This window comes from Coregonus lavaretus (genome assembly GCF_964263955.1).
Source record: "Coregonus lavaretus genome assembly, chromosome: 17".
Classification (NCBI taxonomy): domain Eukaryota; kingdom Metazoa; phylum Chordata; class Actinopteri; order Salmoniformes; family Salmonidae; genus Coregonus; species Coregonus lavaretus.
Genome location: NC_140004.1, coordinates 41,115,434 through 41,259,612, shown reverse-complemented (window position 1 = coordinate 41,259,612; position 144,179 = coordinate 41,115,434). Strand labels below are relative to the sequence as shown.

The following is a 144,179-nucleotide window of genomic DNA, read 5'->3' as shown; positions in this document are numbered from 1 at the left end:
CAGAGTCCTTTATGAAGCACATGGAGAATGAGATCAGGGTGCGGGGGGGCTGCCCGGGGGACTGGGTCTGGATTGTACCCCCAATGTCTGGAAGCATCACCCCCGTGTTCCACCAGGAGATGCTCAACTATCGCCTCACGCCGTCCTTCGAGTACCAGGTAAATCAAATCAAAGTTTATTGGTCGCGTATACAGATTTGCAGGTGTTATAGCAGGTGCAGTGAAATGCTTATGTTACTAGCTCCAACAGTGCAGTAGAATGTCTTGCAAATACAATAGAAATACACAAATAATAAAAAATCTAAACAAGAAATCAAGAAATGACAGAACGAGTCAAATTAACAATCCAGGGGTATACAGTATATATTACAGGGAGCATGTGTCAGAATCCAGAATATAAATACATGGTGTGTATAGACAGTGTATCGTTTGGAAATAAAATGGTATGTACAGTAGTAGGTATATTAGGATGAGCTATGTGGAGATTGAGAATACAGTTTATACATACACCCTGAGTAAACAACAGTATAGAAACAGTATATGAAGTGACCAGCCTTCAAAGACTATATACATGGGGCATTAGTCTCAAGGTGCAGGGTAAGTACCAGGCATGTAGCCGGCTAGTGATGGCTGTTCAACGGTCTGATGGCCTGGAGATGGAAGCTGTTTATCAGTCTCTCTGTCCCGGCTTTGATGCACCTGTACTGACAGTTTTTTTTACGTTGAGGGAGAGGTTATTTTCCTGGCACCACTCTGCCAGGGCTCTAACCTCCTCCCTGCTGGCTGTCTCGTCGTTGTTGGTAATCAGGCCTACCACTGTCGTGTCCATATTGTTGCCTACCCTCACCCACCTGGGGTCGGCCCGTCAGGAATTCTAGGACCCAGATCCACAGGGAATTCAGGCCCAGGAGGTGATATGGTCCTTGACTATTCTCTCAATGCACTTCATGATGATAAAGGTGAGTGCTATGGGGCGATAGTCATTTAGTTCTGTCACCTTAGCTTGCTTGGGTACAGAGACAATGGTGGACATCTTCAACCAAGTGGGGACAACAGACTGGGATAGGGAGAGGTTGAATATGTCCGTAAACACTACAGCCAACTGGTCTGCGCATGCTCTGAGGACGCAGCTTGTTATTCTGTCTGGGCCAGCAGCTTTGCGAGGGTTAACAAGTTTGAAAGGCCTACTCACGCCGGCTAGAGAGATCTGGAGCCCACAGTCCATGTGAGCGGAGGCCCACGACAACGGCTCTGTGTTGTTTTCCTCAAAGCGGGCGATAAAGGTGTTTATTTTGTCTGGGAGTGTGTGTCTTTATTCTCTTTATAATCGTGATTGTCTGCCACCTGCGTCTCGTGTCTGAGCCATTGAGTAGCGACTCCACTTTCTCCTTGTAATGTATTTTTGCCTCTTTGATTGACTTATGTTCCCAGTCACCCTACCGGGGTTAAATGCGGTGGTTCGTGGAAGAAGGAGAGTTCGTGTTCTCAAAGTCAAATTGTTTCAAATACTTGAGCTGCTCTTGATTTAGTTTGCCCTGTAAAATTAAGCCAAATCAAGAGCAATTCAGATTGTATTTTAAATATTTGACATTACAGTATGTGCTTTAAATGTACAGTAACATCATCCACTGACCTGTACGCTGAGCCTAATGTGACGCTCTTCTCTCACCACTACAGGCTGACCCATGGAATAACCACGTGTGGAAAGTCAACAGTGGGACACCCACCAAGAAAAGAACCATCGGCTTCAAGAAACTGGCCAAGTGAGTACAGAGATAGAGAGGTCCTTTCACAAGGCCTTAGGACAACATTATAATTCACCTAGATTGGAGTTAGAGGTCGCCGTTGCAGTCCTGCTTGCTGTTTATGTAGACTGAAGTACACACTTGTTTCCTAATCCTACATTTGGCACTAATAAAGAACTGCTACTAAATACAGCGTGTTCATTATATTATAGGATGGCCTGCTGGTTGAGTCATGTCGATGTATCCTCCCTTTGCTCTTCTTATTTTTCGTTGTGTCTCCATGAATGTGATGAGACGAGGTAGTGGTGCAGACAGGGAGGGAGCTCATCTACTCAACAGTGATGAGACGAGGTAGTGGTGCAGACACAGGCAGGGAGCTCATCTACTCAACAGTGATGAGATGAGGTAGTGGTGCAGACACAGGCAGGGAGCTCATCTACTCAACAGTGATGAGATGAGGTAGTGGTGCAGACACAGGCAGGGAGCTCATCTACTCAACAGTGATGAGATGAGGTAGTGGTGCAGACACAGGGAGGGAGCTCATCTACTCAACAGTGATGAGATGAGGTAGTGGTGCAGACACAGGCAGGGAGCTCATCTACTCAACAGTGATGAGATGAGGTAGTGGTGCAGACACAGGCAGGGAGCTCATCTACTCAACAGTGATGAGATGAGGTAGTGGTGCAGACACAGGCAGGGAGCTCATCTACTCAACAGTGATGAGAGGAGGTAGTGGTGCAGAAACAGGGAGGGAGCTCATCTACTCAACAGTGATGAGATGAGGTAGTGGTGCAGACACAGGCAGGGAGCTCATCTACTCAACAGTGATGAGATGAGGTAGTGGTGCAGACAGGGAGGGAGCTCATCTACTCAACAGTGATGAGATGAGGTAGTGGTGCAGACACAGGCAGGGAGCTCATCTACTCAACAGTGATGAGATGAGGTAGTGGTGCAGACACAGGCAGGGAGCTCATCTACTCAACAGTGATGAGATGAGGTAGTGGTGCAGACACAGGGAGGGAGCTCATCTACTCAACAGTGATGAGATGAGGTAGTGGTGCAGACACAGGCAGGGAGCTCATCTACTCAACAGTGATGAGATGAGGTAGTGGTGCAGACACAGGCAGGGAGCTCATCTACTCAACAGTGATGAGATGAGGTAGTGGTGCAGACAGGGAGGGAGCTCATCTACTCAACAGTGATGAGACGAGGTAGTGGTGCAGACAGGGAGGGAGCTCATCTACTCAACAGTGATGAGATGAGGTAGTGGTGCAGACACAGGCAGGGAGCTCATCTACTCAACAGTGATGAGATGAGGTAGTGGTGCAGACACAGGGAGGGAGCTCATCTACTCAACAGTGATGAGATGAGGTAGTGGTGCAGACACAGGCAGGGAGCTCATCTACTCAACAGTGATGAGATGAGGTAGTGGTGCAGACACAGGCAGGGAGCTCATCTACTCAACAGTGATGAGATGAGGTAGTGGTGCAGACACAGGGAGGGAGCTCATCTACTCAACAGTGATGAGATGAGGTAGTGGTGCAGACACAGGCAGGGAGCTCATCTACTCAACAGTGATGAGATGAGGTAGTGGTGCAGACACAGGCAGGGAGCTCATCTACTCAACAGTGATGAGATGAGGTAGTGGTGCAGACACAGGGAGGGAGCTCATCTACTCAACAGTGATGAGATGAGGTAGTGGTGCAGACACAGGCAGGGAGCTCATCTACTCAACAGTGATGAGATGAGGTAGTGGTGCAGACACAGGCAGGGAGCTCATCTACTCAACAGTGATGAGATGAGGTAGTGGTGCAGACACAGGCAGGGAGCTCATCTACTCAACAGTGATGAGACGAGGTAGTGGTGCAGAAACAGGGAGGGAGCTCATCTACTCAACAGTGATGAGATGAGGTAGTGGTGCAGACACAGGCAGGGAGCTCATCTACTCAACAGTGATGAGATGAGGTAGTGGTGCAGACAGGGAGGGAGCTCATCTACTCAACAGTGATGAGATGAGGTAGTGGTGCAGACACAGGCAGGGAGCTCATCTACTCAACAGTGATGAGATGAGGTAGTGGTGCAGACACAGGCAGGGAGCTCATCTACTCAACAGTGATGAGATGAGGTAGTGGTGCAGACACAGGGAGGGAGCTCATCTACTCAACAGTGATGAGATGAGGTAGTGGTGCAGACACAGGCAGGGAGCTCATCTACTCAACAGTGATGAGATGAGGTAGTGGTGCAGACACAGGCAGGGAGCTCATCTACTCAACAGTGATGAGATGAGGTAGTGGTGCAGACACAGGCAGGGAGCTCATCTACTCAACAGTGATGAGACGAGGTAGTGGTGCAGAAACAGGGAGGGAGCTCATCTACTCAACAGTGATGAGATGAGGTAGTGGTGCAGACACAGGCAGGGAGCTCATCTACTCAACAGTGATGAGATGAGGTAGTGGTGCAGACACAGGGAGGGAGCTCATCTACTCAACAGTGATGAGATGAGGTAGTGGTGCAGACACAGGGAGGGACCTAATCTACTCAACAGTAATGAGACGAGGTCGGGGTGCAGACAGGGAGGGAGCTCATCTACTCAACAGTGATGAGACGAGGTAGTGGTGCAGACACAGGGAGGGAGCTCATCTACTCAACAGTGTTGAGACGAGGTAGTGGTGCAGACACAGGGAGGGAGCTCGTCTACTCATCAGTGATGAGATCAATCAATCAATCAATTTTATTTTATATAGCCCTTCTTACATCAGCTAATATCTCGAAGTGCTGTACAGAAACCCAGCCTAAAACCCCAAACAGCTAGTAATGCAGGTGTAGAAGCACGGTGGCTAGGAAAAACTCCCTAGAAAGGCAAAACCTAGGAAGAAACCTAGAGAGGAACCAGGCTATGAGGGGTGGCCAGTCCTCTTCTGGCTGTGCCGGGTGGAGATTATAACAGAACCATGCCAAGATGTTCAAAAATGTTCATAAGTGACAAGCATGGTCAAATAATAATCAGGAATAAATCTCAGTTGGCTTTTCATAGCCGATCATTAGAGTTTAAAACAGCAGGTCTGGGACAGGTAGGGGTTCCATAACCGCAGGCAGAACAGTTTAAACTGGAATAGCAGCAAGGCCAGGCGGACTGGGGATAGCAAGGAGTCACCACGGCCGGTAGTCCCGACGTATGGTCCTAGGGCTCAGGTCTCTCAGTTGGCTTTTCATAGCCGATCATTTAGAGTTGAAAACAGCAGGTCTGGGACAGGTAGGGGTTTCGTAGCCGCAGGCAGAACAGTTGAAACTGGAATAGCAGCAAGGCCAGGCGGACTGGGGGCAGCAGGGTGTCATCATGCCCGGTAGTCCTGACGTATGGTCCTAGGGCTCAGGTTCTCAGAGAGAAAGAGAGAACGAGAGAATTAGAGAGAGCATACTTAAATTCACACAGGACACTGGATAAGACAGGAGAAGTACTCCAGGTATAACCAACTAACCCCAGCCCCCCGACACATAAACTACTGCAGCATAAATACTGGAGGCTGAGACAGGAGCGGTCCGGAGACACTGTGGCCCCATCCGAAGAAACCCCCGGACAGGGCCAAACAGGAAGGATATAACCCCACCCACTCCGCCAAAGCACAGCCCCCGCACCACTAGAGGGATATCCCCAACCACCAACTTACAATCCTGAGACAAGGCCGAGTATAGCCCACAGAGGTCTCCACCACAGCACAAACCAAGGGGGGGGGGGCGCCAACCCAGACAGGAAGATCACGTCAGTAACTCAACCCACTCAAGTGACGCACCCCTCCCAGGGACGGCATGAAAGAGCACCAGCAGGCCAGTGACTCAGCCCCTGCAACAGGGTTAGAGGCAGAGAACCCCAGTGGAGAGGGGAACCGGCCCGGCAGAGACAGCAAGGGCTGTTCGTTGCTCCAGCCTTTCCGTTCACCTTCACACTCCTGGGCCAGACTACACTCAATCATATGACCTACTGAAGAGATAAGTCTTCAGTAAAGACTTAAAGGTTGAGACCGAGTCTGCGTCTCTCACATGGGTAGGCAGACTGTTCCATAGAAATGGAGATCTATAGGAGAAAGCCCTGCCTCCCGCTGTTTGCTTAGAAATTCTAGGGACAATTAGGAGGCCTGCGTCTTGTGACCGTAGCGTACGTATTGGTATGTACGGCAGGACCAACTCGGAAAGATAGGTAGGAGCAAGCCCATGTAACGCTTTATAGGTTAACAGTAAAACCTTGAAATCAGCCCTTGCCTTAACAGGAAGCCAGTGTAGGGAAGCTAGCACTGGAGTAATATGATCAAATTTCTTGGTTCTAGTCAGGATTCTAGCAGCCGTATTTAGCACTAACTGAAGTTTATTTAGTGCTTTATCCGGGTAGCCGGAAAATAGAGCATTGCAGTAGTCTAATCTAGAAGTAACAAATGCATGGATTAATTTTTCTGCATCATTTTTGGACAGAAAATTTCTGATTTTTGCAATGTTACGTAGATGGAAAAAAGCTGTCCTTGAAACAGTCTTGATATGTTCGTCAAAAGAGAGATCAGGGTCAAGAGTAACGCCTAGGTCCTTCACAGTTTTATTTGAGACGACTTTACAACCATCAAGATGAATTGTCAGATTTAACAGAAGATCTCTTTGTTTCTTGGGACCTAGAACAAGCATCTCTGTTTTGTCCGAGTTTAAAAGTAAAAAGTTTTCAGCCATCCACTTCCTTATGTCTGAAACACAGGCTTCTAGCGAGGGCAATTTTGGGGCTTCACCATGCTTCATTGAAATGTACAGCTGTGTGTCATCCGCATAGCAGTGAAAGTTAACATTATGTTTTCGAATAACATCCCCAAGAGGTAAAATATATAGTGAAAACAATAGTGGTCCTAAAACGGAACCTTGAGGAACACCGAAATGTACAGTTGATTTGTCGGAGGACAGACCATTCACAGAGACAAACTGATATCTTTCCGACAGGTAGGATCTAAACCAGGCCAGAACTTGTCCGTGTAGACCAATTTGGGTTTCCAGTCTCTCCAAAAGAATGTGGTGATCGATGGTGTCAAAGGCAGCACTAAGGTCTAGTAGCACGAGGACAGATGCAGAGCCTCGGTCTGACGCCATTAAAAGGTCATTTACCACCTTCACAAGTGCAGTCTCAGTGCTATGATGGGGTCTAAAACCAGACTGAAGCATTTCGTATACATTGTTTGTCTTCAGAAAGGCAGTGAGTTGCTGCGCAACAGCTTTTTCTAAAATTTTTGAGAGGAATGGAAGATTCGATATAGGCCGATAGTTTTTTATATTTTCCGGGTCAAGGTTTGGCTTTTTCAAGAGAGGCTTTATCACTGCCACTTTTAGTGAGTTTGGTACACATCCGGTGGATAGAGAGCTGTTTATTATGTTCAACATAGGAGGGCCAAGCACAGGAAGCAGCTCCTTCAGCAGTTTAGTAGGAATAGGATCCAGTATGCAGCTTGAAGGTTTAGAGGCCATGATTATTTTCATCATTGTGTCAAGAGATATAGTATTAAAACACTTAAGTGTCTCTCCCGATCCCAGGCCCTCGCAGAGCTGTGCAGATCCAGGACAGCTAAGCCCTGGAGGAATACGCAGATTCAAAGAGGAGTCCGTAATTTGCTTTCTAATGGTCATGATCTTTTCCTCAAAGAAGTTCATGAATTTATCACTGCTGAAGTGAAAACCATCCTCTCTTGGGGAATGCTGCTTTTTAGTTAGCTTTGCAACAGTATCAAAAAGAAATTTTGGATTGTTCTTATTTTCCTCGATTAATTTGGAAAAGTAGGATGATCGAGCAGCAGTGAGGGCTCTTCGGTACTGCACGGTACTGTCTTTCCAAGCTAGTCGGAAGACTTCCAGTTTGGTGTGGCGCCATTTCCGTTCCAATTTCCTGGAAGCTTGCTTCAAAGCTCGGGTATTTTCTGTATACCAGGGAGCTAGTTTCTTATGACAAATGTTTTTCGTTTTTAGGGGTGCAACTGCATCTAGGGTATTGCGCAAGGTTACATTTAGTTCCTCAGTTAAGTGGTTAACTGATTTTTGTCCTCTGACGTCATTGGGTAGGCAGAAGGAGTCTGGAAGGGCATCAATGAATTTTTGTGTTGTCTGAGAATTTATAGCACGACTTTTGATGCTCCTTGGTTGGGGTCTGAGCAGATTATTTGTTGCGATTGCAAACGTAATAAAATGGTGGTCCGATAGTCCAGGATTTTGTGGAAAAACATTAAGATCTACAACATTTATTCCATGGGACAAAACTAGGTCCAGAGTATGACTGTGGCAGTGAGTAGGTCCAGAGACATGTTGGACAAAACCCACTGAGTCGATAATGGCTCCGAAGGACTTTTGGAGTGGGTCTGTGGACTTCTCCATGTGAATATTAAAATCACCAAAAATTAGAATATGATCTGCTATGACTACAAGGTCTGATAGGAATTCAGGAAACTCAGAGAGGAACGCTGTATATGGCCCAGGAGGCCTGTAAACAGTAGCTATAAAAAGTGATTGAGTAGGCTGCATAGATTTCATGACTAGAAGCTCGAAAGATGAAAACGTCATTTTTTTTTTTGTAAATTGAAATTTGCTATCGTAAATGTTAGCAACACCTCCGCCTTTGCGGGATGCACGGGGAATATGGTCACTAGTGTAACCAGGAGGTGAGGCCTCATTTAACACAGCAAATTCATCAGGCTTAAGCCATGTTTCAGTCAGGCCAATCACATCAAGATTATGATCAGTGATTAGTTCATTGACTATGACTGCCTTTGAAGTGAGGGATCTAACATTAAGTAACCCTATTTTGAGATGTGAGGTATCACGATCTCTTTCAATAATGGCAGGAATGGAGGAGGTCTTTATCCTAATAAGATTGCTAGGGTGAACACCACCATGTTTAGTTTTGCCCAACCTAGGTCGAGGCACAGACACAGTCTCAATGGGTATGGCTGAGCTGACTACACTGACTATGCTATTGGCAGACTCCACTAAGCTGGCAGGTTGGCTAACAGCCTGCTGCCTGGCCTGCACCCTATTTCACTGTGGGGCTAAAGGAGTTAGAGCCCTATCTATGTTGGTAGATAAGAGGAGAGCACCCCTCCAGCTAGGATGGAGTCCGTCACTCCTCAGCAGGTCAGGCTTGATCCTGTTTGTGGGTGAGTCCCAGAAAGAGGGCCAATTATCCACAAATGTTATCTTTTGGGAGGGGCAGAAAACAGTTTTCAACCAGCGATTAAGTGCTGAGACTCTGCTGTAGAGCTCGTCACTTCCCCTAACTGGGAGGGGGCCAGAGACAATTACTCGATGCCGACACATCTTTCTAGCTGATTTACACGCTGAAGCTATGTTGCACTTGGTGACCTCTGACTGTTTCATCCTAACATCGTTGGTGCCGACGTGGATAACAATATCTCTATACTCTCTACACTCGCCAGTTTTAGCTTTAGCCAGCACCATCTTTAGATTAGCCTTAACGTCGGTAGCCCTGCCCCCTGGTAAACAGTGTATGATCGCTGGGTGATTCGTTTTAAGTCTAATACTGCGGGTAATGGAGTCGCCAATGACTAGGGTTTTCAATTTGTCAGAGCTAATGGTGGGAGCCTTCGGCGTCTCAGACCCCGTAACGGGAGGAGTAGAGACTAGAGAAGACTCAGACTCAGACTCCGACTCGCTACATAATGGGGAAAACCGGTTGAAGGTTTCTGTCGGCTGAATGAGCGACACCGGTTGAGCATTCCAACAGTATTTCCCTCCAGAAGCCATGAGAAAGTTGTCCGGCTGCAGGGACTGTGCGGGGGGAGTTATACTAACGTTACTGTCTGTACTTACTGGTGGCACAGACGCTGTTTCTTCCTTTCCTACACTGATAATACTCTTGCCTAACGATTGCGTCTGAAGCTGGGCTTGTAGCACAGCTATTCTCGCCGTAAGGCGAGAATTCTCCTGTATATTATGAGTACAGCGACTGCAATTAAAAGACATCATGTTAATGTTACTACTTAGCTTCGGCTGTTGAAGATGTTGATGAGCCATGTCCAGATAAAGCGTCCGGAGTGAAAAAGTTGAATAAGGGAAAAAAGTTGCGATGGAAAAACGGAAAATAACGTAAAGTTGGCAGCTAAAACGCACAGGAAAATGACTCTTCTGTCTCGGGATAAACGTCCGGGGTGAAAAAGTTTAACGAAAAAAGATGAGTGAGGACAGAACTAAAAAGTTGGTAAATTTGTTGAACACAGAGATTGATTAAACGTTTATTAAAAGTAAAACGTGAAATAGTTTGGCAGGTAGCCAAGTAGCAACAAACAGCAGAGCAGCACGGAGACAATGCGGAAGGGAGCTCATCTACTCAACAGTGTTGAGACGAGGTAGTGGTGCAGACACAGGGAGGGAGCTCGTCTACTCAACAGTGATGAGACGAGGTAGTGGTGCAGACAAGGAGGGAGCTCATCTACTCAACAGTGATGAGATAAGATAGTTGTGCAGACACAGGGAGGAAGCTCATCTACTCAACAGTGATGAGACGAGGTAGTGGTGCAGACACATTGAGGGAGCTCAAATACTCAACAGTGATGAGACAAGTTAGTGGTGCAGACACAGGAAGGGAGCTCATCTACTCAACAGTGATGAGACGAGGTAGTGGTGCAGACACAGGGAGGGAGCTCATCTACTCAACAGTGATGAGATGAGGTAGTGGTGCAGACACAAGGAGGGAGCTCATCTACTCAACAGTAATGAGACGAGGTCGGGGTGCAGACAGGGAGGGAGCTCATCTACTCAACAGTGATGAGACGAGGTAGTGGTGCAGATACAGGGAGGGAGCTCATCTACTCAACAGTGTTGAGACGAGGTAGTGGTGCAGACACAGGCAGGGAGCTCGTCTACTCATCAGTGATGAGATGAGGTAGTGGTGCAGACACAGGGAGGGAGCTCATCTACTCAACAGTGATGAGACGAGGTAGTGGTGCAGACAGGGAGTGAGCTCATCTACTCAACAGTGATGAGAGGAGGTAGTGGTGCAGACACAGGGAGGGAGCTCATCTACTCAACAGTGATGAAACGAGGTAGTGGTGCAGAAACAGGGAGGGAGCTCATCTACTCAACAGTGTTGAGACGAGGTAGTGGTGCAGACACAGGGAGGGAGCTCGTCTACTCAACAGTGATGAGACGAGGTAGTGGTGCAGACAAGGAGGGAGCTCATCTACTCAACAGTGATGAGATGAGGTAGTTGTGCAGACACAGGGAGGAAGCTCATCTACTCAACAGTGATGAGACGAGGTAGTGGTGCAGACACATTGAGGGAGCTCAAATACTCAACAGTGATGAGACAAGTTAATGGTGCAGACACAGGAAGGGAGCTCATCTACTCAACAGTGATGAGACGAGGTAGTGGTGCAGACACAGGGAGGGAGCTCATCTACTCAACAGTGATGAGACGAGGTAGTGGTGCAGACACAGGGAGGGAGCTCATCTACTCATCAGTGACGAGACGAGGTAGTGGTGCAGACAGGTAGGTAGCGCATCTACTCAACAGTGATGAGACGAGATAGTGGTGCAGACAGGGAGGGAGCACATCTACTCAACAGTGATGAGATGAGGTAGTGGTGCAGACACAGGGAGGGAGCTCATCTACTCAACAGTGATGAGATGAGGTAGTGGTGTAGACACAGGGAGGGATCTCATCTACTCAACAGTGATGAGACGAGGTAGTGGTGCAGACAGGGAGGGAGCTAATCTACTCAACAGTGATGAGATGAGGTAGTGGTGCAGACACAGGGAGGGAGCTCATCTACTCAACAGTGATGAGACGAGGTAGTGGTGCAGACAGGGAGGGAGCTCATCTACTCAACAGTGATGAGACGAGGTAGTGGTGCAGACACAGGGAGGGAGCTCATCTACTCAACAGTGTTGAGACGAGGTAGTGGTGCAGACACAGGGAGGGAGCTCGTCTACTCAACAGTGATGAGATGAGGTAGTGGTGCAGACACAGGGAGGGAGCTCATCTACTCAACAGTGATGAGACGAGGTAGTGGTGCAGACAGGGAGGGAGCTCATCTACTCAACAGTGATGAGACGAGGTAGTGGTGCAGACACAGGGAGGGAGCTCATCTACTCAACAGTGATGAGACGAGGTAGTAGTGCAGAAACAGGGAGGGAGCTCATCTACTCAACAGTGTTGAGACGAGGTAGTGGTGCAGACACAGGGAGGGAGCTCGTCTACTCAACAGTGATGAGACGAGGTAGTGGTGCAGACAAGGAGGGAGCTCATCTACTCAACAGTGATGAGATGAGGTAGTTGTGCAGACAGGGAGGAAGCTCATCTACTCAACAGTGATGAAACGAGGTAGTGGTGCAGATACATTGAGGGAGCTCAAATACTCAACAGTGATGAGACAAGTTAGTGGTGCAGACACAGGAAGGGAGCTCATCTACTCAACAGTGATGAGACGAGGTAGTGGTGCAGACACAGGGAGGGAGCTCATCTACTCAACAGTGATGAGACGAGGTAGTGGTGCAGACACAGGGAGGGAGCTCATCTACAAATCAGTGACGAGACGAGGTAGTGGTGCAGACAGGTAGGTAGCTCATCTACTCAACAGTGATGAGACGAGATAGTGGTGCAGACAGGGAGGGAGCACATCTACTCAACAGTGATGAGATGATGTAGTGGTGCAGACACAGGGAGGGAGCTCATCTACTCAACAGTGATGAGATGAGGTAGTGGTGCAGACACAGGGAGGGAGCTCATCTACTCAACATTGATGAGACGAGGTAGTGGTGTAGACACAGGGAGGGAGCTCATCTACTCAACAGTGATGAGACGAGGTAGTGGTGCAGACAGGGAGGGAGCACATCTACTCAACATTGATGAGACAAGGTAGTGGTGCAGAAACAGGGAGGGAGCTCATCTACTCAACAGTGATGACACGAGGTAGTGGTGCAGACAATGAGGGAGCTCATCTACTCAACAGTGATGAGACGAAGTAGTGGTGCAGACACAGGGAGGGAGCTCATCTACTCAACAGTGATGAGACGAGGTAGTGGTGCGACAAAGGGAGGGAGCTCATCTACTCAACAGTGATGAGACAAGGTAGTGGTGCAGACACAGGGAGGGAGCTCGTCTACTCAACAGTGATGAGACGAGGTAGTGGTGCAGACAAGGAGGGAGCTCATCTACTCAACAGTGATGAGATGAGGTAGTTGTGCAGACAGGGAGGAAGCTCATCTACTCAACAGTGATGAAACCAGGTAGTGGTGCAGATACATTGAGGGAGCTCAAATACTCAACAGTGATGAGACAAGTTAGTGGTGCATACACAGGAAGGGAGCTCATCTACTCAACAGTGATGAGACGAGGTAGTGGTGCAGACACAGGGAGGGAGCTCATCTACTCAACAGTGATGAGACGAGGTAGTGGTGCAGACACAGGGAGGGAGCTCATCTACAAATCAGTGACGAGACGAGGTAGTGGTGCAGACAGGTAGGTAGCTCATCTACTCAACAGTGATGAGACGAGATAGTGGTGCAGACGGGGAGGGAGCACATCTACTCAACAGTGATGAGATGATGTAGTGGTGCAGACACAGGGAGGGAGCTCATCTACTCAACAGTGATGAGATGAGGTAATGGTGCAAACACAGGGAGGGAGCTCATCTACTCAACATTGATGAGACGAGGTAGTGGTGTAGACACAGGGAGGGAGCTCATCTACTCAACAGTGATGAGACGAGGTAGTGGTGCAGACAGGGAGGGAGCACATCTACTCAACATTGATGAGACAAGGTAGTGGTGCAGAAACAGGGAGGGAGCTCATCTACTCAACAGTGATGACACGAGGTAGTGGTGCAGACAATGAGGGAGCTCATCTACTCAACAGTGATGAGACGAAGTAGTGGTGCAGACACAGGGAGGGAGCTCATCTACTCAACAGTGATGAGACGAGGTAGTGGTGCGACAAAGGGAGGGATCTCATCTACTCAACAGTGATGACACGAGGTAGTGGTGCAGACAAGGATGGAGCTCATCGACTCAGCAGTGATGAGATGAGGTAGTGGTGCAGACACAGGGAGGTAGCTCATCTACTCAACAGTGATGAGACGAGGTAGTGGTGCAGACAGGGAGGGAGCTCATCTACTCAACAGTGATGAGACTAGGTAGTGTTGCAGATAAGGAGGGAGCTCATCTACTCAACAGTGATGACATGAGGTAGTGGTGCAGACACAGGGAGAGAGCTCATCTACTCAACATTGATGAAACAAGGTAGTGGTAAATACAAGGAGGGAGCTCATCTACTCAACAGTGATGAGACGAGGTAATGGTGCAGACACGGAGGGATCTCATCTACTCAACAGTGATGAGACGAGGTAATGGTGCAGACAGGGAGGGAGCTCATCTACTCAACAGTGATGAGACTAGTTAATGGTGCAGACAGGGAGGGAGCTCATCTACTCAACAGTGATGAGACAAGGTAATGGTGCAGAAGGGAGGTAGCTCATCTACTCAACAGTGATGAGACGATGTAATGGTGCAGACAGGGAGGGAGCTCATCTACTCAACAGTGATGAGACGAGGTAATGGTGCAGACAGGGAGGGAGCTCATCTACTCAACAGTGATGAGACGAGGTAATGGTGCAGACAGGGAGGGAGCTCATCTACTCAACAGTGATGAGACGAGGTAGTGGTGCAGACACAGGGAGGGAGCTCATCTACTCAATAGTGATGAGACGAGGTATTGGTGCAGACAGGGAGGGAGATCATGTCCTCAAGAGTGATGAGACGAGGTAGTGGTGCAGACACAGAGAGGGAGCTCATCTACTCAACATTGATGAGACGAGGTAGTGGTGCAGACACAGGGAGGGAGCTCATCTACTCAACAGTATTATTATGACACGATGTAGTGGTGCAGACAAGGAGGGAGCTCATCTACTCAACAGTGATGAGATGAGGTAGTGGTGCAGACACAGGGAGGGAGCTCATCTACTCAACAGTGATGAGACGAGGTACTGGTGCAGACAGGGAGGGAGCTCATCCACTCAAGAGTGATGAGACGAGGTAGTGGTGCAGACACAGAGAGGGAGCTCATCTACTCAACAGTGATGAGACAAGGTAGTGGTGCAGACCCAGGGAGGGAGCTCATCTACTCAACTGTGATGAGACGAGGTAGTGGTGCAGACAGGGAGGGAGCTCATCTACTCAACAGTGATGAGACGAGGTAGTGGTGCAGATAAGGAGGGAGCTCATCTACTCAACAGTGATGAGATGAGGTAGTAGTGCAGACACAGGGAGAGAGCTCATCTACTCAACATTGATGAAACAAGGTAGTGGTAAAGACAAGGAGGTAGCTCATCTACTCAACAGTGATGAGAAAAGGTAGTGGTGCAGACAGGGAAGGAGCTCATCTACTCAACAGTGATGAGACGAGGTAATGGTGCAGACAGGGAGGGATCTCATCTACTCAACAGTGATGAGAAGAGGTAATGGTGCACACAGGGAGGGAGCGCATCTACTCAACAGTGATCAGACAAGGTAGTGGTGCAGACAGGGAGGGAGCTCATCTACTCAACAGTGATGAGACGAGGTAATGGTGCAGAAGGGAGGGAGCTCATCTACTCAACAGTGATGAGACGAGGGAATGGTGCAGACAGGGAGGGAGCTCATCTACTCAACATTGATGAGACAAGGTAGTGGTGCAGACACAGGGAGGGTGCTCATCTACTCAACAGTGATGAGACGAGGTAGTGGTGCAGACAGGGAGGGAGCACATCTACTCAACAGTGATGAGACAAGGTAGTGGTGCAGAAACAGGGAGGGAGCTCATCTACTCAAGAGTGATGAGACGAGGTAGTGGTGCAGACAGGGAGGGAGGTCATCTAAACAGTGATGAGACGAGGTAGTGGTGCAGACACAGGGAGAGAGCTCATCTACTCAACATTGATGAAACAAGGTAGTTCTGCAGACACAGGGAGAGAGCTCATCTACTCAACAGTGATGAGAAAGGGTAGTGGTGCAGACAGGGAAGGAGCTCATCTACTCTACAGTGATGAGACAAGGTAGTGGTGCAGACAGGGAGGGAGCTCATTTACTCAACAGTGATGAGACGAGGTAGTGGTGCAGACAGAGGGAGAGAGCTCATCTACTCAACATTGATGAAACAAGGTAGTTTTGCAGACACAGGGAGAGAGCTCATCTACTCAACAGTGATGAGAAAAGGTAGTGGTGCAGACAGGGAAGGAGCTCATCTACTCTACAGTGATGAGACGAGGTAGTGGTGCAGAAAGGGAGGGAGCTCATCTACTCAACAGTGATGAGACGAGGAAGTGTTGGAGACACAGGGAGGGAGCTCATCTACTCAACAGTGATGAGATGAGATAGTGGTACAGACAGGGAGTGAGGTCATCTTCTCGACAGTGATGAGATGAGGTAGTGGTGCAGACAGTGAGGGAGCTCATCTACTCAACAGTGATGAGACGAGGTAGTGGTGAAGACACAGGGAGGGATCTCATCTACTCAACAGTGATGAGACAAGGTAGTGTTGCAGACAGGGAGGGAGCTCATCTACTCAACAGTGATGAGACGAGGTAGTGGTGCAGATAAGGAGGGAGCTCATCTACTCAACAGTGATGAGATGAGGTAGTAGTGAAGACACAGGGAGAGAGCTCATCTACTCAACATTGATGAAACAAGGTAGTGGTAAAGACAAGGAGGTAGCTCATCTACTCAACAGTGATGAGAAAAGGTAGTGGTGCAGACAGGGAAGGAGCTCATCTACTCAACAGTGATGAGACGAGGTAATGGTGCAGACAGGGAGGGATCTCATCTACTCAACAGTGATGAGAAGAGGTAATGGTGCAGACAGGGAGGGAGCGCATCTACTCAACAGTGATCAGACAAGGTAGTGGTGCAGACAGGGAGGGAGCTCATCTACTCAACAGTGATGAGACGAGGTAATGGTGCAGACAGGGAGGGAGCTCATCTACTCAACAGTGATGAGACGAGGGAATGGTGCAGACAGGGAGGGAGCTCATCTACTCAACATTGATGAGACAAGGTAGTGGTGCAGACACAGGGAGGGTGCTCATCTACTCAACAGTGATGAGACGAGGTAGTGGTGCAGACAGGGAGGGAGCACATCTACTCAACAGTGATGAGACAAGGTAGTGGTGCAGAAACAGGGAGGGAGCTCATCTACTCAACAGTGATGAGACGAGGTAGTGGTGCAGACAGGGAGGGAGGTCATCTAAACAGTGATGAGACGAGGTAGTGGTGCAGACACAGGGAGAGAGCTCATCTACTCAACATTGATGAAACAAGGTAGTTCTGCAGACACAGGGAGAGAGCTCATCTACTCAACAGTGATGAGAAAGGGTAGTGGTGCAGACAGGGAAGGAGCTCATCTACTCTACAGTGATGAGACAAGGTAGTGGTGCAGACAGGGAGGGAGCTCATTTACTCAACAGTGATGAGACGAGGTAGTGGTGCAGACAGGGAGGGAGGTCATCTATTCAACAGTGATGAGACGAGGTAGTGGTGCAGACAGAGGGAGAGAGCTCATCTACTCAACATTGATGAAACAAGGTAGTTTTGCAGACACAGGGAGAGAGCTCATCTACTCAACAGTGATGAGAAAAGGTAGTGGTGCAGACAGGGAAGGAGCTCATCTACTCTACAGTGATGAGACGAGGTAGTGGTGCAGAAAGGGAGGGAGCTCATCTACTCAACAGTGATGAGACGAGGAAGTGTTGGAGACACAGGGAGGGAGCTCATCTACTCAACAGTGATGAGATGAGATAGTGGTACAGACAGGGAGTGAGGTCATCTTCTCGACAGTGATGAGATGAGGTAGTGGTGCAGACAGTGAGGGAGCTCATCTACTCAACAGTGATGAGACGAGGTAGTGGTGAAGACACAGGGAGGGATCTCATCTACTCAACAGTGATGAGACAAGGTAGTGTTGCAGAAAGGGAGGGAGCTCATCTACTCAACAGTGATGAGACGTGGTAGTGGTGCAGACACAGGGAGGGAGCTCATCTACTCAAGAGTGATGAGACGAGGTAGTTGTGCAGACACAGGGAGAGAGCTCATTCACTCAACAGTGATGAGACGAGGTACTGTTGCATAAAGGGAGGGAGCTCATCTTCTCAACAGTGATGAGATGAGGTAGTGGTGCAGACACAGGGAGGGAGCTCATCTTCTCAACAGTGATGAGACAAGGTAGTGGTGCAGACACAGGGAAGGAGCTCATCTACTCAACAGTGATGAGATGAGGTAGTAGTGCAGACAGAGATGGAGCAGATCTACTCAACAGTGATGAGAAGAGGTAGTGGTGCAGAAACAGGGAGGGTGCTCATCTACTCAGCAGTGATGAGACGAGGTAGTGGTGCAGACACAGGGAGGGAGCTCATCTACTCAACAGTATTATTATGACACGATGTAGTTGTGCAGACAAGGAGGGAGCTCATCTACTCAACAGTGATGAGATGAGGTAGTGGTGCAGACACAGGGAGGGAGCTCATCTACTCAATAGTGATGAGACGAGGTATTGGTGCAGACAGGGAGGGAGATCATCTCCTCAAGAGTGATGAGACGAGGTAGTGGTGCAGACACAGAGAGGGAGCTCATCTACTCAACATTGATGAGACGAGGTAGTGGTGCAGACACAGGGAGGGAGCTCATCTACTCAACAGTATTATTATGACACGATGTAGTGGTGCAGACAAGGAGGGAGCTCATCTACTCAACAGTGATGAGATGAGGTAGTGGTGCAGACACAGGGAGGGAGCTCATCTACTCAACAGTGATGAGACGAGGTACTGGTGCAGACAGGGAGGGAGCTCATCTACTCAAGAGTGATGAGACGAGGTAGTGGTGCAGACACAGAGAGGGAGCTCATCTACTCAACAGTGATGAGACAAGGTAGTGGTGCAGACCCAGGGAGGGAGCTCATCTACTCAACAGTGATGACACGAGGTAGTGGTGCAGACAAGGAGGTTGCTCATCTACTCAACAGTGATGAGATGAGGTAGTGGTGCAGACACAGGGAGGGAGCTCATCTACTCAACTGTGATGAAACGAGGTAGTGGTGCAGACAGGGAGGGAGCTCATCTACTCAACAGTGATGAGACGAGGTAGTGGTGCAGATAAGGAGGGAGCTCATCTACTCAACAGTGATGAGATGAGGTAGTAGTGCAGACACAGGGAGAGAGCTCATCTACTCAACATTGATGAAACAAGGTAGTGGTAAAGACAAGGAGGTAGCTCATCTACTCAACAGTGATGAGAAAAGGTAGTGGTGCAGACAGGGAAGGAGCTCATCTACTCAACAGTGATGAGACGAGGTAATGGTGCAGACAGGGAGGGATCTCATCTACTCAACAGTGATGAGAAGAGGTAATGGTGCAGACAGGGAGGGAGCGCATCTACTCAACAGTGATCAGACAAGGTAGTGGTGCAGACAGGGAGGGAGCTCATCTACTCAACAGTGATGAGACGAGGTAATGGTGCAGAAGGGAGGGAGCTCATCTACTCAACAGTGATGAGACGAGGGAATGGTGCAGACAGGGAGGGAGCTCATCTACTCAACATTGATGAGACAAGGTAGTGGTGCAGACACAGGGAGGGTGCTCATCTACTCAACAGTGATGAGACGAGGTAGTGGTGCAGACAGGGAGGGAGCACATCTACTCAACAGTGATGAGACAAGGTAGTGGTGCAGAAACAGGGAGGGAGCTCATCTACTCAACAGTGATGAGACGAGGTAGTGGTGCAGACAGGGAGGGAGGTCATCTAAACAGTGATGAGACGAGGTAGTGGTGCAGACACAGGGAGAGAGCTCATCTACTCAACATTGATGAAACAAGGTAGTTCTGCAGACACAGGGAGAGAGCTCATCTACTCAACAGTGATGAGAAAGGGTAGTGGTGCAGACAGGGAAGGAGCTCATCTACTCTACAGTGATGAGACAAGGTAGTGGTGCAGACAGGGAGGGAGCTCATTTACTCAACAGTGATGAGACGAGGTAGTGGTGCAGACAGAGGGAGAGAGCTCATCTACTCAACATTGATGAAACAAGGTAGTTTTGCAGACACAGGGAGAGAGCTCATCTACTCAACAGTGATGAGAAAAGGTAGTGGTGCAGACAGGGAAGGAGCTCATCTACTCTACAGTGATGAGACGAGGTAGTGGTGCAGAAAGGGAGGGAGCTCATCTACTCAACAGTGATGAGACGAGGAAATGTTGGAGACACAGGGAGGGAGCTCATCTACTCAACAGTGATGAGATGAGATAGTGGTACAGACAGGGAGTGAGGTCATCTTCTCGACAGTGATGAGATGAGGTAGTGGTGCAGACAGTGAGGGAGCTCATCTACTCAACAGTGATGAGACGAGGTAGTGGTGAAGACACAGGGAGGGATCTCATCTACTCAACAGTGATGAGACAAGGTAGTGTTGCAGACAGGGAGGGAGCTCATCTACTCAACAGTGATGAGACGAGGTAGTGGTGCAGATAAGGAGGGAGCTCATCTACTCAACAGTGATGAGATGAGGTAGTAGTGCAGACACAGGGAGAGAGCTCATCTACTCAACATTGATGAAACAAGGTAGTGGTAAAGACAAGGAGGTAGCTCATCTACTCAACAGTGATGAGAAAAGGTAGTGGTGCAGACAGGGAAGGAGCTCATCTACTCAACAGTGATGAGACGAGGTAATGGTGCAGACAGGGAGGGATCTCATCTACTCAACAGTGATGAGAAGAGGTAATGGTGCAGACAGGGAGGGAGCGCATCTACTCAACAGTGATCAGACAAGGTAGTGGTGCAGACAGGGAGGGAGCTCATCTACTCAACAGTGATGAGACGAGGTAATGGTGCAGAAGGGAGGGAGCTCATCTACTCAACAGTGATGAGACGAGGGAATGGTGCAGACAGGGAGGGAGCTCATCTACTCAACATTGATGAGACAAGGTAGTGGTGCAGACACAGGGAGGGTGCTCATCTACTCAACAGTGATGAGACGAGGTAGTGGTGCAGACAGGGAGGGAGCACATCTACTCAACAGTGATGAGACAAGGTAGTGGTGCAGAAACAGGGAGGGAGCTCATCTACTCAACAGTGATGAGACGAGGTAGTGGTGCAGACAGGGAGGGAGGTCATCTAAACAGTGATGAGACGAGGTAGTGGTGCAGACACAGGGAGAGAGCTCATCTACTCAACATTGATGAAACAAGGTAGTTCTGCAGACACAGGGAGAGAGCTCATCTACTCAACAGTGATGAGAAAGGGTAGTGGTGCAGACAGGGAAGGAGCTCATCTACTCTACAGTGATGAGACAAGGTAGTGGTGCAGACAGGGAGGGAGCTCATTTACTCAACAGTGATGAGACGAGGTAGTGGTGCAGACAGGGAGGGAGGTCATCTATTCAACAGTGATGAGACGAGGTAGTGGTGCAGACAGAGGGAGAGAGCTCATCTACTCAACATTGATGAAACAAGGTAGTTTTGCAGACACAGGGAGAGAGCTCATCTACTCAACAGTGATGAGAAAAGGTAGTGGTGCAGACAGGGAAGGAGCTCATCTACTCTACAGTGATGAGACGAGGTAGTGGTGCAGAAAGGGAGGGAGCTCATCTACTCAACAGTGATGAGACGAGGAAGTGTTGGAGACACAGGGAGGGAGCTCATCTACTCAACAGTGATGAGATGAGATAGTGGTACAGACAGGGAGTGAGGTCATCTTCTCGACAGTGATGAGATGAGGTAGTGGTGCAGACAGTGAGGGAGCTCATCTACTCAACAGTGATGAGACGAGGTAGTGGTGAAGACACAGGGAGGGATCTCATCTACTCAACAGTGATGAGACAAGGTAGTGTTGCAGAAAGGGAGGGAGCTCATCTACTCAACAGTGATGAGACGTGGTAGTGGTGCAGACACAGGGAGGGAGCTCATCTACTCAAGAGTGATGAGACGAGGTAGTTGTGCAGACACAGGGAGAGAGCTCATTCACTCAACAGTGATGAGACGAGGTACTGTTGCATAAAGGGAGGGAGCTCATCTTCTCAACAGTGATGAGATGAGGTACTGGTGCAGACACAGGGAGGGAGCTCATCTTCTCAACAGTGATGAGACAAGGTAGTGGTGCAGACACAGGGAAGGAGCTCATCTACTCAACAGTGATGAGATGAGGTAGTAGTGCAGACAGAGATTGAGCAGATCTACTCAACAGTGATGAGAAGAGGTAGTGGTGCAGAAACAGGGAGGGTGCTCATCTACTCAGCAGTGATGAGACGAGGTAGTGGTGCAGACACAAGGAGGGAGCTCATCTACTCAACAGTGATGAGACGAGGTAGTGGTGCAGACAGGGATGGAGCACATCTACTCAACAGTGATGAGACGAGGTAGTGGTGCAGAAACAGGGAGGGAGCTCATCTATTCAACAGTGATGAGATGAGTTAGTGGTGCAGACACAGGGAGGGAGCTCGTCTACTCAACAGTAATGTGACAAAGTAGTGGTGCAGACACAGGGAGGGAGCTCATCTACTCAACAGTAATGAGACGAGGTAGTGGTGCAGACACAGGGAGGGAGCTCATCCAATCAACAGTAATGAGACGAGGTAGTGGTGCAGACACAGGGAGGGAGCTCATCTACTCAACAGTAATGAGACGAGGTAGTGGTGCAGACACAGGGAGGGAGCTCATCTACTCAACAGTAATGAGACGAGGTAGTGGTGCAGACACAGGGAGGGAGCTCATCTACTCAACAGTAATGAGACGAGGTAGTGGTGCAGACAGGGAAGGAGCTCATCTACTCAACAGTGATGACATGAGGTAGTGGTGCAGACACAGGGAGGGAGCTCATCTACTCAACAGTGATGAGAAAAGGTAGTGGTGCAGACAGAGAAGGAGCTCATCTACTCAACAGTGATGAGACGAGGTAATGGTGCAGACAGGGAGGGATCTCATCTACTCAACAGTGATGAGACGAGGTAATGGTGCAGACAGGGAGGGAGCTAGTGGTGCAGACATAGGGAGTGATCTCATCTACTCAACAGTGATGAGACGAGGTAGTGGTACAGACAGGGAGGGAGTTCATCTTTTTGACAATGATGAGACGAGGTAATGGTGCAGACACAGGGAGGGAGGTCATCTACTCAACTGTGATGGGACGAGGGAAGTGGTGCAGACACTGGGATGGAGCTCATCTACTCAACAGTGATGAGACTAGGTAGTGGTGCAGAAAGGGAAGGAGGGAGCTCATCTAATCAACAGTGATGAGACGAGGTAGTGGTATAGGCAGGGAAGGAGGGAGCTCATCTAATCAACAGTGATGAGACGAGGTAGTGGTAAAGACAGGGAACAAGTGAGCTAATCTAATCAACAGTGATGAGACGAGGTAGTGTTGGAGACACAGGGAGGGAGCTCATCTACTCAACAGTGATGAGACGAGATAGTGGGACAGACAGGGAGGGAGGTCATCTTCTCGACAGTGATGAAACGAGGTAATGGTGCAGACACAGGGAGGGATTTCATCTACTCAACAGTGATGAGACGAGGTAGTGGTGCAGACACAGGGAGGGAGCTCGTCTACTCAACAGTGATGAGATGAGGTAGTGGTGCAGACACAGGGAGGGAGCTCATCTACTCAACAGTGATGAGACGAGGTAGTGGTGCAGACAGGGAGGGAGCTCATCTACTCAACAGTGATGAGACGAGGTAGTGGTGCAGACACAGGGAGGGAGCTCATCTACTCAACAGTGATGAGACGAGGTAGTAGTGCAGAAACAGGGAGGGAGCTCATCTACTCAACAGTGTTGAGACGAGGTAGTGGTGCAGACACAGGGAGGGAGCTCGTCTACTCAACAGTGATGAGACGAGGTAGTGGTGCAGACAAGGAGGGAGCTCATCTACTCAACAGTGATGAGATGAGGTAGTTGTGCAGACAGGGAGGAAGCTCATCTACTCAACAGTGATGAAACGAGGTAGTGGTGCAGATACATTGAGGGAGCTCAAATACTCAACAGTGATGAGACAAGTTAGTGGTGCAGACACAGGAAGGGAGCTCATCTACTCAACAGTGATGAGACGAGGTAGTGGTGCAGACACAGGGAGGGAGCTCATCTACTCAACAGTGATGAGACGAGGTAGTGGTGCAGACACAGGGAGGGAGCTCATCTACAAATCAGTGACGAGACGAGGTAGTGGTGCAGACAGGTAGGTAGCTCATCTACTCAACAGTGATGAGACGAGATAGTGGTGCAGACAGGGATGGAGCACATCTACTCAACAGTGATGAGATGATGTAGTGGTGCAGACACAGGGAGGGAGCTCATCTACTCAACAGTGATGAGATGAGGTAGTGGTGCAGACACAGGGAGGGAGCTCATCTACTCAACATTGATGAGACGAGGTAGTGGTGTAGACACAGGGAGGGAGCTCATCTACTCAACAGTGATGAGACGAGGTAGTGGTGCAGACAGGGAGGGAGCACATCTACTCAACATTGATGAGACAAGGTAGTGGTGCAGAAACAGGGAGGGAGCTCATCTACTCAACAGTGATGACACGAGGTAGTGGTGCAGACAATGAGGGAGCTCATCTACTCAACAGTGATGAGACGAAGTAGTGGTGCAGACACAGGGAGGGAGCTCATCTACTCAACAGTGATGAGACGAGGTGGTGGTGCGACAAAGGGAGGGAGCTCATCTACTCAACAGTGATGACACGAGGTAGTGGTGCAGACAATGAGGGAGCTCATCTACTCAACAGTGATGAGACGAAGTAGTGGTGCAGACACAGGGAGGGAGCTCATCTACTCAACAGTGATGAGACGAGGTAGTGGTGCGACAAAGGGAGGGAGCTCATCTACTCAACAGTGATGACACGAGGTAGTGGTGCAGACAAGGATGGAGCTCATCGACTCAGCAGTGATGAGATGAGGTAGTGGTGCAGACACAGGGAGGTAGCTCATCTACTCAACAGTGATGAGACGAGGTAGTGGTGCAGACAGGGAGGGAGCTCATCTACTCAACAGTGATGAGACTAGGTAGTGTTGCAGATAAGGAGGGAGCTCATCTACTCAACAGTGATGACATGAGGTAGTGGTGCAGACACAGGGAGAGAGCTCATCTACTCAACATTGATGAAACAAGGTAGTGGTAAATACAAGGAGGGAGCTCATCTACTCAACAGTGATGAGACGAGGTAATGGTGCAGACACGGAGGGATCTCATCTACTCAACAGTGATGAGACGAGGTAATGGTGCAGACAGGGAGGGAGCTCATCTACTCAACAGTGATGAGACTAGTTAATGGTGCAGACAGGGAGGGAGCTCATCTACTCAACAGTGATGAGACAAGGTAATGGTGCAGAAGGGAGGTAGCTCATCTACTCAACAGTGATGAGACGATGTAATGGTGCAGACAGGGAGGGAGCTCATCTACTCAACAGTGATGAGACGAGGTAATGGTGCAGACAGGGAGGGAGCTCATCTACTCAACAGTGATGAGACGAGGTAATGGTGCAGACAGGGAGGGAGCTCATCTACTCAACAGTGATGAGACGAGGTAGTGGTGCAGACACAGGGAGGGAGCTCATCTACTCAATAGTGATGAGACGAGGTATTGGTGCAGACAGGGAGGGAGCTCTTCTCCTCAAGAGTGATGAGATGAGGTAGTGGTGCAGACACAGAGAGGGAGCTCATCTACTCAACATTGATGAGACGAGGTAGTGGTGCAGACACAGGGAGGGAGCTCATCTACTCAACAGTATTATTATGACACGATGTAGTGGTGCAGACAAGGAGGGAGCTCATCTACTCAACAGTGATGAGATGAGGTAGTGGTGCAGACACAGGGAGGGAGCTCATCTACTCAACAGTGATGAGACGAGGTACTGGTGCAGACAGTGAGGGAGCTCATCTACTCAAGAGTGATGAGACGAGGTAGTGGTGCAGACACAGAGAGGGAGCTCATCTACTCAACAGTGATGAGACAAGGTAGTGGTGCAGACCCAGGGAGGGAGCTCATCTACTCAACAGTGATGACACGAGGTAGTGGTGCAGACAAGGATGTTGCTCATCTACTCAACAGTGATGAGATGAGGTAGTGGTGCAGACACAGGGAGGGAGCTCATCTACTCAACTGTGATGAGACGAGGTAGTGGTGCAGACAGGGAGGGAGCTCATCTACTCAACAGTGATGAGACGAGGTAGTGGTGCAGATAAGGAGGGAGCTCATCTACTCAACAGTGATGAGATGAGGTAGTAGTGCAGACACAGGGAGAGAGCTCATCTACTCAACATTGATGAAACAAGGTAGTGGTAAAGACAAGGAGGTAGCTCATCTACTCAACAGTGATGAGAAAAGGTAGTGGTGCAGATAGGGAAGGAGCTCATTTACTCAACAGTGATGAGACGAGGTAATGGTGCAGACAGGGAGGGATCTCATCTACTCAACAGTGATGAGAAGAGGTAATGGTGCAGACAGGGAGGGAGCGCATCTACTCAACAGTGATCAGACAAGGTAGTGGTGCAGACAGGGAGGGAGCTCATCTACTCAACAGTGATGAGACGAGGTAATGGTGCAGAAGGGAGGGAGCTCATCTACTCAACAGTGATGAGACGAGGGAATGGTGCAGACAGGGAGGGAGCTCATCTACTCAACATTGATGAGACAAGGTAGTGGTGCAGACACAGGGAGGGTGCTCATCTACTCAACAGTGATGAGACGAGGTAGTGGTGCAGACAGGGAGGGAGCACATCTACTCAACAGTGATGAGACAAGGTAGTGGTGCAGAAACAGGGAGGGAGCTCATCTACTCAACAGTGATGAGACGAGGTAGTGGTGCAGACAGGGAGGGAGGTCATCTAAACAGTGATGAGACGAGGTAGTGGTGCAGACACAGGGAGAGAGCTCATCTACTCAACATTGATGAAACAAGGTAGTTCTGCAGACACAGGGAGAGAGCTCATCTACTCAACAGTGATGAGAAAGGGTAGTGGTGCAGACAGGGAAGGAGCTCATCTACTCTACAGTGATGAGACAAGGTAGTGGTGCAGACAGGGAGGGAGCTCATTTACTCAACAGTGATGAGACGAGGTAGTGGTGCAGACAGAGGGAGAGAGCTCATCTACTCAACATTGATGAAACAAGGTAGTTTTGCAGACACAGGGAGAGAGCTCATCTACTCAACAGTGATGAGAAAAGGTAGTGGTGCAGACAGGGAAGGAGCTCATCTACTCTACAGTGATGAGACGAGGTAGTGGTGCAGAAAGGGAGGGAGCTCATCTACTCAACAGTGATGAGACGAGGAAGTGTTGGAGACACAGGGAGGGAGCTCATCTACTCAACAGTGATGAGATGAGATAGTGGTACAGACAGGGATTGAGGTCATCTTCTCGACAGTGATGAGATGAGGTAGTGGTGCAGACAGTGAGGGAGCTCATCTACTCAACAGTGATGAGACGAGGTAGTGGTGAAGACACAGGGAGGGATCTCATCTACTCAACAGTGATGAGACAAGGTAGTGTTGCAGACAGGGAGGGAGCTCATCTACTCAACAGTGATGAGACGAGGTAGTGGTGCAGATAAGGAGGGAGCTCATCTACTCAACAGTGATGAGATGAGGTAGTAGTGCAGACACAGGGAGAGAGCTCATCTACTCAACATTGATGAAACAAGGTAGTGGTAAAGACAAGGAGGTAGCTCATCTACTCAACAGTGATGAGAAAAGGTAGTGGTGCAGACAGGGAAGGAGCTCATCTACTCAACAGTGATGAGACGAGGTAATGGTGCAGACAGGGAGGGATCTCATCTACTCAACAGTGATGAGAAGAGGTAATGGTGCAGACAGGGAGGGAGCGCATCTACTCAACAGTGATCAGACAAGGTAGTGGTGCAGACAGGGAGGGAGCTCATCTACTCAACAGTGATGAGACGAGGTAATGGTGCAGAAGGGAGGGAGCTCATCTACTCAACAGTGATGAGACGAGGGAATGGTGCAGACAGGGAGGGAGCTCATCTACTCAACATTGATGAGACAAGGTAGTGGTGCAGACACAGGGAGGGTGCTCATCTACTCAACAGTGATGAGACGAGGTAGTGGTGCAGACAGGGAGGGAGCACATCTACTCAACAGTGATGAGACAAGGTAGTGGTGCAGAAACAGGGAGGGAGCTCATCTACTCAACAGTGATGAGACGAGGTAGTGGTGCAGACAGGGAGGGAGGTCATCTAAACAGTGATGAGACGAGGTAGTGGTGCAGACACAGGGAGAGAGCTCATCTACTCAACATTGATGAAACAAGGTAGTTCTGCAGACACAGGGAGAGAGCTCATCTACTCAACAGTGATGAGAAAGGGTAGTGGTGCAGACAGGGAAGGAGCTCATCTACTCTACAGTGATGAGACAAGGTAGTGGTGCAGACAGGGAGGGAGCTCATTTACTCAACAGTGATGAGACGAGGTAGTGGTGCAGACAGGGAGGGAGGTCAGCTATTCAACAGTGATGAGACGAGGTAGTGGTGCAGACAGAGGGAGAGAGCTCATCTACTCAACATTGATGAAACAAGGTAGTTTTGCAGACACAGGGAGAGAGCTCATCTACTCAACAGTGATGAGAAAAGGTAGTGGTGCAGACAGGGAAGGAGCTCATCTACTCTACAGTGATGAGACGAGGTAGTGGTGCAGAAAGGGAGGGAGCTCATCTACTCAACAGTGATGAGACGAGGAAGTGTTGGAGACACAGGGAGGGAGCTCATCTACTCAACAGTGATGAGATGAGATAGTGGTACAGACAGGGAGTGAGGTCATCTTCTCGACAGTGATGAGATGAGGTAGTGGTACAGACAGTGAGGGAGCTCATCTACTCAACAGTGATGAGACGAGGTAGTGGTGAAGACACAGGGAGGGATCTCATCTACTCAACAGTGATGAGACAAGGTAGTGTTGCAGAAAGGGAGGGAGCTCATTTACTCAACAGTGATGAGACGTGGTAGTGGTGCAGACACAGGGAGGGAGCTCATCTACTCAAGAGTGATGAGACGAGGTAGTTGTGCAGACACAGGGAGAGAGCTCATTCACTCAACAGTGATGAGACGAGGTACTGTTGCATAAAGGGAGGGAGCTCATCTTCTCAACAGTGATGAGATGAGGTAGTGGTGCAGACACAGGGAGGGAGCTCATCTTCTCAACAGTGATGAGACAAGGTAGTGGTGCAGACACAGGGAAGGAGCTCATCTACTCAACAGTGATGAGATGAGGTAGTAGTGCAGACAGAGATGGAGCAGATCTACTCAACAGTGATGAGAAGAGGTAGTGGTGCAGAAACAGGGAGGGTGCTCATCTACTCAGCAGTGATGAGACGAGGTAGTGGTGCAGACACAAGGAGGGAGCTCATCTACTCAACAGTGATGAGACGAGGTAGTGGTGCAGACAGGGATGGAGCACATCTACTCAACAGTGATGAGACGAGGTAGTGGTGCAGAAACAGGGAGGGAGCTCATCTATTCAACAGTGATGAGATGAGTTAGTGGTGCAGACACAGGGAGGGAGCTCGTCTACTCAACAGTAATGTGACAAAGTAGTGGTGCAGACACAGGGAGGGAGCTCATCTACTCAACAGTAATGATACGAGGTAGTGGTGCAGACACAGGGAGGGAGCTCATCCACTCAACAGTAATGAGACGAGGTAGTGGTGCAGACACAGGGAGGGAGCTCATCTACTCAAAAGTAATGAGACGAGGTAGTGGTGCAGACACAGGGAGGGAGCTCATCTACTCAACAGTAATGAGACGAGGTAGTGGTGCAGACACAGGGAGGGAGCTCATCTACTCAACAGTAATGAGACGAGGTAGTGGTGCAGACAGGGAAGGAGCTCATCTACTCAACAGTGATGACATGAGGTAGTGGTGCAGACACAGGGAGGGAGCTCATCTACTCAACAGTGATGAGAAAAGGTAGTGGTGCAGACAGGGAAGGAGCTAATCTACTCAACAGTGATGAGACGAGGTAATGGTGCAGACAGGGAGGGATCTCATCTACTCAACAGTGATGAGACGAGGTAATGGTGCAGACAGGGAGGGAGCTAGTGGTGCAGACATAGGGAGTGATCTCATCTACTCAACAGTGATGAGACGAGGTAGTGGTACAGACAGGGAGGGAGTTCATCTTTTTGACAATGATGAGACGAGGTAATGGTGCAGACACAGGGAGGGAGGTCATCTACTCAACTGTGATGGGACGAGGGAAGTGGTGCAGACACTGGGATGGAGCTCATCTACTCAACAGTGATGAGACTAGGTAGTGGTGCAGAAAGGGAAGGAGGGAGCTCATCTAATCAACAGTGATGAGACGAGGTAGTGGTATAGGCAGGGAAGGAGGGAGCTCATCTAATCAACAGTGATGAGACGAGGTAGTGGTAAAGACAGGGAACAAGTGAGCTAATCTAATCAACAGTGATGAGACGAGGTAGTGTTGGAGACACAGGGAGGGAGCTCATCTACTCAACAGTGATGAGACGAGATAGTGGGACAGACAGGGAGGGAGGTCATCTTCTCGACAGTGATGAAACGAGGTAATGGTGCAGACACAGGGAGGGATTTCATCTACTCAACAGTGATGAGACGAGGTAGTGGTGCAGACACCGGGACGGAGCTCTTCTACTCAACTGTGATGAGACGAGGTAGTGTTGCATAAAGGGAGGGAGATCATCTTCTCAACAGTGATGAGATGAGGTAGTGGTGCAGACAGGGAGAGAGGGAGCTCATCTAATCAACAGTGATGAGACGAGGTAGTGTTGCAGACACAGGGAGGGAGTTCATCTACTCAACAGTGATGAGATGAGGTTGTGGTAAAGACAGGGAGGGAGGGAGCTCATCTACTCAACAGTGACGATACGAGGTAGTGGTGCAGACATGGAGAGAGGGAGCTCATCTACTCAACAGTGATAAGACGAGGTAGTGGTGCTGACACAGGGAGGAAGCTCATCTACTCAACAGTGATGAGACGAGGTAGTGGTACAGACAGGGAGGGAGTTCATCTTCTCGACAGTGATGAGACGAGGTAATGGTGCAGACAGGAAAGGAGGGAGCTCATCTAATCAACAGTGATGAGACGAGGTAGTGGTATAGACAGGAAAGGAGGGAGCTCATCTAATCAACAGTGATGAGACGAGGTAGGGGTATAGACAGGGAAGGAGGGAGCTCATCTAATCAACAGTGATGAGACGAGGTAGTGTTGGAGACACAGGGAGGGAGCACATCTACTCAACAGTGATGAGATGAGGTAGTGGTGCAGACAGTGAGGGAGCTCATCTAGTCAACAGTGATGAGACGAGGTAGTGGTGAAGACACAGGGAGGGATCTCATCTACTCAACAGTGATGAGACGAGGTAGTGTTGCAGAAAGGGAGGGAGCTCATCTACTCAACAGTGATGAGATGAGGTAGTGGTACAGACACAGAGAGGAAGCTCATGTGCTCAAGAGTGATGAGACGAGGTAGTGGTGCAGACACAGGAAGTGATCTCTTCTACTCAACAGTGATTAGACGAGGTAATGGTACAGACAGGGAGGGAGTTCATCTTCTCGACAGTGATGAGATGAGGTAATGGTGCAGACACAGGGAGGGAGTTCATCTACTCAACAGTGATGAGACGAGGTTGTGGTAAAGACAGGGAGGGAGGGAGCTCATCTAATCAACAGTGATGAGACGAGGTAGTGTTGCAGACGCAGGGAGGGAGCTCATCTACTCAACAGTGATGAGACGAGGTAGTGGTGTAGACACAGGGAGGGAGCTAATCTACTCAACAGTGATGAGATGAGTTAGTGGTGCAGACAGGGAGGGAGGGAGCTCATCTTCTCAACAGTGTTGAGACAATGTAGTCGTGCAGACACAGGAAGGGAGCTCATCTAGTCAACAGTGATGAGATGATGTGGTGGTGCAGACACAGGGAGGGAGCTCATCTACTCGATAGTGATGAGACGAGGTAGTGTTGCAGACACAGGGAGGGAGCTCATCTACTCAACAGTGATGACACAAGGTAGTGGTGCAGACAGGGAGGGAGGAAGCTCATCTACTCGATAGTGATGAGATGAGGTAGTGTTGCAGACACAGGGAGGGAGCTAATCTACTCAACATTGATGAGACGAGGTAGTGGTGCAGACACAGGGAGTGAGCTCATCTACTCAACTGTGATGAGACGAGGTAGTGGTACAGACAGGGAGGGAGTTCATCTTCTCGACAGTGATGAGACGAGGTAATGGTGCAGACACAGGGAGGGAGCTCATCTACTCAACTGTGATGGGACGAGGGAAGTGGTGCAGACACTGGGATGGAGCTCATCTACTCAACAGTGATGAGACGAGGTAGTGGTTCAGACAGTTAAGGAGGGAGCTCATCTAATCAACAGTGATGAGACGAGGTAGTGGTATAGACAGGGAAGGAGGGAGCTCATCTAATCAACAGTTATGAGACAAGGTCTTGGTATAGACAGGGAAGGAGGTAGCTCATCTAATCAACAGTGATGAGACAGGGTAGTGTTGGAGACACAGGGAGGGAGCTCATCTACTCAACAGTGATGAGATGAGATAATGGTACAGACAGGGAGGGAGGTCATCTTCTCGACAGTGATGAGATGAGGTAGTGGTGCAGACAGTGAGGGAACTCATCTAGTCAACAGTGATGAGACGAGGTAGTGGTGAAGACACAGGAAGGGAGCTCATCTACTCAACAGTGATGAGACGAGGTAGTGTTGCATAAAGGGAGGGAGCTCATCTTCTCAACAGTGATGAGATGAGGTAGTGGTGCAGAAACAGAGAGGAAGCTCATGTACTCAAGAGTGATGAGACGAGGTAGTGGTTCAGACACAGGAAGTGATCTCATCTACTCAACAGTGATGAGACGAGGTAGTGGTATAGACAAGGAAGGAGGAAGCTCATCTACTCAACAGTGATGAGATGAGATAATGGTACAGACAGGGAGGGAGGTCATCTTCTCGACAGTGATGAGATGAGGTAGTGGTGCAGACAGTGAGGGAGCTCATCTAGTCAACAGTGATGAGACGAGGTAGTGGTGAAGACACAGGGAGGGATCTCATCTACTCAACAGTGATGAGATGAGGTAGTGGTTCAGACACAGGAAGTGATCTCATCTAGTCAACAGTGATGAGACAAGGTAGTGGTATAGACAGGGAAGGAGGGAGCTCATCTAATCAACAGTGATGAAACGAGGTAATGGTGCAGACACAGGGAGGGAGTTCATCTACTCAACAGTGATGAGACGAGGTAGTGGTGAAGACACCGGGGGGAGCTCTTCTACTCAACTGTGATGAGACGAAGTAGTGTTGCATAAAGGGAGGGAGCTCATCTTCTCAACAGTGATGAGATGAGGTAGTGGTGCAGACACAGAGAGGAAGCTCATCTACTCAACAGTGATTAGACGAGGTAGTGGTACAGACAGGGAGGGAGTTCATCTTCTCGACAGTAATGAGATGAGGTAAGGGTGCAGACACAGGGAGGGAGTTCATCTACTCAACAGTGATGAGACGAGGTTGTGGTAAAGACAGGGAGGAAGGGAGCTCATCTAATCAACAGTGATGAGAAGAGGTAGTGGTGAATATACAGGGAGGGAGCTCATCTACTCAACAGTGATGAGACAAGATAGTGGTACAGACAGGGAGGGAGGTCATCTTCTCGAAAGTGATGAAACGAGGTAATGGTGCAGACAAAGGGAGGGAGTTCATCTACTCAACAGTGATGAGATGAGGTTGTGGTAAAGACAGGGAGGGAGGGAGCTCATCTACTCAACAGTGACGATACGAGGTAGTGGTGCAGACATGGAGGGAGCTCATCTACTCTACAGTGATGAGACGAGGTAGTGGTGAAGATACATGGAGGGATCTCATCTACTCAACAGTGATAAGATGAGGTAGTGGTGCAGAAACAGGGAGGGAGCTCATCTACTCAACAGTGATGAGATGAGTTAGTGGTGCAGACAGGGAGGGAGGGAGCTCATCTTCTCAACCGTGTTGAGACGATGTAGTGGTGCAGACACAGGGAAGGAGCTCATATACTCAACAGTGATGAGACGAGATAGTGGTGCAGACACAGGAAGGGAGCTCATCTACTCAACAGTGATGAGATGATGTGGTGGTGCAGACACAGGGAGGGAGCTCATCTACTCAATAGTGATGAGACGAGGTAGTGTTGCAGACACAGGGAGGGAGCTCATCTACTCAACAGTGATGACACAAGGTAGTGGTGCAGACAGGGGGTGAGTTATGAAACAAGGTAGTGGTGCAGACAGGAAGTGAAGGAGCTCATCTACTCAACAGTGATGACACGAAGTAGTGGTGCAGACAGGGAGGGAGGGAGCTCATCTACTCGACAGTGATGAGAAGAGGTAGTGGTGTAGACACAGGGAGGGAGCTCATCTACTCAACAGTGATGAGACAAGGTAGTTGTGCAGACAGGGAGGGAGGGAGCTTATCCACTCAACCTTGACGATACGAGGTAGTGGTGCTGACATGGAGGGAGCTCATCTACTCAACAGTGATGAGACGAGGTAGTGGTGAAGACAGGGAGGGAGTGAGCTCATCTACTCGACAGTGATGAGAAGAGGTAGTGGTGAATATACAGGGAGGGAGCTCATCTACTCAACAGTGATGAGACGAGATAGTTGTGCGCACATCGAGGGAGGGAGCTCATCTACTCAACATTGATGAGATGAAGTAGTGGTGCAGACACAGAGAGGGAGCTCATCTACTCAATAGTGATGAGACAATGTAGTGGTGCAGACAGTTAGGGAGGGAGCTCATCTACTCAACAGTGATGAGACGAGGTAGTGGTGCAGACACAGGGAGGGAGCTCATCTACTCAACTGTAATGGGATGAGGGAAGTGGTGCAGACACTGGGATGGAGCTCATCTACTCAACAGTGATGAGACGAGGTAGTGGTATAGACAGGGAAGGAGGGAGCTCATCTAATCAACAGTGATGAGGCGAGGTAGTGGTATAGACAGGGAAGGAGGGAGCTCATCTAATCAACAGTGATGAGACGAGGTAGTGGTATAGACAGGGAAAGAGGGAGCTCATCTAATCAACAGTGATGAGACGAGGTAGTTTTGGAGACACAGGGAGGGATCTCATCTACTCAACAGTGATGAGACGAGGTAGTGTTGCAGAAAGGGAGGGAGCTCATCTACTCAACAGTGATGAGACGAGGTAGTTGTGCAGACACAGGGAGGGAGCTCATCTACTCAACTGTGATGAGACGAGGTAGTGTTGCATAAAGGGAGGGAGCTCATATTCTCAACAGTGATGAGATGAGGTAGTGGTGCAGACACAGAGAGGAAGCTCATGTACTCAAGAGTGATGAGACGAGGTAGTGGTTCAGACACAGGAAGTGATCTCATCTACTCAACAGTGATGAGACGAGGTAGTGGTATAGACAGGGAAGGAGGGAGCTCATCTAATCAACAGTGATGAGACGAGGTAGTGTTGCAGACACAGGGAGGGAGCTCATCTACTCAACAGTGATGAGACGAGATAGTGGTACAGACAGGGAGGGAGGTCATCTTCTCGACAGTGATGAGACGAGGTAGTGGTGCAGACACCGGGAGGGAGCTCTTCTACTCAACAGTGATGAGACGAGATAGTGGTGCAGACAGGGAGGGAGGGAGCTCATCTACTCGACATTGATGAGACTAAGTAGTGGTGCAGACACAGAGAGGGAGCTCATCTACTCAACAGTGATGAGACTAGGTAGTGGTGCAGACAGCGAGTGAGGGAGATGATCTACTCAACAGTGATGAGACGATGTAGTGGTGCAGACACAGGGAGGGAGGGAGCTGATCTACTCAACGGTGACATTCACTCAGTCAACCCTTACGGAAGCAATCAGAGCTTTGGTGAAAGAGAGAAGGGGGAAGAGAGAAGGGGGAAGGGGGAAGGGAGTAGGGGGAAGAGAGAAGGGGGAAGAGGGAAGAGAGAATGGGGAGGAGGGAAGGGAGTAGGGGGAAGAGAGAAGGGAGTAGGGGGAAGAGAGAAGGGGGAAGAGGGAAGAGAGAAGGGGGAAGGAGAATGAGGGAAGAGAGAAGGGGGAAGGGGGAGGAGGGAAAGGGTAAGAGTAAAGGGGGAAGGGTTTGTGGTGTGACAAGGTCTGTTGTGCCTTTAATCACTGGTGCCTGTGATTCATAATTTTTTTGGTTACACTATATAAAAGCTCTCATGAATTAACCATTTTAAATGTTTATACATAGACGTTTTATTATATTCTGAATTATACATGTCCTCTCTGTCTGTCTGTGTGTGTGCAGGGCTGTGAAGTTCTCAGCCAAGCTAATGGGCCAGGCCATGGCTAAGAGGGTCAAAGCCACTATACTATTCGCCACCGAGACCGGAAAGTCTCAAGACTATGCAAAAACCCTATGTGAAATTTTCAAGCATGCCTTTGACGCGAAGGTAACCTTTATATAGCTACCACACAAGTTGATTATGAATTGATGTGCCATGTCTATTTTTGATGTTATCTTGAATGGAAAATGAAAAAGCCTACTTCAAAAACATCCCCCTTAACCCTGTGTGAGATTTTCAAGCATGCCTTTGACGCAAAGGTAAACCACACAACTTGAATATGAGTTAATGCGTCATGTCTTTTTTGGGATGTTATTGAATGAAAGAAAATACTTTTAAAAAACAACCCCCTCTCACTGACAATGTGAGGCCCCGCAGATTTGAAAAAGTGAGGAGATGGTTTTCACACCAAGAAGGCGAGGTTACGCGGAAATGTGTATTTTGTCCCATTCCCATTCCCTCTCATGCAGCAAATCGCCAGGGGCCACAGCGGAAGAATCAACCCAGCCAAGCGTTAAGATGTAGTTTAAGATAAAATCTCAAAAGACTGCAGGCTGTGTAAATGTGTTTGACAAAACAGAAAAACATGCTGCTCTCAATCATCTAGTCTCCCTCCAGGACATGACATCTTCTGTTTTTACAGCTTCCTACTTAAAGTAATCAATCAGACGAGAGGGACGATCTTGTTGTAGTTGAGTCAGACAGGCAGATGCAGAGCGGATGGATGACCGGGTGGGCTGGGTTTCTCCCTTCCTCTTCTGCCTCAGTCATCTTGTCCGTCCTCTCGTTCTGTCGCTCTCTCTCGGCATGATGGCCTGTAGGCACTAAGGCTGCTGGAGTCAGAGAGAGAGTTGGATGTCTGGGTGTTAATTGTATCGCAGCACATTATCAGTTCGTTAAGACAAGGACGTAGTGTTCATTAGATATCTCACTGCTGCCCTATGGTCTTAGGCCCTGGACTCACGACCGTGTTTCTTCCTTTTGGTCTTAGTCAGAGGAGGGACTGGGAGATGTGGCTAGAGAGGCTTCCTGTTGACTTGTCATTATTTTATTTACATTTGTCCTAAATATGTCTCTGTTCTTTTTTTGGTATCACTCTTTGAGTATTTTTTTTAATATCTGCCGTTTTGTTTGTGGAAAATGAAATGTGTTTTCACTTCGTTTCAAAATGTCTCTGGTTCACACACATCAGGTGAAAGTATGAAATGTGGACAGCTTTACTGACACACATGTTCCACTACTACAGGTGATGTCAATGGATGAGTACGACATGGTGGACCTGGAGCATGAAACACTGGTTTTGGCTGTGACCAGTACATTTGGCAACGGAGATCCACCTGAAAATGGAGAGGTATGATTGGCCAGTACAGTGTGTTTGTTTGTGTGTGTGTGTGCGCGTACCTGCGCGTGTGTGTGGTTGTGTGTGTGCTTGTGTGTGTGTACCTGCAGGTGTGTGCATTCGTGCGCGTGTGTGTTTGATTCCCACAGCAATGTAGAGCATGCACCATATATATGTTGGTTACAGTACATAAGGTTAACCTGCAAGCGATTGACAGTTGACTGTTTTCCTGTTTGTGTAGAAATTCGGAGCTGCCTTGATGGAGATGAGACATCCTACATCCAACACAGAGGACAGAAAGTGAGTTCAACCATCTTGGCCCATTCAACCAGAGCATGTTGACATGGTACACGTCCTAAATGGCACCCTATTCCCTATGTAGTGCACTACTTTTGACCAGGGCCCATAGAGTGGGTAGTGTACTATATAAGGGATAGGGAGCCATTTGGGATGCAATCATGGCTACAGTAAAGGAGTGTACTATCTCCTGTCCTTCGGCCCTTTGAGTAAGATACTTAACCCCTAAAATCGCTCCACGGGTGCTGACCTTGTACTCCTCCCAAATTGATGTGCTGTGTCTTGAATGAAGTCGTTGGGAGGACAGCGGAAGAAAATATTTATGTCGATGCAATGGACTAATAAAGTACTATTCTATACTGAGTGTACATGCTATCCCTATGTCTGCCTCTCTCTCAGGAGTTACAAGGTGCGTTTCAACAGCGTGTCGTCCTACTCAGACACCCGCAAATCCTCCAGCGACGAACCCGAGCCCAGGATCAACTTCGAGAGCACCGGACCCCTCGCCAACGTCAGGTACAGTAAGCAAGCCCAACCCGACTTTATAATTGGCCAACGTGGGTTGAAGCGCAATCTGATTGTCGAAAAATATTTGTAGGCTTAAAATCAAATATATTTTTCACATGGTGCTTAAACAGAGTTGAACAGGTTAACAAAAAATCCAGACTTGTGAGTTTAGATGATAGCCAAGTTATGACGGGGAGACAAAGCCCTCTGTCTGTCTGAAGAGAACCCAAAGACATGTCTTAGACTGCTTATTAAACCTGTGTTTTGATGACTGGACGGGGGTGGAAAAATGTATCCTTTTTACTAACACAGACAGGGGCCATCTGGTTCAAGATAACACAGAAAACATCAGACAAAGTGATAACTCATCCCTTTATACTGGCTGTCTGTATAGAGCTCTGAGAGGACAGAGGGAGGAAGAAAGAAGCTATTTTCCCCTGTCTAGTTGTATGAATCAAACCAATTTAAACTATGTGTGTGTGTGCCTGCATATGTGTGCATCTCTCTCTTTCTCTCTCTCTCTCTCCCTCTCCCCCCTCCCTCCCTCTCTCTCTCTTCTTTCTCTCTCTCTCGCTTGCTCTCTCTCTCTCTCTCTCTCTCTCTCCCTCTCTCTCTCTCTCTCTCTCTCACTCGCTTGCTCTCTCTCTCTCTCTCTCTCTCTCTCTCTCTCTCTCCCTCTCCCTCCCCCCCCTCCCCTCTCTCTCTCTCTTTCTCTCTCTCCCTCTCTCTCTCTCTCGCTTGCTCTCTCTCTCTCTCTCTCTCTCTCTCTCTCTCTCTCTCTCTCCTCTCTCTCTCTCTCTCCTCTCACTCGCTTGCTCTCTCTCTCTCTCTCTCTCTCTCTCTCTCTCTCTCTCTCTCTCTCTCTCTCTCTCTCTCTCTCTCTCTCTCTCTCTCTCTCTCCCTCTCTCTCTCCAGGTTCTCAGTGTTTGGCCTTGGCTCCAGGGCCTACCCACACTTCTGTGCTTTTGCCCACGCTGTGGACACGCTGTTCGAGGAGCTGGGGGGGGAGCGCATCCTACGCATGGGGGAGGGAGATGAGCTGTGTGGCCAGGAGGAGTCCTTCAGAAACTGGGCCAAGAAGGTTTTCAAGGTGGGGTGACTGGGGGAGTCCTTATGGGGCACGTAACACACACACACTCACATGCATGAACACGTACACGTCCGCATGTCCGCATGTACACAGGCATGCACACACAGAAATAAGCTCTTTTGAGCAATTCCTTTGTATGGTTGTCTGAATCAAATCAATAGCGTGTTAGAAATGTAAAAGTGATTTCCCATCTGCAGCGTTTACCGTGAATGCAGTATCTGCTAAAGCGGGAACATTGCCTTTAAATGTCAATCATGCTGTAACGCTGAATGTCCACAAATGTTTTGAGACTGATTGAATAGAAACCCATGTTTTGAGACTGATTGAATAGAGCCCCATGTTTTGAGACTGATTGAATAGAGCCCCATGTTTTGAGACTGATTGAATAGAGCCCCATGTTTTGAGACTGATTGAATTGAGCCCCATGTTTTGAGGCTGATTGAAAAGAGACCCATTTTTTAAGGCTCATTGAATAGAGCTCCATGTTTAGAGGCTATACAGTGTTTGTTTACATTTACATTGTTTACAAACATTGGAGTAAACAAGCTTATATTTTGGGTTCTGATGGGGTACACACACATGGTAATGGTCTTAGTAATGGACTACACAGAACAGTATTTGCGTCAGAGAATGCTGGCACACGAGTATGATGTGTGATGTGCCCACAGGTGTCTGCATGGTCTGTAGAGTTATATTCAGTAGTAAATTAGGAACAACCCCCACACTCTGACAGCCTATAGAGGTAATGCTTCAGGCAGCCAGACCTTGACAGTGGGATGATGATATTCTGTTTATGTGCAGGCCATGAGGTTCTCTTCTGCATTTAGTGCATTATTCATCTCTATAAATCTCTCAAAATGCATCTCTAAAAAGCCTATCAGCTGTGAAAGACAGAGCTCTGAATACTTGTCTTTATAAAATCATGTGGTCTAAAATGTGCTGTTAAACAAGCAATGATTTGAATACCTGTCCTTATAAATGCCTGTGGTTGTGTCTGTCTGCCAAGGCTGCCTGTGATGTGTTCTGCATTGGCGATGTGAACATCGAGAAGGCACACGATTCGTTGATCAGTAACGATCGTAGCTGGAAGCAGAGCAGGTTCCGCCTCACATACACTGCTGAGGCCCCTGCCCTAACACAAGGTATAAAGGGTTTCATTGAAAACCCTGTCTCACTTTAAACAAAACATAACTTTAAAAAAATACATAATCTTATGATTTTAAAGAATAATAATCTTATGAAGCCTTTATAAACTCTTTATAAGGCCTATATAAGTACTTCAGAAATCATTCATTAGCAAGTGTCATGTTACAGTTGAAGTCGGAAGTTTACATACACCCTAGCCAGATACATTTCAACTCAGTTTTTCCCAATTCGTGACATTTAATCCTAGTAAAAATTCCCTGTCTTAGGTCAGTTAGGATCACCACTTTATTTTAAGAATGTGAAATGTCAGAATAATAGTAGAGAGAATGATTTATTTCAGCTTTTATTTCTTTCATCACATTCCCAGTGGATCAGAAGATTACATACACTCAATTAGTATTTGGTAGCATTACCTTTAAATTGTTTAACTTGGGTCAAACGTTTCGGGTAGCCTTCCACAAGCTTCCCACAATAAGTTGGGTGAATTTTGGCCCATTGCTCCTGACAGAGCTGGTGTAACTGAGTCAGGTTTGTAGGCCTCCTTGCTCACACACGCTTTTTCAGTTCTGCCCACAAATGTTCTATAGGATTGAGGTCAGGGCTTTGTGATGGCCACTCCAATACATTTACATTTTAGTCATTTAGCAGACGCTCTTATCCAGAGCGACTTACAGTTAGTGAGTGCATACATTTTCATACTGGTCCCCCGTGGGAATTGAACCCACAACACTGGCGTTGCAAGCGCCATGCTCTACCATCTGAGCTACACGGGACTACAATACCTTGACTTTGTTGTCCTTAAGCCATTTTGCCACAACTTTGGAAGTATGCTTGTCCATTTGGAAGACCCATTTGCGACTAAGCTTTAACTTCCTGACTGATGTCTTGAGATGTTGCTTCAATATATCCACATAATTTTCCTTCCTCATGATGCCATCTATTTTGTGAAGTGCACCAGTCCCTCCGGCTGCAAAGCACCTGTCACGATCGTTAACGGATGAGACGGACCAAGGCGCAGCGTGATAAGCGTACATTTTATTTCAGTACACAACACGAAACAAAACAACAAACAAACGATACGTGAAGTCTAAAGGTATACACAACAAACCTATACAGAACAAGATCCCAAACCGACTAGTGCCAAACAGGCTGCCTAAGTATGGTCCCCAATCAGAGACAGCGAGTTACAGCTGCCTCTGATTGGGAACCACCCTGGCCAACATAGATCACCACAATCTAGAAACTAACATAGAAAATATAACATAGAAACACACCCTGGCTCAACATTTAAGAGTCCCCAGAGCCAGGGCGTGACAGCACCCCCACAGAATGATGCTGCCACCCCCGTGCTTCACGGTTGGGATGGTGTTCTTCGGCTTGCAAGCGACCCCCTTTTTCCTCCAAACATAACGATGGTCATTATGGCCAAACAGTTCTATTTTTGTTTCATCAGACCAGAGGACATTTCTCCAAAAAGTACAATCTTTGTCCCCATGTGCAGTTGCAAACCGTAGTCTGGCTTTTTTTATGGCGGTTTTGGAGCAGTGGCTTCTTCCTTGCTGAGCGGCCTTTCAGGTTATTTCGATATAGGACTCGTTTTACTGTGGATATAGATACTTTTGCACCTGTCTCCTCCAGCATCTTCACAAGGTCCTTTGCTGTTGTTGTGGGATTGATTTGCACTTTTCGCACCAAAGTACGTTCATCTCTAGGAGACAGAATGCGTCTCCTTCCTGAGAGGTATGACGGCTGCGTGGTCCCATGGTGTTTATACTTGCGCACTATTGTTTGTACAGATGAACGTGGTACCTTCAGGCGTTTGGAAATTGCTCCCAAGGATGAACCAGACTTGTGGAGGTCTACAATTATTTTTCTGAGGTCTTGGCTGATTTCTTTTGATTTTCCCATGACGTCAAGCAAAGAGGCACTGAGTTTGAAGGTAGGCCTTGAAATACATCCACAGGTACACCTCCAATTGACTCAAATGATGTCAATTAGCCTATCAGAACCTTCTAAAGCCATGACATAATTTTCTGGAATTGTCCAAGCTGTTTAAAGGCACAGTCAACTTAGTGTATGTGTCACGATCGTCTACCAGAGAGGAGGACCAAGGCGCAGCGTTGAAGGCGAACATATTTATTTAATAAATGATCACACGATCAAAACAACAAAACGATGACGTGACAGTCAATGGTAATACACAAACCAAACACGAACAAGAAACCACAATGAATGAGTGCCAAACGGCTACCTAAGTATGACTCCCAATCAGAGACAACGAGCTACAGCCGTCTCTGATTGGGAGCCACCCTGGCCAACATAGATCTACAAAACCAGAAAGTGAAACCTAGAACACACATAGACTATACACACCCTGGCTCAACATATTAGAGTCCCCAGAGCCAGGGCGTGACATTACCCCCCCCTAAAGGCGCGGACTCCGACCGCGCCCACCAAACACCACAGGGGAGGGACCGGGTGGGCACTCCGCTTAGGCGGCGGATCCGGCTCCGGGCCTGATCCCCGCTCCCTCTCCAACCCCCCAAAGTACCCCTGGTCCGGTCTGGCCCCGCTGGCCGGAGCTGGACTGCACACTGGTGGAGCGGATTGCTCTAGCTCCGGCGTGAAGCATCTGACCGGTGCCGGACCAGCCACCGGTGGAACAGGCACGGGCCGTGCCGGACTGACGAAGCGCACCACTGACTTGGTGCGGGGAGCAGGAACGGGCCGAGCCGGGCTGACGAAGCGCTCCACTGACTTGGGGCGGGGAGCAGGAACGGGCCGAGCCGGGCTGACGAAGCGCACCACTGACTTGGTGCGGGGAGCAGGAACGGGCCGAGCCGGGCTGACGAAGCGCACCACTGACTTGGTGTGGGGAGCAGGAACGGGCCGAGCCGGGCTGACGAAGCGCACCACTGACTTGGTGCGGGGAGCAGGAACGGGCCGAGCCGGGCTGACGAAGCGCTCCACTGACTTGGGGCGGGGAGCAGGAACGGGCCGAGCCGGGCTGACGAAGCGCACCACTGACTTGGTGCGGGAAGCAGGAACGGGCCGAGCCGGGCTGACGAAGCGCACCACTGACTTGGTGCGGGGAGCAGGAACGGGCCGAGCCGGGCTGACGAAGCGCACCACTGACTTGGTGCGGGGAGCAGAAACAGGCCGGACCGTACTGGGGACACACACCACTGGTCCTACGCAGGGATCTGGAATGGGCCGGACCGGACTGGTAACACACCCCAGTACCTCTCGCCGTGCCTCTACACCTTCCACCCCCTCTTCGACCAGTGGCCCCCGTAACCTGGCGGCCTCCTCTGCCAATCCGCTGGGCCGCTCTGCCGCGGTCTCCTGCTGGCCCGTCGTCCACGGCGTTAGCCCCCCCCTAAAAAATTTCTGGGCGTCTCTCCTACCCGTGGACCAGGTCTCCATGTCCCTCGCCAGCATTTCGCCCTTCTGCCACAATGTCAAGCCCTTCTCTTCCTCACTCGGCTTAACCCAGTCGAGGAGGCGAAGGAGATCTGCCAGAGATCTCCCTGGCGATGGCTCCTGGACACGCTGCTTGGTCAAATCTTGGTGGTTTCTTCTGTCACGATCGTCTACCAGAGAGGAGGACCAAGGCGCAGCGTTGAAGGCGAACATATTTATTTAATAAATGATCACACGATCAAAACAACAAAACGATGACGTGACAGTCAATGGTAATACACAAACCAAACACGAACAAGAAACCACAATGAATGAGTGCCAAACGGCTACCTAAGTATGACTCCCAATCAGAGACAACGAGCTACAGCCGTCTCTGATTGGGAGCCACCCTGGCCAACATAGATCTACAAAACCAGAAAGTGAAACCTAGAACACACATAGACTATACACACCCTGGCTCAACATATTAGAGTCCCCAGAGCCAGGGCGTGACAGTATGTAAACTTCTGACCCACTGGAATTGTGATACAGTGAATTATAAATGAAATAATCTGTCTGTAAACAATTGTTGGAAAACTTACTTGTGTCATGCACAAAGTAGATGTCCTAACCGACTTGCCAAAACTATAGTTTGTTAACAAGACATTTGTGGAGTGGTTGAAAAACGAGTTTTAATGACTCCAACCTAAGTGTATGTAAACTTTCGACTTCAACTGTATGTAAAGGGTGGAAAAATGACTATTTATCTGATCAAAGTGAATTTAGACATAGTATAGAATAGCTCAAAAGCTTTAATTGATGAAGCTTTGTGAATGTATCCTTCAACAGCACTATACAGCATCCACAAGAAGAAGGTCTATGGAGCCAAGATCGTACAGAGCGAAAACCTCCAGAGTTCTACATCCAAGTGGGTAGATTTAGTTCTCTCAGTATTCTATGGCTAGCTCAATAAGTATGTTTTTATGATTTTACTCTAGCCTTGCTTGATATGAGATGTTATAACCCCAAACTGTACAATGGTTACAAACTGTAACCACAAACTTTAACCTCAAACTCTAACCCCAAACTCTAGCCACAAACTGAAACCACAAACTGTAACCACATTTCTGAATCCCCTAGCAGTCGCTCCACCATATTTGTTAGACTCCACACAAATAACGAGGACAGCCTGGCGTACCAGCCCGGCGACCATCTGGGCATCTTCCCTGGAAACCACGAGGACCTGGTTTCGGCCCTCATAGAGAAACTAGAGGACGCCCCACCTGTCAATCAAATCGTTAAGGTGGAGTTCCTGGAAGAGAGGAACACAGCACTGGGTTAGTAGAACTCTATTTTATTCATATGACCTTTATTTAGAAAGCCCCACTTACACTCCATGCTCTTCATTCAATATTTGACAATAAAGAACAAACAGAGAGTTTGATATTGGATATGCAGGCCTTATTAGGATGATTTAGGGTGGTTTACATTATACACAGTGTACACTTGACTATTTCATGCTTAAATACTTCTTCTTTTTTTAAGCAGTGCTTAACATTTTACACTGGCATTCATAAGTTGTGTAGACTACTCATACATCATGCTATTGTAGCGTTATATTATTGATGCACAATAATAAATACTCCACTTGTTCTAAGGGGTGGCAGGTATCCTAGCGGTTAAGAACGTTGGGCCAGTAACTGAAAGGTCACTGGTTTGAATCCCGAGCCAACTAGTTGAGAAACAAAATCAGTTGATGTGCTCTTGAGCAAGTCACTTAACCATAATTGCTCCTGTAAGTCGCTCTGGATAAGAGTGTCTCTCAAATGTACTTTTGTGCTTGTTTTCTCCATTTGAAGGTGTGATCAGTAACTGGCTGGAGGAGCCTCGGATCCCCCCCTGCACTATCTACCAGGCCTTCCAGTACTTCCTGGATATCACCACGCCCCCCAGCCCAGTCCTGCTGCAGCAGTTTGCCTCCCTGGCCACTAACGACAAGCAGAGGAAGAAGCTAGAGACCCTCAGTAAGGTAATGAAAAGTTTTAACCGTATAGTCTGTATGTTTCACCATATGTACAGATGTAGAATCTGACCCGTATTGTCACAGCAAAAGAATCCTGCAGCAACAGGATTTGAACGTTTATTCCATAATGTTGTTTGATCGGTTGTTAGGCTATTAGCTGGCTAATAGTAGGCTACATGAAAAGTGCAATACTGTTAATATGTAACCGACCGGCTCGATTCAGTCTTATGTAGCAACATTTGAAATTGTGTTTTTTACATTGGATAAAAGTAGAGACTCAGAGCTAGAGAATGGTATATCATACACTACAGTTGAGGAACAATGGGAAAGTAATTCTGCTTTGAAAGTTGATAAACTTGTAACCTCACTTTTGAGAAAATGGCCTTTGAATGTTTTGGTACACCTACTGGAGACCTCTTCTTTGTCTTCACCCATTCAGCATTGTTCACACCCTCTTAAGCTTTAGCCCCACCCATCTCTTTAAGGTATGATCCGAGCGTTCTGTCCTAACAGCAGCAGTCAAGCACCCAAGCTAACTGGCTAACGTTGGCTAGCTTGCTAGTTACTTCCAGACACAAATGAGAGAACAGCTCACTCTGACCATTTTACCTGCCCTAGCATAGCTGGTTATGCTGTTTTTATGTTATCCAAAGCACTGATGACTGCAACTGTGCTGCTGGCAACAATTTACGCTTTTTTGCCAACGTTTACTGACACCGGCCATATTCAATGGGTGTTGAGTGTTTGTAAATTCGTCAGTCTGCACTCTGCCACACTCAGACGAGAGTGCTCTGAAATCGCAGTAGATATTCAGAGCGAATTTACCAGCTACGTCTATCAACAGTTGTCGCAGTGACATCATTAACATTCTATTAAATGGTTACTTTCATAGTGTACTGTCTGTAGCAAATAATGTTCTAGCTTTAATTATAATCCACATTTCCTGTTGCTGCAGGATTATTTTCCTGCTGTGGGAAACTGGTCAAATTAAGATAGCAAACCTGTATACGGTTCAGTACAGTTTGTTATCTGACGGAATTCAGTGGTAGGAAGATCCTAGTACCCAAAGGACATCTGGATTATTTATGCAGTTTGTAGTTCCATTGTGATTTTATGTTTAATAATGCATAGGATAGAATAACACAACATATTTAGATTCCAATTAGCATACACTTTTATCCGAAGTGACTTACAGTACAGTGAGTGCATATACAGTATTTCACTATGTGTGACCCCAGTGGGAATTGAACCCACGACTTTGGTATTGCTGGCACTATGCTCTAACCAACCCACGACTCTGGTGTTGCTAGCACTATGCTCTGACCAACCCACGACTCTGGTGTTGCTAGCACTATGCTCTGACCAACCCACGACACTGGGGTTGCTAGCACTATGCTCTGACCAACCCACGACACTGGGGTTGCTAGCACTATGCTCTGACCAACCCACGACTCTGGTGTTGCTAGCATAATGCTTTAACCAACTGAGGAACACTAAGGTAATTCCTTTCATTAGCATTCATTATATTCTTCACGCTTTTTCATGATGCCTTTGCCGCAGGCAGTGAGTGCACTGAACAGAGAGACAATACTTATTGGGAAGGTGGAAGTAAAAGCACCATCTTGGCTTTTACTACTTGCTATCTGATAATGGGAATTCTTTAATCCCAAAATGTAAACCTTTATAGAAACATGTTGTATGCCTCCCTGTTGAATGTGTTCTTCTTTTCAGTACTGTAGCTATGAATTTACACTTTAGCACGAAGCGGAAGCACCCTGTGCTCAAGGCACAATTGACAAGTCTATTCAAAATGTTTACCATAGAAACATGAAAGTGCCTTTATCTGTGTGATTGAAAACCGATTTGAAGCACTTTGCGCTTGTTGAAAATAACCTTATAGTAGACGAGCTTTAGCTTGCACAGACGCCATGGAATTTAAGCCCAGCGCTTGGTAACCCTCAGACACATATTCTCCCCATTCAGTGATTCCATACAGTTCAAAAACGTCCATTTTGGTGAATGTCTTAAACCGTTATGTTGGCCAGGAGAGTGAGTAACTCACTCTTTGTGGTTCAACTCATTCTAAAAAAAACTATAAAAAGGAATAAAAAAGAGATGTCAAGCCACAGTGGGATCTTCAATCAATCAATCAATTTTATTTTATATAGCCCTTCTTACATCAGCTAATATCTCGAAGTGCTGTACAGAAACCCAGCCTAAAACCCCAAACAGCTAGTAATGCAGGTGTAGAAGCACGGTGGCTAGGAAAAACTCCCTAGAAAGGCAAAACCTAGGAAGAAACCTAGAGAGGAACCAGGCTATGAGGGGTGGCCAGTCCTCTTCTGGCTGTGCCGGGTGGAGATTATAACAGAACCATGCCAAGATGTTCAAAAATGTTCATAAGTGACAAGCATGGTCAAATAATAATCAGGAATAAATCTCAGTTGGCTTTTCATAGCCGATCATTAGAGTTTAAAACAGCAGGTCTGGGACAGGTAGGGGTTCCATAACCGCAGGCAGAACAGTTTAAACTGGAATAGCAGCAAGGCCAGGCGGACTGGGGACAGCAAGGAGTCACCACGGCCGGTAGTCCCGACGTATGGTCCTAGGCCGGTAGTCCCGACGTATGGTCCGACGTATCTTCAGCTACTGGCTGTCCTTGCTACGTCAAGCCACAGTGGGATCTTCAGCTACTGGCTGTCCTTGCTACGTCAAGTCACAGTTGGATCTTCAGCTACTGGCTGTCCTTGCTACGTCAAGCCACAGTTGGATCTTCAGCTACTGGCTGTCCTTGCTACGTCAAGTCACAGTTGGATCTTCAGCTACTGGCTGTCCTTGCTACGTCAAGCCACAGTTGGATCTTCAGCTACTGGCTGTCCTTGCTATGTCAAGCCACAGTTGGATCTTCAGCTACTGGCTGTCCTTAATACGTCAAGCCACAGTGGGATCTTCAGCTACTGGCTGTCCTTGCTACGTCAAGCCACAGTTGGATCTTCAGCTACTGGCTGTCCTTAATACGTCAAGCCACAGTGGGATCTTCAGCTACTGGTTGTCCTTAATACGTCAAGCCACAGTTGGATCTTCAGCTACTGGCTGTCCTTGCTACATCAAGCCACAGTGGGATCTTCAGCTACTGGCTGTCCTTGCTACGTCAAGCCACAGTTGGATCTTCAGCTACTGGCTGTCCTTGCTACGTCAAGCCACAGTTGGATCTTCAGCTACTGGCTGTCCTTGCTACGTCAAGCCACAGTTGGATCTTCAGCTACTGGCTGACCTTGCTACGTCAAGCCACAGTGGGATCTTCAGCTACTGGCTGTCCTTGCTACGTCAAGCCACAGTGGGATCTTCAGCTACTGGCTGTCCTTAATACGTCAAGCCACAGTTGGATCTTCAGCTACTGGCTGACCTTGCTACGTCAAGCCACAGTGGGATCTTCAGCTACTGGCAGTCCTTGCTATTTTTGAACTCTGGACCTGATTGGCTCCCAGTGTCTGTGGCTTAAACGAGATACTCAGGCTAAGTTTAGATTATGACTAAAGCTGGAAAGCCCAAAGTATGTCAAAAGTCAATGATCCATAATTTCATCATCACATCAGGAGATTGGCTTGTTGTGAGTGCCATGTCTAACTGGAATATGTGTCTCACCTCTTTACCTTCTCTACCAGGTGTGTGGAGTTGGAGAAAAAAACATAAATACTCCTTTTCTCTGAAGCAATAACTTGTTTTTAGCATGGCTCCTTACACTAGGGTATATTGAATGCACATGACATTAACATACCTCCTCTCCTCCACCTCTCTACTCTCCTCTTCTTTCCTACTCCTCTCCTCCCAGGGCTTGCAGGAGTATGAGGAGTGGAAGTGGTACAACAACCCGACCATGGTGGAGGTGTTGGAGGAGTTTCCCTCCATCCAGATGCCCTCTACCCTGCTGTTAACCCAGCTACCCCTGCTCCAGCCCAGATACTATTCTATCAGCTCCTCACCAGACGTCCACCTAGGGGAGATTCACCTCACCGTGGCCGTAGTGTCATACAAAACCAGGGGTAAGGGCTGGCCGCTAGAATGCGTTGGGTTTACAGGAGTAGGATGAAGTTCCCTCATAGACACTGATCTAGTCAGTTTTACATGTTCCTTAGGCTACTCTTGTATTGTATTGGGGCTCCCTGTCACGCTCTGGCTCCGGGACTGTGTATTTTGAGCCAGGGTGTGTTCATTTGGTTGTGTTGTATTTGGTTGTGTTTCATTGTTTGGTCGTGTGACTCCCAATCAGTGGTAACGAGTGTCAGCTGTCGGCTCGTTATCTCTGATTGGGAGCCATATTTAAACTGTCAGTGTTCACCTTAGTGTTGTGGGTTTTTGTTCCTTGTCAGTCATTGTAACGGAGGACTTCACGTTTCGTCATTGTTTGTTGTTTTCGTGTTTAGGCTTTAATTTAATAAAGTCATGTTCACCTTCAACGCTGCGCATTGGTCCTCCTCATTAGACGATCGTGACAGAAAAACCCACCAAGATGGGACCAAGCAGCGTGTCCAGGAGCCGTCGCCAGGGAGATCCCTCACAGATCTCCTTCGCCTCCTGGACTGGGTCAAGCCGAGTGAGGAGGAGAAGGGCTTGACACTATGGCAGAAGGGCGAGAGGCTGGCGAGGGATATGGAGACCTGGTCACGGGTAGGAGAGACGCCCCGAAAATTTTTAGGGGGGGGCTCACGACGTCGGACCAGCAGGAGGCCGCGATAGAGCGGCCCAGTGGGTTGCCGGAGAAGGCCGCCGGGTTACGGGAGCCACTGTTCGAAGAGGGGATGGAGGAAGTAGAGGCACGGCGAGAGGTACTGGCGTGTGTTGCCAGTCCGGTCCGGCCCGTTCCAGATCCCGGTGTAGGACCAGTGGTGTGTGTCCCCAGTACAGTCCGGCCCATCCAAGCTTCCCGCACCAAGCCAGTGGTGTGCGTCGTCAGCCCGGCTCTGCCCGTGCCTGCTCTCCGCATCAAGCCTGTGGTGCGTCTCGTCAGCCCGGCTCTGCCCGTTCCTGCTCTCCGCACCAGGTCTGTGGTGCACGTCGCCAGCCCAGTCCGGCCCATTCCTGCTACTCGCAACAAGCCAAGGGTGCGAGTCGTCAGCCGGATTCAGCCCATTCCTGCTACTCGCACCAAGCCAAGGGTGCGAGTCGTCAGCCGGATTCAGCCCATTCCTGCTACTCGCACCAAGCCAAGGGTGCGAGTCGTCAGCCGGATTCAGCCCATTCCTGCTACTCGCACCAAGCCAAGGGTGCGAGTCGTCAGCCGGATTCAGCCCATTCCTGCTACTCGCACCAAGCCAAGGGTGCGAGTCGTCAGCCGGATTCAGCCCATTCCTGCTACTCGCACCAAGCCAGGGATGCGAGTCTTCAGCCTGGTGAGGCCTGTTCCGGCTCCACGCACCATGCAAAGGGTGCGTATCGTCTGCCAGGTCCGGTCCATTCCTGCCTCACGCGCCAAGCCAGGGGTGCGCGTCGGCAGTCCTGATCCAGCTAACTGGGTCAGATCGGACTGGGGACACTGCGGGGGGATTGTAGTAGGGTGGTGGTCAAGCCCGGAGCCGGAGCCGCCTCCGAGGAGCAATACCCACCCAGCCCTTCCCTATTTGGGGTGTAGGCGCGGTCGGAGTCCGCGCCTTTAGGGGGGGGTACTGTCATGCTCTGGCTCCGGGACTGTGTATTTTGAGCCAGGGTGTGTTCATTTGGTTGTGTTGTATTTGGTTGTGTTTCATTGTTTGGTCGTGTGACTCCCAATCAGTGGTAACGAGTGTCAGCTGTCGGCTCGTTATCTCTGATTGGGAGCCATATTTAAACTGTCAGTGTTCACCTTAGTGTTGTGGGTTTTTGTTCCTTGTCTGTCATTGTAACGGAGGACTTCACGTTTCGTCATTGTTTGTTGTTTTCGTGTTTAGGCTTTAATTTAATAAAGCCATGTTCACCTTCAACGCTGCGCATTGGTCCTCCTCATTAGACGATCGTGACACTCCCGAGTGGCGGAGCGGTCTAAGCACTGCATCTCAGTGCTAGATGCGTCACTACAGACCCTGGTTTGATTCCAGGCTGTATCACGTGATTGGGAGTCCCATAGGGCGGCGCACAATTGACCCAGCGTCGTCCGGATTTGGCCGGGATAGGCCGTCATTGTAAATAAGAATTTGTTCTTAACTGACTTGCCTAGTTAAATAAAGGTTAAATAAAATGTAAAATGTTGATACACCATTACTAGGGTTTTCAGTATGGTTATGGTTTGAGGCTCTATGACGCTAGAGGTAAGGGCTGTCCGCTTGGCTATGTATGGTGAAGGTTGTGATTTCTCAGAGTATGTGCACGATATGATGTGATGTGTGTGAAACTGAGTAATTTATAGTAATTTCCCTAAACTGGAGACAAATGCCCTGGGAACTGCATTCATTATGTGTCCTCTTCTTCAGTGTTAGTTTGCATATTTCTGTCGTTGTGGAGAGGAGGCGGTACGCAGGTGAAGTGGATGATGGGTAATTGTCTCTTTTCAGATGGAGCGGGCCCGATCCACCATGGAGTGTGTTCATCCTGGCTCAACAGAATAGAGGCAGAAGAAATAGTCCCCTGTTTTGTCAGAGGGTATAACATTGTGCTTCTTCTTCTTGTGTTTGTGTGTTGTATGATTGCTTTACTCTTATTGAATGAATACATGTCATTTTCTATGATTGTAAGTGGTGGTTTGGAATATAACTATAACGATAACAAATGTCAACATTGATTCTTATATGGTGTGTATTCATATGTGCCCACTCAGCTCTATGTCAGTGCAGGACACAACACTGTACATGATTATACCATATGATTCATATATGATTCATATACAACATTGACTCATATATGGTGTACTCTACAATCATTGACTAAAATTGTTGTTGTTTTTGTTACGTTTTCATTTCTGATAAAGAAAAATGCTTTGATTCTAGTGCTCTTAAAAATGTCTTGATTCGTAGACTTTATGGTGCATTCTACAATCATTTTGTAATTTTTTAAAATTTAAATTATGTTAAGCCTTGAGTTGTAATTTCTGATGGAAAAAATGCTTTGAATCTAGTGCTCTTAAAAATGTCTTGATCAAATGTCTGATTCTAGTGCGCCTACATTCCGACTGCCAAAGGACCACAGAGCTCCGTGTATCCTAGTTGGTCCCGGCACTGGGATCGCCCCCTTCAGAAGCTTCTGGGAACAGAAACTTTTTGACTACGAACACAATGGTTTGTGTACAAAATAGGAAAAGCACTCACACACTTTATCTTTATTGTTGCATATGTGTGGGAATTATTCGATAATGACTTAAAAATGTAAAATAAACCACACACTGTGCTGCCAGTATCACTTGTGCTTATTAAACTTTACAGACAGAAACTTTATAAATAAACACTGTAGTTTTTAGATGACTCTAAATCATTAAAGTTCAGTGAAAGGTGTAGTTAGTATCTGAACTTAAAAAGTAATGTGTTGTTTGCTTCCGTAGGGATCAAATCCTGCCCTATGATCCTGGTATTTGGATGCCGTCAGTCCCAGATAGACCACATCTACAAGGAGGAGGCTATCCAGGCTAAGAACAAGGAAGTGTTCAAAGAGCTATACACAGCCTACTCCAGAGAGCCTGGTAGACCAAAGGTACTGTTAACTTGAAAGACTTGGTTTAGTCCATTTGAGTTTAAACATGATAATTTGTCTTTGGCAGTAAACACACAGCAACACAGACAGAGGCCATGTGAGAGATAAGAAAGTGGATTTCTAAATAAAAAGTATGGATATCTCTATCCCTGTGTTTGTCTTTTCCCTTGACACCATGGGAGGCTGCTGAGGGGAGAACGGCTCATAATAATGTCCGGAACGGAGCAAATGGAATGGCATCAGATACCTGGAAACCATGTGTTTGATGTATTTGATACCATTCCACCAATTCCGCTCCAGTCATTACCACAAGCCCATCCTCCCCAATTAAGGTGCCACCAACCTCCTGTGCTTGACTCCCACTCTTACCCTCTTCCGGTTGTAAAATACTGTCCTCACACGGGCCACCATTTATGTCTCCCGAGTGGCGCAGTGGTCTAAGGCACTGCATCGCAGTGCTAGCTGTGCCACTAGATCCTGGTTTGAATCCAGGCTCTGTCGTAGCTGGCCGCGACCGGGAGACCCATGGGGCGGCGCACAATTGGCCCATGGTAGGGGAGGGACTGGCCGGCAGGGATGTAGCTCAGTTGGTAGAGCATGGTGTTTGCAACGCCAGGGTTGTGGGTTCGATTCCCACGGGGGGCCAGTATGAAAAAAAATAAAAAAATAACTGTGGGTTGCTCTGGATAAGAGTGTCTGCTAAATGACTAAAATGTAAAAATTATGAAACAGGAAATTATTTTGTGGTCCTCTGTAGCTCAATTGGTAGAGCAGGGCGCTTGTAACGCCAGGGTAGTGGGTTCGATCCCTGGGACCACCCATACGTAAAAATGTATGCACACATGACTGTAAGTCGCTTTGGATAAAAGCGTCTGCTAAATGGCATATTATATTATGTAGGATTCTAAACAAACCCGATGCTCCATCACTACAATCTGTTTGTTGCCTTCCACTCTCTTTGACCTTGTATCTCTCTCTCCCTGTTTAACACGATCTGATTTATTAAATCAGTCTCTCATTCTTCCTCTTGGTCTCTGACACAGACATATGTGCAGGATGTGCTTCGTGAGCAGCTGTCGGAAACTGTGTACCAGTGCCTGAAGGAGGATGGAGGACACATCTACGTGTGTGGGGACGTGGGTATGGCCGGGGACGTCCTCAAGACCGTCCAGCAGATCATCAAACTACAGGGAAACATGACGCTGGAGGACGCTGGGTTCTACCTCAGCAAACTCAGAGTAAGGACAATAGGCTTCGCTATACTGGACACTAAACTAACTAACAAACTAACCTAGCTGACTGACTGACTGAACGACTGACTGAATTACTTACCGACTGACCGGCTAGCTGACTGACTGAAACATACAGTACAAAGTAACTGTAAATCAAGCGATTTCGATTTGGGCATTGGCAGATTCTCACTTTTTGAGACGACTACACTCCATACACCTTATTATGGATGGTTTTCAGAATATGACACAGACACATTCACAGACACATTCAGGATTTTGTTCGGTGGGATTCAAAAGAAAACTGAAAGGAAGGTTGTTACATTACCGACTCAAAGAAAGAGAAACCAAAAACACAAGTTTCAAAGATTTTAATAAGCAAACCGGATAAAGACCACCAACTGTACAGACTGGAATCGAAGGTCCACATGAGCAAAATGGCTGGATCACTATTGACTGAGCAGAAGAGGCTATATAATCAAACTCATTTCTAAAGAGCTGCCTCCAACAGAAAACTAAGAAAATATTTTATCCAAGCCCTGGCTATTGAAAACATGTTTCAAGACAATACTGTACTGTACAGTACTCTGCACTCGACTGTATCCATCTTTCCTCTCTGTCCCCACTGATCCATCTTTCCTCTCTGTCCCCACCGATCCCACTGTATCCATCTTTCCTCTCTGTCCCCACCGATCACACTGTATCCATCTGTCCTCTCTGTCCCCACCGATCCCACTGTATCCATCTTTCCTCTCTGTCCCCACCGATCACACTGTATCCATCTGTCCTCTCTGTCCCCACCGATCCCACTGTATCCATCTTTCCTCTCTGTCCCCACCGATCCCACTGTATCCATCTGTCCTCTCTGTCCCCACCGATCACACTGTATCCATCTTATCTTCCTGTACCAATCTAACCTCACTCCATCTATGGTATAATCCTGTACTCATCTAACCTCACTTCATCTCTGCTATAATCATGTGCCCATTTTATTACACACACCTTATCTTCTCTCCTCGCAGGACGAAAACCGTTATCACGAGGACATCTTCGGTGTCACGCTGCGTACGTACGAGGTCACCAACCGGCTGCGTTCGGAATCCATTGCCTACATTGAGGAAAGCAAAAAGGACTCTGACGAGTGAGTCTTTAGTTTACCCCCATAGCTTCCATTATATTCCCCTCTTGTTCTTTTACAGCCACCAATCGTCCCCGGGACATCTCTGCTGTCTTTACATACTGTGACATACTTGTGGGAGGGACCTGCAGGCTGTAGATACACTGGATATGCAGCCACTGGTCTGGTTTATGATCGTTTTCAAAATGCAGAACAGGTAACCATAGAAACCAGTTGAAAAGGAATCCAACTCAACCAACCGGATTACAGTGTTAGCAAGTGGCTCTGTTTTGTTTTCTGTTCACGCTGTATATTTATAATTCCATTCCATTGTTCCTTAAAGGGGCAGTCTTCCATTGGTACATTTTTTGACTTTTAAATGAATGAAATACACCCATTGATTCTTGAAGAATCTAACTTAAAAATCCCTCATGGGCTTAGTTCAACTGTCGTACCCCATCAGAACCCAAATTATAAGCTTGTTTTACTCCATTGTTTGTAAACAATGTAATTGTAAGCAAACAATGTATAGCCTCAAAACATGGTTAAAACTCTACTTTTGATATCATGGCTGGTCAGTCCTTGCATCCCATAGCTCTGTCTATGAATTTGAGAGTGGTTACATTTCTCCAGCCCCATCCCTCAGCTTTTGTCCGAAACAGTGGATGGGTGGCATTTTGTTGTTGTTTGAACTGCAGATTGTGCCTTTAAAGATGTCCATATACATTTGTCATAAGAGGAGTGGAGAATTAAGTCTGGCTTGCACAATGCCTCATTAAAAAGCAGCATAATAATGTATGTGTGAAATGTCACTTGAATTTCTCAGTGTTGTGATCAAAGCCCTTGTTACCGAGTGAGCTGGATGAGTAATTCTCTCTCTCTCTCTCTCTCTCAGGGTGTTCTGCTCGTAGAACCATAAGTGGGGCTTCCGGCTCTTTCTGATGTGGACCAATCGGAAGGGCCGTACACCGACACTACAGCTGCTCGAGAATACTGTGCCAAGTTTTGTACTGTAAAAAATATGTGTGGGTTTGTTTTTGTTCTTTTTATATACCAGTTCAGCTTTGTCATGGTCAGTCAGGATCTGCACTTAGTCTGTAGCAAGATTTGAAACATTTTTTCCCCCAAGAATTTTAAGATGCGTTTTTTTGTTGTCATGTTTTGTTAAATTATTCCAAAATGGATTACTTTCTGATTTCATTATGCATCATAATGTGTACCTAGTATTATACCAGCCTCTTTGTTGATGCATGAGCAAGATGAGAACATTACTAAATAAATATACTATTAGCTATTTAATGTTAGAATCAAAACCTTTTGCTAAAGTTTTATATTTGCAGGACTACTTATGGTAAACAAGGTCACAATGTTTTGATTGGAGATCAAATTCCATTCCCAACCAACTGAATCTAGTGCATTTCAGCATATACTTTACAAGGCTGAACTCTTGTCAGTTTGAGCTGTTAGAGCGAGAGCGAGCGAGCGAGAGAGAGAGAGAGAGAGTGAGAGAGAGAGAGAGCGAGAGAGAAAAGATGTGATACATAAAGGGGTGCTTTGAAGAACTATGAACCACATTTGCTTGACAGTCCATCAAAATGCATTTGTTTCTCTGTCTCTCCGCCTGGCTGTCAGAGTAGCAGAGTTTTCTCCCCATTTTGTGGTCTGATTTCCAACAGTAACTGCATATAGATGTGGACGAAAGCCATTGCAATGTTTGAAATGTCATGCCGTGGGAGAGCCTATGCATGTGTATCTTCTGTATACATTCATAACCGATATTACACACAAAAACAACTGCTTATAATCTAGAGGGCTCTGCATCTTATAAATGGTATACAATATTATCAAGGGGAAAGAAGTCTATGGCACATATATCTGACTGCCTTCCTATTTATTCGCTAAGACCAAATGCTGAGGTATTGGGGTGCTGTCTGATAGCTTGGTACATATTTCCAATGGGAACAGAGAGAGTGAGGAATGCGGTCATGATTTCAATGAATCAAGAGGTTGGGTTACTTTACTTTGCTTGCTCTCCATGACCAACCGTTACCAGAGACGGAAAAGGAAGCGAGACATCTCACTCCCTCCTTTTTTCTGGTTCATATACAGTCAATGAACAAAGCAGACCAGACCCAGCTGCTAATGCATTGGTGCCTATGGGAGAGTCACCCCTTAATCAGACCGTAACTGTGTAAAAAATGCAATGACAAACGGCCTAAGTGGGACATCTTCCTTTAACCACCATCTTTGCCACCATGTAACCAGAGTTATTTATGGCTACATGTACAATATGTAACTATCAATGTAGGGGAACCCCTGTTTGTGCATAGTGTCTGTCTTATCCCCATGTCATCAGATCTGGATTAAGGGTTAGAGTGGTCTAAATCTCATGAGACAGAAATCTCAAGTAGTAGAAATCTTGAATGCAGGAACCTTGAATAGCAGGAATCTTAGATAGCAGGAATCTTGAATGGCAGAAATCTTGAATAGCATATCTTGAATAGTTAGTGCTGAGCGATTAAACGACATTTCCAAAACATTTTGGTTATTAACGCAACATGTAAAGTGTTGGTCCCATGTATCATGAGCTGAAATAAAAGATCCCAGAAGTGTTCCATACGCACAAAAAGCTTATTTCTCTCAAATGTTGTGCACAAATCTGTTTACATCCCCGTTAGTGAGCAGTTATCCTTTGCCAAGATAATCCATCCACCTGACAGGTGTGGCATATCAAGAAGCTGATTAAACAGCATGATCATTACATAGGTGCACCTTGTGCTGGGGACAAGAAAAGGCCACTCTAAAATGTGCAGTTTTGTCACACAACACAATGCCACGTTTTTACCGGAGAACTTTCTGTTTTTATTTGGGGAGAAATAGGCAACTCTGTTAATTGTTCCTTTTGCTGAATGTTTTTGTTCCTCCCAAGAACTACATGTACTTTTGCTTTTTTGTTTTTAAGCATCTTTGAGATTATTTGTAAAATGAAAATTATAAAATAATAAATAAATATATTATTATTATTTGTTTACATAGGTTTTTGGGGATTTGGAATGAGGGCCGCTAAAACTCTGTGATGTAAAATGTGTAACGACAAAAAAAATATATATAAATATAGTCTATATATAATATATACAAAGAAGAAAAGTATTACACTGAACTATTTGAACCAACTTTTTCTAAGAATGTATTTTGTTTATATAAATTGATATTATTTGTTTTTTCTGCTTGGTAAAAAGAAGAACACATAAGAAAACAAACAAGGTCTATGGTCTCCCTGATAGCCTTTACATACGGGAAAAACAGCAGCACTACATGAATGCATGATGTACTGTAGCTACTGCTCTATGTCCTCTTTTAAAAAAGCTCTGTCTGCCTAACAACACTGTGTCAGTCAGTACAACTAATGTGACTCCGTCCTTCCATCCACGGTGTGATGGGACGGACAGTCGATGTGCTCAAGGGGTTTCTGTGTTTGTATTGCTGCTGCTTAACTCCAACAACCCAAACAGCTTCTGCTATGACCCTTAGTGTGGAATTGATCAACCTTGACGGTTTCCATTTTAATGCATACTGCAACGACCTTTGCATTTACTTAATAAAAAAAAAACATTTACAGTATGTCAATACCGTGTTTGTTGTCTTTTCTTGTGGGTTTAAACTGTCATGGGATCTTAAATGAGTGGGACGTGGGTAGTTGAGTTTGTTTAAGGTCAATGTGGATTGTTGTTGATGAGTGTTTCCTGCACTCTGGCAGTTTCAAAGATCAAAAGGGTATTATATTGTGTACACTCCATGTCCTGTGCCTTTCCTGTTTTGAACTGAATATAATTACTGCAAACAAGTCAGCTCTGTGCACTTCCTGCACCTGTTGTCATTCTCAAACCCTTCACAACAGGGTAGGGACTCAGAGGTACAATTCAGCCACCGAGATGCAATGTGTAGGTGGTGACACTCAGCTTCAGATGCCACCCAGCACCATGGAAACCTAAGAACAAAGTAAATCAGCCAAACATTAAACCAGCCCCCGTGTCCTCAGCCTCCTGTGGATTGGTGGGTGTGAGCCAGAGCGAAAAGCCTACAGTTTCCTAATTAGCATGCCAGTCAATAGTTTTACGAGCAAGATACACTACATTACCAAAAGTATGTGGACACCTGCTAGTCGAACATCTCATTCCAAAATCATGGGAATTAATATGGAGTTGGTCCCCCCTTTTGCTGCTATAATAGCCTCCATTGTTGGAACATTGCTGCGGGGACTTGCTTCCATTCAGCAACAAGAGCACTGATGGGCAATTAGGCTTGGCTCGCAGTCTGCGTTCCAATTCATCCCAAAGGTGTTTGATGGGGTTGAGGTCAGGGCTCAGTGCATGCCGATCAAGTTCTTCCACACCGATCTCGAAAAACAATTTCTGTATGGACCTCCCTTTGTGCACGGGGGCATTCTCATGCTGAAACAGGAAAGGGCCTTCCCCAAACTATTGCCACAAAGTTGGAAGCACAGAATCGTCTCGAATGTCATTGTATGCTGTAGCGTAAAAATGTCCCTTCACTTGAACTAAGGGGCCTAGCCCGAACCATGAAAAACAGACCCAGACCATTATTCCTCCTCCACCAAACTTTATAGTTGGCACTATGCATTTGGGCAGGTAGCGTTCTCCTGGCATCCATCAAACCCAGATTCCTCCGTTGGACTGCCAGATGGTGAAGCGTGATTCATCACTCTAGAGAACGCGTTTCCACTGCTCCAGAGTCCAATGGCGGCGAGCTTTACACCACTCCAGCCGACGGTTGGCATTGCACATGTGTGCGGCTGCTCAACCATGGAAACCCATTTTTGGGTAAAAACTCAACTCATCGTGTTTGGAGGACAAAGAATGCTGAGTTGCATCCAAAGAACGCCATACCTACTGTGAAGCATGGGGGTGGAAACATCATGCTTTGGGGCTGTTTTTCTGCAAAGGGACCAGGACGACTGATCCGTGTAAAGGAAAGAATTAATGGGGCCATGTATCGTGAGATTTTGAGTGAAAACCTCCTTCCATCAGCAAGGGCATTGAAGATGAAACGTGGCTGGGTCTTTCAGCATGACAATGATCCCAAACACACCGCCCGGGCAACGAAGGAGTGGCTTCGTAAGAAGTATTTCAAGGTCCTGGAGTGGCCTAGCCAGTCTCCAGATCTCAACCCCATAGAAAATCTTTGGAGGGAGTTGAAAGTCTGTGTTGCCCAGCGACAGCCCCAAAACATCACTGCTCTAGAGGAGATCTGCATGGAGGAATGGGCCAAAATACCAGCAACAGTGTGTGAAAACCTTGTGAAGACTTACAAAAAACGTTTGACCTGTGTCATTGCCAACAAAGGGTATATAACAAAGTATTGAGAAACTTTTGTTATTGACCAAATACTTATTTTCCACCATAATTTGCAAATAAATTCATTAAAAATCCTACAATGTGATTTTCTGGATTTTTCATTTTGTCTGTCATAGTTGATGTGTACCTATGATGAAAATTACAGGCCTCTCTCATCTTTTTAAGTGGGAGAACTTGCACAATTGGTGGCTGACTAAATACTTTTTTCCCCCACTGTATGTGACCAATAAAATTTGATTTGATTTGATTTGAAGAGATAGTTGGAAACGATTTGATACTGTCCTGTACAATAGTTGTTTTAGAGTAAGCATGTTCATTGTTGTGGATATCCACCACCATCATCAAGTCACTGATATCTCCCTCTGGTTAAAAAACAACCTGTATACTTTTATCTACATTGATGACTTTGATAATACCGGCCAGGGATGCCTATATGTCTCTCTACAAGGCTCTGGCTCAGACAACACACAGTAAACCTCCATAGTCACATCTCAGCAGTGTAACATTTCCTAGATCCTTCATCTGTCTCCCCGCTTCCCTTCAGCAGGACAGTGACCCGGTCAGGGTCCAGACGCCACTCCAGCCCAGAGGGGGATGTGTCAGACAAGGGTGGGAGAAGGGAGGATGAGGAGGAAGAAGAGGAGGAAGAAGAGGAGGAAGAAGTGGTGTCGATGGAGACTGACAGGAGAGGGGGAGGGAGAGTTGCACTGACTGCTGGGAGGCAGGTGGGTGGGTCGTTCCATGAAATGAGTCCTTTTTGCATCCCTTTGATATTTTAAATAGAAATTGTACAACAATATTGGATTTTAAAAGCCTGTTATATTAAATGAAGAGTCCTTTAATATAGACCACATGGAAAATTCAATAAATCAGATTTTCATATGAATAAATTCAGCATTTTGACATGTCTGTGCACCCTGTGACTTCTACGAAGATTTTAAGCCACTTAACCCCACATTTTCACAAGTTTTCACCAGCCCTAGTTATTTTGTTGCTTTGCAAAGTCATTGCTGAAGATTAATATTTATTTAATGTGATTAGTGATTCATTTTAAGATTTAAAAAAATAACCTCTCCCTCATTTTAAGGTCAACCCTGTTACGTGAACTGAACTTTCATTTTAACATGGTAAAACTATTCCTTTTTCATTTATTCAAAAGAAACATTGAACATCTAATTGTCAAATCATAGTATAAAAGCACATGAGCTGATTCTACTTATTTGGGCCATTTTCTGGTGTTTTGTGGTGGAAAACAGAGTGGTTCGAGCGTAACACATCAACCCTGTTACCCATAGATAGACAGTCTAGAAATGTTTTAACAATTAAATATTTTATGGTGAAGCTTGCATTCAATTGCCCCTCCCTGTTTTGCACGACAAGCTTCCATTCCCCCGGTCACAAGCACAACGGGATTTAGGGCAGATTTTAGATGAAATCGTCAACCCTGTTCTGGTCAACCCTGTTACTTTATTTGGCACTTAATAGGCACTTACTATAGTCTTTTTTTTTTTTGATGGGAAAACAAGTTTTTTTATTAAGTTGAGCATGTGCTCTTCGTGACAGAATGTAACAATTACATGAAATAAATGTTTTTTTTCACCAAGTTACACCACCCAAAAGGGACTCATTTCGTGGAATGACCCAGGTAGCACATTGTAGCACTGTGAGTTCTTATTAAAAGAGAGAACGGGAGAAAGGTGGGTGAATCACACGTTCTGATAAAGGGCATCAGTGTCAGAGAGCTAAGGGACAGAGTGTGTGGTTTGCCACTCTCGGTCTCTCGTCTCGGGGGAAGAGAAATGGCTGATGTGAGTCATGTGTTTGACATTAACCGTTTCATCACTGATAGATAGATCGATCTTCTCACATTCACATGCTCTTTCGGTTTTCTCTCTCTCTCTCTCTTTCTCTCTCTAGGACGCATCATCGTCAACAATTTCACTTCTCTCTATCTTTATTCTCTCCCTTCCCTTCCCTGCCCCTACTCCTCCTCCTCCTCCTCCTCCTCCTCCTCCTCTCTCTCTCTCTCTGCTTTTCCTCCTGATTAGAATGCAGAAACAAACACCTACACACACTCCTGCACACACAGATTCCTGTTGTGCATCTTAATGACTTCATCTAGGCTTTGTATCAAGGCCTCTTTCACCATAAGTGAAGGCCATCTGGTACATGAATGAGCTAGTACCCAGTACCCACTACCAAGTCCCCAGAAGTGGTGAAATCAACCGCAAGGGACTTTAATGACCAAAGTCACATTGACATCTAGGCCATCTCAGAGGGATATGCAGAGATGCCAAGTCCTTTTACTCAGTGTTTTGATAGTGAGTGGCTCTGATGGCGAAACATGTGTGGCCAGGTCAGACCTGTGTTCAACTACTATTTGAAATCGTTCAAATACTTTGAGTGTTTGCTTTAGCCTGTCTGAAGTGCCCAGTGGACAGGGTTTGCAGTGTTGGGACTATTCTATTGGCTCCATTGCATCAGCTAAGTTCAATCAAGCCCAGCTGAAGTATTTGAAAGGATTTCAAACAGTATTTGAACCCAGGTCTTGTGTCTGCTTGGTTCTGTTGTAGATGTGAGGGAGGCATATGACCCGACGGGCCAGACTGGGTACAGGGAGGTGTGTAGAATATTCAACGTGGTCCCTGTAACCTATTTTCTGACCATGATGCACCATGGCCTAAGGCCACAGGTAAGACTGACCAGGCCAGTGCCATGTTTGAATAATGTAACAATGTTCCCTTCCACGGTCTCTCCCTCATGCTCCCTTGGGTCTACTCCTCCAATGAGCTTTAAGAGGGAAGCAACAAATTGAGGAAACAAGCATTTGACAGCTATTAAGTCTTCAAACACAGTATCAAATCAAATCAAAATCAAATCAAATTTGATTGGTCACATACATATATTTAGCAGATGTTATTGCAGGTGTAGTGAAATGCTTGTGTTCCTAGCTCCAACAGTGCAGTAGTATCTAACAATTCACAACAATACACACAAATCTAAAGGTAAAATAATGGAAATAAGAAATATATATATATTAGGACGAGCAATGTCGGAGTGGCATTGACTAAAATACAGTAGAAAAGAATACAGTATATACAGTGGGGGAAAAAAGTATTTAGTCAGCCACCAATTGTGCAAGTTCTCCCACTTAAAAAGATGAGAGAGGCCTGTAATTTTCATCATAGGTACACGTCAACTATGACAGACAAAATGAGGGAAAAAAATCCAGAAAATCACATTGTAGGATTTTTAATGAATTTATTTGCACAATTATGGTGAAAATTAGTATTTGGTCAATAACAAAAGTTTCTCAATACTTTGTTTTATACTCTTTGTTGGCAATAACACAGGTCAAACGTTTTCTGTAAGTCTTCACAAGGTTTTCACACACTGTTGCTGGTATTTTGGCCCATTCCTCCATGCAGATCTCCTCTAGAGCAGTGATGTTTTGGGGCTGTCGCTGGGCAACACAGACTTTCAACTCCCTCCAAAGATGTTCTACGGGGTTGAGATCTGGAGACTGGCTAGGCCACTCCAGGACCTTGAAATGCTTCTTACGAAGCCACTCCTTCGTTGCACGGGCGGTGTGTTTGGGATCATTGTCATGCTGAAAGACCCAGCCACGTTTCATCTTCAATGCCCTTGCTGATGGAAGGAGGTTTTCACTCAAAATCTCACGATACATGGCCCCATTCATTCTTTCCTTTACACTGATCAGTCGTCCTGGTCCCTTTGCAGAAAAACAGCCCCAAAGCATGATGTTTCCACCCCCATGCTTCACAGTAGGTATGGTGTTCTTTGGATGCAACTCAGCATTCTTTGTCCTCCAAACACGACGAGTTGAGTTTTTACCAAAAAGTTATATTTTGGTTTCATCTGACCATATGGCATTCTCCCAATCCTCATCCAAATGCACTCTAGCAAACTTCAGACGGGCCTGGACATGTACTGGCTTAAGCAGGGGGACACGTCTGGCACTGCAGGATTTGAGTCCCTGGCGGCGTAGTGTGTTACTGATGGTAGGCTTTGTTACTTTGGTCCCAGCTCTCTGCAGGTCATTCACTAGGTACCCCCGTGTGGTTCTGGGATTTTTGCTCACCGTTCTTGTGATCATTTTGACCCCACGGGGTGAGATCTTGCATGGAGCCCCAGATCGAGGGAGATTATCAGTGGTCTTGTATGTCTTCCATTTCCTAATAATTTCACCCACAGTTGATTTCTTCAAACCAAGCTGCTTACCTATTGCAGATTCAGTCTTCCCAGCCTGGTGCAGGTCTACAATTTTGTTTCTGGTGTCCTTTGACAGCTCTTTGGTCTTGGCCATAGTGGAGTTTGGAGTGTGACTGTTTGAGGTTGTGGACAGGTGTCTTTTATACTGATAACAAGTTCAAACAGGTGCCATTAATACAGGTAACGAGTGGAGGACGGAGGAGCCTCTTAAAGAAGAAGTTACAGGTCTGTGAGAGCCAGAAATCTTGCTTGTTTGTAGGTGACCAAATACTTATTTTCCACCATAATTTGCAAATAAATTCATTAAAAATCCTACAATGTGATTTTCTGGAGAAAAAAAATCTCAATTTGTCTGTCATAGTTGACGTGTACCTATGATGAAAATTACAGGCCTCTCTCATCTTTTTAAGTGGGAGAACTTGCACAATTGGTGGCTGACTAAATACTTTTTTTCCCCACTGTACATATGAGATGAGTAAAGCAGTACGTAAACATTATTAAAGTCGCCAGTGATTCCATGTCTATGTACACTGCTCAAAAAAATTAAGGGAACACTTAAACAACACAATGTAACTCCAAGTCAATCACACTTCTGTGAAATCAAACTGTCCACTTAGGAAGCAACACTGATTGACAATAAATGTCACATTCTGTTGTGCAAATGGAATAGACAACAGGTGGAAATTATAGGCAATTAGCAAGACACCCCCAATAAAGAGGTGGTTCTGCAGGTGGTGACCACAGACCACTTCTCAGTTCCTATGCTTCCTGGCTGATGTTTTGGTCACTTTTGAATGCTGGCGGTGCTTTCACTCTAGTGGTAGCATGAGACAGAGTCTACAACCCACACAAGTGGCTCAGGTAGCGCAGCTCATCCAGGATGGCACATCAATGCGAGCTGTGGCAAGAAGGTTTGCTGTGTTTGTCAGCGTAGTGTCCAGAGCATGGAGGCGCTACCAGGAGACAGGCCAGTACATCAGGAGACGTGGAGGAGGCCGTAGGAGGGCAACAACCCAGCAGCAGGACCGCTACCTCCGCCTTTGTGCAAGGAGGAGCAGGAGGAGCACTGCCAGAGCCCTGCAAAATGACCTCCAGCAGGCCACAAATGTGCATGTGTCTGCTCAAACGGTCAGAAACAGACTCCATGAGGGTGGTATGAGGGCCTGACGTCCACAGGTGGGGGTTGTGCTTACAGCCCAACACCGTGCAGGACGTTTGGCATTTGCCAGAGAACACCAAGATTGGCAAATTCGCCACTGGCGCCCTGTGCTCTTCACAGATGAAAGCAGGTTCACACTGAGCACATGTGACAGATGTGACAGAGTCTGGAGACGCCGTGGAGAATGTTCTGCTGCCTGCAACATCCTCCAGCACGACCGGTTTGGCGGTGGGTCAGTCATGGTGTGGGGTGGCATTTCTTTGGGGGGCCGCACAGCCCTCCATGTGCTCGTCAGAGGTAGCCTGAATGCCATTAGGTACCGAGATGAGATCCTCAGACCCCTTGTGAGACCATATGCTGGTGCGGTTGGCCCTGGGTTCCTCCTAATGCAAGACAATGCTAGACCTCATGTGGCTGGAGTGTGTCAGCAGTTCCTGCAAGAGGAAGGCATTGATGCTATGGACTGGCCCGCCCGTTCCCCAGACCTGAATCCAATTGAGCACATCTGGGACATCATGTCTCGCTCCATCCACCAACGCCACGTTGCACCACAGACTGTCCAGGAGTTGGCGGATGCTTTAGTCCAGGTCTGGGAGGAGATCCCTCAGGAGACCATCCGCTACCTCATCAGGAGCATGCCACACACACTACTGAGCCTCATTTTGACTTGTTTTAAGGACATTACATCAAAGTTGGATCAGCCTGTAGTGTGGTTTTCCACTTTAATTTTGAGGGTGACTCCAAATCCAGACCTGGGTTGATACATTTGATTTCCATTGATAATTTCTGTGTGATTTTGTTGTCAGCACATTCAACTATGTAAAGAAAAAAGTATTTAATAAGATTATTTCATTCATTCAGATCTAGGATGTGTTGTTTAAGTGTTCCCTAGATTTTTTTGAGCAGTGTATATAGGGCAGCAGCATCTAAGGTGCAGGGTTACATAACAGGGTGGAAGCCACCTAGTGATGGCTATTTAACAGTCGGATGGCCTTGAGATAGAGACTGAAAAACAGCTTCTAAGTCCCAGCTTTGATGCACCTGTACTGACCTCGCCTTCTGGATGATAGCGGGGTGAACAGGCCATGGCTCGGTGGTTGATATCCTTGATGATCTTTTTGGCCTTCCTGTGACATCGGGTGCTGTAGACGTCCTGGAGGGCAGGCAGTGTGCCCACGGTGATGCGTTGGGCAGGCCGCACCACCCTCTGGAGAGCCCTGCGGTTGCGGGCGGTGCAGTTTCCGTACCAGGCTGTGATACAGCCCGACAGAATGCTCTCAATTGTGCATCTGTAAAAGTAAAGCCAGTGTGTCTATGTATGCGGATGACTCAACACTATACACATCAGCTACCACAGCGACTGAAATGACAGCAACACTTAACAAAGAGCTGCAGTTAGTTTCAGAATGGTTGGCAAGGAAAAAGTTAGTCCGAAATATTTCAAAAACTAAAAGCATTGTATTTGGGACTAATCATTTACTAAACCCGAAACCTCAACTAAATCTTGTAATGAATAATGTGGAAATTGAGCAAGTTGAGGAGACTAAATTGCTTGGAGTAAACCTGGGTTGTAAACTGTCATGGTCAAAACAACAGCAGCTAGGATTGGGAGAAGTCTGTCTATAATAAAGTGCTGTTCTGCATTCTTAACAGCACTATCAACAAGGCAGGTCCTACAGGCCCTAGTTTTGTTGCACCTGGACTACTGTTCAGTTGTGTGGTCAGGTGCCACAAAGAGGGACTTAGAAAAATTGCAATTGGCTCAGAACAGGGCAGCACGGCTGGCCCTTGGATGTACACAGAGAGCTAACATTAATATCAATCTCTCCTGGCTTAAAGTGGAGGAGAGATTGACTTCATCACTACTTGTATCTGTGAGAGGTATTGACATGTTGAATGCACTGAGCTGTCTGTTTGAACTACTGGCACACAGCTCGGACATCCATGCATACCCCACAAGACATGCCACCAGAGGTCTCTTCACAGTCCAGAACAGACTATGGGAGGCACTCAGTACTACAGTCGTGGTCAAAAGTTTTGAGAATGACACAAGTATTGGTCTTCACAAAGTTTGCTGCTTCAGTGTTTTTAGATATTTTTGTCAGATGTTACTATGGTATACTGAAGTATAATTACAAGCATTCCATAAGTTGTAAAGGCTTTTATTGACAATTACATTAAGTTTATGCAAAGAGTCAATATTTGCAGTGTTGACCCTTCTTTTTCAAGACCTCTGCAATCCGCCCTGGCATGCTGTTAATTAACTTCTGGGCTACATCCTGACTGATGGCAGCCCATTCTTGCATAATCAATGCTTGGCGTTTGTCAGAATTTGTGGGTTTTTGTTTGTCCACCCGCCTCTTGAGGATTGACCACAAGTTCTCAATGGGATTAAGGTCTGGGGAGTTTCCTGGTCATGGACCCAAAATGTTGATGTTTTGTTCCCCGAGCCACTTAGTTATCACTTTTGCCTTATGGCAAGGTGCTCCATCATGCTGGAAAAGGCATTGTTCGTCACCAAACTGTTCTTGGATGGTTGGGAGAAGTTGCTCTCGGAGGGTGTGTTGGTACCATTCTTTATTCATGGCTGTGTTCTTAGGCAAAATTGTGAGTGAGCCCACTCCCTTGGCTGAGAAGCAACCCCACACATGAATGGTCTCAGGATGCTTTACTGTTGGCATGACACAGGACCGATGGTAGCGCTCACCTTGACTTCTCCGGACAAGCTTTTTTCCGGATTCCCCAAACAATCGGAAAGGGGATTCATCAGAGAAAATGACTTTACCCCAGTCCTCAGCAGTCCAATCCCTGTACCTTTTGCAGAATATCAGTCTGTCCCTGATGTTTTTCCTGGAGAGAAGTGGCTTCCTCGCTGCCCTTCTTGACACCAGGCCATCCTCCGAAAGTCTTCGCCTCACTGTGCGTGCAGATGCACTCACACCTGCCTGCTGCCATACCTGAGCAAGCTCTGCACTGGTGGTGCCCCGATCCCGCAGCTGAATCAACTTTAGGAGACGGTCCTGGCGCTTGCTGGACTTTCTTGGGCGCCCTGAAGCCTTCTTCACAACAATTGAACCTCTCTCCTTGAAGTTATTGATGATCTGATAAATGGTTGATTTAGGTGCAATCTTACTAGCAGCAATATCCTTGCCTGTGAAGCCCTTTTTGTACAAAGCAATGATGACGGCACGTGTTTCCTTGTAGGTAACCATGGTTAACAGAGGAAGAACAATGATTTCAAGCACCACCCTCCTTTTAAAGCTTCCAGTCTGTTATTATGACTCAATCAGCATGACAGAGTGGTCTCCAGCCTTGTCCTCGCCAACACTCTCACCTGTGTTAACGAGAGAATCACTGACATGATGGCAGCTGGTCCTTTTGTGGCAGGGCTGAAATGCAGTGGAAATGTTTTTTGGGGATTAAGTTCATTTTCATGGCAAAGAGGGACTTTGCAATTAATTGCAATTCATCTGATCACTCTTCATAACATTCTGGAGTATATGCAAATTGCCATCATAAAAACTGAGGCAGCAGACTTTGTGAAAAATAATTTTTGTGTCATTCTCAAAACTTTTGACCACGACTGTACATAGAGCCATGACTACATGGAACTCTATTCCACATCAAGTAACTCATGCCAGCAGTAAACTTAGATTTAAAAAACTGATAAAAATACACATTATGGAATAGTGGGGACTGTGAAGCAACACAAACATAGACACATGCAAACAAACACACGATAACATACGCACTATACACACGTACACATGGATTTTGTGTTACAGATATGTGGTAGTAGAGTAGAGGCCTGAGGGCACACACTTAATATGTTGTGAAATCTGTTATGAATGTATTGTAATGTTTTTTAAATGTATAATTGCCTTAATTTTGCAGGACCCCAGGAAGAGTAATGGGGGATCCATAATAAATATAAATACAAATACCTACGTCTCGTGTCTGAGCCGTTGAATTGCGACTCCACTTTGTCTCTGTACTGACATTTTGCCTGTTTTATTGCCTTACGGAGGGAATAACTACACTGTTTGTATTCAACCATCTTCCCATTCACCTTGCCACGGTTAAATGCGGTGGTTCGCGCTTTCGGTTTTGCGCGAATGCTGTCATCTATCCACAGTTTCTGGTTTGGGTAAGTTTTAATAGTCACCGTGGGAACAACATCCCCTATACACTTCCTGATGAACTCAGTCACCGTGTCCGTGTATACGTCAATGTTATTCTTAGAGGCTACCCGGAACATATCCCAGTCCGCGTGATCAAAACAATCTTGAAGCATGGATTCCGATTGGTCAGACATTTGATTGTGAGGTATTCATGGTCGGGTGAACAAAAGGACTTGAGTTTCTGTAAGTTTTCGCAATCACACCATGAGCAGTTAATCATAAAACATACACCACTGCCTTTCTTCTTTCCAGAGAGTTCTTTATTCCTGTCTGCGTGATGTACTGAGAACCCAGCTGGCTGTATGGACGGGACAGTATATCCAGAGAGAGCCATGATTCCGTTAAAGAGTATGTTACAGTCCCCCCTGATGTGTCTCTCTGGAAGGAGATCCTCGCCCTGAGCTCATCTACTTTATTGTCCAGTGTGATGTGGTGGTGTTGAAGGAGTCAGGCGCAGGAGGGTAAAATCACAGAAAAACAGGCTTTAATCCGCAAAATACAGGTGTATGCAGAACTGCGTCAAACACACTCCAGGGCACAAAACAGATGCACTGGAAAATACAAGGCACATGGGAAAATACTCCCGTCTAACAAAATACATGAGCTCCACCGAGCTACTCTAACCTTCACAATAAACAATCACCCACAAGGACAAGGGGGCAGAGGGAACACTTATACACAGACTAATTAGGGGATTAGAACCAGGTGTGTGTGATAACGAGACAAGACAATTGTGATGATGATTGGGGCGGCAGTGGTTAGTACTCCGGTGACGACGAACGCCAAAGCCTGCCCGAAAAAGGAGGGGAGGCAGCCTCGGCCGAAGTCGTGACAGTACCACCCCCCCCCCCCCCCCCTCCACAAGGTACTGAAGGCCCCCCACCCGATGCCTCGAATCCAGGATGGCCCAGACAGAGTACACCGGGGCCCCCTCGATGTCCAGAGGAGGTGGAGGTACCTCCCGCACCTCAGACTCCTGGAGCGGACCAACCACCACCGGCCTGAGGAGAGACACATGAAACAAGGGGTTAATACGGTAATCAGGGGGAAGTAACAACCTATACGTAACCTTGTTGATTCTCCTCAGGACTTTGAACGGCCCCACAAACCGCGGGCTCAGCTTCCGGCAGGGCAGGCGGAGGGGCAGATTCCGGGTCGAGAGCCAGACCCGATCCCCCGGTACGAAAACCGGGCCTCACTGCGGTGACGGTCAGCGTTGGCCTTCTGACAACGCACGGCGTGCTGGAGGTGAACGTGGGCAGCGTCCCATGTCTCCTCCGCGCGCCAAAACCAGTCATCCACCGCAGGAGCCTCGGTCTGGCTCTAGTGCCATGGTGCCAGAACCGGTTGGTAACCTAAAACACATTGGAATGGTGTTAGGTTAGTAGAGGAGTGGCGGAGAGAGTTCTGTGCATATTTCGCCCTTGGCAAGAACACCGGCCACTCCACCGGCCGGTCCTGGCAGTAGGACCTCAGGAACCTACCCACATCCTGATTTACTCGTTCCACCTGCCCATTTGACTCGGGGTGGAACCCAGAGTTCAGGCTGACCGAGACCCCCAGACGTTCCATGAACGCCTTCCAAACCTTGGACGTGAACTGGAGACCTCGGTCGATATCCTCTGGCACCCTGTAGTGCCAGAAGACGTGAGTAAACAGGGCCTCCGCAGTCTACAGGGCCGTGGGGAGACCGGCAGAGGAAGGAGGTGGCAGGACTTGGAGAAGCGGTCCACAACGACCAGGATGGTGGTGTTACCTTGGGAGAGGGGAAGATCAGTCAGAAAATCAATACTAAGATGAGACCATGGTCGTTGTGGAACTGGTAATGGTTGTAGCTTACCCGTTGGGAGGTGCCTAGGCGCACACAGAGCAGGAGGAGAAGTACACCCTCACGTCCTTAGCCAAGGTAGGCCACCAGTACTTTCCACTCAAGCAGCGCACTGTACGGCCGATACCTGGGTGACCAGAGGAGGGTGACGTGTGTGCCCAGAAGATCAGACGATCACGGATAAGAGCAGGCACATACCGCAGCCCAGCTGGACACTGCAGTGGAGATGGATCTGTGCGTAATGCCTGCTCTATATCCGCGTCCATCGCCCATACTACCGGCGCCACAATGCGGGAGGCAGAGAGTATGGTGGGGTTGTCTCTGGGCCTCTCCTCTGTGTCATACAGCCGGGACAGTGCGTCTGCCTTCACGTTCATCGTACCTGGAATGTATGATAGTGTAAAATCAAACCGGGTGAAGAATAGGGCCCACCTGGCCTGGCGAGGATTCAGCCTCCTTGCTGCCCGGATGTACTCCAGACGAGGAAAGGGTGTTTTCACCCCTTCGAGCCAATGCCTCCACACGGTCAAGGCTCGGACAACAGCCAACAGCTCCCAATCACCAACGTCGTAGTTCTGCTCCGCTGGGCTGAGCTTCTTAGAGAAGAAGGCACAGGGGTGGAGCTTGGGTGGCGTACTGAGCGTTGAGACAGGACAGCTCCTATCCCAACCTCGGACGCATCCACCTCCACTACAAAAGGTAGTGATGAATCGGGTGGGCCAGTACTGGGGCTGAGGTGAACAGACTCCACAGTTTGCTGAAGGCCAGGTCAGCCTCAGCAGACCAGCGGAGCCGGGACGGCCCACCCTTCAACAGGGAGGTAATGGGAGCTGCGACCTTGCCAAAGCCCCGGATAAACCTCCGATAGTAGTTGACAAAGCCAAGGAAGCGCTGCACCTCCTTAACCGTGGTTGGAGTCGGCCAATTACGCACGGCTGAAATGCGATCTCCCTCCATCTCTACACCTGAGGTGGAAATGCAGTATCCAAGGAAGGAGACAGACTGCTGGAAAAACATACACTTCTCTGCCTTAGCATGAAGGTCATTTTCCAACAGTCATGCCAGCACCTTGCGAACCAGGGACACATGCTTGGCACGCATAGCGGAATACACCAGGATGTCATCGATGTAGACCACTACACCGCGACCAAGCATGTCCCGAAACACCTCGTTCACAAAGGACTGGAAAACTGAGGGAGCATTCATCAAACCATAGGGCATTACCAGGTATTCATAATGCCCCGTGGTTGTGCTGAATGCTGTCTTCCATTCATCTCCCTCTCGGATACGCACCAGGTTGTATGCACTCCTGAGATCTAATTTGGTGAAGAAGTGCACCCCATGCATTGATTCAATCACCGAAGGAATGAGGGGGAGAGGATAACTAAATCTTATCGTCTCCCTGTTCAGTGGTCGATAATCAATGCACGGGCGCAGACCTCCGTCCTTCTTCTTCACAAAGAAGAAACTCGAGGAGGCGGGTGAAGTGGAGGGACGTATATACCCCTGGCGCAGGGACTCATTGACATAGGTTTCCATAGCCACCGTTTCAGCCTGTGACAGGGGGTATATATATGACTCCTGGGAGGTACAGCGTCTACCCGGAGGTTTATCGCGCAATCCCCCGCCCGATGAGGTGGTAATTTAGTCGCCTGCATTTTAGAGAACGCTTGCGCCAGAACGAGGTATTCAGGGGGAATGCGCACGGTGGAGGTACTGTCTGGACTTTCCACCGTGGTTGCACCAACGGAAACATCTAGACACCTACCCTGACACTCTCGCGACCACCCCGTGAGAGCCCTCTGCGGCGATGAGAAGGTGGGGTTGTGAAGTGCTAGCCAAGAGATACCTAATACCACAGGGAAAGCAGGAGATTCAATAATCGAAAAAATAACCTGCTCAAAATGTGTCTCCTGGGTGATCATGGTGACTGGTATCGTGACTTCCGTAACAAACCCGGACCCTATTGGTCGACTATTGAGTGCTCTGATGGGGAGTGGAATGGATAGGGGAACCAATGTTATGTCTTGACGGCGTGCGAATGCCCTGTCCATAAAGTTCCCAGCTGCGCCTGAATCGACTAGTGCCTTACACTGTGGAACTACCATGAGATCGGGAAAGTGGATAGGTAGGGTACAGTGCGCAGCAGAGGGCTCCGAACAAATGTGGGTGTTCGATACATGGGGTGATGCGTGAGTGCCCTGCCTGCCACCTCCCGGCCCAAAAGAACGTTGACTACGACGTGTGGTGTATTGTCCCTTCGTGCCACCAGAGTGGCACTGTCGCTGTCCTCCTCCGCTCTCTCGGCCGGCGGCTCCACCCAGCTCCATCGGCTCGGGATCCGAGTCGTCCGGGGTGGAAACTGGCAGACCCCTACCAGGACGTCCTCTGGCTGCCAGCAGGTTGTCCAAACGAATGGTCATGTCCACCAGTTTGTTGAAGGACAACATGGTGTCTCGGCAGGCTAGCTCCCGTCGGACGTCCTCCCACAGATGGCACCGGAAATGGTCGATCAGGGCCCGCTCGTTCCACCTGGACCCCGCTGCCAGCGTCCGAAACTCCAACGCGAAGTCCTGGCGAGGAATGTTCCGAATATTTTGGTGTCTCATTCTTTACTCTGGTGAAGACAGTTGTGCCTGGATCCACTTTGGATCTAATAACCCTAGGGAATTGATGTTGATCATCTGTTGTTGTCTGCTTGATTTACAGCAGGGTCTCGTTAGATTTAACACAGAAAGCATCAAGGTAATGAGTTCATGTCTAGTATGTGCAATTGTGTGCATTTGTGTAGGATACACTATTGCGCAACACCCAATGCTATTCCTATTGATTACTCTGGATATAATGACAACAAATACATAGCCTAGTGGGCTTATTAACAATATAATCTGGTAATGAAATTTCCTCAATTTGGTGCTTGAAAAGTTATTGTAAATATTGTAGCCAATTTATAAGTTCTTCTGCACCCTTATAATTATCCGTAAATTCATTTTGATCCGTTTTTGTGAGAGGGGCCACTTTCGTTTGTTTCCTGCTGCTTCAATTGAAGGGTGTTGCGCTACTCTGTTGCGGTAAAACCATGTGTGGTTATTATGAGGACAACAACATCTAATGTTGCCTTCAACTTGGCTTTCCATACAAATCCTTCCATTAAAAAAAGGAACCTGGTTCTTGGTCAATTTCTCATGATAAAAACAGCCATGATGAGATTAATGCTACCCCTATTCATGGTTTTATTATGTGTGCCTGCGTCGGCCACCTAGGCCACAGAAAAATCACCATGCCAATGTCCACATTATTCTCACATATTTTAGAATGTAATAATAATTTGAATATCAAGGCCTACAAAATGCATTATTCTTAAAGTGGTAATGGCCTACTTTTTTGACACTTTTTGCATGCTTTTTTGGGGAGGGGGCGGTTCTATATTAGGCCCTAAATGTACAATTATATAAATTATACAAGTGTATACCATTGAGGTCCTTGAGAATTACAATTAAGTGCTTTAAAAAGTCCCTGAAGTCCTTGAATTTGACTTGCTGATGTCTGTATGAACCCTGCTTAAAGGATGTATAGTCCTAGACCTATGTTGTTGTATAGGTGGAGTTATGGGCCAATTGGGATGTATTCATTTTTATTCCTCTAAGTACACATGTGGAACTGCATAAAAATCATTTTTTATTTTTGTTTCAAACCATTTTGAAATGTTGATCCCAATGTCATACATTGGTCCCATTATTTATAGAAAGACCCATATGGTATACCGCCCAAGCCTAACGAGAGGTCATTCTGCCACCCATAAGATGGGTGAGGACACCTGCTCTCACGGCCCACTTCCTTCATTCGAGAGCACGTCCTTCTCTCTTCATAAAAAGAGAGATAGAGAAACAAACAAAATAATCTCACTTTGTGTGAAATGTGTTCCCTTGGTAACCAACACTTCCCTGCTGAAGCTCAACCTCAGAGATAATTGGATGGAAGGGATGGGCGGGGCCGCCATGTTAAAGGAGAACTGTTACATCACAGGTGGTGCTCTTCCAACCTCCGCTCCGAGGCCCCAGGGGGCTCAGGGGGGCGGCAGCGCCACCCACACCCACCTGTGTGCCACCCTCACCCCCTGCCACCCTGGTTGTGCCTCGACACCTAGGGTCCTATTTAACATTGTCAGCGTCTAGCTAGCGCCACACACAGTTCATGTTCCAGGGGAGAGGAGTGAGAGGAGAGCGAGGGTTGTTATTTTTACATAAAGGACCCTGGTTGGCCCTTAAGGGTCTTTTATATCCACCATCATTAAATTTTAGTCATTTAGCAGACGCTCTTATCCAGAGCGACTTACAGTTAGTAAGTGCATACATTTTTATTTTTATTTTTTCATACTGGCCCCCAGTGGGAATCGAACCCATAACCCTGGCGTTGCAAACGCCATGCTCTACCAATTGAGCTACATCCCTGTGTAGCATTTCAATGGTCCTAATTGCACAACTAATAACTGTCATTCCCAATGCCTTAATGACACTGCTGCTAGAATAATAGGTTAACTGCTGACAAGGAGAATGGAGAAAATGATCAACACGTAGATATCTGCTAAATTCAGATCACGTTAGGTTTTGACCATTGCATTAAGGAGCTCCATTTTACCTAGAAACATCAAGACAGGAACAGACAAACAGAATGCCTTAGCTCCACTGTAACTCGCCCTGCTTGACCTCAGTGTGTTCCCCTGCCAGAGGTTGACCTGGGGGAGAACAGACTGGGGGAGCATGGTGCCCGGACCCTTTCCATTATGCTCCTGGAGAACACCACTCTGGTCTCACCTCTCCAGGAACGAGCTGCCTGACAGGGATACACAGCACCTGGCTCAGGCCCTGACCTCCAACACCAAACTGGAGACACTAGATCTCAGTCACAACACCATGGGAGATGTAGCAGGTAGGGTTTGGGTACAGTGTGTGTGTGTGTGTGTGTGTGTGTGTGTGACCTTAACCACAACACCATGGGAGATGTAGCAGGTAGGGTAGTGTGTCTTGGGTGGGGTGAGATGAGGTGCTGAATGGAGAGGAACTGTGCATTTATAATTAGAACAGTAGTGGTCCAAGAGAGCCTTGAGGAACACCTAAAATGTGCTAAAGAACATACCCAGCCATCACCCTCGTCTTAAGGTGTCTCGAGTCGAGGAGACATAAAGTTCGGACGTCTTGAGACACTTTGAAAGAGTATAACAAATTACAAAATAGGAATAAAAACATGACATCTTCCTATTCTTATGGACAAGGACTTTTTCCATTAAAAGAAGATTATGTCCTCGAGTCTCACAGTTAAACATAAATGACTGTTACAAAGAAGCCTGGATTACAGTCTCCACCCCACCATCAGTCACCTCTGGTACAGTTCACAGCACATGGCTGTTAAATAAACAAATGTATGTAATCCGCTATAACTCACCCTGACTGCACAACAAAAGTGAATCACTTCAATTTCAAAGGTCTCAATTTCCTAATCAATCCCTCGATGCAAGCGTGTTTCTCAGCTTTAATAATATCCGTTGCAGACAACTGAAAAGACTGCAGTCAGTGATGATCATTGAGTTCATAAAAACGCATGCACGTACACACACACACACACACTCGTGGTGACATATTGATGCAGAGCAGTCAGCCACAGACCACAGCTTTTGTAGCAGATTGTGGCATTCAAAGGTCAAGAAATCTCCTTCATTCAAAGCCCACTCAATTAGGACGTGGATGAGATTTGTGACATAAACCTTCTGGGGCTGACGATGAGTGAATGACAGACCAGACTGTGCGGCTTCAGACAATATCTGCGTAATTGAAACAGAGATAATTGCTTTGTTTAAGGAGGGGGAGAGGAACCATCTCCATGGTATTGTTATTTTGGTGCTTGTTGGTTGTCCCTGCACCAAAACTCCAGTATTTTTCCATCATAGCTTGTTCTCCATCTTCGTTCTAAATAGGGAGCCAAAAAACGTGTTTTCTTATGGCTCTCTCTTGTCCCTGTGCAGCAGACATATGGTGAGCAATATGTTTGGAACATCGAATCACAATAAAATCACAGTACCGAATCGCAATACATATAGAATCGTGAGAATTGCAATACATATCGTATCGGCACCTAAGTATCTTATCGTGAGGTCCCTGGCAATTCCCAGCCCTAATGATTAACTGTGTCAATCAAGATATACTGACATTTTATTAATTTACCTTTGACTGTTATTGCCTTTCTTACGGTCTTCTTCGCCACGTTAGGTAAATAGAAAGCCATCACTGTCTATAACGGTTAATATCATGTGTTGGAAGGAGCACCACAACATTCTATCCAAGCTGGGAGAGAGCGTGAGGACGGCTCATGTCATACAGGCTCAGGTAGCCTATACAGGACAGTTGTATATTCAAAAATAATCTATTGGTAGCTGATTAGTATGCTGTTGCATTGAAAATACATTTTACAATCTGCATTATTTAAATGTCCAACTTTAATTACTGAACAAGTCATTACATTATTGCCGCCAGCCAGCAGTCTAAATGTCAGCATTGCGTCACATTACGCCAGTGCACCTAGTCCTCACCGTTTGAACGCCAGAGGCCAAAGAAAGCATAATGACCTATGACAGATAATTGTTCACCCATATATATGAACTTGTAAATGAAAATGTATCGAATCTTTTTTTAGATGATTCGCTGAGCTTATTCTTCATTCATTGCTTATAATCTTTCTCCTTTAATGTCCTAGGCCAACATATTCCTGGGAACACTAGATCTGTCCTATAATGGTCTGGGGAAGGATGGAGCCGTAGCTTTAGGACAGGCTCTAAGAGAAAACCCTCTGGAGGACATCAATATAAGGTACAAGGGTTTCTGTCTGCTGTGCTTATACACTTTTCTCAACTATTTTTTTTTTTTGTCATTTAGCAGACACTCTTATCCAGAGCGACTTACAGTTAGTGAGTGCATACATTTTTTCTTTCATACTGGTCCCCCGTGGGAAACGAACCCACAACCCTGGTGTTGCAAACGCCATGCTCTACCAACTGAGCTACACGGGACTATGTAAGAACGCCCTTTGAAAGGCAACAGTTTTATTTTGCTTGCCTCACACACCCAACACCTATTTTTGTCTCTCCCCCACAGTAACAATCGTGTACCCCCTGAAGGTGCGATCCGCTTCGCCATGGGCCTCCAAGTAAACAAGACAATCAAAACACTCAATGTCAGTCATAGAAAAGAGAATGGCTGTAGTTTGGAAATCAGCAGGGGACATATGTGAAAGAGCTATATTTTTCAAGATAAACACCCAAGATGCAGCCTCAAAACACCAGCAGTGACTAAAGTGACAGGTCGTATAGAGACAAAATATGCATGTCTATTTGATGTCTGCCATCTTTTGTGATTCCATGTTAATTAACCTCTCTTTGGTCAATGGGTAGGAATCCTATACAAACTGTTGGGAGTCCTGAAAACAATCCAGGGTAACCCAGAATCAACAATGGAGTGCTTGGACTTTTCTGCAGGTCTTAAGGTTTTTGATTGTTTTGTGAGTGAGTGCGTGAATGAATGACCTTTCTATTTATATCTGTTGTCTTTCCTTGATCTAGTCTGCAATAGTCAAACCACTCACCTGACCATGCATGTCTCTCTCTCTAGGACCTAAAGGACATCGTGGTCCTCTGTAGCTCAGCTGGTAGAGCACGGCGCTTGTAACGCCAAGGTAGTGGGTTCGATCCCCGGGACCACCCATACACAAAAATGTATGCACGCATGACTGTAAGTCGCTTTGGATAAAAGCGTCTGCTAAATGGCATATTATTATTATTATTATTATCATAGTGAACCACGACTTTCAGGATCTGTGCGTTGCCGTGAAAGGCATGTACCCTAACCTGAGAGTCAAACATGGAGGGAGAATCGACACGTTCAGAAAACCAAAGGCCTGAGTGAGAGGTTTTGCTATTTGATTCATTACACATTGCTTGCATGGGTTACTGCTACTACCCAAAGAGATGAAATCATTGGTTTTGCAAAGCAGTGGAACACTACAAGGATTTGTTATATTAGAGAGAATGACTAACCATGACAGGAGTCTGAATTAAACAAATTAATTATATGCTATATATGTTATATATTATATATGACTAATCCAAGTTTGTTTTCGTTTTTTCTTTCATTTGTGGCCTGGTTTGACCCGTCAAGAGGAGCTGTTTCCTTCAAGACAGCAGTGTGTGAAGGTACCTGGCATATCAACTGGAGGTTTATGAAATGCTGATGTAAGTGAATGGACAATGTATGGGATAACTATATCCTACTTTAGTTTACCCTTAAATACATTATAAGCCAAAAGCTTGTGGACATGATTATTCAAAGCTTATGGACCTGAAGCTTCTCGATAAATGCTACATTTCATTCACAACTGTCTGTAATGTATACAATTAATTGTATGTGGTCTATGTTGGAAGATATTTGGAGACGTCACCCTGGTGCATGGGCACACGTCAGATGTTTTTTTTTAAAGTTCTCTGCACAGGATTGCTGAACTACTACTATCATATTGACAAGTTAGTCAAGTGACCGCTCTAACAAATGGAAATACATGTCCTCAAAAATAGAAGGCAGGTGGGAGAAGGCGAGATAAGGTAGGACCATTCTAGCCAATGAGAGGGCAGATATGCATGTGAACAACAAGCCATAGAGATAGATAGAGGACTCATATTTCGATCTGTGCCATTATAGCGTCTGTGACAGCATGGACAGTGCTATTCAGGCTTTATTCATTTGCTGATTGCTCCCAACTCATAGGAATCTCCAACTAGTTGACTACTTTAAAATGGTGGAAGCCCTCAATGGCAATGTCCATGCTAAAACGGGTTATATCCATGATTAGTCCCATCTATCTCTATAGACGGGTTGGTTGTTTAGCAACAAAACTGACACGTGCACAACTATAGATACACATGGCGAGGCGTGGCTTAACGTGACCACGCCCCCGAGTAGAGTACAACAGTCGGGTACTCCCATTACTCCCATGTAATTAGCCAAACTTTGGCGGAATCCTCAGCAAACTACTGAATTTATTTTGTTGTTTCAATAAACGTTTTCAGCAGCCTGACATGTCGTTATTAACATACTTGGCTGTCACAACAACAAATGGTTTAAATGATACTTATTCTGGCACTCTAATTTATTACCCGACCTGCTAACACTGACAGTAAAGCTGTCGCATTATACTTACGTCACTGTTAGTTTACGCCTAGTTTTTTGGCCAATACGCTTATGTTAGCTGGCTGGCTAGCAAGATAAGTTAATCTCAATCTAATTCGCTAGTCTTAGATATGTCGCGTAACTACACTGAACAAAAATATAAACGCAACATGTAAAGTGTTGGTCCCATGTTTCATGAGCTGAAATAAAAGATCCTAGAAATGTTTCATATGCACAAAAACGTATCTCTCTCAAATGTTGTGCACAAATGTGTTTACATCCATGTTAGTGAGCATTTCTCCTTTGCCAAGATAATCTATCCACCTGACAGGTGTGGCATATAAAGAAGCTGATTAAACAGCATGATAATTACACAGGTGCACCGTGCTGGGGACAAGAAAAGGCCACTGTAAAATGTGCAGTTTTGTCATACAACACAATGCCACAGATGTCTCAAATTTTGAGGGAGCGAGCAATTGGCATGCTGACTGCGGGAATGTCCACCAGAGCTGTTGCCAAATAATTTAATGTTATTTCTCTACCATAAGCAGCCTCCAATGTCATCTTAGAGAATTTGGCAGTATGTCCAACCGGCCTCACAACCGCATACCATGTGAAACCACGCCAGCCAAGGACCTCCACATCTGGCTTCTTCACCTGCGGGATCATCTGAGACCAGCCACCCGGACAGCTGATGAAACTGTGGGTTTGCACAACCGAAGAATTTCTGCACAAATTGTCAGAAACCGTCTCAGGGAAGCTCACCTGTGTGCTTGTCGTCCTCACCAGGGTCTTGACCTGACTGCAGTTCAGCATCGTAACTGACTTCAGTGGGCAAATGCTCACCTTCGATGGCCACTGGCACGCTGGAGAAGTGTGCTCTTCACGGATGAATCCCGGTTTCAACTGTACCGGGCAGATTTGCTGATGTCAACATTGTGAACAGTGCTCCATGGTGGCGGTGGGGTTATGGTATGGCCAGGCATAAGCTACGGACAATGGACACGGTTGCATTTTATCGATGGTAATTTGAATGTACAGAGACTCCGTGACGAGATCCTGGAGGGCCATTGTCGTGCCATACATCCGCCGCCGTCACCTCATGTTTCAGCATGATAACGTATGGCCCCATGTTGCAAGGATCTGTACACAATTCCTAGAAGCTGAAAATGTCCCAGTTCTTCCATGGCCTGTATACTCACCAGACATGTCACCCATTGAGCATGTTTGGGATGCTCTGGATCGACGTGTACGACAGCGTGTTCCTGTTCCCACCAATATCCAGCAACTTCGCACAGCCATTGAAGAGGAGTGGGACAACATTCCACAATCAACAGCCTGATCAATTCTATGTGAAGGAGATGTGTTGCGCTGCATGAAGCAAATGTTGGTCACACCAGATACTGACTGGTTTTCTGATCCATGCCCCTACCTTTATTTTAAGGTACCCGTGACCAACAGATTTATATGTGTATTCCCAGTCAGGTGGAATCCATAGATTAGGGCCGAATACATTTATTTAAATTTACTGATTTCCTTATATGAACTGTAACTCAGTAAAATCTTTCAAATTGTTGCATGTTGAGTTTATATTTTTGTTCAGTGTACTTCCAGTCTTTGCCTGACCTTGAACGGTCTAGGTGTTGAGAAAAGTTGATTATTGTTGGCTTGCCTATATGTCCTTTAAACTTGCCAGAGACCAGCTGGGGAGACAACCATACCAAATGGCCCAAGTAGCTATGGCGATATCTACACATACTTGGTGGAATCTCCAGGTTTGCATAAATTTCCAAACGCAGAAGAATATACAATATTACAGTTGTTATTTGGATGGATACAGCTCACTAGTCCTTACTACAAAACTAACTAGCAAGCTTTGTGCAATACACGTAGCTAGTTAGATACAAACAAGAGTTAGCGACATACCGTTGATGAAGTGCTTTGAACACACATAAATGTATCAAGTAACCGGAGCCCACAGCTTTCCATCATCATCGTGGCGTAATAGCCTGAAACCATGAGGTTCTTCTAACCTGGTCCTTGATGAAACTTCATTTGGTGGTATTTTTCTCCTACCATTGTTCAGACAAAATGGCACGCAACAGCTTTTTGGCATCTTAAAAGCAAGGTTAGCTAGCTAGTTAAGAAAGCCAGTTAGAATCGCCTCATTGGCTAATAATTGTGATGTACATTCCATGCAACAGTCTATGAAAGTGTTTTTAGGTATGTTGTAGTTTGTTGATTCAGACGACATGGAAATATATTTAAAATGACCTACCCAGCATATACAAAATGTTTATAGAATGATACAAAATAAAATACAGCAATTGTTGGGTTATGAGTAAAGTAGGCAATTTAACATAGGAGTAACGAGAGTACCCTACGGCTGTACCCTACTCGGGGGCATGGTCACGTTAAAGCCCTGCCTCGCCATGCGTATCTATAAGGCAAAACAGACAGGGTTGGCTTAGATTGTTAACAACATGTAAACTATATTTTGTCTCCAATGTTTATTGAAAACATAAATACATTTGCACAATGGGCACTCGTCTCTCACATTGTTACAGTTGTTGGTTAGCTAGCTAGCGAATTTTAGCCATATTAGCATTGACATGAAATCAGTCAAAACACCTCAAAACAAGACATGGTATCAAGAGCAAGGTACGACACAACCGTTGAGGAAAAGATGGCGGAAGCGGACCTTGAATCTAATGGTGGTGTAATCAAGGAGAATTTGATTATTGTCCAAAAGAATGGAAAAACTGAGCAAAGTAGCGTACCGTGCTGAAAATGTCCTTTCTTATCTTGTAAGAGTACAGTTTGTTAATGAGGAGCAGCTGATCGGATTACCAATCTTGAAGAATCCATTTGAGATATCCAAACTGGTGGAGAGAGTGCTGGGTAAAGTGAAGGCTGTGAGGATCATGAGAGGAGGGCTTGTTTAGATTTTTTGTACTTCTGAGGATCAGAGGGAATGTGTGTTGCGTCTCACCCGATTTGAGAAGTTTGACGTGTCGTGTGTGTCTCTTCGGAACAGGGCACCCCTCACGGGGGTAATATCTGGCGTCTCGTGGGAAGTTGATGTTGCAGAGATGACAAATATTCATGGAGTGATTGATGCATGTCGGATGAATCGTGTGGTGAATGAAGAAAAAGTGAAGAGTATCTGTTCTTTAATATGTAGTCTATCCCTACTCAAGTGCAGTTAGTGTATACAAACTACAGAGTCAGAGCATTTATCCCAAGACAATTACATTTAAGTCATTTAGCAGACGCTCTTATCCAGAGCAACTTACAGTTACTGAGTGCATACATTTTTATTTTTTTCATACTGGCCCCCCGTGGGAATCGAACCCACAACCCTGGCGTTGCAAACGCCCTCCCCTACCCTGGGCCAATTGTGCGCCGCCCCATGGGTCTCCCGGTCACGGCCGGCTACGACAGAGCCTGGATTCGAACCAGGATCTCTAGTGGCACAGCCTTAGACCACTGCGCCACTTGGGAAGACCAATCACTGTAAAGCTTTTGGACATGTTTTAAGTGTTTGCAGAAGGGAGAAGCCAAGTTGTGGAAAATATCATATAATGTGTTTTAAAAGTGATGAAAATGTTGTAATTATGGTGGGAACTATGAAGCCACGTCTTTGGAATGCCCCACAAGGCTGAAAGAGAACGAGGTGGCCAAAGTCAGGGCTGTCCAGAGCATTTCATATGCAGCAGCTGTTAAAAGAGTTGAGGGTTTGAATGGTGCACCTGAAGAGTCCATGGTGGTGGATAGGCCTTCACTGCAGGCTGCAGGGGTTGCCTTTCACCAGTAGGACTCAGACATTTTAAAGGTTAAGAAGGTGGACTTTGTGGCCTTTATAGCTATGGTGATTAATGGCACTGTCGAGGTGGAGAGGAAGTCCAGGAAAATAGATATCATTGTGTATGCGGCGGAGTGGTTCCTGGCTGGATTTGAAAGACTTCTCGGCGGAGGAGTTTCATGGAGTATTGTCACAAGCCGTACCACCCTCTCAGGCTCCAGAGCCTGCCGGAGATATGGAGCTTTAAAAGAAGGAATTAGTGGGAGTTTTGTTTTTGTCAATGTACTATTTTTATTTGGGTGGATGAAGTTAGTTTTCCCTATCACATATGAATTCTATTTTTACCTTGTTTTTTCAACCCTGTCCAGTCGGTGGTGACAATGCACCTTTTTGGTTTGTAGTCCGCCATAAATCCCACACAAGAACAAGATTAAAGATTTTATTTCACCTTTATTTAACCAGGTAAGCCAGTTGAGAACAAGTTCTCATTTACAACTGCGACCTGGCCAAGATAAAGCAAAGCAGTGCGATAAAAAACAACACAGAGTTACATATGGGGTAAACAAAACATAAAGTCAAAAATACAAACAGAAAATATATATACAGTGTGTGCGAATGTAGTAAGTTATGGAGGTAAGGCAATAAATAGGCCATAGTCCAAAATAGTTACAATTTCGTATTAACACTGGAATGATATATGTACAAAAGATGATGTGCAAATAGAGATACTGGGGTGCAAATTAGCTAAATAAATAACAATATGGGGATGAGGTAGTTGGGTGGGCTAATTTCAGAATGGCTTTGTACAGGTACAGTGATCGGTAAGCTGCTCTGACAACTGATGCTTAAATTTAGTGAGGGAGATAAGAGTCTCCAGCTTCAGAGATTTTTGCAGTTCATTCCAGTCATTGGCAGCAGAGAACTGGAAGGAATGGCGGCCAAAGGAGGTGTTGGTTTGTAGTGAGGGCCAGCCAACAAGAGCGTACAGGTCACAATGGTAGGTAGTATATGGGGCTTTGGTGACTAAACGGATGGCACTGTGATAGACTACATCCAATTTGCTGAGTAGAGTGTTGGAGGCTATTTTGTAAATGACATCGCCGAAGTCAAGGATCGGTAGGATAGTCAGTTTTACGAGGGCATGTTTGGCAGCATGAGTGAAGGAGGCTTTGTTGCGAAATAGGAAGCCGATTCTAGATCTAACTTTTGATTGGAGATGCTTAATGTGAGTCTGGAAGGAGAGTTTACAGTCTAACCAGACACCTAGGTATTTGTAGTTGTCCACATACTCTAGGTCAGACCCGCCGAGAGTAGTGATTCTAGTCGGGTGGGCGGGTGCAAGCAGCGTTCGGTTGAAGAGCATGCATTTAGTTTTACTAGGGTTTAAGAGCAGTTGGAGGCTACGGAAGGAGTGTTGTATGGCGTTGAAGCTCGTTTGGAGGTTTATTAACACAGTGTCCAATGAAGGGCCAGATGTATACAAAATGGTGTCGTCCGCATAGAGGTGGATCCAAGCTTCACCAGCAGCAAGAGCAACATCATTGATATACACAGAGAAGAGAGCCGGCCCGAGAATTGAACCCTGTGGCACCCCCATAGAGATGGCCAGAGGTCCAGACAACAGGCCCTCCGATTTGACACATTGAACTCTATCTGAGAAGTAGTTGGTGAACCAGGCGAGGCAGTCATTAGAGAAACCAAGGCTATTTAGTCTGCCAATAAGAATGCGGTGGTTGACAGAGTCGAAAGCCTTGGCCAGGTCGATGAAGACGGCTGCGCAGTACTGTCTTTTATCGATCGCGGTTATAATATCGTTTAGAACCTTGAGCGTGGCTGAGGTGCACCCATGACCGGCTCGGAAACCGGATTGCATAGCGGAGAAGGTACGGTGGGATTCGAAATGGTCAGTGATCTGTTTGTTAACTTGGCTTTCAAATACTTTCGAAAGGCAGGGCAGGATGGATATAGGTCTGTAACAGTTTGGATCTAGAGTGTCACCCCGTTTGAAGAGGGGGATGACCGCGGCAGCTTTCCAATCTCTGGGGATCTCAGACGTTACGAAAGGGAGGTTGAACAGGCTAGAAATAGAGGTTGCGACAATTTCGGCAGCTAATTTTAGAAAGAAAGGGTCCAGATTGTCTAGCCCAGCTGATTTGTAGGGGTCCAGATTTTTCAGCTCTTTCAGAACATCAGCTGTCTGAATTTGTGTGAAGGAGAAGCGGGGGGGGGGGGAAATGGGCAAGTTGCAGCGGAGGGTGCAGAGCTGGTGGCCGGGGTAGTGGTAGCCAGGTGGAAAGCATTGCCAGCCGTAGCAAAATGCTTATTGAAATTCTTGATTATTGTAGATTTATCGGTGGTGACAGTGTTTCCTAGCCTCAGTGCAGTGGGCAGTTGGGAGTTGAAAAGTTGCATATCGCGGGGGCTGTTTGATGCTAATGCAGTACGCCACAGGATGTTTTTGTGCTGGTCAAGGGCAGTCAAGTCTGAGGAGAACCAGGGGCTATGATACCCCACATGGCAATTTCTTGTCATCGTTGGTAGCTATCTGGCCATCCAGAATCACAACTCACAGGCTTCTGCCCCATTGAAGCGTTTTTGTGAAGTTGTCAGCTAACTTATGACAACAGGCACAACTCTGATATAAAGTCTTTTTTTTCCAAAGTTGTCGCTATTCCACATACCTCCATTTATATCAGTTGATTCGTAACAACCTAACCATTACGAACATCTATTCAATCAAATAAGCCTCATTAGCAAACTAGCAATTACATATTTTGTTAACGCTTCGTGGATTTTCGTGGACAGATTTTGGGCAGAGTGAAACCTCTTGCTTCATCTCTTCCTCTCTGAATACAGCTAGTCATTCTTCTTCTTCTTCTGTGGGTTTTATGGCAGACTACATCCAAAAGTTGTATTGCCGCCACCAACTGGACAGTTTGAAACCAAAATTAAAATAAAAATAAATCCATACTTAATAGTGATCTAACAATCCACCCTAATAAAAATAGTACATTGCCAAAACAAACAAAACTCCCACTTCTTCCTTCTTTTAGTTCTCCATGTCTCCCTTCTCAGGCTCTATGAACTGAGAAGGTGGTACAGTTTTCGCTAATATTCCATGTAACTCCTTTGCTGTGAAATCTTTCAGCCCCAGGAACCGCTCCGCCGCAATCACAATGATTTCAATCTTCCTAGATATTTTCTCCACCTTGGCAATGCCATTTATCACCACTGCGATAAAGGCCACGAAGTCCACCTTTTTAACCTTTAAAATGTCAGGATCCTCTTGGTGTAAGACAATCCCTGCAGCCTGCAGTGAAGGCCTATACACTACCATGGACTCTTTCTGGTGCAACATTCAAACCCTCAACCCTTTTCACAGCTTCTGCATATGAAATGTTCTGCACAACTCTGACTTTGGCCACCTCATTCTCTTTTACCCTTGTGGCATTCAGAAGACGTGGCTTCATGATTCCCACCCCAATTACAACATGTCACATTTTCTTCACCTTTATAACACATGATATGATATTTTCCACATCTTGTACATATAGGCTTCTCCCTTCTGCAAACACTTAAAAAAAAAAAATGTATGCACTCACTAACTGTAGGTCGCTCTGGATAAGAGCGTCTGCTAAATGACTAAAATGTAAATGTACATTACCAAAAGCTTTACAATGTTCACACTGAATTGTTCTTGGGATAAATGCTCTAACTCTGTAGTTAATATACCGTAACCGCACTTCATCAGGGAGAGACTACATTTCAAAAAACAAAAGAACAGATAAACTCTTCACTTTTTCCCCATTCACCACTCACCACTCGATTCATCCGACGTGCTTCAATCACTCCAGGAATAATTTTCATCTCTTCCAAATCAACTTCCCACGAAACGCCAGATATAACCCCCTTGAGCGGTGCCCTGTTCCGAAGCGACACACAACACAGTTCCTTCTGATTGGCGGAATCACAAACAATCTAAACAAGCCCGCCTCTCGTGATCCTCACATCCTTCACTTTACCCGGCACTCTCTCCACCAGTTTGGATAACTCAAGTGGTTTCTTCAAGATTGGTCCTCTGCTCAGCTGCTCCTTATTAACAAACCGTACTCCTACTAGATACGAAGGGACATTCTCATCACTGTAAACCACTTTGCTCCGTTTTCCATTCTTTTGAACAATACTCAAATTCTCCCGCCACTGGATTCAGATTCCACTTCATAACCCGCTTCCGCCATCTTCCGTCCACACACAGCTACAGTCAGATACTTCTCCTTGGTTAAATATTAAACTGTAGCTTCTGTTTACCTCTCGTCATAATGTCGCTACATAGACCGTATATATAAAGCTTCACACAAACGAGGGAAAGGTTTCCATTCAGTGTCTGGAGAAGATGGCGGCGACGTGTTCAATATTGCCCAAGGGCCAACTACTGTACAGGAATGCAGTCAAGTTGCAGGTCACAAGGTAAAGTGAAACTGTTGGAAGTTTTAAATGCTTACATTTACTCGCATCTTTGATCAACAATTGTACTTAACCTAATCTTACAAAGCGCAATTAAATACTTTGAGAATGTGAACCACAATTATCTAAACTAGGTCGCTTTGAATCGTAGACTAATTATGAAAGGGACGATATATCCAACAATAACTGGCTGCTAAATGTGTACGTTATGTTCAATTGTTGGTCAAATGATGAAGGTTCAACGATTGAAAGGAGGATACATCCTGATTAATGATGAGAAAGTTGCACTAACTGAGTCTACTAGCCTACTTTAATAATTTGCTAGGCAACTGAACTTTGACCCATTTCAAATGGGATCTACTGTGTGGTGTTATCACTTTTCCAATGCTGACACAATCTAACTAAACCCTTTGACAACATGGCAACTGAATAAAACAAGCAACAACTACTCGATCCTTTCCTCTGACTGCAAATTCATGTCAGCGTGCAATATTCTATATTTAAGCAATAAGGCCCGAGGAGGTGTGGTATATGGGCAATATACCACAGCTAAGGGCTGTTCTTAGTCATGATGCAACACAGAGTGCCTGGACACAGCCCTTAGCCGTGGTATATTGGCCATATGTCACAAACCCCTGAGGTGCCTTATTGCTATTATAAACTGGTTACCAACGTAATTAGAGCAGGACAAATAAATGTTCTCATTCAACTGACCAGACTAACATAAATGGCTATTGACCACACTCATACCCAGGGTGTAGGCTACTCATCATAGCGCGATAACTGCAGTGCCACCAGTGGACTCACTTAGATTTCATGGCCCATACTGATCAGACATTTTTTTCTACTGTATATCAATGCCAAGTTGCCTGATCCTGCAAAAAGTCTAAATTCTTTTGATTCTTTAAATTCACTCCAAAAATGTTTTTGTGTAGGAGGTTTTCAGATAAAGGATGGTTCCAGTCTATGTTTGTGCACAAAGTGGAGACCAGGAAAGATGCCCACTCCAACCTGCTGTCGAAGAGTGAGACCAGCGACCTCTACAAAATGCAGTGTATGTAATAATATATGATATCCTCCTGCAGCAACACATCTATTTACTCTTCTAGAGGAGGGGTTGAGGTTCAATAATAAACTAAATGTGATACAAATACAGCAAATTATATTGAATTGCATTCATTTGCCTTGTACACGGCATAGCCTCTGTGTGACATTTTATCGTTCCGTCTCTGTGGAAAACTGTGAAAGGATCATCATAATTTAATGCATATATTGCACCAAGGGACCTACAGGAAGATGCATGCAGCACTGGGGCTAAATAAAGTGAGAATGTGTAATTACATGGTATCATTACAATGCTATCATGTTTTTTTGTTGTGACAAAAATGTCATTAGAAATGTCTAGTTCTCATCACATAATTTAACTTTGATAGTTTGTCCTTTGACTTGTCTATACAGCAGGGAAATTGAGTTAGAAAGACCATTACAACCAGCAGGGAAATTGATTTAGAAAGACCATTACAACCAGCAGGGAAATTGGGTTAGAAAGACCATTACAACCAGCAGGGAAATTGAGTTAGAAAGACCATTACAACCAGCAGGGAAATTGGGTTAGAAAGACCATTACAACCAGCAGGGAAATTGAGTTAGAAAGACCATTACAACCAGCAGGGAAATTGAGTTAGAAAGACCATTACAACCAGCAGGGAAATTGGGTTAGAAAGACCATTACAACCAGCAGGGAAATTGGGTTAGGAAGACGATGATCCAAAAATAGTTCATTTGCAGAAGGAATAATGCATTAGTCCAATAATATGACTGAAGCTGCTGAGTATGTGATATGATATTTTCATTTGTTTAGCCTAATGTCCACCCACCAATATTCACTGGCTAATTCTGTCCCTTTCTCTCTCAGTTCACAATGTCAAGCCAGAGTGTCTGGAGGCGTATAACAATCTAGAGTGAGTTCATCTTTCATTTTTAGTTTTGCTCATGTGCTGTAAATGCTAATTGACAGACTCCTCTTTTGGTCATTCACAATAGATATTTTCTAGAGATCTGTGGGGAGGACGGCACAATCAATGAAAATGCAGACATATACAGTATCTGTGATATTGTGTCTTTAAACTTTTCCCTGTGAATTCAGGGCTGAGGTGCAGAGCAAACTCCACTTAGACCAGGACTATCCCTGTGAGGTTGTGGGGAGCTGGAATACTTGGTATGGCGACCAAGACCAAGCTGGTAAGTGGCAGAGACGTCAGTGCATAACAACAGTGTCATGAAACCCGAATCTAATGTTATATAATATGATCTATTGATGTAATCTAATGTTCTCTGTTAACCCTGATCTAATGCTATCACATACCCTTTCCTGAAGATAGGCCTCTTGTACAATGATGACACTCACCAGAAGCTTCTAGCTGGCAGGGTGTAAACAGTTTGGCCAATACAACACTGACCTCTGCTGTCTGTTTGTTGCAGTGCACCTTTGGCGGTATACAGGTGGCTACCCAGCGTTGACTGAATGCTTGACCAAATTGAACAACAATAAGGTAGGCTGTGTAAACTGTGTTTTTAGCATAATAAAAGCAATTAGAAAGGATGTTCAGGACAAATCAGTACCGCAACGTATCATTCAAAATGCATATCAAGTTATATCAGATATTTTTTTATAATCCGATATTGTTTTATATAAATATCAGAGTATACTCATTGTTTTGGGGGAAAAGCATGACTCTACTACTGGCTGACGTGTAACAACTATTCTTCTTTAGTTGACTAATTCATACATTTCAAACAACGTAACTCTTTGAAGGAGTATATGCAATTCAGGAAGGAGAGGAGTAAAATGCTGGTCTCACGGCGGAACCAGCTTCTTCTAGAGTTCAGTTTCTGGAACGAGCCAACACCCAGATCGGGACCCAACATATATGAGATGCGCTCATACAAACTCAAGGTAAGACACTGATTTGGACTAGAAACATGCAAACTGTGGTCATACAGACTTAAAGGGATACTTCGGGATTTTAGCAATGAGGCCCTTTATCTACTTCCCCAGAGTCAGATGAACTCATGGATACCATTTTTATGTATCTGCATTCAGTTTGAAGGAAGTTGCTAACTTACGTTAGCGCAATTGCCAACTAGCGTTAGCACAATGACTGGATGGCTATGGGAACAGCTACCATGCAGACTTCCAGTCATTGCTCTAATGCTAGTTAGCATTGGTTCGTGAAACTAACTCTAACTTCCTTCATACTGGACGCAGATATATAAAAATGGTATCCACAAGTTAATCTGATGCTGGGGAAGTGGATAAAGGGCTTCATTGCCAAAATCCCGAACAATCCCTTTAAGAGAAGTAATGCGATGTCCTAGACATAATACGAAATGCGCTCCTACAAACTCAAGGTAAAACACTGATTGGGCCAAGAAACATGTAAACTGTGGTCATACAAATTTAAGATAAATCATGCGATGACCTAGACATATGAATTGCGCTCATAGAAACTCAAGGTAGGATACTGCGTGAGGACACCCAGAGATATACAAACAGTGGTCCTACAGAACACAATGGACATCATGTACGTACCTAAGATAAGATAAATGTCTACTCTTAAACACAACCAACATGTCTGGCTTGACTGTGTATATAATGAGTATGTAGGCCTCCGTCACACTGCATTGTGTACAGAACTGTATGTTTTGATTGCAGCGCCTGCATGTCTAGTAGTGGAGGCTGCTGAGGGGAGGACGGCTCGTAATAATGGCTGGAACGGAGCGAATAGAATGGCATCAAACACATGGAAACGATGTATTTGATACCATTCCACCTAATCCGCTCCAGCCATTACCACTAGCCCGTCCTCCCCAATTATGGTGTCACCAACCTCCTGTGATGTCTAGGAGTATGGTATGTGAATAGGATGCTGTTGCATTCTGTGGGTAAAGGCCACAGGTGGTTATGAAGTAAACATTATTTCCTGTGTTCATACTTCAGCATAATTATTTCCAGTAGCTAGGTTTCCATCCAATTGGCGACAGATTTTCATGTGAATATTCTAGAATCCGCATAAAGAAAATATGTGGACGTTTCCACCAAATGGACTTGTTGAGGATAACAATCAGTATGTGATGTAGTGCACACAAAATGTACTTTTTCGTTTTTAAGTTTTTATGTACCAAATATAAATCTGAAGTTCAATGTGTTTCCATCGCATTTTCAACTTTACTGATAGTTTTACCACAAAAACAGTTGCGTTAAATAGCAAATGTGACTACTCTGGTCTTGGCACCTGCGCTCTAGCCAACAGCTGGCAGGTACAGTGCGGGTAGGCTGTGTGGGTAGGTTAGTCTACAAATCTACATGATGAGATTATTATGGATAAGAGCGAGAATATTAGTATTTGTCAAATGTCAGTCAAGCATCGATCATCATGTCACCAGAATAAGACCCTTGATATTTATTGGAAAGGAGCATCAAGCTCATCACCTTGCACTTTCACCACCCTGTGAAGTTCATCATAACTTATTTCATCTGTAGCCTAATAAACTACATGGTTTACTGAGTTGTAGTGGGAGGACCACACACCATATCATTGTGTGACTCCAAGTTTACTTCAATATGATGGTTGTTATATAAATATTTGCGCATAAAGCGTTTCCACCGCAATTTCCTGCATAACTAATTTTACCGACACAAAGATCCCACCATGTTGAACGAACAAATGTATCTGTTGGCATTTATACATTTACACAAACTTCCTGTTTCCATCACAGCTGTCGTGATGATTATTATTTTTGATACGATATGACTTTACTGGCATAAAAACTGGATGGAAATGTGGTTAATGACGTCATTGTTTTTCTCTGTCGCCATCCACTTTTAGCCTGGAACGATGATTGAATGGGGGAATCATTGGTAAGACTTCTCATGAGACTGCAATATGTACTTTGTTTGAAAGAAATGTGCATGTACCATATGCATCTAAGTTGCATGTCATTTTGTAAATGATTATTGCATTAAATAATGCTGGTATGCAATATGTAATATCAGTAAATGTTTCAGTAGAATGTCAAATATGTCCAATATTGACTGTATTCATGAACTATCTTGATAGGGCGCGGGCGATCAAACACCGACAGGAGAACGATGAGGCCATCGGAGGGTTCTTCTCTCAGATAGGAGACCTGTATGAAGTTCATCATCTGTGGGGTGAGTCAGCTGATGATGCCCGTATACACAACATTGACACTATTTTATCAAATGAATCCAATCAATGCTGTGTTTTATGGAATTATCCTATTGAGTTTGTGACCGACAGTTTACTACTATCAATACACACACTATTGTGCAACACGTCGGATTATTGTTTATTCTGTATGTCAATGTCTTTTGTACCTGCCCCTATTTATATACCATGAATACATGCATACTAAATTATTTGTTCCATCTGCAGCCTATAAAGACCTTCAATCCAGAGAAGAGACCAGAAACTCTGCCTGGCAGAAGGAGGGATGGGATTCTAGTGTCTATTATACAGGTAGGAGAGAACACATGCAAAACACACACACACATAAAGACATCAAATCTAAACCTCTCTGGCAATGCATTGTGATTTTTGTCTTCAACCATGAGAGGTTTCAGAATAATGATGTTTTTCATTTGCATCAAACTCTCAGTACTTCACTATGTTTGTAAGTCTAAATGAATTGTCATCTGTGAATACTGATCATTTCAGATCATTTCATGATAACCGTGTATTACTCTGTCTTGACATAAAATATAGCCTGATGTCTTTTTATCAATGTTTCTCAACTCTGGTCCTCAGTTACCCCCAACAGTACACCACATGAGGTTGGTGGCACCTTAATTGGGGAGAACGGGCTCGTGTTAATGGCTGGAGCAGATTAAGTGGAATGGTATCAAATACATCAAACACATGGTTTCCATATGTTTGATGCCATTCCATTTGCTCAGTTCCAGCCATTATTATAAGCCAGCCTCCACTGCAGTACACTTTTTAAAATTGTATCCCTGGAGAAACACACCTGATAGACTCATGGAGGGCTTGATGATTAGTTTACAAGTTGAATCAGGTGAGCTTGTCCGAGGCTACAATAAAAATGTGTACTGTTGAGGGTAGTCCCCTGTAGTTCAGTTGGTAGAGCATGGCGCTTGCAACGCCAGGGTTGTAGGTTCGTTTCCCACGGGGGGCCAGTATGAAAAATGTATGCACTAACTGTAAGTCGCTCTGGATAAGAGCGTCTGCTAAATGACTAAAATGTGAATGTAAATGTACTCACGGATTGGAGTTGAGAAACACGGTTTTAGATGTTGAGAAACAGAGCTTGATGTTGAGCTCCTAACATGTCTCTTTGTCACATCTCTCCTCTCCTAGTGCCTTTGATCAGGAGCATGGAGTCCAGGATTATGATTCCCACAAAGAGTTCACCTCTGCAATAACCAGATTCAGTCAAGCGCCCTTTCTGGAAGACCAAAGCGAGAACAGATTATGTGCATTTTTCCTTCTCTCGCTCTCTCACTCTCTCGCTTGCTCTCTTTCTCTTTTGTTGTAGGTGCAGATAATTTAGGCCTACATGTAAAGCTTGAATCTATGAACTGTGGTAGATGGGAACTTTTGATGAAGACTAATGTTTTGGTGCACCGGCAAGCCCTCAGTTTGAAGACTGCATTCAACATAGAATCCAGTTACCACCTTTGCTACCATGGTGAATAGGGGAGAGATGTTTTATTTCACCTAAATAGGTAGATCAATTATATTTCAGGTGAATTATGTGCCAAACAAGAGGAAGGAAATCTTCAATTACTTCAATCAGGTATGAAGTAGCTATAAGACAGTGAATGAAATAGCTATGATAGGGAAATTAACTTGTTGCTACTGTATTATGCATCTTGAGTGTGTTAACATACAGAAGTAAGAAATGCCTACTCAGTGAACATGTAAAAGTATATGCCATATCTCAGTTATAAGAAACCTATAGGTCAATGTAAGCAAATGTGAGTCTTCCATTGTCAACCATCTGAAGAAGCAAATCAATAGAAGTTAATAGATGGATCTTTGAACTGAGAAACGTGGATTATTAAATGTTATGTAATATTTTTCTCTGTCTCATTGATTGTGTTTTATCATCTTGTGATAAATAGTTTCATGTTAATCTATTGATGAACATTTGTTTTTGTTATACATATTATTTGATCTGGAAATGTATTAAATATATGGAAACAACATGTTTTTGCAGTGGTGGTATTGCAGACCCCAAGTTGCAAACACTGTTCTAGAATTGTTAATTTTTTTAGTTTATGGGTATGGGTGTGATAATTAGGCTATGGGTATCATATATTGTCCTATCAGAATATGTTATTATAGACTCCCCTACGTATTTATTTGGACAGTGAAGCTACAACTTTTAATTTGGCTCTATGATCTAGTCCCAACATTTTAAAGTCATAGAAGTTCACGTGTGTGTAGCTTTAAGAGCAAGGGGGCGTGTTATCATATGATGACTTTTATTTGAATATACAGTAGTGGAGTCAGATTGCGTCGGATGTTGTTCTCTTTATCTGTGACTGACTAATGCGAGACATACGGTTGAATAACTAAGCCGCGAGCGTCTAGTCCTCAGGAATGAAAATAACACACTCAAAACGTTAATTTAGGAACGTTTTATTGGATCGTTCCTGCAAATAGTCAGTCATTCATTCAAACCGATTCGGGGCTTGCGCTATTCAGAACCATGGACTTGCACATTCTGGATCACAGACTGCGAGTGACCAGCATTTGCAAAAATGGGCTGGTGAATTTCACTCACCCCCTCATCAAACTAATTTTCCTGCGGAACAGAACAAGGTAAGGTTGTTTGCATGACGAGACTAATCTAGCTCATTTAAAAACGTCCGGGATCCTAAAACCTGCAAGAAACAGAAATAGGCAGGTTGCAGACATGCTAGCTAGCTAGTTCGCTAATCCTGTCTCATTCATCTGCTATGTAAATGTGATGATATACTGTAGTTAGCGACGCTATCCCATTCAATTCAGGCCGTAATTGTGCATGCCATGCTATGTCGATATAGCTAGCTGCACCCTGTTGCACCCCTAAACAATTATTAAAACGTGGACCAAAGGTAACTAGACAACTTAATGTGGTGTACTGTTTATTGTACTTGCCGTCAATGAATGAGCACACCAGTCCAAAATGTAGTACTGTTTAAGTTTATCCGAAATAATCATCTGATATACTAATATCAGTCTTTTATTTACTGTAACAGTAGATCAGTAAATGTTTGGCTAGTATTTGAGGAGTGATCATTAGAAAACCTAAAGCATGTTTAGTTATAGGCCTATTAGTAACTATGCCGACAAACAAAACCAATTTAATCAGCGGTCAGATACAGGTAGTCTTTGGGCTAGTCAACACCACTTCACTTTCACTGTTTTCTATTCAGGTACCTGTCTGTTCTTACATGATATGAGGAAAGCACTTTCCTTTCAATGGGACCTAATCACTTCCCCAAGACTTCTGTCATGGCAAAGGCAGCTCTCTCGAAATTCGTTTTTAAAGAGGCTGAATTTAAAGCAGAACGGATGGTGGCTGCAGTGGCAATTTTTAGTTAATCCCTGGAAATCCTGCCTTTTATTATGTAATTGTTTATGACTCGGCCTGTCCTGCATATGCATCAGCCGGAAGAAAGGATTCAACATCTGGCAGATACTAACAGGCTAGCAGTATTTTATATAGTAGTAGCCTAATGGTAGGCCTATGTATTCAGATGTGGAAAGGGGGCTCAACATACACGGTAGGCCTACATAGTTTGGGAAGAAATGCCATTCATGCCAAGTTGGAGAAGGCCGTTTTTAAAAGGTGATTTTATAGCCTAGACCTCACTTGGTGTTCTGTGAGGTCTAAGCAGCACTACCGGCTGTCTTCATGGACTTGCTTATTATAAAAGTTTCACAGATCAATCCAGTAACATCAGTCTACCAGCCCAGACGCCATACTCCTCTGACGAACGTCACTGATGTTAGAGTTTGCCTTGACTCCCTTCTGACACACAACGGTAAGGTGTGCATCAATTCACGAACATGATGACGACACTTCCTTTAGATGTATAGCTTCTAAAGGTGTTAGTCACCTAAAGAGTTCCTCAGCTTCTCTCTCCAGTGAGTCATTAGCAGGTTATTCATTATACCTGCTGGCCTATGGATACACTTCATGACAGGTCAGCTACTAGGGTTGAATCCAAAGAACAGTCAGAATGCACTAGAACTGCCGTGGCAGGCAGTATCAGCTTAGGGACTTAGGCTGCTAGCCTACGTGGGTTTTGACTCTCTTTGTTGTTGCTTTGTAGTTATGTCATATCATTCTGTTGTGTCCTGGTCGTTTTCCTGTTTTGGGGTGAGGATCAGGCCGTGTGGAAAAAGGATGGTTTAGGCTGAATTGTTTTTGAGTTACCATGAATGTATTTGGGGAACATAACAACAACCCTAATATAAACAAAATGGTCTTTTTTAGACAGCTTCCCAGTATAATTGGTTTTTGACTACAGTTCTCCCTCTTGTAGGCCTCTGCAATTCATTATAGTATAGGCTACCCAAGAAAGGGCACAAAATCACTCAAATGCGAACAACCATGGGAGGAATTTTAAGGATAGGCTACCTAACCACTCAGCAGTCAGCACAGGATAGTAGCAAGCAGATCTTGTAGGCTGTTTTCTTGTTGCAGCTCTGTCTGACAATCTATTCTAGAATATCTGTATGAGTGTATTATTGAATCTTAAGGAGCCTACTCCAGTGTTCAGCAATAACTAGCTGGTAATGGTAACTTTATTGATCAGCTCTCTCTCCTTCTCACACCACGTTTCTGTTTGAGGCCTTACTTTTTTTTCTGAGGCTTCTTCTTGTCAGTGTTATTCTTCTGGTGAAACAAGCACCGTCAGCCTACATGATAAGAAGAAGAAAAGGTTAAGGAGGAGGATTATCTCTTTCCCAGCTGAACTGAATGTCTGCTACAGTGTTAATTTATGAAGGCTGTGTGTGGTGGGATGCACACTCATACTGTATAATGTTAGCCAATAGCCTATGTTGCAGCGTGCCCTCTTCACAGTACATCCCCTTTCCTCTGCAGCTTGCTAACGAGAGGGCATGGGTCGCAACTCTGAGCCAAAACAATGGGGATTTTTTTCCTCCATTTGCCTGCTACAGTAGGCAGTCAAGGGCCCTGGGTTAGCAGCATGGGGGAGAGCTGGGTAAACTTTATCCATTGTTCATTAGAATACACTGTGAAAGTGGAACGCTCATTAGGTCAGCCTACCGCAAGGTTACACACATACACCATGTTCATCCAGAGTTGGTGAACATGGTGTAATAAATACTAAGGAAGTCTCGAGGTTTTGCTCGCCTGAGGTAGAGTATCTTATGATAAGCTGTAGACCACACTATTTACCAAGAGAGTTTTCATCTATATTTTTCATAGCTGTCTATTTACCACCACAAACCAATGCTGGCATTAAGATTGCACTGAATGAGCTGTATAAGGCCATATAAGGTCAACAGGAAAACGGTCATCCAGATGCAGCGCTCCTAGTGGCCGGGGACTTTAATGCAGGGAAACTTAAATCCGTTCTACCTCATTTCTACCAGCATGTTAAATGTGCAACCAGAGGAAAAAAAACTCTAGACCACCTTTACTCCACACACAGAGACGCATACAAAGCTCTCCCTCGCCCTCCATTTGGCAAATCTGACCATAACTCTATCCTCCTGATTCCTGCTTATAAGCAAAAACTAAAGCAGGAAGCACCAGTGACTCGGTTAATAAAAAAGTGGTCAGATGACACAGATGTTAAGCTACAGGACTGTTTTGCTAGCACAGACTGGAACATGTTCCGGGATTCTTCAGATAGCATTGAGGAGTACACCACATCAGTCACTGGCTTAATCAATAAGTGCATCGATGTCGTCCCCACAGTGACCGTACGTACATACCCCAACCAGAAGCCATGGATTACAGGAAACATCCGCACTGAGCTAAAGGGTAGAGCTGCCGCTTTCAAGGAGCGGGACTCTAACCCGGACGCTTATAAGAAATCCCGCTATGCCCTCCGACGAACCATCAAACAGGCAAAGAGTCAATACAGGACTAAGATTGAATCGTACTACACTGGCTCTGACGCTCGTCGGATGTGGCAGGGCTTGAAAACTATTACAGACTACAAAGGGAAGCACAGCCGCGAGCTGCCCAGTGACACAAGACTTCCAGACGAGCTAAACCACTTCTATGCTCGCTTCGAGGCAAGCAACACTGAAGCATGCATGAGAGTACCAGCTGTTCCGGATGACTATGTGATCACGCTCTCCGTAGCCGATGTGAGTAAGACTTTTAAGCAGGTCAACATTCCCAAGGCCGCAGGGCCAGACGGATTACCAGGACGTGTACTCCGAGCATGTGCTGACCAACTGGCAAGTGTCTTCACTGACATTTTCAACATGTCCCTGACTGAGTCTGTAATACCAACATGTTTCAAGCAGACCACCATAGTCCCCGTGCCCAAGGACTCTAAGATAACCTGCCTAAATGACTACCGACCCGTAGCACTGACGTCTGTAGCCATGAAGTGCTTTGAAAGGCTGGTCATGGCTCACATCAACAGCATTATCCCAGAAACCCTAGACCCACTCCAATTTGCATACCGCCCCAACAGATCCACAGATGATTCAATCTCTATTGCACTCCACACTGCCCTTTCCCACCTGGACAAGAGGAACACCTACGTGAGAATGCTATTCATTGACTACAGCTCAGCATTCAACACCATAGTGCCCTCAATGCTCATCACTAAGCTAAGGATCCTGGGACTAAACACCTCCCTCTGCAACTGGATCCTGGACTTCCTGACGGGCCGCCCCCAAGTGGTAAGGGTAGGTAACAACACATCTGCCACACTGATCCTCAACACGGGGGCCCCTCAGGGGTGCGTGCTCAGTCCCCTCCTGTACTCCCTGTTCACCCATGACTGCATGGCCAGGCACGACTCCAACACCATAATTTAAGTTTGCCGACGACCCAACAGTGGTAGGCCTGATCACCGACAATGATGAGACAGCCTATAGGGAGGAGGTCAGAGACCTGGCCGTGTGGTGCCAGGACAACAACCTCTCCCTCAACGTGACCAAGACAAAGGAGATGATTGTGGACTACAGGAGAAAAAAAAGAGGACTGAGCACGCCCCCATTCTCATCGACGGGGCTGTAGTGGAACAGGTTGAGAGCTTCAAGGTTCCTTGGTGTCCACATCACCAACGAACTATCATGGTCCAAACACACCAAGACAGTTGTGAAGAGGGCACGACAAAGCCTATTCCCCCTCAGGAGACTGAAAAGATTTGGCATGGGTCCTCAGATCCTCAAAAAATTCTACAGCTGCACCATCGAGAGCATCCTGACTGGTTGCATCACCGCCTGGTATGGCAACTGCTTGGCCTCCGACCGCAAGGCACTACAGAGGGTAGTGCGTACGGCCCAGTACATCACTGGGGCCAAGCTTCCTGCCATCCAGGACCTCTATACCAGGCGGTGTCAGAGGAAAGCCCTCAAAATTGTCAAAGACTCCAGCCACCCTAGTCATAGACTGTTCTCTCTGCTACCGCACGGCAAGCGGTACCGGAGTGCCAAGTCTAGGTCCAAAAGACTTCTCAACAGCTTCTACCCCCAAGCCATAAGACTCCTGAACAGCTAATCATGGCTACCCGGACTATTTGCACTGCCCCCCCACCCCATCCTTTTACGCTGCTGCTACTCTGTTTAATTATTTATACATAGTCACTTTAACTCTGCCCACATGTACATATTACTTCAACTACCTCAACTAGCCGGTATATATCACATTGACTCTGCACCGGTACCCCCCTGTATATATAGCCTCCCTACTGTTATTTTATTTTACTTCTGCTCTTTTTTTCTCAACACTTTTTTTTGGTTTTGTTTTATTTTTACTTTTTTGTTAAATAAATGCACTGTTGGTTAAGGGCTGTAAGTAAGCATTTCACTGTAATGTCTGCACCTGTTGTATTCGGCGCATGTGGCCAATAAAATTTGATTTGATTTGAGATGGTTCATAACATAGAACGTCATCACGGCTCACACCCCTCACATTTCCTCTGATGGAACATCAGTTGCAAGGTCCAGTTGTTCTTACCTCCCCTTACTGTGTTGGTAAAGAACATCATTTTGAGTGCCATCTTTTCAAGTCGCTCTCTTTATTTCACGTTCTCTTTCTTTCTCTCTTTCTCTTGCCCTCACACCACAAAATAAATAATCACGAATCATAAATGTGTTGACCGTGGCTTTGTTGCATCATGGAGACACATGAAACTGCGGACACATGAGAATGGAATGGAGGCTTAGTTTTATCATCTAAGCCTGGAATAATGAATTAGAATGTTAAACCTACGTGTCAGTGCAGTAGATGTTTTGTAGAAGCTTTATAGAAAATGTAGAATGATTAGCACAGAAACAGGAAACTAGCCTAACCCAGCAACAGCTTCACGTGGATAGGAATTTTAAAGACGCGGCTCCAAACCATTTAAGAATGTGCCTGCATCAATTAGGCTACACTCTCCCTTTGGTTAAAAAAAGCATTAATGAGCTTTTAATGTTTGGACTGTGCAGTTTTTCCAACAGTAGCCTTAACAAAGCAGACCGAGGGTTGCTACCTGTTAGCACCATCCTCTCCCCCTTCTTCTTGCAGGCTTTACAAAAACAAGTCGGAAATCTAGCACTAAATTCTGAGGTTGAGAATGAAGCAAACTTTCACCAGCCCCGTTAATACTCTGACGGGCCGGGCTACCTAGCAGGAAGTAGCAGTATAGCTGGACAGGGTGAGAGGTCAACAGGAAGGGCTGGCTGGGAGGTGGCAGTAGACAATGGGCTGCTGAGTTAGCTCGGTGCCTCGCTCGCTCTACAGACGGCTGGGTGGAGCTCTGAATTTTTTCCCCACTTACTGGCTGCGTCTAAAATGGTACCTTATTCCCTACTGTATGATGTGCAGTACACTACTTTTGATGCACTACCATGGGTCTCTGGTCAAAAGTAGTGCACTATGTAGGGAATAGGGTGCTATTTCGGAAGCACCCCTCTCTGGATTGATTGCCCTGTCTCATGAAACCAGCGGATTACGTTTTGCTGAGTAGGACCCCGTACATGATTCTAGTGTTATATAGCTGGGAGAGGAGAGGGGATGTGGAGGAGGATAGGGGGTGGGTGGGGGGGGGGGGTGGTGCGAAGTTTTCTAATGACAGCAGAGCGGGATGTTGCTGTCTCTTGCTGAGGCAGAATAACACTAAAGGGGAAGGTGTTGCGCTGTTTAATCATCCAGAAGATTACATGGTCTGATTCTGAACCACATACTGTATGTTTATGCTGAATGCATTTCCTGTTCTTTCACTCCTCTCCTACAAAACTTCTACTTTGTATTATGCCCAGACCCACACCCCATAGTCCTTGTGAACCGCTCTCTCCTGCTGGCCAGGGGGCAGTCTGCCACAAAGACAACATTATGGACAGTGGACAGAGCGTCTCTAAAACTCCTCTGTCTCTGAGACCAAATAATTAAACCTGTCGGAGTCCCCCGCTCACCCCAATGTACCCAGTATTCCCCACTGCTATGCAGCACAGCATTGGACCTAATGAATGGGGCCCACGAAAGAAGGACCATCCTGCCGTCCCATCTCGGAACGGCCGGGTATGGCTCTGCTCTCTCCAGGATTAAAAACACAGTGGGTGATTGAAGCAAAGCAGAGCCTTGTTCGATTGGGTACACACTGTGAGCAGAGCAGACCAGGCAGGCTGGGGGGGAATATTGGGTACACACTGTGAGCAGAGCAGACCATGCAGGCTGGGGGGGAATATTGGGTACACACTGTGAGCAGAGCAGACCATGCAGGCTGGGGGGGAATATTGGGTACACACTGTGAGCAGAGCAGACCATGCAGGCTGGGGGGGAATATTGGGTACACACTGTGAGCAGAGTAGACCAGGCAGGCTGGGGGGGAATATTGGGTACACACTGTGAGCAGAGTAGACCAGGCAGGCTGGGGGGGAATATTGGGTACACACTGTGAGCAGAGCAGACCATGCAGGCTGGGGGGGAATATTGGGTACACACTGTGAGCAGAGCAGACCAGGCAGGCTGGGGGGGAATATTGGGTACACACTGTGAGCAGAGTAGACCAGGCAGGCTGGGGGGGAATATTGGGTACACACTGTGAGCAGACCAGGCAGGCTGGGGGGGAATATTGGGTACACACTGTGAGCAGACCAGGCAGGCTGGGGGGGAATATTGGGTACACACTGTGAGCAGACCAGGCAGGCTGGGGTGGAATATTGGGTACACACTGTGAGCAGAGCAGACCATGCAGGCTGGGGGGGAATATTGGGTACACACTGTGAGCAGAGCAGACCATGCAGGCTGGGGGGGAATATTGGGTACACACTGTGAGCAGAGCAGACCAGGCAGGCTGGGGGGGAATATTGGGTACACACTGTGAGCAGAGTAGACCAGGCAGGCTGGGGGGGAATATTGGGTACACACTGTGAGCAGACCAGGCAGGCTGGGGGGGAATATTGGGTACACACTGTGAGCAGACCAGGCAGGCTGGGGGGGAATATTGGGTACACACTGTGAGCAGACCAGGCAGGCTGGGGGGGAATATTGGGTACACACTGTGAGCAGAGCAGACCAGGCAGGCTGGGGGGGAATATTGGGTACACACTGTGAGCAGAGTAGACCAGGCAGGCTGGGGGGGAATATTTGGTACACACTGTGAGCAGACCAGGCAGGCTGGGGGGGAATATTGGGTACACACTGTGAGCAGAGCAGACCAGGCAGGCTGGGGGGGAATATTGGGTACACACTGTGAGCAGAGTAGACCAGGCAGGCTGGGGGGGAATATTGGGTACACACTGTGAGCAGAGCAGACCAGGCAGGCTGGGGGGGAATATTGGCACAGTGAAGACTAGAGCTTGGTGCTTGGCCAGCGGGCACTAGGTTTAAATCACCCCTACCACACACACACACCATCGCCATACTACACAGTAACACTCATAGTGGCAATCTGTTTTTAGTTTGTTCTGAAAATGGTGTTCTATTCTTCTCTTTCCTTTTCTCTCAGATGCAAGTTCTTCAGTCTGACAGAGACCCCAGAGAACTACACTGTCGTCCTCGATGAAGAGGGATTTAAAGGTAAATGACCCCTCCTCCTTATCAACCAGAGACGCATCACTTAACAACCCCCCCCCCCCAGCCTATTCTCAATCACACTCCCTTAACATCCTGTATGCTGAAGTCAACAACTTCAGAGTCATATCACATTTTTTACACTTACATTTTAGTCATTTAGCAGACACTCTTATCCAGAGCGACTTACAGGACCAATTAGGGTTAAGTGCCTTGCTCAAGGGCACATCGACAGATTTAACACCTAGTCGGCTCGGGGATTAGAACCAGCGACCTTTCGGTTACTGGCACAACGCTCTTTACCACGTTTTCTATAGCCCATACTCTTTTTCTTTGGAGGCATTTTATTCCCAGTGTCTGTTTCTCACAGATGTAGTTGATATTACAGGCACATACTGCCTCCAGGCCTTCTCGCTCTCTCTCTCTTGTCTATTTTAAGAGGTGAAAGCTGGTGCAGAGAAGCCACAAGGGGCTGCTTCTGACAAATGATTCCAACCAGAACAGTTCCCCTTTGAAGGGGAATAGGGGGGTGTGAGAGAGAATGTTTCAGAGAAACTGATTGCAGGGTCCTGGAACCGTTGGGAATAAATACCATTCGTTTCCCAGCCAGACATTGTTGTTATTCTTCATCCCCTGAAGTAATTTAAGTTCACTTCACACATTTGTAATTCAAACCAGGCTTGTCCCTGAGAACACCGAATTGTTGCATAATAGTGCTCTTCTTATGGAGAATGAAATAGGCTGTATAGCAACTAAGATAGAAACACAATGCTATAGAAGATTAAATAACATAGCAACAAACTACATTGAACCAAAAATATAAACGCAACATGTAAAGTGTTGGTCCCATGTTTCATGAGCTGAAATAAAATATCTCAGAAATTTTCTATACACACAAAAAGCTTATTTCTCTCAAGTTTTGTGCACAAATTTGTTTATATCCCTGTTAGTGAGCATTTCTCATTTGCCAAAATAATCCATCCACTTGACAGATGTGGCATCAAGAAGCTGATTTAAAGAGCATGTTCATTACACAGGTGCACCTTGTGCTGGGGACAATAAAAGGCCACTCTAAAATGTGCAGTTTTGTCACACAACACAATGCCACAGATGTCTCAAGTTTTGAGAGAGCGTGCAATTGACATGCTGACTGCAGGAATGTCCACCAGAGCTGTTGCCAGAGAATTGAAAGTTCATTTCTCTACCATAAGCCGCCTCCAACGTCGTTTTAGAGAATTTGGCAGTACGTCCAACCGGCCTCACAACCGCAGACCACGTGTATGGTGTCGTGTGGGCGAGCGGTTTGCTGATGTCAACATTGTGAACAGTGCCCCATGGTGGCGGTGGGGTTATGGTATGGGCAGGGATAAGCTAAGGACAACGAACAAAATTGCATTTTATCGATGGCAATTTGAATGCACAGAGATACGTGACGAGATCCTGAGGCCCATTGTTGTGCCATTCATCCACCGCCATCACCTCATGTTTCAGCATGATAATACAAAGCCCCATGTTGCAAGGATCTGTACACAATTCCTGGAAGCTGAAAATGTCCCAGTTCTTCCATGGCCTGCATACTCACCAGACATGTCACCCATTGAGCATGTTTGGGATGCTCTGGATCGACGTGTACGACAGTGCGTTCCAGTTCCCACCAATATCCAGCAACTTCGCACAGCCATTGAAGAGGAGTGGGAAAACATTCCACAGGTCACAATCAACAGCCTGATCAACTCTATGCAAAGATTTGTAGCGCTGCATGAGGCAAATGTTGGTCCTACCAGATACTGACTGGTTTTCTGGTCCACTCCCCTACTTTTTTTTTTTTTTTTTTTTACCTGTGACCAACAGATGCATATCTGTATTCCCAGTCATGTGAAATCCATAGATTAGGCCCTAATTAATTTATTTCAATTGACTCATTTCCTTATGAACTGAAATTGTTGCATGTTGCATTTTATATTTTTGTTCAGTATAATTTCTTTTTGTAAACAAACAATTATTTGTTAAATCCAGTACAATGCATCTGCTAGTGTCTAATTGTATTTCAAACGATGATTGTGCACATATCCCAGTTTGCAACCCCATATCCTAGTGCACTTTCCTCCCAGTGCCTATACTTCCTGTATAAATAAAATATTAAATGTTAAAAGTTTGAGAGCTCACAACCGGTCTGCCAGGTAGCTGCCAGGCTAGCGGTTGTTGATGGCCTGTTTGGGGAAGTGGTGAGGACTGAGCAGTGTCCTGTCTGGGTCAGTTATGGCCCTCTAGGCCCAATGGGGAATACTGTTTTCCCTGCCCCGTGCACATCCTGTGTGAATAGACTGATGCATCCAGAGTGGAGAGTGAGAGGAGGATCTGGTTGAACCCTCCCTGACCGCTTCTCAGACCATACACACTCGCACGCCGTTAAGAAGTCTAGCGATAGAAGTACTGCAACAGAATCAGCTTACCCTCCCCAAATCTTAGACTAGATCAGTCTCTGGGGGCACTTTATCCTACTCCCAACATCCTGTAGGGACCATAGTGGGCATGTATGGGATGGTGGATGATGCCATTATCCATTACATAAGTTCATAGGAGCCACTTCCTGGTTGTAACTCATAGCTGAGTGATGGTTTATAAATAGCAGAGATATTTTAGACCCCCCCTGAAGGAAGCGTATGGCAGTGGGGGTGGGGTCCAATAAGATGAAATGACTTAAAACAGCTGTGTAGACATGGCATAAGGTCTGGTTTGGAAAGTAGCAACTTTGCATTGGGCCTGAATGTATGTTTGTTTTTAGAAAGAAGGCTTAACTTAGCTGTGGGTTTTCTGTTCAATACAGTATAGACTAGTGGATAGTCTTTGTTTGAGTGAAATCTGAAATGTGTGTGTGTGTCCCGTGTCCATCCACTATGTGTCTGCTCTATGTTCTGACATGACCTAACCCACCACCCACCACCCATCCCCCCCTCTCTCTCCCCCCTGCAGAGCTGCAGCCCTCAGAGCACCTACTGGTCGAAGGTTCCGTGTGGCTGCCGCTCAACGTGGTCTCCAACGGCAACTCCTCCAGCAGCTCGCAGGCGGTGGGCGTGACCAAGATCGCTAAGTCCGTCATTGCCCCATTGGCCCAGCAGCACGTGTCAGTCTTCATGCTGTCAACCTATCAGACGGACTTCATCCTGGCGAGTCCCCTGTGACCCCAACCTGCTGGGGCTTGTTGGGTTGTCTGATGTGATTCTTTATCATTGTTTTATGACATAATAGGCCTACATTTCTCTCTGAACATTCTGTAATGTTACACCCTCCTAAACATGCCCCTGGTGTCTAACCATGACAACAGTTGCTAAGCGATAGGCAGAGGTGTCATGCCCATAGGGGGCACAAGGGCACGTGCCACCTCAGATTTGTCATAATTTTTCAGATGTTAAATTAATTACCAAACGTCCTTTTTAAGCCCCCGTTTTATCAGAATTATTTTATAAAAAGATCTGTCAGCTGTATTTTGTGGAAGGGGCACTGACTGGACCAGGTAAAGTGTCCCCCTATTCTCCCTAGTAAGTGGTTCCTTCCAAGGTGCACCACAGAGCAAAGACACACAGTGTTTGATTTGATTGGAGGATTCGCAGGAGGTATGTTTGGAAATGAATTTGATCAAGCTACAGTGGGGAGAACAAGTATTTGATACACTGCCGATTTTGCAGGTTTTCCTGGTCTTGGCCATTGTGGAGAGGTTAGAGTCTGTTTGATTGAGTGTGTGGACAGGTGTCTTTTATACAGGTAACGAGTTCAAACAGGTGCAGTTAATACAGGTAATGAGTGGAGAACAGGAGGGCTTCTTAAACAAAAACTAACAGGTCTGTGAGAGCCGGAATTCTTACTGGTTGGTAGGTGATCAAATACTTATGTCATGCAATAAAATGCAAATTAATTACTTAAAAATCATACAATGTGATTTTCTGGATTTTTGTTTTAGATTCCGTCTCTCACAGTTGAAGTGTACCTATGATAAAAATTACAGACCTCTACATGCTTTGTAAATAGGAAAACCTGCAAAATCGGCAGTGTATCAAAAACTTGTTCTCCCCACTGTATGTAGCCTACTGATTCCTTCTTGATGAATAAATAAAACAAACATGTTTTATTGTTTCTCTAAAACTCCCCCATCCTCATAACTAGCTACCAAGCCATTTTAGGCTATTAATCAAGTTAGAGTAGCTTGTCTAAGTATCTTAGCTGGCATGCCTGCTGGCAAGGTTGCTAGACTTTAGAAAAGCAAGCAATTACTAAATGTACTGAATAATATTTTAACATTCCTTTAAATATTTTACTCAGATTTGAGCAGAGATGCAGAGAAGCATTTTAGTTTCTTTAACAAAATAAACATCAGTCAGGAGGATACAGACCGCTCAAGATGTATGCTTGGATATGCAGAAAAACAAACATATTTTTTACATAGAATTAAGCATAATGATTATGGTTCTATTGCAGGAAAAAGCGGTTTCGGGTGTTTGAAAAATTCAAAATTCTCCAACTCCAACCAGCAATCCTCATGTACTTTGCGTCCCCTCATATTCGTGTCAAAATAGAGAGTGAATTACACAATGGTGGAAAAAAATTGTCAAAACGTTGCATGTTACGGATTTAACAAGACGGCGATAATAAGTTGTGATGAAGTAGGTATAGCTATGCAAAGCAGTTGCATTTGTCCCACTCCAAACTTGTCCCACTCAAAACAAATGTTATCTCGAGTACAAATAGGCCACTAGTCTATTTGAAGTATTAGAAGTGACTACAATGTTGCTCTTTTCACTTTCTCAGAATGTCACCGACTGTCAGCCCATATGTTGTCCGCTTAGGTGCGAGAGAAAGACAAGAATATCACTTCATATTGTTGTCCTGTTACTGTAGGAGAACCCCCTGGCTGTAGTTATTAACACTGTGTTACTGTAGGAGAACCCTCTGGCTGTAGTTATTAACACTGTGTTACTGTAGGAGAACCCTCTGGCTGTAGTTATTAACACTGTCTTACTGTAGGAGAACCCTCTGGCTGTAGTTATTAACACTGTCTTACTGTAGTAGAACCCTCTGGCTGTAGTTATTAACACTGTGTTACTGTAGGAGAACCCTCTGGCTGTAGTTATTAACACTGTGTTACTGTAGGAGAACCCTCTGGCTGTAGTTATTAACACTGTGTTACTGTAGGAGAACCCTCTGGCTGTAGTTATTAACACTGTCTTACTGTAGGAGAACCCTCTGGCTGTAGTTATTAACACTGTGTTACTGTAGGAGAACCCTCTGGCTGTAGTTATTAACACTGTGTTACTGTAGGAGAACCCTCTGGCTGTAGTTATTAACACTGTGTTACTGTAGGAGAACCCTCTGGCTGTAGTTATTAACACTGTGTTACTGTAGGAGAACCCTCTGGCTGTAGTTATTAACACTGTGTTACTGTAGGAGAACCCTCTGGCTGTAGTTATTAACACTGTGTTACTGTAGGAGAACCCTCTGGCTGTAGTTATTAACACTGTGTTACTGTAGGAGAACCCTCTGGCTGTAGTTATTAACACTGTGTTACTGTAGGAGAACCCTCTGGCTGTAGTTATTAACACTGTCTTACTGTAGTAGAACCCTCTGGCTGTAGTTATTAACACTGTGTTACTGTAGGAGAACCCTCTGGCTGTAGTTATTAACACTGTCTTACTGTAGGAGAACCCTCTGGCTGTAGTTATTAACACTGTGTTACTGTAGGAGAACCCTCTGGCTGTAGTTATTAACACTGTGTTACTGTAGGAGAACCCTCTGGCTGTAGTTATTAACACTGTGTTACTGTAGGAGAACCCTCTGGCTGTAGTTATTAACACTGTGTTACTGTAGGAGAACCCTCTGGCTGTAGTTATTAACACTGTGTTACTGTAGGAGAACCCTCTGGCTGTAGTTATTAACACTGTGTTACTGTAGGAGAACCCTCTGGCTGTAGTTATTAACACTGTGTTACTGTAGGAGAACCCTCTGGCTGTAGTTATTAACACTGTCTTACTGTAGGAGAACCCTTTGGCTGTAGTTATTAACACTGTCTTACTGTAGGAGAACCCTCTGGCTGTAGTTATTAACACTGTCTTACTGTAGGAGAACCCTCTGGCTGTAGTTATTAACACTGTCTTACTGTAGGAGAACCCTCTGGCTGTAGTTATTAACACTGTGTTACTGTAGGAGAACCCTCTGGCTGTAGTTATTAACACTGTGTTACTGTAGGAGAACCCTCTGGCTGTAGTTATTAACACTGTGTTACTGTAGGAGAACCCTCTGGCTGTAGTTATTAACAGTCTTACTGTAGGTGAGGGAGAAGGACCTGGCTGTAGTTATTAACACTGTGTTACTGTAGGTGAGGGAGAAGGACCTGGCTGTAGTTATTAACACTCTGGAGGAAGAGTTCAACATCTACAGAGAGGTGGGGGGAGAGTACTCAGCTGTACTCAGCCAAGATGTCCGCAATGGCCTCCAGAAGAACGGCAAAGAAGGTACGGCTCAGCGGGGGGGGGGGGGGGACTGAATGTATTGGAGGGAGTCACAGAAAGGGACAGACGTAGAGAAAAGAGAAGATCAGCCTATTAGTGTGTTGTTTTTAGAGGGAATTATGGGTAACAGAATAGCCATGTTTCACAATAAAAGCCCCCCACAAGATCATGATAAAGTAAAGACATGCTTGTACTCTATAACACTACTGCTCACTGTCCCAGTGCTATAGGTTACTTCAGGTTGGGTTCAGGTTGTAAACTATAATTCCCCTTGTGTTTTCATCTCCAGCCCCCCAGCTGACAGTGCACCCGGTGCTGATACCTCAGAACCAGTTCTGTGTGATGAGTCTGGACCCAGATACTCTGCCTGCCATCGCAACAACACTTATCGACGTACTCTTCTACTCCAACGGGTGAGCTCTGCCCTGCCCAAAACCCTTGTTCCTTTTATCAGAGTTGTTGCCTTACCAGTTCAAGTCAAGATGGCTGCAGTGTGAAATCCCTCGTTAACACCAGGTTGATCATTACTTAGGGTAATGGTTCTGCCATCTTTTTGTAAAATAAAGTAAATAATAGAACTGCACATAAAAGTGTTCCTATTCTAATTCTATGGTGTAAATGATTTTCTCCCCCAGTCCTAAAGAGGGCGCTCTTCCCAGCCAGGACCTGGACTTTATCAAGTTCTTTTCCTTCTCTCTGATCGATGGCTACGTCTCTCTGGTCATGGACACAGAGGCACAAAGACAGTAAGACTCATCTCCTCTCACCCTCTCTTACATCTGAGCTGCCTTAAAGTTTCACTCTGTGGGTGGTCAATGGTGGCCTAGCGGTTAGAGCGTTGGGCCAGTAACCGAAAGGTTGCTAGTTCGAATCCTCGAGCCAAGAAGGTAAAAATATCTATCTGTGCCCTTGAGTAAGGCACTTAACCCTAATTGCTCCAGGGTCCCCATTGATAATGGCAGACCCTGGCCGTGACCCAACTCTCCAAGAGTGTCTTAGGGGGAGTTGGGATATGCAATAAAACAATCTCCATTTCACACATGCGTATAATACACTCTAGTACAAGAAATAGGCCAAATATAAGCACCCACCTGGTTATTATTATTAGTGTGTGTTTTAGCAAGTTTCTGTTAACATATTCTTAGTGTGTGTGTGGTTGTGAACACATAATTATGACGAATGATTCAGACCTAGGTCCTGATACCTTTCACCAAGTCACCTATCTTACTTGGAGCCTAAGAAACCGTGATGAATTAACATGGACTGTCAATGGAGAGATGTTTTATTTTTGTTAGCAACTGCCGACGCGTTAATGTCACGTGTCATGTAGACGTCGTGTACACGTGACACTTACAAGTTACGTGTCAGTTTACTATTTCATATCTGACAATGAAATGTCCATCTTATACGATGGAAATATAAGATCTTATAAGACAACCCTATGCTTAGCATGACTGTAATATAATCTATTTAGCTAAGATAGGCCTATAACAAAGAACAGTAAAAATGTATTTTATGGTATATAAGAAAAAAGCTTAGGCTAGTTAATATGCATCCACCAGTCCTGGATCTAGGCCTATTTCTAAAATAAATATGGACAGCGCCCGATGCTGAAAGTTGAGTAGGCAAATGTACTAACAACGAGGGCTTTGTTGGAGCCCTATTTAAGAAATAAGTAGGGTAGGCTTTCTTGTTTGACAGACACAGTTCTACTATATTGGTCATTATTTCCTCCGATAGGGACGGTCTCCCCTGATCTCTCCAAGGGTCCCCCGTAAAACATCAGTTTACCTGACAGTGCAGCAGATTTTCTCCAGTTTAACTTTGTCTGTGTTACACCGTATCTAGTGTTTTATGAAATTGCAACTGTCGGCTACTGGATTCCTATGTGATAGGGTTGAGTCTCTAGATTCCCTCGCTGAACTCTTACACATCTGAGGCAATAATGAATTGGTTCTCATGGGTGATTTAAACTGGGACTGGTTATCGCCAAATTCCAACGCCATAAAAGAGCTATGCCATTCGTTGAATTTCACCCAGTTAACCCTAAAGACTGCTCTAAATCGACCCTAATTGATATTCTCCTAACTAACAACCTGCATAAGTACCTGGCCATCTGTATCTTCCCAAACAATTTGTGTGTACAAGGGACAATACAATCCCCTTGGGTAATAGAGGGAACGTCAAGCAGTTTTGTGAACAGGCTTTCCTGAATGAACTGGGAAAAGATGTATGCTCCTTCCAGACATTGAGATAGCGTAGTCCTATTTCCATAAGCTGTTGTCAACTATCTGTGACAGATGTGCACGTTAGAAAGTAGGGTAGGCCTAATTCATATATTATGCCTATGCTACAACAGACAACAAATATCCCCCTGAGACAGATTTAGATAGGCCTGCACACTTACTCAAATTAAAATATGGTGTCAGCATTGCTTCAGTAAAACCGATCAACAGCTGATCATTAGGCTATGGACAACTTGTGTGTTTCTATGTTAGCCTTCTAATGGTTGTGCATTTCATCTTCATCATAGGCCAATATGCTAGCTGTCTCTCTCTCACCCTTCACACTTTCCTTGTCAATTCATTTGATAGGCTACATTGTTTTAGTATTATCCTATGCCTACAGGTTTTAATAGTAATTTGTGATGAGACTGCCGTTATCAGTTTTTCTGAGCGTTCGGGCGCTGGCCATGGTCCTGTTATTGTCACTCCCGCCGCTGGGCTGGTGTGGTGATGGGCGCCGCTGGGCTGGTGTGGTGATGGGTGCCGCTGGGCTGGTGTGGTGATTGGCGCCGCTGGGCTGGTGTGGTGATGGGCGCCGCTGGGCCGGTGTGGTGATGGGTGCCGCTGGGCCGGTGTGGTGATGGGTGCCGCTGGGCCGGTGTGGTGATTGGCGCCGGTGTGCTGATGGGTGCCGCTGGGCCGGTGTGGTGATTGGCGCCGCTGGGCCGGTGTGGTGATGGGTGCCGCTGGGCCGGTGTGGTGATGGGTGCCGCTGGGCCGGTGTGGTGATTGGCGCCGCTGGGCCGGTGTGGTGATGGGCGCCGCTGGGCCGGTGTGGTGATGGGTGCCGCTGGGCCGGTGTGGTGATGGGTGCCGCTGGGCCGGTGTGGTGATGGGTGCCGCTGGGCCGGTGTGGTGATGGGTGCCGGTGTGGTGATGGGTGCCGCTGGGCCGGTGTGGTGATGGGCGCCGCTGGGCCGGTGTGGTGATGGGCGCCGCTGGGCCGGTGTGGTGATGGGTGCCGCTGGGCCGGTGTGGTGATGGGTGCCGCTGGGCCGGTGTGGTGATGGGTGCCGCTGGGCCGGTGTGGTGATGGGTGCCGGTGTGGTGATGGGTGCCGCTGGGCCGGTGTGGTGATGGGCGCCGCTGGGCCGGTGTGGTGATGACGCCGCTGGGCCGGTGTGGTGATGGGCGCCGCTGGGCCGGTGTGGTGATGGGCGCCGCTGGGCCGGTGTGGTGATTGGCCTACTGATGGTTTGACAACTGTAGCATTCTAGCTCCACCTAACGAGCTACGAACAGAAGTTACTTTACATTACACTGTTTTCGGAAGGTCTCCGGTCACCATTCAAGTAATGGGCAACATTAAACATATATATTCACACGGTATTGGGGGACCTATTTCATAGTTTTTTTTTCACAGGTCCAGTTTTCCCGATTTCCATCCGAAAGACTCACCTTCACCCTGGTGGCAGAGCAGACTGTGTACAGGCTGTTACATGCCAGTGGAGTAACCTAAACTCATACCATTTTCACGGCATCTAAACTGATTGGCTTCCCTTCTCCAAAACTCTCCCTACTGAACTAACAACTGAACTAACAAACTATATAGCGCAAAGCCCACCTCATGATCTCCTGTCCTGCCTTCCACTCCATCAAAATATAATTTAAAAAAAATGTGTAGTCCCTCCCGCAGTTGAGAGGCTTTACGGTATTATAATAGCACTATAGCTCCAGGCTATTTTTCAAGAGTCAGGCGTCACACTGACGTTAGTCAGACGTCACACTGACGTTAGTCAGGCGTCACACAGACGTTAGTCAGGCGTTTGGTATCACAGTTAGTCAGACGTTCAATGGTAGGCGATAGGCAGATGGTGGGGGTGTTGCTCCTCTTGAATTCTGGCCTGCGATACTTGGTAGCAGCAATGACCCACACTGTGTGTGTGTGTGTGTGTGTGTGTGTGTATTCTAGGTTCCCTGCTGATCTTCTCTTCACCAGTTCCTCCAGGGAGCTGTGGAGGATGGTGCGCATTGGGGGACAGCCTCTGGGTTTCGGTAAACTACCCTTTAATCCATCCTCTGAAAGACCCACTATAAGTATGTTGGGATCATCCCAACTTTACCCTGGGTAGACGGACACTCATACTGTACCACAAATACTTCATTGTTGATCTCTCCATCTCTCTCTCTTCTCTTCTCTTCTCTTCTCCAGACGAGTGTGGCATTGTTGCCCAGATATCCCAGCCCTTAGCTGACAACGACATCTCAGCCTATTATATCAGCACCTTCAGCTTCGACCATGCCCTGGTGAGCAAGCCTTTAGCTGCTGATGTGACACCCACTGGCACCCAGCTTTACTCTACAGAACATGAACTTTAGAAGAGGGTATGTTCTGATTCTGACCAACAGAGGGCACTGTTTCCCCTGAATAAAGGGTAGCGTGTAGCTTAATGACTGTGATAGTTCATTTATCCAAGACTTAACTATAGTAGCAGGTGTTTGCAACAGGGTTTAGACACATCTGGTCACAGAAATCACAAGAATGTCAGCAGCGCTATCAGATGACAGAATGAATGTCTGATTTGTCAGAGGGTGCTAAATGAACCGCTTCCTGTGGACTTTCCAGCTTTTATGTTGATCTGACATCAGCAGTGTCTTCTGCACTATCTGTATAGTTCATACCTGAATGACACTGATAGTTTGACGTGAGATACCTGACTAAGAGATAAGCTGTCAGTCAGAATGCTTCTCATGCTAAAGACAATCAGATTACAAAGGGAAAACCAGCCACTTCGCAGACACCGATGTCTTGCTCCTGGACAAGCTAAACACCTTCTTCGCCCGCTTTGAGGATAACACAGTGCCACCGATGCGAGCTGCTCCCGAGGACTCTGCGCTCTCCTTCTCTGTGGCCGACGTGAGTAAGACGTTTAAGTGTGTTAACCCTCGCAAGGCTGCCGGCCCAGACGGCATCCCTAGCTACGTCCTCGGACCATGCGCAGACCAGCTGGCTGGTGTGTTTACGGACATATTCAATCTCTCCCTATCCCAGACTGCTGTCCCCACTTGGTTCAAGATGTCCACCATTGTGCCTGTACAGAAGAAAGCAAAGGTATCTGAACTAAATGACTATCGCCCCGTAGCACTCACTTCTGTCAACATGAAGTGCTTTGAGAGGCTAGTTAAGGATAATCTCACCTCCACCTTACCCGACACCCTAGACCCACTGCAATTTGCATACTGCCCTAATAGATTCAATGATGATGCAATCGCCATCGCACTGCACACTGCCCTATCCCATCTGGACAAGAGGAATACCTATGTAAGAATGCTGTTCATTGACTACAGCTCAGCCTTCAACAGGGCTGTGGCGGTCATGACATTTTCTCAGCCGGTGATCATCAAGCAAATAACTGCTGGTCTCAAGGTAGTTGACTGTTAATTAACATACACAAATTAAGCATCTCCTGGCTTCCACGCATAGCCTGCAAGCCACTAATGCAGATCTTTGGAACATCTACATTTTAAAAAGTCTAATAAATCAAATGTAATATAGCCTACACCATCACAATAAATCTGTTATTTATTTTAGACAGGTCTAAAGAAACATTAAATGAAGAAAATGTAGTCTATTTCAGAAGAACAGAATAGCATACTCTGAGTTGTCCTTATGTTAGGCCCTGATCTGGCTATGCCATATGGCTGTGGGCTACACTAGTTCATTTAGCAGACAAGATTTTCTTAGAATTCAATGGCATTATTTTATAGTATGAAGAATACAATTGAACAAAGCTGAATAAAATAGAAAGGATATTTTCTCCAAATGATTTCCAAGGAAGTGCGCACATGTGGCTATTCTGTGTTGAGTGATTAACAAAGAAACAGGTCCTCCTATATGCATAATTTAGTTATTTATGCAACTTTAGTTGGGCTTTTGATTTTTAATACATTCTAAGGCTGCATGATGCGACTCTAATAATGATTTGAAAAAAGTTGCATGAAAGGTTGCATGCTCTGATTTGTTTCTTGTGCAGGCTGCACACACTTCATCAGTCTCTGATTCACAATTTGACAAGCACTTGATAAAATTCTCACCCGGCCTCAAGCGTAATGCCCCCTAAAAAATCCATGCCTTCTCCCAGCTGCCATGCTCCAAAGCACCACTTACTCACATGGCTCGCTCAGATATCTAAATTCTTATTAGCCAATGTCCATCACGTGATCGGGTCCTTCTCACAGGAATCTCGGCTAAAAAGTAGGCTACAAGTGAAGATAGACACATCGGGACGCAACTGCGCTCTTATCGAATTCCGAGGCACATATTGAAGATGTTAGAAGAACTGTCCACATTTAGCCTTCAACAAGATGAGTAGGCCTAACGAACAGTAAAAGCACTAGCCTATGTCAATCTACTCTCCTCCATGGTACAAAAGTTTACCTATTCTATTGGTCAACTTGTCCTTCTGTGCAATAAATAAATATTCCAAACAAATATACAGTGGGGGAAAATAAGTATTTAGTCAGCCACCAATTGTGCAAGTTCCCCCACTTAAAAAGATGAGAGGCCTGTAATTTTCATCATAGGTACACGTCAACTATGACAGACAAATTGAGAAAAGAAAATCCAGAAAATCACATTGTACGATTTTTTATGAATTTATTTGCAAATTATGGTGGAAAATAAGTATTTGGTCACATACAAACAAGCAAGATTTCTGCCTCTCACAGACCTGTAACTTCTTCTTTAAGAGGCTCCTCTGTCCTCCACTCGTTACCTGTATTAATGGCACATGTTTGAACTTGTTATCTGTATAAAAGACACCTGTCCCCAACCTCAAACAGTCACACTCCAAACTCCACTATGGCCAAGACCAAAGAGCTGTCAAAGGACACCAGAAACAAAATTGTAGACCTGCACCAGGCTGGGAAGACTGAATCTGCAATAGGTAAGCAGCTTGGTTTGAAGAAATCAACTGTGGGAGCAATTATTAGGAAATGGAAGACACTGATAATCTCCCTCGATCTGGGGCTCCACGCAAGATCTCACCCCGTGGGGTCAAAATGATCACAAGAACGGTGAGCAAAAATCCCAGAACCACACGGGGGGACCTAGTGAATGACCTGCAGAGAGCTGGGACCAAAGTAACAAAGCCTACCATCAGTAACACACTACGCCGCCAGGGACTCAAATCCTGCAGTGCCAGACGTGTCCCCCTGCTTAAGCCAGTACATGTCCAGGCCCGTCTGAAGTTTGCTAGAGTGCATTTGGATGATCCAGAAGAGGATTGGGAGAATGTCATATGGTCAGATGAAACCAAAATAGAACTTTTTGGTAAAAACTCAACTCGTCGTGTTTGGAGGACAAAGAATGCTGAGTTGCATCCAAAGAACACCATACCTACTGTGAAGCATGGGGGTGGAAACATCATGCTTTGGGGCTGTTTTTCTGCAAAGGGACCAGGACGACTGATCCGTGTAAAGGAAAGAATGAATGGGGCCATGTATCGTGAGATTTTGAGTGAAAACCTCCTTCCATCAGCAAGGGCATTGAAGATGAAACGTGGCTGGGTCTTTCAGCATGACAATGATCCCAAACACACCGCCCGGGCAACGAAGGAGTGGCTTCGTAAGAAGTATTTCAAGGTCCTGGAGTGGCCTAGCCAGTCTCCAGATCTCAACCCCATAGAGAATCTTTGGAGGGAGTTGAACGTCTGTGTTGCCCAGCGACAGCCCCAAAACATCACTGCTCTAGAGGAGATCTGCATGGAGGAATGGGCCAAAATACCAGCAACAGTGTGTGAAAACCTTGTGAAGACTTACAGAAAACGTTTGACCTGTGTCATTACCAACAAAGGGTATATAACAAAGTATTGAGAAACTTTTGTTATTGACCAAATACTTATTTTCCACCATAATTTGCAAATAAATTCATTAAAAATCCTACAATGTGATTTTCTGGATTATTTTTTCTCATTTTGTCTGTCATAGTTGACGTGTACCTACGATGAAAATTACAGGCCTCATCTTTTTAAGTGGGAAAACTTGCACAATTGGTGGCTGACTAAATACTTTTTTCCCCCACTGTATCCCAAATTAATACAACCACTCCGCATTAAAAAAAACACATTTAAAAGCAATGAGGCTGATGCAACAGATCAGAACATTTAGCTTAAAATGTTGATAAACTATTAGGCTATTTCTTCACATTATAAGCGCAGCAATGCGCACACGGCAGTAGGCTATAAGGGCAAATGTTCCAAAATGCTATCAATTAGCGGGAAAACACTGTTCTCAAAAGTGACCGCAAATGCGATTATGCATGTAATGCTTTATTATAAAGGTGAATTTTTATGGTGAAATTATCTTCCCCAAACTTGAAACTCACTCGCCGCCTATGTATGCCAGTTAGGCTCTACACCCGTTGTAAAGCAGATTAATGTGCTTAATTTTAAGAAGTTATTTGGCCGCTAGTTGTGAAGCTGGTTGAGAGAATGCCAAGAGTGTGCAAAGCTGTCATCAAGGCAAAGGGTGTCTATTTGAAGAATCTCAAATATAAAATACATTTTGATTTAACACTTTTTTGGTTACTACATGATTCCATATGTGTTATTTCATAGTTTTGATGTCATCACTGTTATTCTACAATGTGGAAAATAGTAAAAATAAAGAAAAACCCTTGAATGAGTTGGTGTTCTAAAACATTTGACCTGTAGTGTATTTGCATTAACTTTATTTTATGCATTTATTCATACTATTTCGTCCTTTCACAAGATATAGTCCCGACACAAATCTAGGGTTGCTACCCAAGCCGGCTGGTTGTTTGTTCTATCGGTTCGGTTGCTAGAGACACGACCCAGTTTTTTTCTTCTGTATCCATGGACGCGACCCAGTCGTTCGTTCTAAATGTTCTATTGCCATACTGGCTGGCAACTTTCTTATCCCTTTCTTGCTAGCTAGCCAACTACGGCTAACTTAGTCACGTCAAAAAGTGCAGCCAGAATAACAGCAAAGTAGCTGCATTTGCATTTGTTTAAGCTGTTTTCTAGTGACATTTTTTGGGATACATCCATAACAATGAGCTAATGAGGCACGATTTCGCCTGGTGCAGAGAATGTGCTCTCTCGTCAGGACACTGTTGTTCAGAGGAGCTAGACAACAACACAGCTAACACAATCACTTCAAACTGAAGCTGGAAAGACTGCAAACTAGCTGCACTTCGTTTCGTTTTACCTTTTTTCAGTTGACATTTCTTTGTATATATCCATAAAAATGATGCCAGCTGATTCATGATTTCAACTGGCTGAGAAACGCTGTCTGTCCCGACTCCCGACACATTCATTACTATGGGACAGCTGGTGATCGAATTTGAATATTGAAACAATGTTGCAAATGTGAGATAATGTCTAGATGCTTTTTATATTGGAGGTCAAGTGTATAAAGTGCCTGGCTGAGCTGATGAGACAGTGGATTGCATAGTCAGGTGGAACGGAGTAAATAGGCATTTTAACATCAGATTTAACCGGTGGTAACTTGTGTAATAGACACCGGCTGGAATGCGATTTTAACCAATCAGCATTCAGGATTAGACCCACCCATTGTATAATGTTAGATATTACTGCACTGTTGGAGCTAGGAAGACAGCATTTCGCTACACCCGCAATTACAACTGCTAAATATGTGTTATGCGACCAATAAGATTTGATTTGAAATGCTGATGGAATAGGAATTGGAACCATATTCCATTCTGTCCACTCTGTGCTCTTCTCCTGTGTTCTACTCTAGGTACCTGAAGAGGACATAGTGAGTGTGACTGAGATGCTCCAGCAGCACAGGAAAGAGCCAGCCTGCTAATGGCGACCTGGCGGCTTGGTCCGTACTACACCTCTGTGTCCTGGGGCAGTACGGGGCTGGAGAGGGATGCTAACTCCGTGCCTAGATTAGCACTGCAGCGTGAGCAGTATTAACCATAAACGTTGTTGCCATGACCACCAAAAGCGCTTCTAGGAAGGGGTGATTGGACGCTGACAGGACCACCGACCAATGCACACACTGATTGGACGCTGCCAGGACCCCCGACCAATGCACACAACGGGACGAGGGGATTGGTGAACTGAAGTCCAGTTGTGATGATGGTAACGCTGTACTTAAGGCCTGCAGGTATAATGCATTATGATGCGGTTATAATGCTTGCGTTATAAGACTTGTTATAGGCATATATAACCCCCTTATTTCTTGTTATCGTCTCATAAAGATCCTGACTAAATAACAGCCATTTTGAGTCATAGCCTAAGCCTTGTAATAACGCATTATAAAGTCAACATGCTGATAACACGTAATAAAGCATAATACCTGCAGTTTATAAAGTGTAACCATGATGGATTTTCTTATGCTACTTACCTGCTTGCCGCAGGGCACAAACATCTTACTCGTACTGTAAACAACACAGCTGTCTTCCAGTGATGTTTATACTGTAATGCTATGTGTCAGAACGCCACCCTTTGTGTCAAAGGTCAAGTTATTTCATGTGTGAGTGAATTATGTGAAGCACAATTTCTGCTTGGCAAAATATGTCTCTCCATTGGTGCTTTTTATTCGCCATATCTTCACAAATTGTACTTGTAGTAAGGCACGTAAATGGCCTAATCGCACCGCAATAACTGAAGCCGCTCATTGAAGTGTCAGCACAAGTCTTATTGTCGACAATCACATTAGAGAAAAAAAAGACATTATAAAAAAGGTCGTTTTGAAGTGTATTGGTAGAAATTAGTGTTAATTGGTAAACATCAGAATTTTATTTTCTTGAAAAACATATGCAGGCAATACTAGAAAAAAAAGACAAATTCCATGATTATCCAAGGTAAAGAGTAGCTTTATTTAGTGCCGTGATGCAGTTTCAACATCAATAAGAAGTTACTCAAAAAATGTTTAAGGGTCAACATTTCTGTACTTTTGTAGCGTTGTAGCATTGTATTTCCTTTAAGATCAACACTGTCTTATTCTTCAATTTTCTTTTTTAATTTGCACAATTAAGACGTTTCTTATTAATTTCCTTGTAGACTGAGAAAGTTACTAATATCATTAGAAATATTATTTTGGTACAATTACATTTTGTACAATTTAAAACATGTATTATGTCAAATAATTGTAAATGTGCTATTAAATTAAATGTATTTCTGGACTTCATTATGGATACATTGTCACCTAATTTTTTTCAGATAACATTTGGTTGTTAATTAATTTACTTTTGTATGGAGATGAATTTACACTAAAATAGCTTAGATATGGGTTGAGACATTACACATACTTTGTCAAACTATTGATGCAATGTTTTCATGACAACCGTTGTGTGTTTTTTCAGTCTTGTTGAGTAGACTTGTAATGTATGGTAGATGAGTGGGTGTGCGTTTAAATGGGAGGAGAAAGTTCCACTCTAAACATGACATTTGTGTAAAATTCGAAGAAAGTTCCATTATTTCCTTGTGGTTGTTGAGTGTTTATTTTTAGAGACACCCCTTGTATATTAGAGTTGATAAAGCCATCCATTAGTGTCTCCTTCGCTCACCAGCACAGAAGAACTCCAATATGTTTGGTAAATATTTTTACTGTACTCTCACAACAACAGTTAACCATTTGTGACATACTTGGATTGTTAAAATAATAACCTACTATTGTTTCTGATTGGTTTGTGATTGTCATTTTGCTGGTGACTAGGCATGTGTGCATGCGTAAAATGTGTGTTATGTCCCTAAGTATACATACACAATGGGTAGCATACAGTGAGGGAAAAAAGTATTTGATCCCCTGCTGATTTTGTACGTTTGCCCACTGACAAAGAAATGATCAGTCAATAATTTTAATGGTAGGTTTATTTGAACAGTGAGAGACAGAATAACAACAAAAAAATCCAGAAAAACTTATGTCAAAAATGTTATAAATTGATTTGCATTTTAATGAGGGAAATAAGTATTTGACCCCTCTGCAAAACATGACTTAGTACTTGGTGGCAAAACCCTTGTTGGCAATCACAGAGGTCAGACGTTTCTTGTAGTTGGCCACCAGGTTTGCACACATCTCAGGAGGGATTTTGTCCCACTCCTCTTTGCAGATCTACTCCAAGTCATTAAGGTTTAGAGGCTGACGTTTGGCAACTCGAACCTTCAGCTTCCTCCACAGATTTTCTATGGGATTAAGGTCTGGAGACTGGCTAGGCCACTCCAGGACCTTAATGTGCTTCTTCTTGAGCCACTCCTTTGTTGCCTTGGCCGTGTGTTTTGGGTCATTGTCATGCTGGAATACCCATCCACGACCCATTTTCAATGCCCTGGCTGAGGGAAGGAGGTTCTCACCCAAGATTTGACGGTACATGGACCCGTCCATCGTCCCTTTGATGCGGTGAAGTTGTCCTGTCCCCTTAGCAGAAAAACACCCCCAAAGCATAATGTTTCCACCTCCATGTTTGACGGTGGGGATGGTGTTCTTGGGGTCATAGGCAGCATTCCTCCTCCTCCAAACACAGCGAGTTGAGTTGATGCCAAAGAGCTCGATTTTGGTCTCATCTGACCACAACACTTTCACCCAGTTCTCCTCTGAATCATTCAGATGTTCATTGGCAATCTTCAGACGGCCCTGTATATGTGCTTTCTTGAGCAGGGGGACCTTGCAGGCGCTGCAGGATTTCAGTCCTTCACGGCGTAGTGTGTTACCAATTGTTTTCTTGGTGACTATGGTCCCAGCTGCCTTGAGATCATTGACAAGATCCTCCCGTGTAGTTCTGGGCTGATTCCTCACCGTTCTCATGATCATTGCAACTCCACAAGGTGAGATCTTGCATGGAGCCCCAGGCCGAGGGAGATTGACAGTTATTTTGTGTTTCTTCCATTTGCGAATAATCGCACCAACTGTTTTCACCGTCTCACCAAGCTGCTTGGCAATGGTCTTGTAGCCCATTCCAGCCTTGTGTAGGTTACAATCTTGTCCCTGACATCCTTGGAGAGCTCTTTGGTCTTGGCCATGATGGAGAGTTTGGAATCTGATTGATTGATTGCTTCTGTGGACAGGTGTCTTTTATACAGGTAACAAACTGAGATTAGGAGCACTCCCTTTAAGAGTGTGCTCCTAATCTCAGCTCGTTACCTGTATAAAAGACACCTGGGAGCCAGAAATCTTTCTGATTGAGAGGGGGTCAAATACTTATTTCCCTCATTAAAATGCAAATCAATTTATAAAATTTTTGACATGCGTTTTTCTGGATTATTTTGTTGTTATTCTGTCTCTCACTGTTCAAATAAACCTACCATTAAAATTATAGACTGATAATTTCTTTGTCAGTGGGCAAACGTACAAAATCAGCAGGGGATCAAAAACTTTTTTCCCTCACTGTACATTGTAGTAACCATGTTGCCCTTCACCAGTTTTACCTAGCATCTTTCTAGTGATCAAGTTGGAGACAGCACAGGCAGCACCCCACTCTGGAAATGTGGACAAGTGTCAGAAGGCTTTAGACCGGACCATAGAGCTTTCTAAACTGTCAGATCATGAAGCTGGCATCCTCCTGACTTCTTACGTAAGTAACAAGATGGAATGGAGGGGGTTCGGTCAATATCTTTGCCTGAGACTTGATAAATTACATTAGCTCCCCAGGTTAATGACTGGGCATTAGCTCTGTGGGCTAACCAAGTAATGAGGCCTGCAGGGGACTGGGAGTTACCGTGACAAACCGTAGTGATGGCCTCTTCTGGCAAATGAATTTCCCAAATTCCCCATGATTAGAAAAGTGATGACTTAACCATATGAGATCACGTGGGTTCTCAGAACCGTCGGTCACCGTGACAAACAACAATTACTGTTTGATGCTCAACTCTGCCAATATTCCCCAGATTTAGTCAGTGACGAATGTTAACCCACATGATATCATATGATTTTCTCAGAACCGTATTATTCATGGTAAAGTGAAAAAGAAAACAGGTCAATTGCACAATGAGAATGTCAGTGGACTGATTCAGATACGTGTCCTGGGGCTGGAGAGGGATGCTAACTCCGTGCCTAGATTAGCACTGCAGCGTGAGCAGTATTAACCATAAACGTTGTTGCCATGACCACCAAAAGCGCTTCTAGGAAGGGGTGATTGGACGCTGACAGGACCACCAACCAATGCACACACTGATTGGACGCTGCCAGGACCCCCGACCAATGCACACAACGGGACAAGGGGATTGGTGAACTGAAGTCCAGTTGTGATGATGGTAACGCTGTACTTAAGGCCTGCAGGTATAATGCATTATGATGCGGTTATAATGCTTGCGTTATAAGACTTGTTATAGGCATATATAACCCCCTTATTTCTTGTTATCGTCTCATAAAGATCCTGACTAAATAACAGCCATTTTGAGTCATAGCCTAAGCCTTGTAATAACGCATTATAAAGTCAACCATGCTGATAACACGTAATAAAGCATAATACCTGCAGTTTATAAAGTGTAACCATGATGGATTTTCTTATGCTACTTACCTGCTTGCCGCAGGGCACAAACATCTTACTCGTACTGTAAACAACACAGCTGTCTTCCAGTGATGTTTATACTGTAATGCTATGTGTCAGAACGCCACCCTTTGTGTCAAAGGTCAAGTTATTTCATGTGTGAGTGAATTATGTGAAGCACAATTTCTGCTTGGTAAAATATGTCTCTCCATTGGTGCTTTTTATTCGCCATATCTTCACAAATTGTACTTGTAGTAAGGCACGTAAATGGCCTAATCGCACAGCAATAACTGAAGCCGCTCATTGAAGTGTCAGCACAAGTCTTATTGTCGACAATCACATTAGAGAGAAAAAAGACATTATAAAAAAGGTTGTTTTGAAGTGTATTGGTAGAAATTAGTGTTAATTGGTAAACATCAGAATTTTATTTTCTTGAAAAACATATACAGGCAATACTAGAAAAAAAAAGACAAATTCCATGATTATCCAAGGTAAAGAGTAGCTTTATTTAGTGCCGTGATGCAGTTTCAACATCAATAAGAAGTTACTCAAAAAATGTTTAAGGGTCAACATTTCTGTACTTTTGTAGCGTTGTAGCATTGTATTTCCTTTACGATCAACACTGTCTTATTCTTCCATTTTCTTTTTTAATTTGCACAATTAAGACGTTTCTTATTAATTTCCTTGTAGACTGAGAAAGTTACTAATATCATTAGAAATATAATTTGGTACAATTACATTTTGTACAATTTAAAACATGTATTATGTCAAATAATTGTAAATGTGCTATTAAATTAAATGTATTTCTGGACTTCATTATGGATACATTGTCACCTAATTTTTTTCAGATAACATTTGGTTGTTAATTAATTTACTTTTGTATGGAGATGAATTTACACTAAAATAACTTAGATATGGGTTGAGACATTACACATACTTTGTCAAACTATTGATGCAATGTTTTCATGACAACCATTGTGTGTTTTTTCAGTCTTGTTGAGTAGACTTGTAATAAATGGTTGATGAGTGGGTGGGTGTTTAAATGGGAGGAGAAAGTTCCACTCTAAACATGACATTTGTATAAAATTCTAAGAAAGTTACATTATTTCCTTGTGGTTGTTGAGTGTTTATTTTTAGAGACACCCCTTGTATATTAGAGTTGATCAAGCCATCCATTAGTGTCTCCTTCGCTCACCAGCACAGAAGAACTCCAAATTGTTTGGTAAATATTTTTACTGTACTCTCACAACAACAGTTAACCATTTGTGACATACTTGGATTGTTAAAATAATAACCTACTATTGTTTCTGATTGGTTTGTGATTGTCATTTTGCTGGTGACTAGGCATGTGTGCATGTGTAAAATGTGTGTTATGTCCCTAAGTAGACATACACAATGGGTAGCATACATTGTAGTAACCATGTTGCCCTTCACCAGTTTTACCTATTATCTTTCTAGTGATCAAGATGGAGACAGCACAGGCAGCACCCCACTCTGGAAATGTGGACAAGTGTCAGAAGGCTTTAGACCAGATCATAGAGCTTTCTAAACTGTCAGATCATGAAGCTGGCATCCTCCTGACTTCTTACGTAAGTAACAAGATGGAATGGAGGGGGTTCGGTCAATATCTTTGCCTGAGACTTGATAAATTACATTAGCTCCCCAGGTTAATGACTGGGCTTTAGCTCTGTGGGCTAACCAAGTATTGAGGCCTGCAGGGAACTGGGAGTTACCGTGACAAACCGTAGTGATGGCCTCTTCTGGCAAATGAATTTCCCAAATTCCCCATGATTAGAAAGTGATGACTTAACCATATGAGATCACGTGTGTTTTCTCAGAACCGTCGGTCACCGTGACAAACAACAATTACTGTTTGATGCTCAACTCTGCCAATATTCCCCAGATTTAGTCAGTGACGAATGTTAACCCACATGATATCATATGATTTTCTCAGAACCGTATTATTCATGGGAAAGTGTAACTACAGTGTAACAACCACAGATTCAGATCATAGGCTATAACGGTAACTTTTTATACTGCTCAGCATAGTTCTGAACTATACTAGAAAACAGGTCAATTACACAATGAGAATGTCAGTGGACTGATTTGAATTCCCCCCCCCCCCCCCCTCTTATGCGTTTCCAGATTAAAACAAATGGCTTCCTGACCGACCAGCAGGCCCACAGCATGGATGGGGTTCCCTCGGTAACCATCGCTGGCTCCACCCCTAAGGAGAAGCTTCAGAACATCTCCAACAAGGCCATGCTCTTCCACTGGCACATCAACACGGTAACCAAATACATGACTGACCTGTTGGAGGTCTCAGATAATGAAACTCAGATTCTTCTGGGCCTCCTGAGTGATTCCAGGAACCATCTCAAGAAACTATCTGGCCTCGTAGAGGCGCTCCTGCAGATTTTGGACCCAAACACACCCAGTACTACGTCCACTAAGCCCCAAGACGTGCCCCGTGATGACTATGAGAAGAAGATGTACGGCTGGACTGTGCTAGACCGGCACAAGGACTTTGTTGCCATGGTGTTACAGGAAGTTGCTGGCTTTAAGGATAATACTGTGTTCGAGGGTTAGACAAAGTGATTGTCACCCAAGGGTGATTTTAGGATATTTATTCCAATATTATCAGGTATTTCATGTAAATAAACAATCAGGGGACACAGGCCCACTGACAATAATATGAATGTGAAAGAGAAGCATTTGTTTGCTGCACAGTATGTATTTATGTATATTTTTCTTCTATTTTTGAAATCATTTTGTTATTTTATTTTCGAAACAGTCCAGAATACAGTCTTGAAGCAAATTAATTGTTATGCTCTTGCATTATATCAAATTTTGTATTAACATTTAATCTACTCAGTTCACTCTCCTTAAGCTATTTTGTTCCTACTGCTCCTTGTCTATGGAGCCTCAATTATTCCCTTATGCTCCACACATGGCAGATCAGTTGAGGTCAATGGTGTAGTGGACGGTAAACTCAAGTACACCCAGTTTAGGGTTAGGGATTTATTTATCCAAGGTGCTCAGGGGTTTTACCCATCTGCTTTTTACCACAACATCCCTGGTTGAGGGTAGCCTGGTCGAACGAGGCTAGATTGCGGCAGCATCTCCCCGACTCAAAGGCTGATGCACAGGGGTGATGGTGGTTGTGGTTAGAGTGAAGTAGTACAGGCACTTCCAGGAAGGTCAGCAGGCCCCAGACAGTGAAAGGCTCTTTCCCAAATGGCACTCTATTCTCTATTTAGTGAACTACTTTTGATAGAGCCCAAGTAGTTCACTAAATGGGGAATAGGGTGCCATTTGGGACGCAGCCACTGCCTCCCTAATCAGTCATCTCATGACGTCCTCCCTGCATCCTCACACAACACACAGATAACAGGCTGACGTCTGTCAGTTTCATTCTGATGCTGTATACTAAAGGGTTGCCAGTGCCATAGATGGGCAATGTATGATACAAATGTATGCATTCACATACTGTACGTTGTTTTCGATAAACATTTCTGCTAAATGGGCCTATTTTAACACTATATGGGTTTGTTTTTAAACTTGGCACTTTTGGTCTCCGCTACGTCAAGTTAAGAATTGGTGGCCTTTTTATTTTATTTTTTATAAACCGGACATTTTGTGTTCAATTTGTCATGAGATTGATATGAACAAATGGGTGATGTTCCCTTCAAGAACTGGATCTGTAGGTAGTTAACACTGTAAATGTTGTTCATATTTAATAAAAAATATATATGAATACCGTAATGAATAACTACTTTTACTGTATTTGTTTTGCCATTCATATTAAAGGCCCGGTGTAGTCAAAATTCTGTTTTTCCTTTTGTTTTGTCATATTTCAAATCAAATTTTATTTGTCACATACACGTGTTTAGCAGATGTTAAAGCGGGTGTAGCGAAATGCTTGTGCTTCTAGCTCCGACAGTGCAGTAATATCTAACAAATAATATCTAACAATTTCACAACATATACCCAATACACACAAAACTAGTAAGGAATGGGATTTAAGAATATATACATATATTTGTGCAACAGCTGATGAAACTAACACTAAATGTAATCAGTGTTATTTCCCAATAGTTGCTGGTTGAAAATCAACACAGAACCTTAAATTCAGTAGGTTCTGCATAGGTGGAGTTTTGGGTTGCCTCGTGACATCACCAGGCAAAATAATAAAGACTCTTCCAAACCTCTATGCCAATAACCGCTAGCTTTCAGGTTACATATCCCTACCATTAAGCTACCCCGCTCCACTTCTAACTATGGTAATGCACTGCTCTGGTCCTCTTCCCCGCTCCACTTCTAACTATGGTAATGCACTGCTCTGGTCCTCTTCCCCACTCCAATTCTAACTATGGTTATGCACTGCTCTGGTCCTCTTCCCCACTCCAATTGTAACTATGGTAATGCACTGCTCTGGTCCCCTTCCCCACTCCAATTCTAACTATGGTAATGCACTGCTCTGGTCCTCTTCCCCACTCCAATTCTAACTATGGTAATGCACTGCTCTGGTCCCCTTCCCCACTCCAATTCTAACTATGGTAATGCCTGCTCTGGTCCTCTTCCCCACTCCAATTCTAACTATGGTAATGCACTGCTCTGGTCCTCTTCCCCACTCCAATTCTAACTGTGGTAATGCACTGCTCTGGTCCTCTTCCCCACTCCAATTTTAACTATGGTAATGCAGTGCTCTGGTCCTCTTCCCCACTCCAATTCTAACTATGGTAATGCACTGCTCTGGTCCTCTTCCCCACTCCAATTCTAACTATGGTAATGCACTGCTCTGGTCCTCTTCCCCACTCCAATTCTAACTGTGGTAATGCACTGCTCTGGTCCTCTTCCCCACTCCAATTCTAACTATGGTAATGCACTGCTCTGGTCCTCTTCCCCACTCCAATTCTAACTAGGTAATGCACTGCTCTGGTCCTCTTCCCCACTCCAATTCTAACTATGGTAATGCACTGCTATGGTCCTCTTCCCCACTCCAATTCTAACTAGGTAATGCACTGCTATGGTCCCCTTCCCCACTCCAATTCTAACTATGGTAATGCACTGCTCTGGTCCTCTTCCCCACTCCAATTCTAACTGTGGTAATGCACTGCTCTGGTCCTCTTCCCCACTCCAATTCTAACTGTGGTAATGCACTGCTCTGGTCCCCTTCCCTGCTCAGACCACACCCAGACAGTCCTAGCAATATTCTTGCTTGAGATTTTATTTTTTTATTTTTTTACCATTTAATGGGAAATTATTACAGCAAGTAACCTGTTACCCAGAGTCATTTGATATATTGAGCTAAAACAGCTGGACTGGGCCTTTAATACATGATAAAACACAACATGACTCAAGCATGGAATTATGAATGTATTCTGGTTCATAAATATCAATGCATATCTTCAGCCTGAGCCAAGCAGTCTGTAGCTGGTAGTTGTATCACTTTCTTGCACATCAACTTCCTGAAGTTGAGAAATAGGTAGAGTTCATGAGAATAATACAGGATGATTCAGTGGATAGTTAAACATGTAACTCATACGCCAAGCAAACAAACTGAAGATGGTGTTTAGTTAAGCAAATAACCACCTAAAAGGAAACATCTTAATTGATTTTTCTGATGGGTTTTCACCTTGTGTGATATCACATAAGATATGAAGGAAGTTGATCATATCCGCATTACATTTTTCAACATATATGACTAAGCAAGATGAATATAAGACTGTGGCCTCTGTTACTGGGCAGAGCAACTCATTCTTGGCTATGACTGACAACATAAGCAAGAAAAACTAAAGATATGATGCTATATGATATTTTCTTTATGAAGTTAACAGCAGGTAATATTATGCAACATCTGTGTCCACAACTACACTCAATTACAACATATTACAGCAAAAACGTTTAATTATATCAGATTGCAAATTATACACAAAAGGCCCTTCTACTATCCAAAACCATGTGTACTTTCATGTCTTTGAGTCTTGTTGTGATTTTGCGTTGACTTCTTTTCCAGGACTTCTCAAAGCATTGTGCATATTGGTGATGATGGACACTCTGGAGGCTGGCCCTTTTCCCCGGATGAAACCACCTGGGGGCTGCAGGTCCAAGGAGCTAACCACCCTCACCAAAACACTAATCAATGACAGCCTAACCAGCTATGTAAGTAGCTACATCTGTCTTAATATGCCATTTAACAGACGCTTTTATCCAAAGCAACTTACAGTGAATGCATACATTTTTGTATGTGATCCCTGCAGGAATTGAACCCACAGCCTTACTTGGAGTTGCTAGTCCTGCTACTCGCTTACCAACTAAGCCACACCACCAGAACCAAACTGTATTAAGTAGCTATGTTTCCATTAACTTTCCCATTGATTTTTTTTCGACATTTAAAAAAGTTGCGTAGAAAAAAAGATGCGACAATTGCCTGCTAGGGTGTTTGCCTTTCAACTATTTTTTTTGTCGATAAAAACGGCTGTGCGTAATGACGTTACACCTATAAAACGATTGCCGAATACTTTTGAAGGTACGCGGGGCACGTGATGTGTCAAATAAAAATGTAGTGGTTAATGTGTTTCCATTACCCATTTAGACAAATTGCGCATTAATAAATTGGCGACAGCCTGTATGCTCTCCCACCTATCCGTTTCATGGCTCAGGTAGCCCGCGAAAGTCAGCATGGATAGAATGCAAAGATTTACTAATATTTGTCATATTATAATAATTGTCATGTGCCAACGTATCGCCAAGGTCTGTGCCATGGTGAAACTTGCACTCTTGTAGATCTGAAATAATTGGATGTTGAAACTTACCAGTCAACCAGAAAAGCAAGGCGAAGCAATTCAGGCATTCTTGAAAATCAGGACAATCCAATCCCCCTCAAAATAATTATAGTTGAAAAAAAATATTTTGCAAGCAGTAGACATTTATAATTAAATGTGGCGGTTGTAGTTACGTGATGACATCACGTGCCCCGCGTACCTGCAAACGAATTCGGCTATCATAATTTATTAGAAAACTGTTTCCATCATCATTTATCGCAATAAAGTTCGACAAAATAAAAATCCACGCGTTGAACGCATAAAATGTTGTCTATCTTTAGAAAATGTCTCCTATAGCTTCCGTTTCCATTTTTTTGCGACATTGCTTTTGTCGAATAAACCTGGGTCAATGGAAACCTGCCTACTGACTGACTTTAGGACCGTGTTTACTTGCATACTGTACCTGTATAATTACTACTGTCCTGTTCCCGTCATGATCCTTCATGTTCTTTACTTATTGGATCCATGCAAATTCCAACTTCTTCCTCTTACTTTCTGCCAATTTGGAGAAAGACAAGTCAGTTCATGGGTCAAAATACCAACTGTTGTTACTGGGATATTAATTGCCCAGCCCTCTCTATTTAACTGAGACATTCTGTCCATGATAAGTAAGGACTGAAAAGCATTGACTTAAAACAGAATTTACTGAAGACATTCCATCATGTCAGAGTACATATTTATGGTCTATTTTCAAATCTCTTTTCCCCAGGAGGCAGCCAATGGACAGAACATCCAACCTTTGTCCCCAGGGTTCCCAGACCTGGACCTCAACAGTCCCTCACCTTCCCCTCGGGAGAGAGCTCGTTGTGGGCTACACTTCATGGGCAAGGCCCTGGAAGAAGTCCTCAAGGACCAAGAGAGTGACCTGAACCCAGATCACATGTCAATGCACAGCAACCTGAATGACTCTGTTACCATGGTGAGGATGCTATCTGCCTGTCTGAAGAGAACCATCGGGGGTAACTGCACCCAGAAGCCAGCCCACCCCGAGATACCCAAGCACCCCTTTCAGAGGAAGCGGTGGAGCCTTACCCTTCTGCAGGAGTCACGGGACTTCCTGGTTTGGGTGGAGTCTGTAGTGGATTCCAGAATACCATAGATTCTATAAACACTGAATTATATTTTATTTATTATAATATTAATGTATTTGGTGAATTTTAAAGGTAATGTATTTGTCTTGAATGCTATTTATTCAGATATATTTAATAAAAAAATATATATAAACTACCGTTCAAAAGTTTGGGGTCACTTAGAAATGTCCTTGTTATCTTCTTAATCTTTTATTTTTATTGGCCAGTCTGAGATGTGGCTTTTCCTTTGCAACTTTGCCTAGAAGGTCAGCATCCCGGAGTCGCCTCTTCACTGTTGACGTTGAGACTGGTGTTTGGCAGGTACTATTTAATGAAGCTGCCAGTTGAGGTCTGTTTCTCAAACTAGACACTAATGTATTTGTCCTCTTGCTCAGTTGTGCACCGGGGCCTCCCACTCCTCTTTCTATTCTGGTTAGAGACAGTTTGCGCTGTTTTGTGAAGAGTAGTAGTACACAGCGTTGTACGAGATCTTCAGTTTCTTAGCAATTTCTCACATGGAACAGCCTTCATTTCTCAGAACAAGAATAGACTGACGAGTTTCAGAATAAAGTTATTTATTTCTGGCCATTTTAAGCCTGTAATCGAACCCACAATTGCTGATGCTCCAGATACTCAACTAGACTCAAGAAGGCCAGTTTTATTGCTTCTTTAATCAGCACAACAGTTTTCAGCTGTGCTAACATAATTGCAAAAGGGTTTTCTAATGATCAATTAGCCTTTTAAAATGATAAACTTGGATTATCAAACACAACATGCCATTGGAACACAGGACTGATGGTTGCTGATAATGGGCCTCTGTACACCTATGTAGATATTCCATTAAAAATCAGCCGTTTCCTGCTACAATAGTACAACGGTAGTGTATATATATATACACAGTGGGGGAAAAAAGTATTTAGTCAGCCACCAATTGTGCATGTTCTCCCACTTACTTTCGCAAGCCACTGTATTAGTTATATTGGGCCAGGCAAGCCCTGATAACGTATTTGAAATAATTTCAAATAGTATTTGAAACCAGGTCTGTGTCACAACAACAATATCATATTCTCTCTCTCTCTCTCTCTCTCTCTCTCTCTCTATAAAGACAATGAAATGCTGACTCCAAATGGAATGAGGAAATTTGCTTCACTTCATTTACTGTAATCTCTTCAACCCTCCCCTCAGTCACCATGGCACTAGCAAACGTAATGTTTCCCCTCACCATTAGCTCTCACAAATGGTTTAAACCAAGTTATGATTGTAATTCTTTTAAGATATGTAGGTCTTTCTTACAGAACACATGTTTATACGACCAATAATGGAATTATGAGTTATTAATTATTATTATTACTACTGTGAATTAGTGTTCACAGTACTGGACACTCCAGTGCCCATGAGCACATCTATAGGCAAATATATTTTTATCTTTCACTCAAGATAACCTTTAGTCAGGGAACAGAAGGAATGGAAATAGAGGGAGTTTTTGGTTCGAACAAGTTCAAACAGGTGCCATTAATACAGGTAATGAGTGGAGGACAGAGGAGCCTCTTAAAGAAGAAGTTACAGGTCTGTGAGAGCCAGAAATCTTGCTTGTTTGTAGGTGACCAAATACTTATTTTCCACCATAATTTGCAAATAAATTCATTAAAAATCCTACAATGTGATTTTCTGGATTTTTTTTTCTCATTTTGTCTGTCATAGTTAACGTGTACCTATGATTAAATTTACAGGCCTCTCTCATCTTTTTAAGTGGGAGAACTTGCACAATTGGTGGCTGACTAAATACTTTTTTCCCCACTGTATATGTATGTCTATTGTGAACAAATGACTATTTGATCAATAACACATCACCTTGTCTTGAAAAAGTTATAACAGCTAAATTAGGCATGTTATGGATGCTTTCTTAAGTAGTCCAAAGTTTCAACATATTACCAGCTCATGATGTCTATCTTGACTACAGCAACAGCATTAGTGTTTTTCTTATAAAGCTGATTGTATCAGAACTTCTGCAATAATAATAATAATGTAATAATAACACCATTGCCATGATGACATAGTTATAATAGTTTGTGCTAAATCAAACTGTTTGCCTAGTTAGTGAACAGGCCTACACTGTGTCCCCTTCCCATGTGACAGTCATTAATCAAATTGCCATGAACTAAAATTTGTCAGGACCTTAATATATTTTCTAATTACAACACAGGTTCTGTTTTCACAGCTTTCAGGATGATTAATTGTTTAGCTCTGGCCATGTTTCCCAAGTGGATCATTTAAAGGCATGGAGATTTATATCTGCAGAGGGCTACTGTGCATCCCAAATGGTACCCTATATAGTGTATGAATTACAACCACTTAAAGCCCATTCTTCAAATCAAGCCAGGTGCTACTAGCTCATCAAACACTTCTGAAGTTGATGTGGCGCTATCCAAGTTTCTTATCCCCCACTTTTTGTGAAAACTAAAAGATGTTTTAAAAGTTTTCATTTTGTCATACTGCATATCAAAATATGCCAATTCTAGTTGATACAACTCTGACCCCCAATTTTTATTTCTTTTATTTAACCTTTATTTAACCAGGTAAGCCAGTTGAGAACAAGTTCTCATTTACAACTGCGACCTGGCCAAGATAAAGCAAAGCAGTGCGATAAAAAACAACAGTTACATATGGGGTAAACAAAACAAAGTCAAAAATACAAACAGAAAATCTATATACAGTGTGTGCAAATGTAGCAAGTTATGGAGGTAAGGCAATAAATAGGCCATAGTGCAAAATAATTACAATTTAGTATTAACACTGGAATGATAGATGTGCAAGAGATGATGTGCAAATAGAGATACTGGGGTGCTAATAACAATATGGGGATGAGGTAGTTGGGTGGGCTAATTTCAGATGGGCTGTGTACAGGTGCAGTGATCAGTAAGGTGCTCTGACAACTGATGCTTAAAGTTAGCGAGGGAGATAAGTCTCCAGCTTCAGAGATTTTTGCAGTTCGTTCCAGTCATTGGCAGCAGAGAACTGGAAGGAATGGCAGCCAAAGGAGGTGTTGGTTTTGGGGATGACCAGTGAGATATACCTGCTGGAGCGCATACTACGGGTGGGTGTTGCTATGGTGACCAAGGAGCTAAGATAAGGCGGGGATTTGCCTAGCAGTGATTTATAGATGACCTGGAGCCAGTGGGTTTGGCGACGAATATGTAGTGAGAACCAGCCAACAAGAGCGTACAGGTCACAGTGGCGGGTAGTATATGGGGCTTTGGTGACAAAACGGATGGCACTGTGATAGACTACATCCAATTTGCTGAGTAGAGTGTTGGAGGCTATTTTGTAAATGACAACGCCGAAGTCAAGGATCAGTAGGATAGTCAGTTTAACGAGGGCATGTTTGGCAGCATGAGTGAAGGAGGCTTTGTTGCGAAATAGGAAGCCGATTCTAGATGACTTTGGATTGGAGATGCTTAATGTGAGTCTGGAAGGATAGTTTACAGTCTAACCAGACACCTAGGTATTTGTAGTTGTCCACATACTCTAGATCAGACCCGCCGAGAGTAGCGATTCTAGTCGGGTGGGCGGGTGCCAGCAGCGTTTATTTATTATAAATTATTACTTTATTGTATGTATTATTACTTTATTCATAATATAGAATGCTTTCATAGTGAAATTAGTGAAATACATAATTTATTTATAAAATTATTTAATGCAATACTGAGAATTATTCTGAAAGGGTCTGCGTAATGTAAACCGTGAGCCGATTACTTTCAGTCACTTTATTAAATAACCAGTCAGTCAATATGCATGCACGACTACACACAAAAGTAATGACATTCTTTATAGTTTGTTTTGATTTTCAACAATAAGGACAAAACAACCGATATCATCCTTCAGTACATCGGCAGGCTTTAAATACAGACCTTTATAACATGGGTCGTGTTCATTTGGCACCAAACAGAAGAACAGACTAAAACAGGGAAGGATTTTACCAATAAAAAATAAAGAAAAAATCAGTTTCGAAACGTTTTTAAGAATGTTCTGTTGCGTGCCCTAATGAACACAACCATGATGTGGAACAATGGCAGCATGAGGTGAATCCTAACTGGTATAATGAGCGAATGAGACCTGATGATCATCACTGATGAAGTTATGAAGCTATGCACTTATGAAGTGTAAATAATATAGTTAAATCACATACAGTATTTGTCCATTGTTGTGAGGTTACGATAGTGTTCTTCAGAGCCATATGTAGAGACTATTACTCACATTATCAAAAGGCATCCGTTATTGTCAGTCAAAGTTGGCCAAATCCCCTCTATACAGAATATGGGTTTGGTGTTCTTGGTGGCTCCCATCTGTTAAGCACCGTATTGTGTCAGACATTAAGGCCATTATGTCGACACAAGATGAAGGGGAATCCCTTCTTCCCAAGGAGCATCAAGGTGTGTCTCTTGGCTTTTAGTTGGACCATTTCTTTACATTCTCGTAAGTCCCAGAGGAACAGTTATTCGTTTCTATACAGTCTCATAGGTCCCAGAGGACCGTTATTAGTTTCTATACAGTCTCATAGGTCCCAGAGGACCGTTATTAGTTTCTATACAGTCTCTCAGGTCCCAGAGGACCGTTATTAGTTTCTATACAGTCTCATAGGTCCCAGAGGACCGTTATTAGTTTATATACAGTCTCGTAGGTCCCAGAGGACCGTTATTAGTTTATATACAGTCTCGTAGGTCCCAGAGGACCGGTATTAGTTTCTATACAGTCTCGTAGGTCCCAGAGGACCGTTATTAGTTTCTATACAGTCTCATAGGTCCCAGAGGACCGTTATTAGTTTCTATATAGTCTTGTAGGTCCCAGAGGACCGTTATTAGTTTCTATACAGTCTTGTAGGTCCCAGAGGACCGTTATTAGTTTCTATACAGTCTCATAGGTCCCAGAGGACCGTTATTAGTTTCTATACAGTCTTGTAGGTCCCAGAGGACCGTTATTAGTTTCTATACAGTCTCATAGGTCCCAGAGGACCGTTATTAGTTTCTATATAGTCTTGTAGGTCCCAGAGGACCGTTATTAGTTTCTATACAGTCTCGTAGGTCTCAGATGACCGTTATCAGTTTCTATACAGTCTTGTAGGTCCCAGAGGACCGTTATTAGTTTATATATAGACTTGTAGGTCCCAGAGGACCGTTATTAGTTTCTATACAGTCTTGTAGGTACCAAACAATCATATTGGCAGGAGTTCAGGTGGACTTTCTCCATAACAGTATTTTGCTTGTGGATTTCTGTAGGTATTTTCATGTTGGACACTCTACAGAAGCAAAAAGAGAGGGTAAACACAACCATTAGAATGTTTTCCATCAATTTCTCTCGCCATCTCTGCATGACAGGATGTGGGTAGGGTCAGGGAGTGATCAGAGACCTGGGCACAGATTCAAAAAAACCTTCTTAAGAATACATTTCTTCTTAACTGTAATTTTTTCGATAAAAGCTAGCTAAATCGGTTGCCTAGCAACAAACATCTTAAGAAGATTCGTAAGAAAATCATTAAATCTTAAGATATTGTTGAGGAAATGCACTTACGAACTATCTTATGAACTTATTTTCTTAAGAAGCTTATTACATTTTGGCGTAAGAAGTGTTTTGTGAATCTGGGCCCTGTTATCCTTGTTTGTTTCATGTAGACAACTCAACCTACCTGCGATGAAGTCCGACACTTGGCTAAACACAACTCAAAGTGGTCCTCCACGGCTGTGAATAGGTTCTGGAAGCCATCTGCAGCTCGGTTCAGGAAACTCTCTAGAAGAGGTTGCTGAGAGAGAAGAGAGGAGAAAATATGAGAGAGAGCGAGAGAGAGGTAGAGGTGCAACGTTCAGATCAAAATCTGGTATTCCTAACATGGATTAGTCATAACACAACCACTGCAAAAGGTTCAGATGAAAACAATGGAAAGTTAAAGATGCCAAGCTAAGATCAAGATCTGACTCCATTGACTGAAAATATGTAAATGCAAAAGTTGCAAATTCTCATTTGGAACAAACAATTTTGCTGTTGGATGCAGCACAACAAGAGTGCCACAGCTTGAATACCTTATCAGGCTGGAGGCAGCAGGACACACAGTGCTCGTAGATGTTGCAGCAGCCGTTGGCCAGACAGCTTTTACAGATGTACTGTCTTGAGCTGGGGGCGTTGACATTACAGCAACCATTCACCAGCAGATCGTTTCTCTCACACACATAACCTGTGGGGACATTGAAGTGGTCTTTCATAATACCTCAATGATAGGGGCTTTTCTCGCATCATATTTCCTTAAAACGCATTGGAGAAGAAGGACTGGGGGGAGGGACCTTGTGCATTCTTCTCAAATACGTTTGAAAAGGAGGTGAGGAGATTGTGAGGAGGTCTTGAGGAATCACAGAAACACAGTTTGAGATAGAGGCGTTATTCCCTAAGCGATAACAAGTGAGTGAATGAGTCCAGTTAGGTTCATAACTCACCCAGTTCATCTGTGAGCAGCGTTTTGCCCTGAATGGAGTTCCGGCACTGAATGATCTGCCTGCTACTGTTGCCCAGGTTGAACCTGACTTTCCATGGGATCGGGTGGTCCGGGTCCCTGGCCTCCAACAGGTTACGATCCCGTATGGTTCTCTCCTCCTGCATAACACAACACATCTCACACACACATATTGTATAGCCAAAAGTAAAGACCTTGCTGCATGTGGTGTGGTTTGACATAAACTAGTATAGCCCAGAGCTGGACCTCAATCAATCAAATGTATTTATAAATCTGTATTCCAGTCCTTTGGACTAGATATAAACCTGAGATGTCAAGAGTTTAACTACCTGTTTCAGGGTGCTGGTTAGGAAGTAGATCAAAGACAGTCCAAACACCACACCTAGCACCCAACGTTTTCTCAGTAACCTTCTTAGCACCATTGCATGACGTTATTGGGAGATCCCTGATTGAATTGCAGCAATGCTAACTAGCTAATGTTAGCTGGATAAACCATCTGTTAGCTAGACTTCTGGTTCAACTGGAGTGTCTGGTTATGACTGGAAGTTTAGAAATCACGTTCAATAACGCCAGTAACTGAGAGCTTCGTTTGGTCAACACCACAACCTAACCCATTTTGTTGGCTAGCTAGCAATGCTAAGCAAGAAAACGTGGTAGTTAGCTAGCTAGCTGTAAATTACATTTATGTCATTTAGCAGACGCTCTTATCCAGAGCGAATAAATACGCTGTAAAGAAGGATCACAGCTGTGCTAGGTAGGTAGATACAAAGTAACGTAAATATTAGCTAGCCGTTTTGGATAAAGAATGCTTTGTTAGCCTGCGTCGCTGCAAACAAGCTAACAATGCTAGGCTAGCTACTCATCCAGCTAGACTGATAGTTAATATTAGCTAGCTAACGTTACCCGCTGTGAGATGCATAAGCTAATTAGCTAGCGTTAGCTGGCTATAACTCTACAAGACACTACTGACAAATAACATATATTGCTGACGTTGACTTCAGAGAAATGACCGAGAAAGCTTAGAAAATAAACAACGTTTTTTTCCCCCATGAAATCTGACATCCACCATCAAAACAATTCACTAACACGAGAAAGTGTTCTTCTTCTTCAGTGGGGTTTATCGGCGGTTGGCATCCAACGTTATGGTGCATTACTGCCACCTACCGTACTGGAGTGTGGGCCAGAGACAGGGATAAACTAAATCCTAGCTGCCAACCCAGTTTCTCTTAAAAAAGACAACAAAATATGTGATACTATATCTAATATACTCTTTAAACTAATTTTCTGTATACCCTTCTCCCTCATACTTAATCTCATCCTCTCTCTTTCCCTCTGATACTGCCCACACTGTAGCAATACATGCTCCACAGACTCTATTTCCTGACAATAATCACATTTTCCTGATGAATGCTTTCCTATCACGCTTAGTGTCTTATTCAACTGGCTGTGTCCCACCCTTAATCTTGTAAATATAGCCTCCTCTCTTCTGTCCCTTCCTGCCGTCCTCCCCTCCCCGACTTTCCTCTGTACTTGAAATAAATGCCTTCCCTTAATATTTATATTCCACTGCTCCTGCCATCTCTGCACCATCACTGTATATATCAGTATTTTTGCCTCTGCCTTGCTCATTGACACTTCAACATCAACAGCCCCACTACTAAGTGCTTGTTTAGCCTGTTCATCTACTGCCTCGTTCCCCTCCACCCCCACATTGGCTGGAACCCAAGTAAATCTTATCTGTATCCCCATCTGTTTAATCCTGCCATGGGTTTGTAGCACCTCATAAAGCAGGTCTTGTCTGCTACGTGAGCTAAAGGACTGGAGACTCATTAACACTGCACATGAGTCAGAGCAAATAACTAATCTGTCTGGCTTAGCTTCCTCCACCCACTGCAAGGCCAACAGTATGGCCATCAGCTCCGCCGTATATACAGCCAGATGATCTGTAATGCGTTTCCTGACTTCCACCCCACATTCCTGCACTACAAATGCTGACCCAGTACGTCCTGTCCTTGGATCTTTTGAACCATCTGTGTAAATGGCCACAAAATCCTGATACACAGTTTCCAGACGACTCTTAAAGAAATCAGCTGGATCAACACCCTCCCTATCTTTCTGTAGTCTCTCCAACACTTCTAGATCAACTACTGGAGGCGGGAGTAGCCATGGTGGATTTACAGGAA

The 144,179-nt window shown here is 45.2% G+C and overlaps 4 protein-coding genes and 1 pseudogene across 6 annotated transcripts in view; 4 read left to right on the top strand and 1 right to left on the bottom strand.

The window, feature by feature from the left end:
- Positions 1 to 55,921, top strand: part of LOC311144401 (nitric oxide synthase 1-like) — a gene marked incomplete at both ends in the record, with an annotated part of 74,010 nt that extends 18,089 nt beyond the window's left edge. The window contains 17 exons of the mRNA XM_084180410.1: positions 1 to 158; positions 1,677 to 1,762; positions 36,054 to 36,198; positions 37,337 to 37,441; positions 37,671 to 37,729; positions 38,126 to 38,242; positions 39,149 to 39,323; positions 40,330 to 40,465; positions 44,721 to 44,799; positions 45,015 to 45,208; positions 45,731 to 45,900; positions 49,727 to 49,937; positions 52,419 to 52,506; positions 53,017 to 53,138; positions 53,399 to 53,547; positions 54,591 to 54,785; positions 55,799 to 55,921. The exon at positions 1 to 158 is cut by the window's left edge and continues 37 nt beyond it. Coding sequence (XP_084036536.1) covers positions 1 to 158; positions 1,677 to 1,762; positions 36,054 to 36,198; positions 37,337 to 37,441; positions 37,671 to 37,729; positions 38,126 to 38,242; positions 39,149 to 39,323; positions 40,330 to 40,465; positions 44,721 to 44,799; positions 45,015 to 45,208; positions 45,731 to 45,900; positions 49,727 to 49,937; positions 52,419 to 52,506; positions 53,017 to 53,138; positions 53,399 to 53,547; positions 54,591 to 54,785; positions 55,799 to 55,921 — 2,312 coding nt within the window. The remainder of the gene's footprint in view (positions 159 to 1,676; positions 1,763 to 36,053; positions 36,199 to 37,336; positions 37,442 to 37,670; positions 37,730 to 38,125; positions 38,243 to 39,148; positions 39,324 to 40,329; positions 40,466 to 44,720; positions 44,800 to 45,014; positions 45,209 to 45,730; positions 45,901 to 49,726; positions 49,938 to 52,418; positions 52,507 to 53,016; positions 53,139 to 53,398; positions 53,548 to 54,590; positions 54,786 to 55,798) is intronic.
- Positions 55,922 to 76,472: 20,551 nt separating this feature from the next.
- Positions 76,473 to 80,305, top strand: LOC311144400 (annotated as a pseudogene). The gene is made up of 5 exons: positions 76,473 to 76,695; positions 77,397 to 77,591; positions 79,417 to 79,529; positions 79,815 to 79,893; positions 80,279 to 80,305. The product of its transcript is annotated as an uncharacterized misc_RNA (transcript).
- A 9,353-nt stretch (positions 80,306 to 89,658) lies between these two features.
- Positions 89,659 to 97,272, top strand: nipsnap1 (nipsnap homolog 1 (C. elegans)). The gene is made up of 10 exons (XM_084181345.1): positions 89,659 to 90,150; positions 91,083 to 91,201; positions 92,063 to 92,108; positions 92,294 to 92,388; positions 92,629 to 92,699; positions 92,963 to 93,103; positions 95,037 to 95,068; positions 95,268 to 95,362; positions 95,607 to 95,690; positions 96,549 to 97,272. Exons 1-10 carry the CDS (start codon positions 90,077 to 90,079, stop codon positions 96,611 to 96,613), a joined length of 822 nt encoding a protein of 273 aa, XP_084037471.1. The 5' UTR covers positions 89,659 to 90,076; the 3' UTR covers positions 96,614 to 97,272.
- A 458-nt stretch (positions 97,273 to 97,730) lies between these two features.
- On the top strand, positions 97,731 to 124,307 carry LOC311145154 (cytosolic arginine sensor for mTORC1 subunit 1-like). Its single transcript, XM_084181353.1, has 9 exons — positions 97,731 to 98,018; positions 106,337 to 106,407; positions 109,375 to 109,568; positions 112,769 to 112,904; positions 113,191 to 113,314; positions 113,537 to 113,647; positions 117,098 to 117,180; positions 117,338 to 117,432; positions 122,908 to 124,307. Exons 1-9 carry the CDS (start codon positions 97,906 to 97,908, stop codon positions 122,974 to 122,976), a joined length of 996 nt encoding a protein of 331 aa, XP_084037479.1. The 5' UTR covers positions 97,731 to 97,905; the 3' UTR covers positions 122,977 to 124,307.
- Positions 124,308 to 139,249: 14,942 nt separating this feature from the next.
- LOC311145149 (SREBP regulating gene protein) lies at positions 139,250 to 143,087 on the bottom strand. 2 transcript variants are annotated; one of them, XM_084181347.1, is made up of 5 exons: positions 142,326 to 143,087; positions 141,980 to 142,136; positions 141,572 to 141,723; positions 141,181 to 141,294; positions 139,250 to 140,793 (listed from the first exon to the last, which is right to left on the bottom strand). In XM_084181347.1, exons 1-5 carry the CDS (start codon positions 142,416 to 142,418, stop codon positions 140,710 to 140,712), a joined length of 600 nt encoding a protein of 199 aa, XP_084037473.1. In that variant the 5' UTR covers positions 142,419 to 143,087; the 3' UTR covers positions 139,250 to 140,709. The 2 variants fall into 2 exon arrangements, with proteins under 2 accessions (XP_084037473.1, XP_084037474.1); XM_084181348.1 differs by having other exon boundaries at positions 141,980 to 142,154; positions 142,326 to 143,084.
- Between the last annotated feature and the right edge of the window lie 1,092 nt (positions 143,088 to 144,179).

Excerpts from the sequence above, each read along its gene's own strand:
- nipsnap1 (XM_084181345.1), top strand. The coding sequence starts at position 90,077 with ATGGCGGCGACGTGTTCAATATTGCCCAAGGGCCAACTACTGTACAGG. Across the intron at positions 93,104-95,036 it reads TGCGCTCATACAAACTCAAG|CCTGGAACGATGATTGAATG; the intron begins GTAAGACACTGA and ends ATCCACTTTTAG. Across the intron at positions 95,363-95,606 it reads TGAAGTTCATCATCTGTGGG|CCTATAAAGACCTTCAATCC; the intron begins GTGAGTCAGCTG and ends TTCCATCTGCAG.
- LOC311145154 (XM_084181353.1), top strand. The coding sequence starts at position 97,906 with ATGGACTTGCACATTCTGGATCACAGACTGCGAGTGACCAGCATTTGC. Across the intron at positions 98,019-106,336 it reads TTCCTGCGGAACAGAACAAG|ATGCAAGTTCTTCAGTCTGA; the intron begins GTAAGGTTGTTT and ends CTTTTCTCTCAG. Across the intron at positions 117,181-117,337 it reads GGGACAGCCTCTGGGTTTCG|ACGAGTGTGGCATTGTTGCC; the intron begins GTAAACTACCCT and ends TCTCTTCTCCAG.
- LOC311145149 (XM_084181348.1), bottom strand. The coding sequence starts at position 142,418 with ATGGTGCTAAGAAGGTTACTGAGAAAACGTTGGGTGCTAGGTGTGGTG. Across the intron at positions 142,155-142,325 it reads TAACCAGCACCCTGAAACAG|ATGTGTTGTGTTATGCAGGA; the intron begins GTAGTTAAACTC and ends TGTGTGTGTGAG. Across the intron at positions 141,295-141,571 it reads GCTGCCTCCAGCCTGATAAG|CAACCTCTTCTAGAGAGTTT; the intron begins GTATTCAAGCTG and ends CTTCTCTCTCAG.